This window comes from Cyprinodon tularosa, unplaced genomic scaffold (assembly GCF_016077235.1).
Source record: "Cyprinodon tularosa strain WSP-4 unplaced genomic scaffold, ASM1607723v1 ctg459, whole genome shotgun sequence".
NCBI classification, from domain to species: Eukaryota; Metazoa; Chordata; class Actinopteri; order Cyprinodontiformes; family Cyprinodontidae; genus Cyprinodon; species Cyprinodon tularosa.
In genome coordinates, this window is record NW_024039184.1 from 814,880 (window position 1) to 941,766 (window position 126,887).

The 126,887-nt window shown below is 45.3% G+C and overlaps 2 protein-coding genes across 2 annotated transcripts; both read left to right on the forward strand.

Moving 5' to 3' along the window:
- Positions 1 to 450: 450 nt before the first annotated feature.
- On the forward strand, positions 451 to 45,809 carry tyro3 (TYRO3 protein tyrosine kinase). Its single transcript, XM_038300878.1, has 19 exons — positions 451 to 652; positions 8,567 to 8,750; positions 16,132 to 16,232; positions 16,309 to 16,479; positions 18,524 to 18,610; positions 18,684 to 18,799; positions 18,873 to 19,053; positions 19,380 to 19,522; positions 20,163 to 20,301; positions 20,470 to 20,593; positions 20,674 to 20,768; positions 23,526 to 23,621; positions 27,152 to 27,235; positions 28,346 to 28,438; positions 28,512 to 28,633; positions 28,707 to 28,816; positions 32,216 to 32,375; positions 40,288 to 40,424; positions 44,205 to 45,809. The coding sequence occupies exons 1-19, from the start codon at positions 589 to 591 to the stop codon at positions 44,656 to 44,658; spliced, it is 2,661 nt and encodes an 886-aa protein (XP_038156806.1). The 5' UTR covers positions 451 to 588; the 3' UTR covers positions 44,659 to 45,809.
- Positions 45,810 to 58,137: 12,328 nt separating this feature from the next.
- Positions 58,138 to 111,726, forward strand: mgaa (MAX dimerization protein MGA a). The gene is made up of 31 exons (XM_038300899.1): positions 58,138 to 58,307; positions 64,765 to 65,902; positions 70,154 to 71,768; positions 72,630 to 72,735; positions 72,855 to 72,956; positions 73,034 to 73,159; positions 73,248 to 73,367; positions 78,648 to 79,429; positions 80,149 to 80,434; positions 80,507 to 80,634; positions 80,715 to 80,777; positions 81,987 to 82,089; positions 82,169 to 82,560; positions 83,963 to 84,328; positions 84,472 to 84,712; positions 85,821 to 86,105; positions 87,301 to 87,561; positions 88,497 to 89,149; positions 90,333 to 90,444; positions 94,568 to 94,645; positions 99,944 to 100,032; positions 100,113 to 100,201; positions 100,310 to 100,397; positions 100,479 to 100,595; positions 100,669 to 100,780; positions 105,735 to 105,829; positions 107,290 to 107,378; positions 107,464 to 107,530; positions 108,381 to 108,489; positions 110,735 to 110,989; positions 111,059 to 111,726. Exons 2-31 carry the CDS (start codon positions 64,818 to 64,820, stop codon positions 111,613 to 111,615), a joined length of 8,571 nt encoding a protein of 2,856 aa, XP_038156827.1. The 5' UTR covers positions 58,138 to 58,307; positions 64,765 to 64,817; the 3' UTR covers positions 111,616 to 111,726.
- Positions 111,727 to 126,887: the final 15,161 nt, after the last annotated feature.

The following is a 126,887-nucleotide window of genomic DNA, read 5'->3' on the forward strand; positions in this document are numbered from 1 at the left end:
ATCCATGCTTCTATGCTTCTTTTTTCTGTGTCTGCTTCTGTCTCCTTGAACCCCAGTCGGCCTCAGCAGATGGCCGCTCACACTGAGCCTGGTTCTGCTGGAGGTTTCCTCATGTTCAAATCGAGTTTTTCGTCTCCACTATCGCTACAAGCATGCTTAGTCTGAGGGATTGCTGAAGAGTCAATGAGTCCATGCAATCAACTGTAGAGAGAAAACTTTGAATCAATCTGAATGGATTATCTGGTGGATCTAAGTCTATAAAGTGACCTGAGAAATAAACTGAATAAAATCCCAGAATTTAAAGACAATTTGATAATTAATAATTTATTTTATTATCATGGTTTAAAGAGAAATGAATAATAAACCATTAAAACATCCATGAGGCATCCTGCAGTAACTTCAGGTCTTGATCAGAAGGAGGAGCTCTCCCACCAGCCTGTTTCCTCCGGCTGTTTTCTCCTCCCCTCTCAGGACTCTGTGGTTCCCTCGATGTTTGGTTTTTCACGCGCTGGAAAATGGAGCTTTATGAACAGAGCAAAGAGAAATCCTGCTGTGAGTGACAGATGAAGAGGCCCACGGACTGAGAAGATGAAACCGCTGCTGTGGACTGTTGCTGTTTTTCTGCAGACTCTGACTGGGAGCTGTGGGAGCGGTAAGTGTTGCTCTGACTGGGAGCTGTGGGAGTTAATGGGACCGCTAATGTTTCCCTCCAGAACTCCCAGATTTCTGTCTCCACTGTTTGTTCAAACAGGAAGTTCTGATAGTTTAACTTTGCCCTTATTAAAGAGTGGAGGCGCGCTTCTAATGCTCGGTTCTTCATCCACAGAACCTGTAGAACCTGACCCGTAGAACCTGACCTGTAGATCCTGACCTGTAGAAACTGACCTGTAGAACCTGACCTGTAGAAACTGACCTGTAGAAACTGACCTGTAGATCCTGACCTGTAGAAACTGACCTGTAGAAACTGACCTGCATATCCTGACCTGTAGATCCTGACCTGTAGAAACTGACCTGTAGATCCTGCCCTGTAGATCCTGACCTGTAGAAACTGACCTATAGATCCTGACCTGTAGAACCTGACCTGTAGAACCTGACCTGTAGATCCTGCCCTGTAGACCCTGACCTGTAGAAACTGACCTATAGATCCTGACCTGTAGAACCTGACCTGTAGAAACTGACCTGTAGACCCTGACCTGTAGAAACTGACCTGTAGACCCTGCTCTGTAGATCCTGACCTGTAGAAACTGACCTATAGATCCTGACCTGTAGAACCTGACCTCTAGATCCTGACCTGTAGAAACTGACCTGTAGATCCTGACCTGTAGAAACTGACCTGTAAATCTTGACCCTTAGAACCTGACCTGTAGAAACTGACCTGTAGAAACTGACCTGTAGAACCTGACCTATAGATCTTGACCTGTAGATCCTGACCTGTAGAAACTGACCTGTAGAAACTGACCTGTAGAAACTGACCTGTATATCCTGACTTGTAGATCCTGACCTGTAGAAACTGACCTGTAGATCCTGCCCTGTAGATCCTGACCTGTAGAAACTGACCTATAGATCCTGACCTGTAGAACCTGACCTGTAGAAACTGACCTGTAGACCCTGACCTGTAGAAACTGACCTGTAGACCCTGCTCTGTAGATCCTGACCTGTAGAAACTGACCTATAGATCCTGACCTGTAGAACCTGACCTCTAGATCCTGACCTGTAGAAACTGACCTGTAAATCTTGACCCTTAGAACCTGACCTGTAGAAACTGACCTGTAGAAACTGACCTGTAGAACATGACCTGTAGAAACTGACCTGTAGATCCTGACCTGTAGAAACTGACCTGTAGAAACTGACCTGTAAATCCTGACCTTTAGAACCTGACCTGTAGAAACTGACCTGTAGAACCTGACTGTAGAAACTTACCGTAGAAACTGACCTGTAGAAACTGACCTGTAGATCCTGACCTGTAGAAACTGACCTGTAGAAACTGACCTGTAGAACCTGACTGTAGAAACTGACCGTAGAACCTGACCTGTAGAAACTGACCTGTAGAAACTGACCTGTAGAAACTGACCTTTAGAACCTGACCTGTAGAAACTGACCTGTAGAACCTGACTGTAGAAACTGACCGTAGAACCTGACCTGTAGATCCTGACCTGTAGAAACTGACCTGTAGAAACTGACCATAGAACCTGACCTGTAGAACCTGACCTGTAGAACCTGACTGTAGAAACTGACCGTAGAACCTGACCTGTAGAAACTGACCTGTAGAAACTAACCTGTAAAAACTGACCTGTAGATCCTGACCTGTAGAAACTGACCTGTAGAACCTGACTGTAGAAACTGACCGTAGAACCTGACCTGTAGAAACTGACCTGTAGAACCTGACCTGTAGAAACTGACCTTTAGAACCTGACCTGTAGAAACTGACCTATAGAACCTGACTGTAGAAACTGACCGTAGAACCTGACCTGTAGAAACTGACCTGTAGAAACTGACCTGTAGAAACTGACCTGTAGATCCTGACCTGTAGATCCTGACCTGTAGAAACTGACCTGTAGACCCTGACCTGTAGAAACTGACCTGTAGACCCTGCTCTGTAGATCCTGACCTGTAGAAACTGACCTATAGATCCTGACCTGTAGAACCTGACCTCTAGATCCTGACCTGTAGAAACTGACCTGTAAATCTTGACCCTTAGAACCTGACCTGTAGAAACTGACCTGTAGAAACTGACCTGTAGAACATGACCTGTAGAAACTGACCTGTAGATCCTGACCTGTAGAAACTGACCTGTAGAAACTGACCTGTAAATCCTGACCTTTAGAACCTGACCTGTAGAAACTGACCTGTAGAACCTGACTGTAGAAACTGACCGTAGAAACTGACCTGTAGAAACTGACCTGTAGAAACTGACCGTAGAAACTGACCTGTAGAAACTGACCGTAGAACCTGACCTGTAGAAACTGACCTGTAGAAACTGACCTGTAGAAACTGACCTTTAGAACCTGACCTGTAGAAACTGACCTGTAGAACCTGACTGTAGAAACTGACCGTAGAACCTGACCTGTAGAAACTGACCTGTAGATCCTGACCTGTAGAAACTGACCTGTAGAACCTGACTGTAGAAACTGACCGTAGAACCTGACCTGTAGAACCTGACCTGTAGAACCTGACTGTAGAAACTGACCGTAGAACCTGACCTGTAGAAACTGACCTGTAGAAACTGACCTGTAAAAACTGACCTGTAGATCCTGACCTGTAGAAACTGACCTGTAGAACCTGACTGTAGAAACTGACCGTAGAACCTGACCTGTAGAAACTGACCTGTAGAACCTGACCTGTAGAAACTGACCTTTAGAACCTGACCTGTAGAAACTGACCTGTAGAACCTGACTGTAGAAACTGACCGTAGAACCTGACCTGTAGAAACTGACCTGTAGAAACTGACCTGTAGACCCTGACCTGTAGATCCTGACCTGTAGAAACTGACCTGTAGAAACTGACCTGTAGATCCTGACCTGTAGAAACTGACCTGTAGAAACTGACCTGTAGAACCTGACTGTAGAAACTGACCGTAGAACCTGACCTGTAGAAACTGACCTGTAGAAACTGACCTTTAGAACCTGACCTGTAGAACCTGACCTGTAGAACCTGACTGTAGAAACTGACCGTAGAACCTGACCTGTAGAAACTGACCTGTAGAAACTGACCTGTAGATCCTGACCTGTAGAAACTGACCTGTAGAACCTGACTGTAGAAACTGACCGTAGAACCTGACCTGTAGAACCTGACCTGTAGAAACTGACCTGTAGAAACTGACCTGTAGAAACTGACCTGTAGATCCTGACCTGTAGAAACTGACCTGTAGATCCTGACCTGTAGATCCTGACCTGTAGAAACTGACCTGTAGATCCTGACCCGTAGACCCTGACCTGTAGATCCTGACCTGTAGAACCTGAGCCGTAGAACCTGACCTGTAGAACCTGAGCCGTAGAACCTGAGCTGTGGATCCTGACCTGTAGATCCTGACCTGTAGAAACTGAGCTGTAGATCCTGAGCCGTAGAATCTGACCTTTAGAACCTGACCTTTAGCAACTGAGTTGTAGATCTTGAACTGTAGATCCTGACCTGTAGAAACTGAGCTGTAGATCCTGAGCTGTAGAACCTGACCTGTAGAACCTGACCTTTAGCAACTGAGTTGTAGATCTTGAACTGTAGAACCTGAGCTTTAGAACCTGAACCTGTTGCTAACCCTTGTCCTGCGGTGGTTCCTTTAGGGACTGTCAACAAATTTCTGAACCAAACGCTCATGATGAACAAAAATAAATAAATTCCTTGTCTTGTGGCCAACTGAAACAAAACTGATGGCTAATTCTGGAATTAGTTTACATCAAAGAGGCACAAATTTTAAGTTTATTAAAAGCATTTTTCATATTTTTATGATTTTATTATTCAAATGTATTGTTGGATAAATTCAGTTAGGAATAGTTTGCTGATTTTTGTCTTGATAAACATGAAGAAACAAAGGAAAAGTAACATGAGGGGGAACAATGTATTGACTCTAACAAACCCATATACATGTATAAGTATTTAAGGTTTTTTTATTTGAACATTAAGAAGCAGGATCAACAGCTCAGAATTTGTAAAAAAGCCAAGGTAAAGAAATATGTCTTAAGAAGGGATTAACTATCTTAAGTTCTGTCTTTGGCTTCAGATTAAACTGTGGGCAGGCGGTGCCTGTGGGAGTCATTGAGAGACGAGACCTAAAGATCTAGAGGAACCCAGGGCGAGAGATCCCAGCTGGTTCTGAGAAATAAACCAGTGTGTGACCCTGATTGGAGGCGCTCTCTGTCCTGCTCTATTTTAAGGCTGTTTTCTAGCATTTGATCTGCAGCTCCCTTTCTGTTTGGATCCCTCATATATCATCAGAATTCAGAAAGTTAATCAGAAAAATTAGTATAATAACTAAATGCAGAAAAGCTATTTAATTTGCAACCAAGTATCGCTATTTATGATTTTAAGAATAGATGTATCCTTTTTCATCTATTTTCACTTTGATAAGTTAGTGAATTTTTCTTTTGGAGACTGATATGATTTAAAAAATGCAGCATATATAAGGTTTAGTTGGGAGTAAAACATTTATTCATCTCTTTCCTTTTTGCTCTTTTAATATTCTTTGACTTTTCCTTTTAGTGATCAGATTTCCAAAGATAAAGGATAACTTAAAGTTTTGCAATGTCTTTAAAAACAGATATTTAGGATTCTAATTTTTTTTAAAGACATTTTTACTAAATGCAATAAATTAATTTAGAAAATGACAACAATTGTACAGTAATATACTTTTGGAAATAATAAACAATTTGCAACTTCTATTATTTAGAAAGGTTTATAAATGTATATCTGAACAGATAAGAAATCAATAAACACCCAGCAGCCAAAACACAACAGTTCCTGACAAATAATTATTATTTTTTTTAAAGAAATAGCATATCTATAGATAGATAGACATACACATAGTTAGTTAGATACATAGAGGCTTCAAAGTTGTCAGTTTACCTAGAATACCATTAAAAATATCTCCCATTCTTGACAATCATTCGACACCTGTAAATCTTTTCTTTTAGCGATGTTTCCACTTTATGACAAAATGGAAAACCTTAACTAATGGATAAGGGTGTTAGGGTGTGAAACTTCTCCAGAGATGTGGAGGTTAAAGCTAGCAGTGATGTCATTAGGCAAGAAACAGAGAGGTGACATGATGATGTGAGCTAAATTCAATGGATCAATAATTGTGCTTAATTTGATTCAGTAATTGACATAAATATTACTCTGAGGTATGTTTAGCTTTTGCTAACACATGGTTTATATAATTTAAACTCGTTATCTGGTTTCACCTCCACAGCTGTCTGGAAATCATTAACCTTTCCAAGGCTGTTAAACAGACCCTGATCTTTATGCTTCTTTATGCTTCATTTAACTGTAATCCGTTTTTTTTTTCAATCAACAAAAAGGTCAGAAAACTTGGTATAGCGGCTTCCTTAAAGATCCTTTAGGCCGCTGAGAGTTCGAGTTGGGTCCTCCTTTCTTGCCCTATTTGTGACGCGCTTAAATGTTTATATTGTTACAGATACGCTGGAATCCAGGATGCTTTTGTTTGTTTATTAGCACCAGCATGAGTTAATGACAGCACAGCAGGGATGATTGTGGCAAGCAAAGTTAGATCCGTTAGTTAATATAGGAAACGAATGAATACTGGAACAAAATAATATGAAACGTAGTGAAATGAAGTGGCAGCCCCACTCTTACTCTTCTCATCAGTGAGACAGGTGAATGCGCACTTATACACCTACTTCCTTGGTGCACACCCACCTCCCTTTGAGTCTCCACCTCCGAGACACACCATACACCACATAACCATTTATGTCTCCTACACCTGGGAAACAGAAAAAAACCCGCAAAATTAGAATTGTAACAAAATAAAAATCCTAAAAATATAAAAATGAAATAAAGTGAATGTGTCTCATCTAGTGGAACAACTTCAGACAGATTTTCAGTCACATGACCTGGAAGCTATTGAAGAAAAACAATAAATGTAAAGTAAATAAAATCTTGGAAACAGGAAAATGACTTTTTTTAACATTTACCATTGGGTTTGCTTCATTTGACCAAAAGACAAGAAATGTATTTATTTTTGTTTCTCATGAGTGTTTGGTTTAAGAATTTGTTGACGGTCCCTAAATGAACCACGGTGCGTGATAAGAGGGAGCAGCAGAGAGCGGCTAGCTGAAGTCTGTCGGTGTCTGTCACCAAACACCTTGTTGGGGGCCTCCAGATAGATTTCACAATCCTTGTCATGTGTTCCCTGAACTATGAGGAGGGCCAAATGCATAATCAGTTTTTATTCCGTAAAAATTCATAAAAATAAAGAAAAAAATCTACTGGACTTGGTTTCCAAAATCTGACGACAGGAAGCTTTCTCAAGAGGTAGCGAAACGTCTTCAAATCTTGGAAACCAAGTCCAGTGGATTTTTATTTTATTTTTATGGAATGACCGTGACCTGGATGACTGAGAATCTTCATCAGCAAATCAGTTTTTATCTTTAACATTGAACTTACTGTCAATTTTTAATGCAAAATTAAGTGATTAAATTTCATATTAATTAATTAGAATACATTTAAAATGATGAATAAAAAAGTGATACTTTTTAAAGGTAAAAAAATGCATATGTACAACCCTGTACCTCCTCCCAAGAGGGAACGCCTATTAAACATGTGCGAGAGCGTGCACAAGCCCATTTCTCCTCGTGCACGCTTTGTTTAAAAGTTGCTGTTGTCATAGCTCATCCAATGTTACCGTGTCCGACCATACGTCCTAACCCCTAAATCCATCATCACTATATAGAGCGGGGACTATATAGTGAACTTTATAGTGAACTCAGTTAGCTGACCGTTCAGACAGATCATCACTGCTTTTTGCTCCTGTGGTCACATAACTCCTTCTCCACTGTGCGATGCCTGCGCCATCTTTGTTTTTAGCCGACCGCTGTCAGGTAGTGACAGCCTATGGTGACAGTGGGCCGCTGTGACAGCAAATCCCAGAATGCTTTGCAATGAGAGCTCCCCATGCAAATTATTCTGGGATATATCTGCCTCTTCTGAGGCCTTTCTTTTCCCACCTTCGGCCATTTTCAAAGAACCATGGTGAGAAAGGTGAGCTTCAATGACTGAAACCGTAGCTCACCACAGATATACACCTGAAGGTGCGCAGAAAAAGATTGGCCCCCTTTAGCTGGAAATGCTGAGTTCAAGGGTTCAGCAACCAGCAGGAAATAACAAGACTGACCTGGAAGCTGCTGGAGACCAGAGTCTTTGTCCTCAGTGAAGGTTTGACATCAGCATGGGCCAAGAGGGCACCAATGATCCATTTCACTGTTAGATGAGACAAACATTTGGCCACAGTGATGGCAGGCGTCCTGGGAGAAGTCAAGGTGAAGCCTTTTAAGGCACGATGGTGGTAGCATCATGGTCAGAGGCTGACCACAGCAGAGCTTCTAGAGTATCATGTAGGGATGCATGATATAATCGGCCCCCTATCGGTATCAGCCTGTATCGGCCTTAAATCTGAATATCGGACATCGGCCACCCCACCGATATTTAACCCGATATTTGATATTTTATATATATATATATATATATATATATGGGGAAAATAAATTAAACATTTTGAATCTTAACATCTAACTATCTAAAATCTAACATAAAAAAATCAAAACTGAATCTGAAGAGATATTTCTAAATACAAAGAATTTGAAATATGAAAAAAACTAAACTGTTTTTAGATTCATGTGTTTTTTCCAGTTTCAGATTTTTTTTTTTTCACCTTTAATCTGCTGCCTCCTTAGTGTGGGGCCGGGACTTAGATGATTTGTGTGGAATGATGACTGAGAGGAACTTGGACAAAATGTTGCATTCAGGGACTCCGGGAAATAAAAATGTCTTCAAAACATCTCCAATATTCTGTGTATATGAGATTAATTATTACTATTATAATTCCCCTCTCCTGCAGGCGTGCAGTTCACCAAGCACCCATCCAATCAAACCGTTTCTCAGGGGAACGAAGTGAGGCTGGGTTGTGCGGTGGAGGGGGTGACGGAGCCGGACATCGTGTGGATGAAGGATGGAGAAAAGCTGTACAGCACTGACCAAGTCTTCCTCATCCTGGGAGAACAGCACTGGGAGACATCCCATAGGTCAGCAGGAGTCATGGTCACATGATTACAGCTTCTTCCAAAAGTATTCATGCCCTTTAAACTTTTTCACATGTTGCACATTCCAGAAATACAAATACTTTATTTGATGGACAAAAAAATAAATTTTTCCACTTTAATGGGCTCGGACCTGAACGGGCTCGGATCTGAACGAGCTCAGATCTGAACAGGTTCGGATCTGAATGGGCTCGGGATCTGAATGGGCTCGGATCTGAATGGGCTCGGGTCTGAATTGGCTCGGATCTGAACAGGTTTCAGATCTGAACGGGCTCGGATCTGAACGAGCTCAGATCTGAACGGGCTCAGATCTGAACGAGCTCAGATCTGAACGGGTTTGGATCTGAACATGTTCGGATCTGAACGGGCTCAGATCAGAACGGGCTCGGATCTGAAGTGGCTGGAATCTGAACGGGCTCGGATCAGAACGGGCTCGAATCTGAGTTGGCTCGGATCTTAACGGGTTCTGGATCTGAACGGGTTCAGATCTGAACGGGTACGGATCTGAACGGGCTCAGGTCTGAATGGGCTCGGGTCTGAATTGGCTCGGATCTGAACAGGTTTGGGATCTGAACACGCTTTTGGATCTGAAGAGGCTCTGGACTGAACAGGCTGGGATCTGAACGTGCTCGGATCTAAACGGGTTCCAGATCTGAACGGGCTGGGATCTGAACAGGTTCCGGATCTGAATGGGCTGGGATCTGAACAGGTTCCGGATCTGAACGTGCTCGGATCTGAACAGGTTCCGGATCTGAATGGACTGGGATCTGAACAGGTTCCGGATCTGAACGGGCTGGGATCTGAACAGGTTCCGGATCTGAATGGGCTCGGATCTGAAAGGGTTCCAGATCTGAACAGGTTCCGGATCTGAACGGGCTCGGATCTGAACTGGCTCGGATCTGAATTGGCTTGAATCTGAATGGGTTCTGGATCTGAACGGGTTCCGGATCTGAATTGGCTCGGATCTGAACGGGTTCTGGATCTGAATTGGCTTGGATCTGAACGGGTTCTCTGCTGAACCCCTTTTTGCACCTCTGGCTGGATGCTCAGGGTGGTTCTCCTGAAGGTGAACCTCCATCCTGCTCTCTGTTCCTTCGAAGTCTCCATATGCTTCTAACTCTGACAACCTTCCCTGTCGCTGGTCTTATTATTCTCTGTTAAGCTGGAAGGTTCCTTCTGAAGGCGGGAATCTGTTTAGGTTTACCAGAAGGAAGTTAAAACACCCATTCAGGTCTTCATGTTTAACATGTTTTCAAAGCTTTAGATCCTCTTACTGCCACTTTACCCCAACGGTCTGTCAGAGCAAGATTTGAATGTTTCCAATGTGATGAACTGTGGATTTTAAAATGTTTGCTCTGTATGGAAATGTCTGAGGTTTGAGGTTGAAAGCAGTGAGGATGTGTTGAAGTGATCTTTATCATTATCAGCACAGAACGCAACATTAGAAACTCTGTTTATTTTCTTTCACTGGAAGAAGAAAGAACCCAGAGAGGAGATGAGAAGTTATTCTATCAGGCTGTGAGCTCTGGTTCTTCAGGACTCTCTGAAATGTGTAGGTTTGTTCTGCTCTGTTGAGCCCTAAACAAGATAAGCTGTAAATAAAGGCTGGGCCTTTCTTTGTTGTGAACACTGATCATTCTACTTCTCTCACACCTCCTCATAAACTTTGTCCTCCTTCCCAAGGAGAGATTACGATTTAACCTCCAAGTGTAAACATTGTTGTTGCTGTTTTAGCAAAGCATGTGGAAGATTCTTAGATTAAATATGTCTCAGCATCATTCAAGCTTTCTTCATTAGAGATATGAGGTCAGGAAAACCATCTTTCAACCCTGGAAACCACACAAAGCTAGTCTGGCACTTGCTAAGCTGCAGTGACTAGTCAGAGTCATTATCATTCACTTAATATTCAGCTGCTTCCTTCATACCGATGGTGTGTCATTATGTTGTCTTTGAAACAGTCAAGACTTTTTGCTCGGTAAGGAGGATTGAGGAAACAAGCAGGAGGAGGAAGGCTGATCAGGGTTTGACTGACAGCCATGATTTACTTTGTAGTCTCCATAAAACTTAGAAACTGATCTCATTATTCTTAGTTTTACTTCAAATATTATTGTAAGAAATATGGGTCAAATTGACAAGTATCTAAGTGGAGTTTCCTTCACTGAAAGGTGAGAAGATTCTCCTCTGTTTAATAGAACCAGACTGGTTCAATGATCTTGATATATTGTAATAGAAATCAGTGCATCATCTGCATAAAGAGTGATATATTCCAGCCTTAATTATTTAAGGCAATAGAGTTGATACCATCCCGCTATCATTGTAACCCCAACCCCTTTACAGGGGAACAGAAGACCTTTATAGCCAGGCCAACAATTCCTTCTAACAACCCCCTTTCAGAGACATAAGACCCGTCCACACGAAGTCAAAACGAACACGAAACGCTGATATTTTCCAAAACGTTTGCCGTAAAGACGGAGACGTAAAATAAATGTGAGCGTCCACACGAATGCATGAAAACGCTGCAAAATGTATGCCAGGCCTGTAAGTGGCGCTGTGGCGCCAAAGCAAAAATAAGCGACGAAATGTTGGGCATGCGCACTATTATTGATACATGGTTGCCCTGCGGGTCCATTTTCGTGGTTAAGTCAAATTCAGGTGCTGAACTATGTCGTCGATATTGCTCTGTTCTTCCTGGAGATATTCCAGAAGAAGAAGATTCTGTTGTAAGCCCGACAGCAGGGTGAGTAGCATTAGCAGCAACGGCGCCATTGTTGTTGTGATACTGGTCGCGCATGCGTGTTTAGAGGCGACGCTATGACGCATGCGTGTAAAAAAAAAAATATGCGGTTAGAGCGTAAAGATGGAAACGAGAAAACGGCGTTTCGAAATCTTCCCACTCTGAAGGCTGAATAAAAAAAAGATCGTTTACAGACCCCCGAAACGCCAGCTTCGTGTGGATGAGAGGCTGGTTTGGTGAAAAATTTGTGCGTTTAGGCCAGGGTTCGTCTTCGTGTGGACGGGGCCATAGAGAGGTATGGGGCATTGCAGGCTAACAAAAAACAAATGACCCCCATTCCAAAGGGGTGGATCCGTTCGTCCGTTTCAATTTGCATGTTTTCTAGGCAAAAACAAGGCTTTGTTGGGCTACTGTATAAAACCTGGAATATAAAAATGGCCCTAAACCGACCTTTTTTTTCTTTCCCTTCCTAACAATTGCATGGTTGTTAATTTGAGGCATCCTCAATGTGATTGCACATCTCGTTATAATGGAAATAAAAACAATTTATTTTTGTCTTGCTCTAACATTAATCCAGTAATTCACACCGTAGTTCCAAACTTAACTGCTACCATTGAAAGTCCGCCATATGTTGTAAAATAAATGTTGTTAAAGAAGCCAATCATGGACCAAACATATTATTTTGTTTGTGATAAATGAAATGAGATTCTGAACCCAGTAGCCACCCTCTTCAATCACTGGGTTATTTTCCTTTTAACATCTTGGATGTTTCTGCATCAGAGGATCCAAAGATGGAGAGATTTTAGACGTAAAGCTTGAACTGCAAGGAAAACCACGTTAGAAGAAAACTGAGCTGTTGAGATCATCACTGATTGCTGGTTCACTGCTGGTTAACTAGTTAATCCTCTTGTCAGAGTCCACAGAGTTTAACCTCCTTCTGCACCCTGATGCTCATGTTTAGCCGTTCAGTGAACATCAAGCTCTTTTTTAGGTGTGTGATGCTTCTGATACTTCACAGTTTGTATAGTGACGGTTTACTGGGATGCAGGGCATAGAATTCATATTTCAAACCAAGTGTTCAGCATGCTGAGAGGAGTGAAACCTTGGTGCAGATGGTGTCTGTGTCAGATTACATAAAGATTTCCTTGGTTCCCAGTACATGGACCAGGCAGGGACCAGTTTACGATGTCTGGTCATGTCTGCAGCGCTGTCAGCATTATTCAAAAGCTGGTTGGCAGAAGGAATAACCGAATTTATCTGTTAGCTTTCCTATTGGGCACCAGGTCAGACAGAATTCACAATCAGTCACAATTTATGACCTGTTTAGCCTTTAAATTCAATTCAATTCAGTTTATTTATATAGCGCCAAATTCACAACACATGTCATCTCAAGGCACTTTACAGTTCAACCAAATTGATTCAAAGTTTTCTATCTAAGGAAAACCAGTTGATTGCATCGACTCGTTGACTTAAATACAATCCCTTAAACTAAGCATGCTTGTAGCGACAGTGGAGAGGAAAAACTCCCTTTTAACAGGAAGAAACCTCCAGCAGAACCAGGCTCAGTGTGAGCGGCCATCTGCTGAGGCCGACTGGGGTTCAGCTCCTGGTTTTCCAGAGAGAGTCCAGTCCAGTTGACCAGCCACAGAGCTCTGTGTCCAAGTGATGAAGATTTCAGGCCAAGTGTGCTTGGCGGTACACTGGGCCCCGAGTGCTCGGCCCCGCTCTGTCAGCGGCCCTCAAAGGCAGAGGGAACGCTCCTCCAAGTATTCTGACAGGCTGAATGGGACGTCCCAGCAGGGGAATGTTCAGGGGGGACCACTGGGAAAACCAAAAACAGGATAAAGGAGTTCCAGTCACTTCCTGTTTATGGTCTCCCCCATCCTCCACAGCAGTGTCTACCACTTCCCAGCAGGACGGAGCAAAGAAAGTTCTTTCTAATCCATACAGCAGTCAAACAGTTCAGTCAAAGCAAAGAGGAAAAGTTGGGATTAAAATTTAGCCGATTATTCTGTTGGCTGGATTACTCTAACTCTCTATTTTAAGGTGAGGATGCGTCCATCACTCTGCAGCAACTTTTAACAGGAACAGAGAATTCTGCCCATATTACTTCCATTCATCTTTGGTTCCATCTCATTTCAAATCTCTAAATGGTTTGCCCCTCCCCCACCTGCCTGCTCCCTGCCAACTAAAAGCTCCTAGATCCTGCAGGAACTCTGCTGCAGCGGAGAATTATCTTCCGGAGCAGACCTCCTTCAGCTCACCTGTTAGCAGAAGCTTTTTGCACATCCTGGTTGACACTATTTTTAATTTTGTAATAATTGTATTGTTGCTTTGTTAGAGGCGCCATGGAGACACTCCAGGACTGTTTTTAATGCTCTGACTGGAACATCTTCAAGGTTGCAGCAACACATCACAACTTATTAAATATTGATGAGTATGCCATGACTGTGTCAGCCTACATTAACAAATGCATCGACGATGTCAGCATAAAAAGAACATCACCACCAGCAAACAACCACCCTGGATAAATGGAGAGGTTCAGAAATCACTAAAAGCACCGAACTCGGCTTTCAAGTCTGGTGATAAAGAGGCACTGAGAGCAACGTGTGCCAACTTAAACCATCAGATCAGCGAAGCAGAACCACAGCCAGAAGATCCAGGATTTCTTCCATGATGCCAGCAACACCAGGAGGATTTGGCACGGCATTCGGATGATCACAGACTACAACACCTTGCTGGACCGATCCATAGCGCCAGCATGCTTCAGGTCTGCCTCCATCATTCGAGTCCCAAAGACGTCTCAGGTGACCTCACTCAATGAATACTGGTATCTTGCACTGACTCCCATCATGATGAAGTGCTTCCAAAGGCTGGTTAAAGAACACATCGTCTCCAGTCCAACATTCGACCCGTTCTAGTTCTCCTACCGACGGAACCGCTCCACTGAGGACGCCACCCCCTCTGCTCTTCACCTGAGCCTGGCACACCTGGAGGAGAAGAACACCCATGTGTGGATGCTTTTCCTGGACTTCAGTTCAGCTTTCAACACCACCATCATCTGATGGGAAAACTGGAACAGCTGAGCTTCAATACACCCCTCTGCCATTGGCTGCTAGAATTCCTTACCAACAGCCCTCAGTCAGTCCGGGTCGGACAGAACACCTCTGATGTCATCAGTCTAAGCCCCTCCCCTCAGGGCTGCGTCCTGAGCCCCCTGCTGTTCACCCTGATGACACACCACTGCGTCCCCAGGTTCACCAACAATCACATGGTGAAGTTTGCAGACGACACCATGGTGGTGGGCCTCATCAGAGACAACAACGACCTGAACTACAGAGAGGAGGTGGAGCAACTGGTGGTGCAGAGAAAACAGCCTGATCCTGAAGGTGGAGAAGACCAAGGAGATCATGGAGGACTTCAGGAAGAACCGTCCTAACCACGCTCCACTGCTCATCAACAGCTCAGCTGTAGAGGTGGTCAGCAGCACCAAATTCATCACAGACACCCTCACCTGAACTGGAAACACCACCTCACTGGTCAAAAGGAACCAGAAGCGCTTGGACCTCCTGCAGAGGATGAGGAGAGCCCACCTGCCCCCACCCATCCTCCCCACCTTCTATTGAAGCACCATAGAGAGCATTCTGAGCAGCTGTCTCACTGTGTGCTGTGGAGGCTGCAGCGCCTGAGACTGGAAGAAGGTGAGAACAGCAGAGAGGATCATGGGGGCTCCTCTTCCCTCCATTAAAGACATTTCATCCCAGTGCTGCGTGTCCCGAGCCCGTGACATCATCAATGACCCCTCACCCCCCCACCATGGACTGTTCTCCCTGCAGCCCTCTGGGAAGAGGCTTCACAGCATTCAATGCAGGACCAGCAGGTTCTGCAACAGCTTCTTCCCCACCGCCATTAGACTGATGAACGTTGCATAAAATTGTTTATTTTATTTATTAAAAAATAAATAACAAATTGTTAGAACTGTAAACATACATTCATATGTTTATATTACTATTTTATTATGTATTTATTACTGTTTTCATGGCTGCACTTTTAAAAAATGAAATTGTCTAGAGCAGTTTTAAACAAAAAATTTTTTTTTGGTTTACACTCGTGTATAGAAAATGACAAAATAAAACTTTCTAAGTCTAAGTCTAATCATCTCAGCGCCTCACGCTATAGCTATTGTGTTGAATATTAAGATTATTGGCCGAAAAAGTAGAACGAGTGCGAGGCGTTGGAAAGGGCTGATGGGAAAATCTGCAGCATCTGAGCCGCGGTTTGTCTCTCAGAAAGATGAGACCTCAGCAGAGAATCTCATATACCGCATTTAGCATTTCCAAGTTGAACATGGCAGTGGAGGGATGATGATTTGGGCCTTGTTTAGCCACAGAACCGGCGTTCCCAGCGTGGTCATCAGGCCGATCATGATCTCCTGACCCAGACCCATTCTGTGGCCTGATATCAGCCTCTAGTCTCTAGAAGAGGTGAGAACTGTAGGCGATTGAACATGATGCCAGAAGACATCCCGGTGTCGCCCTCTCTGGCCGGTTTCAGGATCCCGATCTTCCAGCCATCATGTTGGACCTGATGCTGTGTTGGATCTGGTTCTGACCCTCTGTGTTTTGGTGGCAGTGTGAAGTCGGTCCAGCAGCAGGATGCTGGTCAATACTGGTGTGAGGTGGAATTCCACGGCCTGACCTTCTCCTCTCAGCGAGCCTGGATAACAGTAGAAGGTAAGACCCTGACGCCTCTGCTCTAGTAAATCTGTCTCTCCAGTGTCTCCTGCTCAGTCTCCGGCTCCTCCCACAGGCGTCCCTCACTTCACACAGGAGCCCCAGGATGTGGCCACCTTTCCCAACGCTCCCTTTAACCTGTCCTGTGCTGCCGTTGGACCCCCTGAGCCAGTGGAGGTGCTTTGGTGGCTGGGAGGAGTCCAGGAGGGAGAACCACAACAATCCCCCTCTATCCTCCATGTCCCAGGTCATAAGGTCGCATTGGTTCAGAACCTATGGTTCCTTTCAGGCCTGGAATAGAGCAGGCAGGCATTGGGAGGGAGGGATGGATGAAGGATGGATGGATGGATGGATGGATGGATGGATGGATGGATGGATGGATGGATGGATGGATGGATGAAGGATGGATGGATGGATGAAGGATGGATGATGGATGGAAGTCGAGGCTCATTTATGTTCTCAATCTATCAAAGTTTATTCATATAGCACTTTACAACAACTTCAGGAAGACCAAAGTGCTTCACAGAAAGATAAAAACATTTTGAAAAAATTTAATAAAATCATAAGCATAAAACAATGTGTCCTAAGTATTAAAAGCCAGTTTCCAAAAGAAACGTAGAAATGAAAAACTTTCAGTCCAATTTGTTAGCCGTTCATTATTTCCTGAGAGCTTCTGGAATCATCAGTGAGATCCTTCTGGACACGTAGATGAACATCTGGCAGCATCATGCTGCAGGACAGGAAAGCTGTTTGGAGCTGATGGAGGTTGAATGGAGCTCAATTAGGACCATCTAGGAGGCCCTGCAAAAGACTAAAATCTAAATAAGTCATTTTGTCTTGAATTGAGGAGGTATTTGAAACAATGGAACTACACAATATACATAGAAAAAAAATTGCATTGTCTTATTTCAAGTGCATTCTATCTAATTGTCCTATTTAAATAGTAGAAATTCTCATTCCATTGGCAGATCATCTTCTTTACCTGCTCAATTTAAGGCTAAATACACTTCATTTAGGAAATGTTGACTTATTTCTAGATGGTTTTTGCAGTGCAGTGGGAGAACCTGAGACTGGGCTGGAGGTTCAGAGAACCACCCAGAACCCAGTGGAGGGTTTAGATGAGGGCATGTACTGATGCCCTAAACTGGGGGGGCAGCAACCGCATGCGTCTCTTTAGCGCCCCCCTTGTGGCTCCCTGGAGCTTTTTTCAAAGATGTATGAAAATCTAATTTTTTTGTTTGTTTTAATATGGTGTGCAGGAGGTCAAATTATGTTTTCCAATGCTGTAAACATGTGTATAATGAATAAATTTAAACAATAATTTGCGTCATAGCCACAGAGATCAGTGGTTGTAACTTGGAACCAGCGCGGCGCGTTGCCAGGGAAACAAAGCAGCAGGTGTTTCTTGGACCATGGATCCCAAAGGGAAAAAAAGGAAGATAGTTGATGAGAAAATGTAGAAGGATTGCCTGCGTTTTTGCTTTGTAATGAGAGGTTGTCAATAAATAAAAAGAAAAATTTGGAAAGGCATTTCCATGCTAAATATGCAGCCGACCACCAAGCTGGGAGGGAGAGAAAAAGTGCCATTGCAGAACTTCTGCATGAATTAGAAGAGAGCAAAGATAGATTTAAGAAATAGATTGAATCTCCAAACTCTACTACTGCTGCTAGTTTGGTTTAAGCATAGAAAAACGTTCTCAGATCCAACAGGTAGCGCTCTGATGCAGGGATGGGAACTTTCCTCCATTTTTTCCCCAAATCCTAAAAATCTAAATCCCACCAAGGAACGCTGGTGACGGAGGATGAGGAATTTCAGGGTTAGAGAGCTCTGCTCTGATGGATGTCAGTTCCTGCTTGGTTCCTCATGACTCCATCAGCTCCATCAGAAAGATTCCTTTATCCTGTTTCTATTATTTCATCAATGAGACCAAACCTAAACTGCTCGTCCATCACCTCATGCTGCTATGTGACATTTGCTCCAGGATAAACATTTAATCATGAATGCTTATTATATATTTAAGCCCACGTATTCCTTTTCTATAGTGGGATAATACACTTAGGTTGTTTTTTTGGTCCAATATGGCTCTTTGAGCAGTTTGGGTTGCCGACCCCTGCCCTAGTCAAAGTCCAGCCTAAATGGATTTAAAAATCTGTGTCTTGCATATAGTTGTTCGTAAAGAGCCTCCGTACAATCGGGTATAGATGTTCGAAGGTGGTGCCGACCTGCAGCCTTGGAGGAAAATCCTCCATCCTGTCCGTTCAGCTAACATCCAGGAACTGTTTGTGTTCAGGTGTGAACAGCAGCATCAAGTTCTACTGTGAAGCTAAGAACACCAGAGGGATCTCCGTGTCCCGGACGGGGACGGCCCACATTAAAGGTGAGTCAGGTGATGAAGTCCTGCAGCGCCTCCATGGGAGGGGGGACCTGACCCACCTGTCTGTGTGCCTCAGTGCTGCCAGCAGCTCCGGGCGCTCTGCAGCTTCTCAGGACCACAGGCAACAACATCACCTTGACTTGGAAACCAGGATCCGATGGTTATTCAGAGATCTCCCACTGTACGATTCAGGTAAACCCACTCCACACTCCCACACACCCACACACTAAGGTGGTAAACGTGAAGCAGACCTCCTCTCCTGCAGGTGGTGAGGATCTCGGGCCGCAGGTGGGCCCTCCCCCCGCAGGAGGTCCCGGTTCCTCCTTACAAACACACGCTGACGGGCCTGAGGAGCTTCTCCAACTACAGCTGCAGGGTGTCCTGTTTGAACGAGGTGGGAGCCTCCCCGTTCTCCCCATGGCTGCACTTCGTCACTCCGGAGTCAGGTGAAGGAACCTCTGCGGTCAGGGGCCCACAGTGAGGGCCCGTCTAGGGGCCTAAATCTGGGTTGTTGTTTAGAGTCAGGTGCTGAGCAGAGCTTCATCAGTAAACAGTGGAGCTGCTGGTTCCCTGCTTACAGCTGAGGCTCTGGGGGGGGGTCCAGCTGGATCCACTCCAGTAGATTCCAGTCCCCTCTGTACAAAGAGCTTTTGTTTGTGGCCTCAATCCATTAATTACAGCAGGCTGAGGAGTTTCAGCACCCCCTGCAGGACTGCAGCTGAAGCTGTACCCCCCTGTGGAACTAACCCTGACTGTTTGACCCTCCCTGCAGTGCCCTCTGCGGCCCCAAGGAACCTGAGCTTCCAGCTGTCTGAGCAGCAGCTGTCTCTGCAGTGGGCCCGGCTGAAGGAGGATGAGCTGCAGGGGAGGCTGCTGGCCTACAAGCTGCAGTGGACTCATGGAGGGGAACCACAGGTGAAAGCAGCAGCAGCACTCTACACTCACGGTCCCTGACTCTGACCACTGATCATTTATTCAACGTTTAATTGGATCTGTTCTGACCCTGATGGAGGAGCAGGTCTGCAGACGCACCTCTGCTCAGCTTCTTACGTCAGCAGTTAGCTTGCTAGCATTCTGTATTTATTTATGGAGAGCGTATGGAGAGAGTAGATCAACCTTAACTCTGAGTTAATCTCCATCCAGAGTGTTCCCAAAAGGTCCTGTTAACATGATGAGCCTTCCTGTTATTCTCCCTGCCTCGACATGTCTTAGCATGTCAGAAAAATCCAGTTTCCTCTTAACCTCTGTCAGAAACAGAAACCCGATTATTAACACCACAGAGATTCAAAACATATGAATAAATCATCAACAGACCAATTTCTCCACCTTAATGGCGAAACTGATCTTTGTTGACCTGTTGATGCCGTTAAATGATTTTCTTCCTAGATCTTAGTAAAGACCCAGTCTGAGGCGCTTTATGTTACTGGGAATGTGTTTAGGGGAACTGGGGCTGTGTTTTCCTTCTCCTCAGCCAGGACAGGCTCATACCGGCATCCCTGGGGGTGTCCCAGAACCGGATGGACCGGTACCTAACAACCTGATGCTGTGTTTCCAGGAGCCACTGCTGTTTAAGGACAACACTGCTCAGATCTCAGGGGGAGGGCGTTTCTTCAACGCCTCCATCCAGGTAGCGGCCTGCACCGCCGTCGGCTGTGGACCTTGGAGCCCCCCGGTTCTGGTGCTGCCTGCCCTAGGTACCCTCTCCATGTGATGTTTTCTTCCTGTTCTGCTTTTAGCCGGTTGTTAAGTTATTCATTAGGATCAGTTTAGATGTTTCCTCCTGATGGAGGGAAAAATAAAGGCGGATTCTGTTTGGTTCTGTTCTAAGTGGGACTGATGTTTGCCTGCCTGCTCTCCCACAGCGCAGGTCCAGGTGCAGCGGAGCCACGTTTGGGTCGGCCTCCTGCTCGGCCTGCTCGTGGCCACCATCGTCGGCCTCCTGCTCGCAGTCGCCGCCCAGCGCAGAGGGAAGGAGACAAAGTTTGGGTACGATGCCCGGTGTGTGTGAGGATGCATGTCTGCTCAGATGGATGACACTGAGTCTTTCTGCTGCTCTCCGCCTGCAGGTCGGCCTTTAAGGCTCCTGGTCCTGAGACGTCGGTGTTCTTCACGGCAGCTCGATCCTTCAGCAGAAACGGGAATGATTTCCATGAGTCCACCTGTGAGTCTGACCTGTCCTACATCCTGTCCCTCATTCTGAGGTGGAGCAGACATTTAACGCCTCTTTGAGCACAGAGCTGTGGAAAAGTCTGCGCCTCCTTCAGATGTTAGCTGGATGAGACGCCAAGGAGCAGCTGCTCTGTTTCAGATCCATACCAGGCTTCATTTATTGTTTTGCTGTTTTGATAGTAGATATAAATCATTTAATCTCACCTGCCGGCTGCAGGGGTCACATCTGTCTGTGTCTAAGAACATTCTGGTAACCGGGTAGTTTACAGTTTTATTGCACCATTCACAGATAGAAATCATAGAGAGCTTCACAGCAATAAAAGTAATACGGTAATGGAGTAAAAGTTTGTCTAAATCAGAACATGGAGTTGTTTTAAAAAAAAGTCTGTGGAGCGCAGACAGAGATGGAGAACAATCTTCACTGGTTTTAAAAGGAGGAGAATCTGGTTAGATCTAGATCACCTCCTGGGTGTTTCTGTGGAGGAACTGTGCTTCCTTCTCTTTGCAGAATAGTTTTAATCTGGTCACACTGGGTGGTTTCAAGCCGGAACACTATAAACCAGGGGTCACCAACTTTTTTAAGACTGAGTGCTACTTTATGGGTACTGAGTCATAGGACGGGCTACCAATACTGACCTATGAACAAGAGGAGCCGGCGTTCACCTGAACTTCATAGATAACAAACATATTTCTATTGTTTCTTTTTATTTTTAATTTGCTTTTAGATATCCTCATTATGAAATCCATATAAATCCTCAAATGTTCTAAATTATTGATATGATAAAATGCTTCATAAATGCTTCAAAATAAGAGCTTCAGTAAAAAAATAACATTTCAGATTCTATCTGTGAATTGTTCTGTTTTCAAAAGATGCTGAGGGTACCCCATGTTGTCCTTGAGGGCCCCTTGGTGCCCACGGGCACCAAGTTGGTGATCCCTGCTATAAACTTATTTCTATTTTCACTACCCTTCTGAAACTGTGCCAAGATTGGTCCGAGCACGGTAACTGAGATAATTGTTGAGTGTAAATGGTACACACAACTGACCCGGAATGAACCAGACAAAACCGAACCGCGCTAACAGGGTACTAGTTCATCAGCAGGGCTCGGTGCGGTTTAGTTCTGGCTCAGTTCTAAGATAACAAACAGCGTATGAGCAGACCGCATCATCTCCTTACAGTCAGCCGTCGTAATCAGGACATTTCAGACATTCATAAAAATCTTAGCTTCCCTACCGTGCCACATGATTTGCAGTGTGGCATGGTAGGCAGTGTGATGAACCTGTAATGATCTCAGAATATTGGACCCAGAATTGAAGGCAAGACAGGCAGTGGGAAAGTTCAAAGCGCATTCAGCTCGGCAAAGAACTCATGCTCTTCCTCAACACTGAAGTCCTCAGACATTTTTCTTTCGTTGTTTCTTTCTTTGCACAGGTAAACAGCACATTTTTTCTTCTACGCTTGCATTATTGGCAGAGCAGACGCTGAATGCGCACTTTCATCTGGTTTGGTCTGCCGGCTTCCGTAGCGTCGTGAGCGCGCATGTGCGCGCTTTCAGGAAATCCTATACACTACTGTTTATGCTCTAAAAACATTCTAAATGACTTCGTTTCGAGTAAATTCTGAATGCTACCCACTCAGGACACTTGGAATACATTGGATGAGCAGTATGGAGGAATATTGACACGTTTTTTGTGGACTTTTATGGACCTTTCTGTCTCGGGCACCATAGACCTCCATTATTTGAATGTCAGCAGACAGCAAGAAGCCTCCCAGATCTCCAGATGCATTTGAGATATCATAAAAGTACTCCAGAGTGTTGTTCAGCATGGGGGTGAGTAGAAAATGAAGGCTAATCATGTTTTGGGTGTACTATTCCTTTAAGCTAAAATCGAAATCCGTCCAAGAAAGCATTCAGTCACACTTCTTGTGCCGGTGGCTGTTATCGTCATCAATTGATTTAGTACAATGTTGTCAGTAAAGAGACCAAAGCATGGGCTGGGGCCTGTTGGCCCCTACTGGCCCCATCTAGAAGCACCCGTGGTTCTGTGGAAGTTCAAAGCTTCAGAAGAGCCTCAGGGATTCTGTTTGTGTTCATCTTTAGATGGGGACATGATGAGTCCCTTCCTGTTGTTAGACTGGTTCTGTTCCTGATCTCCAGCCTCTTTACATCTGGCAGTTATCAGGCCTGGGTGTGGTTTCTGAAACTCAACCCTAAGAGGGCGTAATTACAGGTTAGGATTTTACTAAGAAGGTAGGACTTCATTCTTTAGGAGCAGCTCTTTTTTTTCAGCAGATGCATTCAGGCATCATGTAAAAACAGATTTTTACATGTCGCATCTATACGGAAGAGGATTAGGGCCACTGAAAAAAAAAAAGTTAACAGATTTTTAAATTTTATTTCAGTTTAACATGAGAAAAAAGTCAGAATTCTGACTTTAATCTCAGAATTCTGATAATAAAAAAGTCAGAATTCTGAGATTAAAGTCAGAATTCTGACTTTTTTCCCATACTATACTGAAATGAAATAAAAAAAATCAGGTAACTTTTTTTTTTTTTTCAGTGGCCCTAATACTCTTCCGTACATCTATTTCCCAGCTCTGTGTTTGATGTCAGCCTAACGCTGAAGCAGTCTGACTAATGAAAACTCAGCTTTCCTCGTCCTCATCTTCTCACCAGAAGAAACGTTAAAGTGTTTCAGTGATCTTAGGGGGCAAAACTAAAAAGCTGTGACTTTCTGTCTCCTTTCAGTGGAGAGTCTCTGCATCAGCAACGAGCTGAAGAACAAGCTGCAGGATGTCCTGATTCCAGAGAGACTTCTAACTCTGGGACACATGCTGGGAAAAGGTACCACAACTATTAAAAACCGGTACTAACCTGACCAGAACGTTGGTTACTGATAGATATATAGATACAATGCAACTGTTATTTTCTTATTTAAAGAGTAAATTGTCTTGTTCCATTGGTAAAGTGTCTCTTTTACCTCCTTATTATAAGAAGAAATGCCTATTTTAGATTTGGATTTTCCCAGTCAGTCTGGATGGGGACAGCTTAACATTAGGCTGGTCTAACAGCAGATGATCAGGGCTTAGGGCAGATTTACAATCATCAAACCGACTTTTAATGCAGAGATATGGGCCTCCTGAGGATTACGTCTGTTTCCTACTAATCATCTGGCAGGAGTACTTGGTTGGAGTCCTTTCACCTAAATTCCTGCTTCGTTTCAAACTTTTCTATTTTATTTTGAACTCGAAAAAATTGTCTTTTTTATTTTTTTAATCAGTTCATCCTTTAATAAAATCCACCCAATCGCCGGCCTCCGTTTTAACTCAGAAAGCATGAAGATTCCACCAGTAAAATGTTTACCAATATAGACATGTTAGACATCGTTGGAAAGCTTAGATTCTCCACAATTCGATCACCAAGATCGTTTGATGGACACAGCAAGCACCAAAGCACAATTAACACAGAAATAGCAGCCTGTCAAAATGTAAAAAAACAAAGCAGCCACTGCTACGTACCTTTAAAGGCATCCAAAAGCAGTTTTATAAATCCAATCTTCAATTGTTTATACTCCATTCGTCTGTAAGTGTCCACAGATTGAATGTAATCCAGCATATTCATTATAAAAATGTTCTAGATGAGAAAATCGCCACATAACATCCGATTTTTGACGTTAGAAAAGTTAGAAGTTCATAGATTGTTAATAAGGCTGACGTTAGGCCACGATATTTGTTTTTTTTTTTTACATCGTCTTCTTACCTAGAAGACAAAATTGTCCTCATGTTTTTATCACTGGATTCGAGTCAGTTAAAGTCGGCGAGGTCTCCCAAGCGCTCCTTGCCTGTCAGCCGATGACGCACTGAGTAGAGCGATATTACGCCTCATTGAGTCCTGCTCTTATTGGTTAAAACCACGTGGGCTGTTTGGCTTTGTAGCCAATGAAATGAGGTTTCAAACAAGGCTTTCTATGGCTGCGTTATATAAAGCAGAGCTGTGTTAGCGGTTTGCGTTAGAGTGAAATACACAGTTGAGGCTGGATCAATGCGCTCAGCTCGAAGCGTTTACTTACAACGGTCCCATATCTTTGAAGTTTGGACGCTGGTTTTGTTTCATTACAATGCCAAAAAAATAAAAATACATCTAAGAAAAGACACTGGGGCTTTTTTTTAGCTTGAAAACCAGCAGTTTCACTATTTTTTATTTATTCTGAAAAAAAGTAAAAAAAAATACTTGCCTTATAAATGTTTTGTGGCCACAAATAGTTGAGTAAAAGCATTTGGCACAATTTGAGATTTTTGGAGATGCTGGTGACACCAAAAGTTCAAAGCCCCACAGCTCTGGAAATGTTGCAGCTAAAGGTCTGAAATGTTCTGCATTTGTGGTTGACATGATGTAGAACTAATGTAACACAATGAGACATTACATTAGAATAAAAAAAATGTAAGTCATGTTTGAACTGATGCAACTTAAGCTGTGTTTCACACACACTATTTGCATGTATAGTTTCAGAAACTAGAAGGTGTTAGCTTTCAAATGATGTATCACTCATGTAATTTGGGCGTACAGTTCCTCAATTATCTGCTTTTCCATTTGTGTATGCAAAATAGGCGAGGATTCCTTCAAATGAAGTGGATGTTAATTAACAAGTTATATTTACAAAGGGCTGAATGGGGCACTTCGTGGGAAAATTCAGTTAATTCAGCAGCACTGCTTTAGCTGCTCCTTCTCAATATTGTCAGAGTCCACCAGAGATCCTGCAGCCGTAATTAGTAAAACTAATAATATAGAATTACTGATAGTCTGGGCGGGTATTTTAAGCTCTTGAAATTGTTTCAGTTTGTGTCCAAAGATCTGGATTATGATCAGAGGAAGAGGCGGTTTGAAATTCCTCCTCAACATTGCTTCTCTCTGTCACTATTTTACTAAAGGTCTGACCCAAAATGCAGAAGAGCAAACGGAGAGACCAGGAAAAGTTTAACGAGTTTATTTAGTGTTGATGAATCCAGTGCTGCTCTGAACACTGTCAAGCCGGAACTGAAAGTGAGGGAAAGACACTGCGGTTAGTTCAGGCTCAGTGGGAAATTAGATTCTTTGACTTGAAGAGGAGGAATAGGTTGCAGACTCACGTTTCCAGGAAAAGGTGTCTTTATTGAATCCAGTCTGTGTGGGATGTTCCAGTGATTGTCCTGTTTGATGATGGGGCGGACAGGGTTTACTCAGACTGCGGTTGTTCCTTGGTGAACGGAGAAGCTGGCTGCCACTTAGATTTCCTGCTGTCCTTGAATGGGTTATAGTGGAGATGAATCCCCTCCTCAGAGAGAAGCCCCAGACAATCCTTGGGGGAAAAGGTTGATCCAAACCACAAACTTGAATCCTTAGCTCAGTTTGGTTCTCAGAAGATCCTTCCAGGGGAGAGAAGGTCCAAAACATCCAGTTTGCAGGATGAATTCCTACCGAAAGGCAAAGACAAAAACAGCAAGATTAAGCTCAGGTAAACAAAAACTCAGGCTAGACTCAGCTAAACTAAGCATGGCTAGAGTACCCAGTATTGGCAAACACTCTGGCGACGAGGTAGTGGCAGTCAGCAGCTTGAGAGCACTCCACAGGTAATGAGGCAACGAGCTGCAGGTGTGCAGGGAGGCCCAATGAGGACGGGGCACCACCTGGTGGAGGAGGAAAGGAAACACAAAAACAGACCGCACAAACTGGATTCCTGACACTCTCTCCTTCTACAAAACCTTTCCGGCTCATTTGGGATTTCAGGCTTGGATTAGTTGAGTTTTGATCAGTTGCTCTTGATTGTGTAAAAACCTGAAAATGAAACTGATCAAGAAGGCGTAGGTTTATGACAACTGATGAATTTGCCTATGATGAAGAGGAGGCACCATGGTTCTGTAAGGCTTGATTCATCGGCCTTACAGACTGAACCCTGGAGGTCCAGGAGAACGTGAGGGTGATGCTGGAGAGCAGGCTGGCAGGGAATGGAGCGTAGGTGAGACCTTTTCCATGAAGATCAGAGAAGAATGGAGGTTCACTGTTGGCTGGAACAATAAGTCCACATAAAAGAGATTCACTAGAAAACAAATTTCAACCAGAAGAATATTTCTGGTTTAGGTCTTTGGCTAAAATCCAAATCCTCCGGTGAAGAGAGATTATCCTTCGCCTCCTTATTTAGATGCTGGTCATCTGGATGGAGAAATGATCTCAGGTGTACAGCAACATGGGTCGCCACAGCCACCAGCAAAGATCCTCTCTGACAGGAAGCTGACTCGCACCAGAAAAACCAAAACGCCCGAGACCCTAACAGAAATGGAAAAAAAGAAAGCAGATTAGAGGATAAGTGGATGTTGATGTTTGCATGTCGACCTTTGCAGGAGAGTTTGGCTCAGTGCGGGAAGCCATTCTGAAGAGGGAGGACTCATCTGTGGTGTCAAAGGTGGCCGTCAAAGTGCTGAAATGTGAGTCAGATTCTGATTTTCTTTTTTTCACACAATGTTTTGCATCTCTATCAAACCATTTTGAACTACAGAAATACAGCTTTAGTTTTTTTTATGTTCAGAAACAATTCAATTATGTTTCAAGGACTATTTTATTAGAATGGAAAGCTTCCTTTATCAGAAGTCTACATTTAATTTGTTTTTGCCCCATCAGTTCAGTCCTATTAGTAGAACGGGTGAAGCTGGGAGACCCAGTGCAACAGTCTAATTTGCAGACTGGCTGAAACCACTCTTTCTATGTGAACTGTACCTACAAAAGGTTTGCAGCCATAAAAATGGCTTCCTGAGGCTGTTAGTACGGTGGCCCAGAGGTGTCACGACTAATACAAAAGCCGCAACACAAATACAACAGCCGCAACACAATTACAAAAGCCGCAACACAAATACAAAAGCCGCGACACAAATACAAGAGCTGCAACACAATTAAAAGAGCCACAACACAATTACAAAAGCCGCAACACAATTACAAGAGCCGCAACACAAATACAAAAGCCGCAACACAAATACAAAAGCCGCAACACAACTACAAGAGCCGCAACACAATTACAAGAGCTGCATTAATTATGTTTTTGATAAAAATCCTTTGGCTAAAATGCCATCAGAACGCTGATAATATTAAGTGTGCTTGGAAAAAAATCTTTCATTCCTTTAGAGACAGCATGAAAAGTCAGCTGAGTACAAAACATAGAGAGAAAAACAACAAGAAAAGGGACAAAACCTAGAACAGATCATGGATGTCTATTCTATTAACATTTCTCTATCTGTAGAATGGGTCTGTTTTATGTATTGTCTTCTCAATTCAGAGGGCCCCCTGCCTGTCTTTGCCTAGGGCCCCACATTTCCTCAATCCGCCCCTGGCTGCATCCATTGCAGCACATCTTCCAGATCTTTTAACACTGTATTTCTTAAAAGCATATCGCTGTTGATATTTCCATCAGCTCCTGATCCTGTAGTGGTTTTCTGAATCCACAGAGGTTTTATTGTTGCTGGTAGCCCCAGAAGACAGTTTTACATCAGGTTCACACAGACTGGACTAACCTGCAACGTGTAAATGTTTGTGTTCTGGTGCAGCTGACATCACTTCTGCTGGTGACATTGAGCAATGTCTGAAGGAGGCAGCCCACATGAAGGACTTTCACCATCCTAACGTCATCAAGCTCATCGGTAACACTCCAGCTTAACAGAAATACTAAAATGATCTGTTGGACTAACATTTACAGTCTGTTCTATCCAATAGGGGTGAGTCTACACCAACGTCATGGCCAGCGGCTCCCAATCCCAATGGTGGTCCTACCATTTATGAAGCATGGGGATCTGCACACCTTCCTGTTGCTCTCACGTTTGGGAGAGGAGCCATTTGTGAGCAAAGACTATTTGATATTTGCCCCTGGGTGCCTGCTGAACTCCTGAGAACCTGCTGTCTCTGTTACAGGACCTTTCGCTTCAGACTCTGGTCCAGTTCATGCTGGACATTGCTCGGGGGATGGAGTATCTGAGCAGCAAGAGCATCATTCACAGAGACCTCGCTGCACGGAACTGCATGTCAGTCAGACCACTTTCTAAACTGTCCTGTTATCTAACCAGCTCCCATAGAAAACGTTGGTCTTAAAGTTGTAGGGAAGGAATATAAATATAAATCTTTATTTTCTATAAATCTTTACACACATCACAGTTGAATCCATCAGATAATGACATCAAGTTATTTCTGTATAAAATTACTTCCTAAATTATAAGATAGTCAAAGGTTAACCCTGGACTCACCGCTGTGGATATTTGAAGGACATGGTGTCTGGCCCCCTGTCTCGGTCCTGGTCCATGCCCTCCCTGGGTGCGGGCTGCGTCCTAGGTGGGGGTTCTGCATGGTGCTTACGGGTTAGCCAGCCAGAGTTTATTTATTCATTTGTTTTTGGATGGACAGGGTGGTGGGGGCTGGCGATGGGCCCTGCAGCCTGTCCCTGCCCCCGCCCGGGGCTGTTGTTGGGTCTGGGTGGCCTGCCGGTGCTGGGGCTGTCATTTCTGCTCTCCCCAAAGGGAGGTGGAGGGAGGGGCGAATAGTGTATTGAGGGGGAGGAAGGGCCGGGTGAATTTTTTGGGGTGTTGGGTTCTCTGGGTCTGGGTTGCCATGACATTATAAGGCAATTAGAGGTTTTCTCTGTATTTATTTTATATCAAACCCTGTTAATTTAAATCTACTTTGACTCCTGAGCAGTAGGAACCGAGGGATTTATTCTCAAAAATAAAGCCAAAATTACCAAAGTAGAAAGAAGAATGTTTTTGTTCTTTGCTTTTTTTGGAGTAATGCAGATTTTATTGATCTGCGTTTAATGCATAATTCATAGTAGATCAGGAAGTGTTCGATTTGGGATGGAAACTTTGGATGTCTAAAACCATTCCTTGATTGGACATTTTGGTAGCTTGTCTGTCTGCTATATTAACCAATATGATGCGTTGAACTAGATGTCTTATTTTCACACCTTTTGTAAGACACATTCTTACAAAGTAGGGCATTAATTCATAAAAAAGTTTATTGAATTCTATAAATCAAAGTTTTCTGCCAACAGCAATGATGAACTGCAAGGCAGCATTCTATACCCAGCTATTGTAGCATCTAGGATAGCTTTCCGTAAAAATTCAAAAAATATCCACTGGACTTGGTTTTCAAGATTTGAAGACGTTTCACCACCTCTCCAGGAAGCTTTCTCAATTCAAATGTCTGGATCCGCAGTGAGTTTGAGTCTTATATAGACAACGCCTTGTATCGCTTGGAAACATGCAATGGTAACCGATGAATGGGTCGTTAGTTCCATCGTTAGCCTGTAATATCTGAACCTGTCTATGATTCTAGGGGTCGGTCGTTAAAGGGGGGATTGCCATTAAGGGGGGGATTGTCTCCTGTAATACCTGAAACCTGTCTATGATTGTTAAGGGTTGGTCGTTAAGGAGGTATTGTTCACCGGCTGGGGCGGGTAGGTCCCTCGTTCCTCTGTGATGGGGTGGGGGGTTTGGTGATATCTGGAAGGGATCATGTCTATGATTGAATTGTATGTTTTTGGAAGCTGGAATCTGAGTCCACCACCTCTGTTTAAAGTTGGTTTTTCTCTCTTAACATAGATGGCTTCCTTCACGCCCCTCTCAAACCACCTATTTTCTTTATCCAGAATATGGACATTCTGGTCCTCAAAAGAATGTCCTTTGTCCACAAGGTGTAGGTGTACTGCGGAGTCTTGTCCAGAGGCGGCCGCTCTTCTGTGTTGGGTCATGCGTCTGTGGAGAGGTTGTTTTGTTTCGCCAATATAAAGATCAGAGCATTCCTCGCTGCACTGAACAGCATATACCACTCCGCTCATATTCGGTCTGGGGGTTTTATCTTTAGGATGCACTAGCCTCTGTTTAAGGGTTTGGTTTGGCTTGAAATGTACTGGGATCTTGTGTTTGGAGAAAATCCTCTTGAGCTTTTCAGACACTCCAGCAACATAAGGGATTGTGATGTTTTTGCATTTAATTTTCCCATCGCTGTCTTCTGTTGCGTGTCTATTGGATTTCCTTGCTGATTTGATAAAAGCCCAGTTTGGTTACCACAGTTTCGGAGAGCATCTTTGATGTGTTTCTGTTCTTTTTGCTTCCCATCTGTTTTAGTAGGGACATGTTCTGCCCGGTGTTGTAAGGTTCTGATGACTGAGAGTTTGTGTTCCAGTGGGTGGTGTGAGTCAAAAAGAAGATACTGGTCTGTGTGAGTAGGTTTCCTATAAACTTCAATGTTTAGGCTTCCATCTCCTTCCATGCTCACCAGACAGTCCAGAAAGGGTAGTTTGTTGTCCTTGGCATCCTCTCTGGTGAATTTGATGTTACGGTCAACAGAGTTGATGTGTTTGGTGAAAGCTTCCACTTCCTCTAGTTGGATTTTGACGAAAGTGTCATCCACGTATCTAAACCAGTGGCTTGGTGGTATTCCATTGAAAGTGTCTAAAGCTCTCTTTTCCATTTCTTCCATGTAAAGATTGGCTACAATTGGTGATACTGGAGATCCCATTGCGCAGCCATGCTTCTGTCTGTAAAAATTACCTCTGAATTTGAAATAGGTTGTGGAAAGACAAAGGCCCAGTAGTGTGCAGATCTGGTCCGGAGTGAAATTAGTCCTGTTGTTTAAATCACTATCTTGTTCAAGACGTGTCCTGACTGTTTCCACTGCCTCTGTTATAGGTATGCATGTGAAAAGTGAACTTTCACATGCGAGGTGGCGAAACGTCTTCAAATCTTGAAAACCAAGTCCAGTGGATATTTTTTGAATTTTTACGGAATGACTTTGACCTGGATGACTGAGAACCTTCATCAGCACATCTAGGATAGAGCTGTCAGTCTGGAAAAGAACCTGGTTTTATTCCAAATTGTAAAGGTTCACTTTTTTATGAAGTGCAACATAAAACTGACTAAAACTATCACATATCGTAATGACTAAAATGTGACTAAGACTAATAGTTTTTGTCCCGAAGACTAAGACCAAATCTAAGATGGCTGCCAGAAACAAAGCTGCTGCCGTGTGTTTTCTGTGGGATGACATAATCAGTGATATATAGGGTTAAAGTCATTACATCACTGTAACTGTATGACTGTGTATAATATCAGTAGAAATAGAACTGACTAGATCAGCATCATTCATCGGATATCCGATCCAGCTAATTGGTCAAAATCAGAGTTGATGTCCAATTTCAGTATCTGATTGGTGCGTATAAGTGCAGTCATAGCTCTGATTACATTGGAAATTTGCTCCTTGATTCCTATTGGTTCACCACAGAACCTAGTGAATTATCTATTAATTTCTGTTAGGTTGACTCATCATCACCTAGAGACACACTGAGCTAGTCAAAGTCCAGACTATGTGTGATATCTGCAGGCCCAGAACATGAAGAGGAGAGTTCTAGATTGTTCTTCTGTGTGTTTCAGGCTGGATGAAAGCATGTCAGTGTGTGTGGCAGACTTTGGACTCTCTAAGAAGATCTACAGTGGAGATTATTACCGTCAGGGTTCTGTTTCCAAACTGCCCGTCAAGTGGATCGCCCTGGAGAGCTTGGCAGACAATGTTTACACCACTCAGAGTGACGTGGTACTCTCTCACACACACATACACGCCTAGATGTCTGCACCTCTACCCACTTTATGCCTTCCCATTGATTCTAATTCATTTTAGTTACATTATTTATGACTAAACCCTGCTTGTAGGATCCATTTATAGTTAGGCGTGGGAATTGGGCGATTCCCTTATCGATTCTGTGAAACAATTCGATTCCTTATCAATTCTCTTATTGAGTCTCGTCACAGTCATCTAAATCTAATGGAGACGGCATCCGTTTAATGAAAAAGCATTACTGTACAATTTCAGGAAAATAAACTCATCTCCCCCTGATTTCTACTTGCTCCCTGAACTGCGGAACAGGAACCAGTTTTTGATTCCCATCCCTATTTATAGTTATTGGTGTTTAGGTGTGGTTTGTTTCTGGTTTATTTGGTTTGGGTGGTGGTGTTTTGTTTAGGTTGATAAACTGACCTATATTTTGCTCTACCACTGAAGGAGGTGTGGCAGGGAGCGCTATAAAGGTGAGAGGGCAGAAAGGGTTAGGGGTTACAGGAGGTCATACAGTTTTCCACTTTCTTTGGCACACAATAGCCTACGTCTGTAACAATCTTTGTTTTATTTTTTTTCTTTAAGTTTTCAGTTTCAAGTTTAGCCAGGTTTTTCCTTGTTTTCTAGCTTTATTGGTGTGTCTGGATTCATTTAAGTTGCTTAGGTTTTTCTGTCTGTCCCCTGTTGCCCCCTTGTGTTCTATTTCATCCCTACTGACCGCCAGAGGCGGTGCTTAAAGCACGAATGATCACTCTTGCGCATGCACAGGTCGAGAATCTTATACCAACATAGTCACGTGTGACCCCCGGTGACACCGGTGTGCCTATATAGTCACGTGACAGCGACAGCTCAGTCCCTTTTCATCTTCTCGCATGCAGGTTGAACAGGTGGTACGACACTGATTGCTTGTCGCTGGTAGCCTCGAGACTTTGGTCGGAGCTGCGAGGCTCATCTCGCCCTCCAGAGGCTGCGCAAGCTTTTCATTATTTACAGCTTGGTTTCTTCGTCTGGTAAGTTTTTTTTTTTTCTCTTATCGACGGCGAACGGGGACGCGTTCTCACCGTGACTCCCTGTTGCTGGTGCCTCGGCGTTAGCCGACTCCGACCAGCTTGTTGTTTACTGTAGCAGCTGTTTTTCGGGCTTGCTTTTTTGTTTACTGTAGCAGCCGTTTTCAGGCTTGCTTTTTTGTTTACTGTTGCAGCCGTTTCGGGCTTGCTTTTTTGTTTACTGTAGCAGCCGTTTTCAGGCTTGCTTTTTTGTTTACTGTTGCAGCCGTTTTCGGGCTTGCTTTTTTGTTTGCTGTAGCAGCCGTTTTCGGGCTTGCTTTTTTGTTTACTGTAGCAGCCGCTTTCGGGCTTGCTTTTTCTGTTTTCTGTGGCAGCCGCTTTCGGGCTTGCTTTTCTGTTTCCGTAGCAGCCGCTTTCGGGCTTGCTTTTTTTTTGTTCACTGTGGCAGCCGCTTCCGGGCTTGCTTTTGTTACCGTAGCAGCCGTTTTCGGGCTTGCTTTTTACTTTGCTAACGTGCTTGGCTAGTTCTCTTGTGGCCTTGCTGCTGGGGAACCCCTGGTGGCGTTCTCTGCACGACCGGGTCTCCCGATCTGTCCGCTCGGTGAGTGTCAAGAGTGGCGAATTCGGCTCGACCTGACCTAGCCCTGTGAGCGTGACATGTTGGACGCGCCGTGCTGTAGAGCTTGTTTGGCCCCTCTCCAGCTGGAGGATGGGCATGATCTGTGTCCCTCTTGTTTGGGCCTGGATCATTTGGAAGAGGCCTTGACTGATGCGGCATGCCCTAATTGTTCTGTCCTGCCTTTGTCCATACGTAACGCTCGTTTGGCTGGCCTTCAAAGCGCCAGCCATCCTGTGAAACGTGTGTCTTCTGAGGCTATGGGGCCTCCACGGAAGAGGAGCAAGAGGAGCCCCAGGGTTCCAGAGGGCATATCTGGGCAGGTGGCCCAGCTCGCTTCTGAACTAGAAGGGATGAAGGCGTTGCTTGAGTCCCTTAGGGGCGAGCGTGGCGCTGACATGTCTGGAGACCCTGACCAAGGACACAGCGTTGGTTCGGGAGTCTCTGCTTTAGAAGATGATGCCATTTCCCTGGCAGCGTCTGGCACTGATTTTCGGGATCAATTTGACTCCGGCTCACTCCTCTCAGAAGCCGGTTCACATATCTCTTCTGGGTCTCAGTCAGAGGAGGATGGTTCTGTAGTGGGCGCTCTGAGAACTGCCCTCGCCCGGTTGCATCTGGCTGCTCCACAGGACCAACCTGCGGCTTCCAGTGCTTTCTTTCGGCGTCCTACTGCTAGGGCGTCCTTTATGGTTCCCCCGTCTGCAGAGTATGTGAAGGAGCTCCATGCCTGTTGGACAGACACTAAGGCCTTCTCGAGGCTGACCTCTGACGGCAGGGCACTGGCGGCCATGCATGATGCGCCCAGTCTTGGCTTGGGCCATATGCCTTCGGTTGAGCCAGCCATAGCTTCCCTCATTGTGGCGCCGGATGAGGCTTTGAGGGCCAATGCCAGGTGTCCTTGTCCTCAGTGCCGTGTCACTGACGATCTGCTCTGTAGAGCCTATGACTCTGGGGCTCGTTTGGGGCGACTTGGGAATTCCCTGTCGCATTTATTACTGGGTCTCTCGGCTTCCTTGGAGGGTGTCGCGATCGACGCACCTACCCAAGGACTGATGGATGCATCCCTCCATGCATTTGCTCTTCTGTCGAGGGAGGTTGGACGTGTCCTGTCTACCCTTGTTCAGGCACGTCGCCAGGTCTGGCTGGCTCAGTCTCCTCTGACGGAGGCATGTAGAAGGACCCTGATGGGCCTTCCAGTTGTTCCTGGGGAGTTGTTTGGCTCCGCTGCACTTGCAGCCCTGGAACGATCGGCCGAGGCCTCGCGTACCAGGCAACAGTTGGCCGGTCTGCATCGCAGACGAGCGCAGCGTCCTACTAGGAGTGCCTCTGTGTCCCTGTCATATACTTATCCTGCCCGGACTACACCTTGCTTGGGGCAGCCACGGTTTGCTGCAGGGCCTGCTGCCTGGCCTGCCCATGGCCACTGCGATCCACCGAGGGGTCGAGCTAATGTCGCTCCTCAACCTGGGCGGGCAACTCAGCAACCCTCCCGCCCCCCGAAGGGCAGGGGGGCTCGGAGATGACGTCACTGGACCGGCGGTGGGACACTTTACCCCGGAGCAGCTCGGTTGCTGGGCCGCTCTTGTGTCCGATCCATGGGTGGTGTGTACACTTACCCGGGGTTACACGCTACAGTTCCGCCGCCGCCCTCCTGTCCCTGGTCGAGTCAGGATGACGGTGATTCACGACCAGGTAAAAGCTCAGGCTCTGAGCCAAGAGATAGACACCTTGCTGGCCAAGGGTGCTATTTTGCCCGTCAACCCCCAGCGGGACCCAGGGGGCTTTTACTCGAAGTATTTTTTAATTCCGAAAAAGACTGGGGGACTCCGCCCAATTTTGGACCTGAGGGGTTTGAATCTTTACATGAAGTCCATCCCTTTCCACATGTTGAGCATCAGGGACGTGCTTCAGGCAATTTCCCTCAGGCGACTGGTTCACCTTGGTCGATTTGAAGGACGCATATTTTCATGTCCCGATTGCACCACAGCATTGGCGTTTTCTCCGCTTTGCATTTCAGGGCAGGCATTTTCAGTTCAGGGTTCTCCCGTTCGGCCTCTCTCTGTCCCCACGTGTGTTCACTCGGTGCATGGCCGCGGCCTTGTGTCCTCTGCAGGCCAGAGGGTTGAAGATCCTGCCTTATTTGGACGACTGGCTCGTCTGTGCGCCCACAGAAGCTCAAGCTGCTGCAGACACGCGCACCTTGCTCGATCACATGGACCTATTGGGTCTTTGTGTGAACTGGTAGAAGAGCAACCTGATTCCGTCTCAGCAGGTAATGTTTCTCGGTATCACGATGGACTCTCTCTCCATGACTGCTCGCCCATCGCCTCAGCGTGTCGAGAGCATTCTGCAGATGCTGCCTGCCTTTCTTCCCGGTCGGGCGGCCCCCTTTGTTCTCTATCTCCGTCTGCTGGGGAAGCTGACAGCTGCCGCTACTGTAGTGCCCCTAGGGCTACTGTCTTTGCGACCACTGCAGATGTGGCTCAACAGCCTGAGGCTGGATCCTTCTCGTGCGTCACACCGTCACAGGAAATTGCAGGTGTCCCCTCAATGCCTCGTATCACTGGCTCAGTGGCGAGAGGCAGAATTCATGATAAAGGGAGTTCCGCTGGGTTTGCTGCCATCCCGTTGGGAAGTTGTCTCTACCGACGCGTCCACCACAGGATGGGGGGCCTTGTGGCAGCGACAGATCGCTCGGGGGACATGGTCTCCACGAGAGAGGCGGCACCACATCAACGCTCTGGAGTTGGAGGCTGTGCACCGTGCGCTGCGGCACTTCCTCCCGGTCCTGCGGGGAAGGCATGTCCTGGTGCGGTCGGACAACACGTCGGTTGTTTTTCACATCAACCATCAAGGGGGAACACGGTCTTTGATGCTACTGAGGCTGACCCGGGAGCTTCTGACCTGGGCAGCCCCTCTTTTTGCCAGCCTGAGGGCGACCCACATCCCGGGGGTGCAGAATGTTCCTGCCGACATCCTATCCCGGGGGCGTCCACCGCCGGGGGAGTGGAGGCTCCACCCGGATGTAGTGGAAACTATTTGGGAGAGGTTCGGGAGAGCAGCCGTAGATTTGTTTGCTTCCCGAGAGACGACACATTGCCCGCTGTGGTTCTCCCTGTCGGACAGTGCCAGTCCCCTAGGTCAGGACGCGCTGTCGCACGACTGGCCGAAGGCACTCCTCTACGCCTTCCCGCCACTTCCCCTGATAGGCCCAACACTCCTGAGGGTCCTTCAGGAGGGACATCAGCTCCTTCTGGTGGCCCCCCGGTGGCCAGGGAGGACTTGGTTTCCGATGCTGCACAGGCTCTGTTGCAGCTCTCCGATGCCTCTTCCCTGCAGGAAGGACCTGCTGTCACAGCTGGACGGTCGGATCCTGCATCCCAATCCCAGTCGCCTCCGACTCTGGGTCTGGCCACTACAGGGCCCGGCGTTTCCTTCTCGGAGTATGGCGGGGACATCGGACACACGATGACTAATGCCAGGGCCCCTTCCACGCGTCTGGTGTACGCCCATAAGTGGAAGGCTTTTAGCCGCTGGTGTCAGGAAAGAAATGAGGACCCTGTACACTGTCCTGTTTCTGTTATTTTAGCCTTCCTTCAAGCACTGCTTTCTCAAGGTCGCTCTCCATCCACTCTAAAGGTCTATGTGGCTGCCATCTCTTGCTGGCATTCGGTGGTGAGTGGGGAGACGGTGGGTCGTAACAAGGACGTTTCCTTGTTTTTGAGGGGTGCCCGGCGTTTGCACCCTCCCACACGCCCTGTTGTGCCGGTGTGGGACCTTTCTATTGTCCTCGCTGCCCTGCGCTCTCCTCCCTATGAACCATTGGCGGGGGCAAGCCTTGAGTGTGTGTCGAAGAAGACAGCTTTTCTCCTCGCCATGGCCTCGGCGAAACGGGTGAGTGAACTACAGGCACTGTCTGTTCACGAGTCCTGCTGCCGTTGGAACCCGGCTGGTTCAGGTGTTACTCTTTGGCCTAATGCGGCGTTTCTTCCTAAAGTGGCTTCACCCGCGAGCCACACTGTGCCCCTCCAGCTTGCTCGCCTTGATACAGATGGGCCTGATGAGCTTCTCTGCCCTGTTCGGGCACTGAAGACATATGTCAGTCTCACAGCTTCTCTCCGTCAGGCAGATAATCTGTTTGTCTGCTACGCGGGGCCCCGCAAGGGGCAGGCCCTTTCTAAACAGCGCCTTGCGCGTTGGATTGTGGATGTAGTGGAACAGGCGTACATTCAGCGGGGCCTCCAACCCCCCGCTGGTGTACGGTGCCATTCCACCAGGGGTGTCAGTGTGTCATGGGCCGCTATGACTGGTCTCACTCTGGAGGCTATTTGCTCAGCAGCCTCTTGGTCATCCCCGAATACCTTTGCTAGGTTTTACAGGGTCAACTTGGCCACCCCTCACCCAATGCAGGGGATCCTGTCCCAGCGCACGCCATCTACCCAGTGAGGTGGGCATGTTTGGGTTGTTGTTTCTGTGTGTGATTCCTCAGGACTCTGTTGGTAATCGTCATCCGTGCTTTAAGCACCGCCTCTGGCGGTCAGTAGGGATGAAATAGAACGAAAGTTACGACTGTAACTACGGTTCTATGAATCCCGGATGACCGCCAGAGCGCTCGGTCCCTCGGAATCATTGTGTGTTCGCGAGAAGATTAAGGGACTGAGCTGTCGCTGTCACGTGACTATATAGGCACACCGGTGTCACCGGGGGTCACACGTGACTATGTTGGTATAAGATTCTCGACCTGTGCATGCGCAAGAGTGATCATTCGTGCTTTAAGCACCGCCTCTGGCGGTCATCCGGGATTCATAGAACCGTAGTTACAGTCGTAACTTTCGTTCTTTTCCCTTGGCTTCCTCATCAGCTCTAGTCACACCTGCTCCCTATCAGCTCATTAGTCCTACCTTTGTTCAGTCAGCCATAAATACACTACCTCTGCAATCCGTCTTTGCTGGTTCCTCGTCTTATTTCATTCTACCCTGGCTCCTCATGACTTTTTCCCCTGATGTTTCCATGGTCCTGGTTAGTGTTCAATTCTTATGTTGTTGTTTTTTTTAATTTCTGTTTTGATTTACATTTTTAAGTTGGATTTTTGGATTCCTGTTTTTGCTGCCTGATTTTTCATTAAACCTTCCAAGATCTCACCCCTGCCTCCCAGCTTCTGCTTTTGGGTCCTAACAAAAACCTAAAAACCAAATCGTGACAACGTCCTCCACTGGTTAAGTTCTGTCATACCCACACTCTCCATGATCACCTGTCCATCTCACTTGTTGTAAAAGCCCGCCACTGAGATTATTTGTTCATTTATAAACTGACTTCAGTGGGAACGGCCAGAAGCCATTAAATTGTGGTAGATAGTCGCTACACTGACACTGAAAAGGATGTCATATGGTTCAAAGAATTTCTCCTGTCTTCCTTGGTTTAACTTGACCTCCCCTGCCTCCTGCTGGCCCCTGAATGCATGCAAGGTCCCAGTCAGGTCCCTCACCGTTGGTTCAACGATATCTTCGCCCTCAGTGTCTTCTGCCATTGTAGAAGTTCCAGCCTCCATTTCCTCTTCTCCAGCACTGATTTCCTTTGCTGATTGGATTTCTAGTTTATGTTTCCTGGCTCCATGGTCTATCTATGTTCAGACAAGGAAGATCATTGTGCCCCGCAAAAAACAATCTAAATATGAGTCAACATTTCTTGTTGTCCTTTAGTAGACAGGTTTAAAGACAATTTACATTTACTTACTTTAAGAGTAAAAACTCATTTCATTTGCAAATCATCTTATTATTGTGTTAAAATTAGAGTAAATACATTTAATTTAAGAAATGTTGACTTATTTCTAAGTCAACATTTTTGGGTGTAAATACTGACTGATGAGACACATTAAGGAAGAGGGAAGGAGAACATCTACACAGACTTAACAAAACTAAACAGTTAGCTTAAGGATAAAACTTAAATCACTAATAATTAAACAAAATTAGCAAGTCGCAAAAGAGAGATTATGTAGAATATTAAAGTTAGGACTCCAGATGGTACAACCCAATCTATCAATCAGTCATCTGGGATTGAGTTATCCAGCCAGAGTCCCGTGCCTTCATCCAGTTGAAGGTAACCCCCACTACACCAGAAAAGGAAGCAAAACCTTTTTTCTTAAATTAACTTTTTTTTTTTCCTAACTTAATTTACAGTAGGTAATATATAATTCAAGGGCTCTACTAATTGGTCAAATGCAACAATAAGCTGTACTGTGTCTGAATGGATGGGATTTGATTTGTTTCAGTGGGCATTTGGTGTAACAATGTGGGAGATCATGACCAGAGGTCAGACGCCGTATCCTGGGGTGGAAAACTCAGAGATCTACGAGTTCCTGATCAAAGGAGAGCGCCTGAAGAAACCTGCAGACTGCAGAGAGGACATGTGAGTCTATGGGAGAATAGAAACTACACTGCTTTGCTAAAGTTTTTTAAACACCTTGAATTTATTTTGCACCTTGTCATGTTTTACCACAAACTTCAGAGGATTTGATGTGGGGATAAACTGAACTGGAAGGACAGGGGTATTCCTTTATACTCAGCCTGGCTGGGTCCACTCACTGCATTCAGTTAAAAGTGTGGATATGTCCCACCAACTAGAGACTGGTTCCCAGTTGGGTGTAGTTCTGTGTAGGAGCCATAATGGTGTGTGTCTGTGTGGTGTTCACCTGCACTCCGGATGAGAGGGGAGCGGGGGAGTCGTGTTCTTTGGTAAGCAATTTACTTTACCGTTTCAGTGGGTATGTCACATGATGTATGTGATCATTTGTTCTGAAAATGTCAGCCACTGGTCAGTATTAAATCACCCAAAGGTGTATACCTGGATTCATTTTGCATTTATTTAGTTTTTTAAGATTCCTTTTTAGGTCTAGTGGCCTATATTTTGTTATTTTTCAAAGTATGCAGACAGGAAAGTGGGTTACAAGAGAGAGGAGAGACGTTCAGTAAAGGTCAGCAGGTCCGGGACTCAATCCTACTACAGTCAATTCGATTTCAGATCCAATTAAATGTCAGAGGCTTCTGCTGTGGAGATGGGTAATGCTACATTCAGGCCGCCCGTGAAAGAGAAGCAGCAGAGTTACATGCAAAGCAATGGTTGATGAGCATTAAGGCGCAGCAAAAGGTCCAACAGCATCTAGAGCAGCTGATGCTGGAGTTGGAAACATTGAACTTTAGCAGCTGGACGCGCCACATCAACCAATGAGAGAAGCTGATCTGGGAGCTGGCAGGGAGTCAGACACAGCACTGCTGATGCAGAGCGCTATGATCACTCCTCTTAAACAGTTTATTAACGCCTAAATTAACTTAAAATGTAGAAACTTGCCGGCAAAATATGTTTGCTTTTATTATCCTGCTGCCTGCAGTTTGTAGCACATACCTGAAAAACGCTAACATCTACTTCCAGCCGCCACCAACAGTAGGGGAAAACCCCCAAGAGGCGAGCAGGTCTGAGGCAGCTGCTGCTGGGGATTCCCAGTGACAGCCGCTATGTGGGGGTCTGAGCGGCTCCCACAGAGAAATAATCTTTGAAGGCAGGATGGTAATCTGGATGAACTGACTGCACAGACCATGTTTTTTTAGGAGGACTTTCTCACTTCAAAATAGATTCAAGCTACTTTTTACCCACTGATCACAGTAAATATAACAAAAGTGCTCTCTGGCATTGAACACAGGAGCAGCAGAAGCATCTAGACACACTTTACTGGACGCGTCAGACCATAATGTGTACAGGTGCTGGTCATAAAATTAGAATATCATGAAAAAGTAGATTGATTTCAGTAATTCCATTTAAAAAGTGAAACTTGTATATTATATTCATACATTACATACAAACTCATATATTTCAGATGTTTATTTTGTTTAATTTTGATGATTACAAATGACAACAAATGAAAATCTCAAATTCATCATATCAGAAAATTAGAATATTACTGAAGACCAATAAAAACAAAGGATTTATAGAAATGTTGGCCAACTGAAAAGTATGAACATGAAAAGTATGAGCATGTACAGCACTCAGTATTTAGTTGGGCCTCCTTTGGCCTGTATTACTGCAGCAATGCGGCGTGGCATGGAGTCGATCAGTCTGTGGCACTGCTCAGGTGTTATGATAGCCCAGGTTGCTCTAATAGTGGCTTTTAGCTCTTCTGAATTGTTGGGTCTGGTGTATTGCATCTTCTTCTTCACAATACCCCATAGATTTTCTATGGGGTTAAGGTCAGGAGAGTTTGCTGGCCAATTAAGAACAGGGATACCATGGTCCTTCAACCAGGTACTGGTAGCTTTGGCACTGTGTGCAGGTGCCAAGTCCTGTTGGAAAATGAAATCTGCATCTCCAAAAAGTTGGTCAGCTGCAGGAAGCATGAAGTGCTCTAAAACTTCCTGGTATGTGGCTGCGTTGACCCTGGACCTCAGAAAACACAATGGACCAACACCAGCAGATGACATGGCACCCCAAACCATCACTGACTGTGGAAACTTTACACTGGACTTCAAGCAACGTGGATGAAGTGCCTCTCTTCTTTTCCTCCAGACTCTGGGACCTTGATTTCCAAAGGAAATGCAAAATTTACTTTCATCAGAGAACATGACTTTGGACCACTCACCAGCAGTCCAGTCCTGTTTCTCTTTAGCCCAGGCAAGACGCTTCTGACGCTGTCTGTGGTTCAAGAGTGGCTTGACACAAGGAATGCGACAGCAGAAACCCATGTCTTTCATACGTCTGTGTGTGGTGGTTCTTGAAGCACTCACTCCAGCTGCAGTCCACTCTTTGTGAATCTCCCCCACATTTTTGAAGGGGTTTTGTTTCACAATCCTCTCCAGGGTGCGGTTATCTCTCTTGCTTGTACACTTTTTTCGACCACATCTTTTCCTTCCCTTCGCCTCTCTATTAATGTGCTTGGACACTGAGCTCTGTGAACAGCCAGCCTCTTTAGCGATGACCTTTTGTGTCTTGCCCTCCTTGTGCAAGGTGTCGATGGTCGTCTTTTGGACAACTGTCAAGTCAGCAGTCTTCCCCATGATTGTGTAGCCTATAGAACTAGACTGAAAGACCATTTAAAGGCTTTTGCAGGTGGTTTGAGTTAATTAGCTGATTAGAGTGTGGCACCAGGGGCCATCAATTTTGAACCTTTTCACAATATTCTAATTTTCTGATATGATGAATTTGAGATTTTCATTTGTTGTCATTTGTAATCATCAAAATTAAACAAAATAAACATCTGAAATATATGAGTTTGTATGTAATGTATGAATATAATATACAAGTTTCACTTTTTAAATGGAATTACTGAAATCAATCTACTTTTTCATGATATTCTAATTTTATGACCAGCACCTGTACAAGCATTAAAAATGAAGCAGCAGAAGCTTTTTTTGCTGCTTCTGTCATGTGTGGTCTGAACGTAACATGAGAGGCACTGGTCAAGGCTTTGGGCTAGGCGGTTCTGTTTTTGCTTTGGGTCGCTCTTCTGACTTCAGATATTTGAGGCATCTGACAGATCTGCTTCCAGGTTTACTCCATTTCTAGTTTAATTCATCCCCCCATATTTCTGAGCAGGTCCCTGTTCTTCAGCATATAAATCTCCACAGCATAATACAGCCACTACCCTCACATTTCACATTACATGTCAGAAAGAGTTGGAGGATGTCAGAAAAGGGTTGGACAACAATAGGAATAATTAGACGACGTCAGAAAATGGTTAATGGCCTATACATATATAGTGCTTTTTCAAGTCAGAGGACTTGAGCAAAGCACTTTACACTACATTCACCCACACACTGATGGTGGTGAGCTACATTGTAGCCACAGCTGCCCTGGGGCTCACTAAGAGATGAGAGGCTGTCGTACACTGGGCGTACATTACCTTAGGACAAAACGACATTGAACAGCGGAGCCGGGGCTTGAACCGACAACCCTCCGGTTGCAGGGCAAACTTCATCCGATGCCGCTTTCACCTCTGAACGTCAGAAAGGGCTAAACTAAATCAGAAAAGGACTGGCGGACATCAGGAAGATAAACTTCATCTCCAGTTCTTCTGGGAAGTTTTTTTATTATGATGTTTTACATTTCTGTTAGTTTTCATATTTATGAGGAACTTTCTAATTACTGTAGAATAAGATGTTGTGATGCTGTGACCTGAAACTCTTTTCTTCTGCCTAACAGCTACGAGATCATGCACAGATGCTGGAGCCCGGTCCCTAAATGCCGTCCCAGTTTCCAGCAGCTGGTGACTCAACTTGAGGCGCTGCACCTCACCCTGACCCCCACCACTCCTCTGAAGGAGCCTTTACTTTACGTCAACCTAGAAGAGGACAACAGGAAGATGGACAGAGAAGGAGCTGTTGGGCCCCGGATCCTGGGACCCGAGGCTACAGCAGAGGCCTCCAGCTGGGGCGTTCCCTGGCAGCGGGGGGCTGAGGATGAGGAAGACTGGCTAATGGTGGCCTCAGAGGCTGCAATGGCCATCGGAGGGGACTACAGGTACATTGTTGGCCCCTGTGGGGCCTTCGCAGAAGAAGGGGATGAGATGAGATCAACAGGAGGAAGAGGGGCCTTAGGAAACAGAGTACTGGGTGAACTGCGGGATGAAGAGGATGATGCTGTAATTAACGTCTGATAGCAGCTCCTCTCATCTGATTGGCTGCTCGCTGTGACCCGAGTGGCAACAGACCAGCCTGGGGATGAAGGGACTGGCTCCTCCTGCAATCTGAGGTTCACACTGTTGATGACGGTGGAGGAGAGGTTTTCTGTTCAGGAATGAAACATTTTATGGTTTCAACAGGAATGGGAATCTAAATATCTTCCTGTTTAGCTTCTTATTAATTAGTCAGATATCAAAATAGAGAAAAACTATAGGAGAACATTTCTGACTCTGGGAGCTGCTATTCACCCTTTTCACGCCCTCACTGGGCGTCGGCCAGTTAAAGACCACACTAAACACTCTTTGGTGATGCTTAGAATAACTCTGCCACTTAGGGATGGAGACTGGGAAGGAACTGTTTCAGCCTCTAACTGGGTGGAAGCTCAGAGCTGGACCAAGCTTTTTAAAGGATGTCTGTCTGTCTCCATCGGCTGCAGCAGAGCTAAGAAGCTCCAGTCTGTTGTGGAACATGCTTGAATTTACGGAGAGTTAGGGTATAGATCCTAATGTTCTAGAACATGTTGTTGATGATGATACTAGCTGTGCTTATCACTAATATTTTTTAGTTAAAGATGGTTTAAAATGTCCCAGGGCACCCTCTCTGATGACTGCACTGAAACTGAAGCAGCGGCTGCAAACTGAACAGAAAATCCAGAGAAGTGGTCTATGAAGCTCCAACATGTGAAACAGAATATTTAGTGTAAACCTTTATTTATTTTTTTACACTAAGCCTGGTTTGGCTCCTTGTTTTATGAATATTTAACATGATTTCAAATGGTGGAATGCCTCTTTATGAGACACGCTTTTATTTTGAAAGGCAGTAAAGTTGAGAGCATTCTGTTCAGGAATGCTTTCCTGTTCTTAGATAAGCGGCGATACGGCAGGATGTGAGCAGGAGGTCCGGCTCAGGGTCTGCCTTACCTCCCACTGCAGGGACTGACCACGAAGCAGCAGTGATCCAGATGAGGATGAGGAGGGTTTTTCATTATGAACAGTTTTTTTTTATGTGTTATCTCTAAATCTGTTGTTATGGCAACACTAAACACCCTGGGTTAACAGGAAGTCTGACGGTGGCCGTAAACACTGGAAAATAAAAACTGGTGCAAGGATCACGGTGGAAAAATCTGAAAGAGTTTCTTTAGTTTGGGTCAAATTAGCAGGTTATTAAAAAATGTGCTGGAGAGCCTGAAGGGTCACAGCTCCGCCCTGATGAGTTTTTAAAGTACAGCCTGATGCCTCAGTGTCTGCTGAACTGAACCCACTGCTGGATGGAAGACTGCCCCCTTTGCTGGCTGCTTGTTTTTAACCTTTAACCTCAGATCTGGGGGGGGGGGACTGGTGGGAAATAAAGTGTTATTGATAACAGTGTTGTCTGAGATTTCTGTTATCACTAACCATCATCAGTATTCCACCGTAGGGGTGGGGAGGATGTCATGTCGCCACAGCATTCAAGCAAAACATCAACACAAGCATGAACAGTAGGTTCTATTTTTTTTATTTCAAATAAAAAAGCCACAATTATGAGAAATATGCCAACTGCACCAGTACCAGTGGTGTTTATTGATTTAAACGAAACATTTATTCATCATTTTATCCTCTTCTAAAGGTCAAAACCACCAGTGTGCAGCAGGAGACGTCTGCAAGGAGCAGCTCACGCAAAGTTTTATCATTGCTAGCCTTCTACACAGAAATATCAAAAGCAGACAGAACACAAGTTCTTCAACCTTTGAAAACAAATCCCTGTTTTTTATTTGGGTTAAAACAAACAAACAAAAAACTAGGCAGTTGGCTAGTTCCTGTAGGCCCCATAAATCTGTTTACATGTATGGTTAATACAACTATACCTTATTTGTGCTCATTAATTATGCTTTTTTATTTTTTAAACAAGGTTTATTTTATTGTTTTAGTATCCAAATGTGCAATACAAACTCTGGAATAAGTACTGTAATTATCATGACCCACCCCTTGTAGTCCCGCCTCGTCCATTCAGGAGATCAGTATAAGAGAGATAAAGAGAGGTGGGGTTTAAGGCCAAAGCTTAATGTATTTCATCAAGTTACTAATTGAGCAATTGATTTCTCCACTAAGTTTAGAAATGGTTCCCAAGCTGAATAAATTAATTATGTTTTTGATAAAACTACTTTGGCTAAAATGCCATCAGAATCAGAGATGGCAAAAGTACTCACTTTCCGTACTTGAGTAAAAGTACAGATTCTTGTGTTAAAAAATACTCTGGTAAAAGTGGAAGTACTGATTAAACTTCTTTACTCAAGTAAAAGTAACAAAGTACAGGCTTGTAAATTTACTTAAAGTATAAAAATAAAAGTAGAAACCACTTTTTTCATGCCGTTGCCTACATTTTAAATGGATGTCTGCCAATAGGACTAGATCTCCGTTGTGTTCATTTTCAATCATCTCGTCATCCATACTACTATGCTAACGCCACCGCCACCAAGCGCAATGATTTGCCGCGAATAAATACCGCCGAATCTGTTGATTCATCTTGAAGTGGTGCGTCAAATGCAACGTAGATTCCCATCCAATTAGATTGAATTTGGTATTGATGACGTGAAAAATTATAACGGTAACTCCATTGAAATCCATTGATTCAAAACTAAAGTAACGAGACAATTTTTTAAAATGTAAGGAGTAGAAAGTACAGATATTTGTGTAAAAATGTACGGAGTAGAAGTAAAAAGTCGGCATAAAAATAAGTAGTAAAGTAAAGTAAAAATATCAGAAAAATCTACTTGAGTACAGTAACGAAGTATTTGTACTTCGTTACTTCAGTCCATTTGCTTCACATGTTCTGAAAGGTCCAAACAGACAGCATTAAACCATTTGAAAACAAACGATGCAAAGAGCAGTGTTGCCAACTTTATTTAGCGACTTTTCAGACCCCCCTAGCGCTTTGATTTTGAAAAATCGCCTAGCTGAAAATCAACAACTTTTTTCTGCTGCTGGAGACTTTGGCGCCACATCTAAAAGCAGCGAACTCTGCTCTCCAGAGCGAGTAGATTGGTAACCCCGCCTCCTGCTCTCCTCTATCTTGTCTGCTGTCATAATTCATGCAGCTATTATTTCATCCAAATGAAAAATGGAGAACAGAGAAGCAGATCATGGCTTGTCTAAAGTGAAAAGAAGGACTGGGTTATTTACTTTTACCTTTTTGGAAACACAGGAAGGAGCAATCAGCTAAGTGAGCCTGGGCCCCAAATTTCCTAAATCTGCCCTGACCATTAATTAAACCAGGAGGGTTAACAGAATGCCTAATGGGGAGACGTCAGCAACCTCAGAAACATGGATCCTCAGGAGTGTCTGGAAACCTCAGAAAATACCAGGATCCTGGAGCAGACATGGTTCCAGCATAGGTTTGTGTTCCTAACAGGAAACAATTCTTTTCTCTTTGGAGATATATCCAGCGGAATAACATGTCAAAAGTTAACCATCTGGATGGGTGAGCTACCACTTCAGGAGGGGACAGCCGAACGGTTTTTAATTTGATTCAATCCACCACAACGAGTCCCGACTACTGCCACACCTCTGGAAACAAGGACCTGTCTGACAACACGAAGTAGGGTCAAAGTTCTAAAACCACAACAGATCCTGTGGCTATCTAAAGAGATTTAGAGCAAACAGGAACAGATTCACTGACATCCAGGAAGTTTAAAGGCCTCAAAGGATCTCAGAGTACAGATCTGTGATGGCAATAAACTTTGGAGATAAACTTAAGGAGAAAATGTGTCCATTGTTTAGATCAAAAGATCCAGGAGGTCCCAGAAGAGCCAGAACATCTCCAGCTCAGCAGATCCCACATTTCCAGTCCAGATCAGAGTTCATGGTTCAACATTGAGAGGTTTTGAAGAAGGTTCAAGTCCAGAAGAGCTGTAATCAAAAAGACTTAGTAAAAACATTTTCACTATGGGAAGGCCTAATCCTGGTGGACAAGACAACGTGGAACATTGTGGAAACTGTGATGGACGTTGCGCCTGGTGTGAAACTTTGCAGGTATTTCAGATCAAACGTGGAGCACTGTGATGGGAGAGCCATGGTTTGACTCCGCTGCTTCAGGACAGCTTGTTGAATTTATGGAACCAGGGTTTTTACAGAAAAAGCAGAATAAAGGAAAACATTAAAGGTATTGTGGAGGATTTTCGCAAATGTTTTAAAAGACCCACCCTCTTCACTTAAAAAAAAAAATGCACATGCACAACCCTGTACCCGCTCCCAAAACGGAACGCCTGTTAAACGGTTGCACAAACCCATTTCTCCTTGTGCATGATCTGTTTAAAAGTTGCTGTTCTCATAGGTCATCTAGGCTTACTGTCTGGAGGTCTTGCAGGTGGCGCAGTGGTTAGCGCACACAGCCCATGTATGGAGGCCTTAGTCCTTGATGAGGCCGACCCAAGTTCGATTCCGACCTGTGGTCCTCTTTTCTGTCAGCCTACTGTCGAAAAAACTCAAAACAAAAAAAAGCTTACTGTGTCCGACCGTCCGCCCTAAATCCCTCCATCACTATATAAAGCGGGGACCTTATAGTGAACTCAGTTAGCTGACCATTCAGACAGATCACTGCTTTTTGCACCATTGGTCACATAACTCCTCCTCCACCGTGCGGTGCCTGCGCCATCTTTGTTATTAGTTGCCGCTGTCAGGTAGCGACAGCCAATGGCGACAACGGGCCGCTGTGACAGCAAATCCCATGATGTTTTCCGAGGAGAGCTCTCCATGCAAAGCATTCTGGCATATATTTGCCTCTTCTGAGGCCTTTCTTCGCTGTCTCTACAGAGTTAGCATGGCTATCACTCCCCCTACATAGTTAGCATAGCTATCACTGTCCCTACATAGTTAGCATTGCTATCTCTGCCCCTTCATAGTCAGCATGGCAATCGCTGCCCCTACAGAGTTAGCATGGCTATCGCTGCCCCTTCATAGTTACCATGGCTATCGCTGCCTCTACATAGTTAGCATGGCTATCGCTGCCCCTTCATAGTTAGCATGGCTATCGCTGCCTCTTCATAGTTAGCATGGCTATTGCTGCCCCTACATAGTTAGCATGGCTATCGCTGCCCCTACATAGGTAGCATGGCTATCGCTGCCCCTACATAGTTAGCATGGCTATCGCTGCCCCTACATAGTTAGCATGGCTATCGCTGCCCCTTCATAGTTAGCATGGCTATCGCTGCCCCTACATAGTTAGCATGGCTATCGCTGCCCCTACATAGTTAGCATGGCTATCGCTGCCCCTACATAGTTAGCATGGCTATCACTGCCCCTACATAGTTAGCATGGCAATCGCTGCCCCTACAGAGTTAGCATGGCTATCACTGCCCCTACATAGTTAGCATTGCTATCTCTGCCTTTACATAGATAGCATGGCTATCACTGTCCCTACATAGTTAGCATTGCTATCTCTGCCTTTACATAGTTAGCATGGCAATCGCTGCCCCTACAGTTAGCATGGCTATCGCTGCCCCTACATAGTTAGCATGGCAATCGCTGCCCCTACAGTTAGCATGGCTATCGCTGCCCCTACATAGTTAGCATGACTATCGCTGCCCCTACATAGTTAGCATGGCTATCGCTACCCCTACATACTTAGCATGGCTATCGCTGCCCCTACAGAGTTAGCATGGCTATCGCTACCCCTACAGAGTTAGCATGGCTATCGCTACCCCTACAGAGTTAGCATGGCTATCACTGCCCCTACATAGCTAGCATGGCTATCGCTACCCCTACAGAGTTAGCATGGCTATCACTATCCCTACAGAGTTAGCATTGCTATCTCTAGCTAGCATGGCAATCACTGCCCCTACAGAGTTAGCATTGCTATCGCTACCCCTACAGAGTTAGGGGCTCCATTCCCACTGGGATCAGCTTCATAGTCATGGTAGGACACTTCTTTGAGTTTATTTATTTTACTCAGGCTACTCATAACTGCACAGTCCACCAAACGTTAAAAGGGCAATATTATTGCCATTACTGTTAATATATAGTAAAAATGTTAGACATTCAGTGATAAAATGTCACAGGGGATGGTCACTTAAGAAGGAGGATGATTTTTCTAATCTATTTAAGAAGGGAGATGCCATCCCCTTTCAACTCGAGTACTGCCTTACTTACAGATGCACATACCTGTCATCAGGTGTTTTAAATCTGGCTTTTTTTTTGTCTGAGGAAAAACTTTAGGTTTTCAAATGAATACATTTCTGTCTCTGCACTGTTGCTTCCAGCGTGTTTAGTGTGAGGGATTGCTGAAGAGTCAACTTTGAGATGATATGTTGTCAATTGGCTCTATAGAAATAAACTGAATAAAATTGAATTAAAAAGTGTCTGATATCTAAAACATGAAGGCATCAGCAGGAGGGCACAAACTGAAGCAGAAAATACATTTCTACCATGAAGATGGATATTTTCTTTATTTCCCACATTAATTAGAATAAATCAGTACATCTTAAAGAAACTCTGATGTATAGTAAGAGGATGTGTTGTTTCTGTGCTAGCGTCCTCACAGGCTACATGATGCTGGAGCGAAGCGGCGGCCAAACGTCCAGATGATAGGTTGGCATCTTCCCTGAAGCTTCTCATCCAGAGACAGACAGGAGGAACAGTTCACACAGCTTACATGATAAATATAGAGAATAACTGCCAGCTGATCTTTATGAAGGTGTTTATTTTTGTTTTACATGGATATTGCCACATGCCACCTCGTCTAAAAGTCAGATTTCTGTTCAAAGCAGGAGCCGTCCAGAAGAATAAGAGAGCTAAGCAGCCCACCAGGTATGGGAGGTTGACTGTTTGGGATATAAAACAAGAATAAAAAAGCTCAAACTATAAATCTCTTTTAGATTTCCTTCCCCAGCTTTTAACGGATTCCCCGGTGTCATCACACGACTTCCTCTCCAATTACCTGATGTTCTCAAGGTGACTTTCATAGAAACAGGTCCTTGATTTCTGTTTAGGAGCAAAGTTGTCTTTAACCCTTTATAGGACAAATTAGCGTTTTTTGTACTGCATCTTTCAGTGCAGTAGACCTTATTTCAGCATTTGACCAATTAGCTTATATATTACCTACTGGAAATTAAGTTGGAAAAAAAAAGTTAAGTCAAGAAAAAAGGTAAAAAGCTAATTGAAAAGTAAAAAAATTAAGTTATTATTATACTTAGGTATTCAACTATTATTTTTAATATATTTGGGCAAGTTGGCATTTCTTGTTATTACATAGACTTTCATTTATGCCATCAAAATACTCATATTTTTTGAATGTTACGAAGGAAATAAGGTCTTGTCCTGGATTCCAATAACACTATTGGCTGGAAATTTAGATTTTACTGAGTGTCCTATAAAGGGTTAATAAATCCTAACTAACTTTACAGCATGGAGGCTGATGTTGCTCTAACAGGTGACTGAAAGATGATTTCCATCGAACCACAACGTCCCATGAATGAGGCCGTCCTCAGCAGCTAGGGAGAACTAATTAAAAAGAGAGATCATATCTCTCCTATCCTGGCTTCTCTTCATTAGCTTCCTGTTAAATCCAGAATAGAATTTAAAATCCTCCTTCTCACCTATAAAGCTGATATCAGAGATCTGATTGTTCCTTATGTTCCTAACAGATCAACTACCAGTTTTAGTCCGTGAGGCAGACACCCTGTCTACTTTTAAGGCTAGGCTTAAAACTTTCCTTTTTGATAAAGCTTATAGTTAGAGTGGCTCAGGTTATCCTGGGCTATCTCTATAGTTATGCTGCTATAGGCTTAGACTGCTGGAGGACATAGGGACCCCTTTTTCATCATTCCATCTCTATTCTCCTAGTCTGCGGAATATGTTAGTTCAATCTCTAACATTCTGCTCTCTCTGCTTTCTCTCATGGTAGCTTCATCTGGTCTGTTCCTTTTTGGCTGTGACTCCATCCTGGAGAGAAATATCAGCTGTGCTGCTGCCATCAACACCTCTGTTGATGAACTGTTAAACACAATATTTTTTATCACTATTATGTTATCCTTATAGATTTTCCTAAGGTCCACATTTGTGTGACCATTTTTTTCTATAATAATTTTGCTGCTGTAAACACCAGAATTTACTAATTGAGGGACAATAAAAGAATTGTGTATTCTATTCTATTCTAAATGATGGAGCTTGGCCTGTTTTTCAGTGTTTAGTCCTGTTTCTCTCTCTCTTTCTCTCCTCCACTCTTTCATCCTTTGACTGAAACTGTTAAAAGGGAGTTTTTCCTCTCAACTGTCGCTACAAGCATGCTTCGCAGGAGGGATTGCTGAAGAGTCAATGTCTACCTGCTCATCCAGGAGGAGAGAATCCAGTACAGTCAGTGACTGGCTGCAATCAGCTGGTTTTCCTTAGATAGAAACTTTGAACCTTAGATCTGACTGTAGGATCTGGATGATCTGGATCTATAAAGTGAATTAAGGGGACATGATGCAAATTGGAGCTATAGAAATAAACTGAATAGAAATGGTATGGAAAAGGGTGAACCCGGGTTTTAAAAATAGGCATTTTCAACAGCATACTTTTTAAAAAGTTTCTACAGTTACAATAATAACATTTATTGTCCTCCCCCCACTTATTTCTGAACAGATCGACAAGGGGAATTCAAACTCAACTTCAGGATTTACACTTTTTTTCTCAATAGAACTATTCGATATTCTGGATTATATTTTACTTGTAGGATGAATCGTGTTTCTGAACCTCATCAGATCAGAAGAACGCCGAGACCCTCTGCAGAGAGATCGTTATTGGATGACCTTTATTTACAGTAGACTAAGAGAGGAAATCAGGAAATTACTTTAGTCTGTCGTCACACCAGGTGTGACTATAGACAGGATTAAACATTTATAAAGTTTCATTTCACTAATGATATAAGAAGGGAAATGCTCAGCACTCATACCAACATATCTACAGCAGAGGGGAAGAAGTTAGAAAAGCTCACCAGAAAGTCTGTCTGTTCGAGGACGTCCCCTGGGAAAGGACAGGAACAATAGCTTTGTTGGACAATGTCTCTCACGCCGTTCAGAGACAGGCTGCTGTACACTAGGTGTACAGAGGAGCATTATCAGATCCTTCCTGCCAACAGCTGGTTGAGACTTTTAAACCATTGAAGCTCCCCACAGACTCAGGGTCTTAACATCTGCTGAGTTGCAATCATTCATTCAGGTTAATAGTCTGTGTTATATGCTTTTTATCTATTTCTTTAAATAACAAAGTTCCAAGTTCTACATTATTGATGAAGTTATGTTTAACAACAAAGAGCTGCAGAGAGTTGCAAATTAGGCTTTTCTGTGTATGCTTATTTCTTTATTTTTATACTTTTATTAAGCGTTTTGTGAAATGGCTTCCTTTTGCTTAACACTTGATTTCTGCTGTCCAGGAAAAAGTATATCTGCTCCGTTGAACTCACCGTTCCACTAATTCCTGAGGATGGTGACTCCTTAGTTCACTATATTGGTATATCAGCTAATTACATCACCAGTCATGCTAACTAAATGACAGACAGGAACCAAACCCATCATCCAGCCATGATAGCAAGGCTGCATCAGGGAGCTGTAGAAGTTGTAGAATCCTCTCCTTATAAATATTTACTTATCTGAGAAAAAGTGCTGATCATTCTTTAATTAGATCCTCATCAAATGGACATGTTTTTAAAACCTAATGGGTCTGACAGACCTAGTAAATGATATTTATAAATTTATGTACAAAGGACAAAAATGCCCTGACGCAGCAGCATCTGTCCTTACAGACCACCGCAGCAGCATCTGTCCTTACAGACCACCGCAGCAGCATCTGTCCTTACAGACCACCGCAGCAGCAGCTGTCCACACAGACCACCGCAGCTAGCAGCAGCTGTCCACACAGACCGCAGCTAGCAGCAGCTGTCCACACAGACCACCGCAGCAGCAGCTGTCCACACAGACCACCGCAGCAGCAGCTGTCCACACAGACCACCGCAGCAGCAGCTGTCCACACAGACCACCGCAGCTAGCAGCAGCTGTCCACAGATCACAGCAGCTGCCCACACAGACCACAGCAGCTAGCAGCAGCTGTCCACAGACCACAGCAGCTAGCAGCAGTCCACAGCAGCTAGCAGCAGTCCACAGGAGCTAGCAGCAGTCCACAGGAGCTAGCAGCAGTCCACATGAGCTAGCAGCAGCTGTCCACATGAGCTAGCAGCAGCTGTCCACATAGACCACAGTAGCTAGCAGCTGTCCACACAGACCACAGCAGCTAGCAGCAGCTGTCCACACAGACCACAGCAGCTGTCCACACAGACCACAACAGCTAGCAGCAGCTGTCCACACAGACCACAGCAGCTGTCCACACAGACCACAGCAGCCGTCCACACAGACCACAGCAGCCGTCCACACAGACCACAGCAGCTGTCCACACAGACCACAGCAGCTAGCAGCAGCTGTCCACAGACCACCGCAGCAGCAGCTGTCCACAGACCACAGCAGCCAGCAGCAGCTGTCCACACAGACCACAGCAGCTGTCCACACAGACCATAGCAGCTAGCAGCTGTCCACACAGACCACAGCAGCTAGCAGCAGCTGTCCACAGACCACAGCAGCAGCTGTCCACACAGACCACAACAGCTAGCAGCAGCTGTCCACGCAGACCACAGCAGCTAGCAGCAGCTGTCCACGCAGACCACAGCAGCTAGCAGCAGCTGTCCACAGACCACAGCAGCAGCTGTCCACACAGACCACAGCAGCTAGCAGCAGTCCACAGCAGCCAGCAGCAGCTGTCCACACAGACCACAGCAGCAGCTGTCCACACAGACCACAGCAGCTAGCAGCAGCTGTCCACGCAGACCACAGCAGCTAGCAGCAGCTGTCCACAGACCACAGCAGCAGCTGTCCACACAGACCACAGCAGCTAGCAGCAGTCCACAGCAGCCAGCAGCAGCTGTCCACAGACCACAGCAGCTAGCAGCAGCTGTCCACGCAGACCACAGCAGTTAGCAGCAGCTGTCCACAGACCACAGCAGCAGCTGTCCACGCAGACCACAGCAGTTAGCAGCAGTCCACAGCAGCCAGCAGCAGCTGTCCACAGACCACAGCAGCTAGCAGCTGTCCACACAGACCATAGCAGCTAGCAGCAGCTGTCCACACAGACCACAGCAGCTAGCAGCTGTCCACACAGACCATAGCAGCTAGCATCAGCTGTCCACACAGACCACAGCAGCTAGCAGCTGTCCACACAGACCATAGCAGCTAGCAGCAGCTGTCCACACAGACCATAGCAGCTAGCAGCAGCTGTCCACACAGACCACAGCAGCTAGCAGCTGTCCACACAGACCATAGCAGCTAGCAGCAGCTGTCCACACAGACCATAGCAGCTAGCAGCTGTCCACACAGACCATAGCAGCTAGCAGCTGTCCACACAGACCATAGCAGCTAGCAGCTGTCCACACAGACCATAGCAGCTAGCAGCTGTCCACACAGACCATAGCAGCTAGCAGCAGCTGTCCACACAGACCATAGCAGCTAGCAGCTGTCCACACAGACCATAGCAGCTAGCAGCTGTCCACACAGACCATAGCAGCTAGCAGCAGCTGTCCACACAGACCATAGCAGCTAGCAGCTGTCCACACAGACCATAGCAGCTAGCAGCTGTCCACACAGACCACCGCAGCAGCAGCTGTCCACGCAGACCACAGCAGCTAGCAGCAGCTGTCCACACAGATCACACGTCTACAGACCCGTCCACAGACGCAGAACAATGAACACAACTATCAACAAGCGGTCGCGGTCCGGTGTGACTTCTTTGGGTTCTACTTCTGTCCAGATCCCCGCTGGTTCTGCTCTGACGGAGCCCCGGAACCCGTGACGGCCTCAGAGGAGCGGAGGCGGCCTGGATCTCCTCCTGCGCGGATCCCGCTCCCTTCGCTTCTTCTTCTTCTTATGAGATTTTATGGCGGTTGGCAGACTTGTGAATTGTGCATTACCGCCACCAACTGATATGGAGTAAAGCAAGAAAACAGGAAACGATTCACCCCCCCCCCCCCCCAAAAAAAAAAAAAAAAAAAAAAAAAAAAAAAAAACCTGTGTAACTTAAACCAACATAATACTAAATCACATTTGCCCATATAATTTTAATTTACTCTAGGTCATCGTAATTCTGCCAGTTTCTGATGGTCCCATCGGTCCTCCCATCATGCTTCCAACCATCTCCCAGTTCAAATCTTTAATGTCCAGATATTTTTCTGCAGCCTTCACTATTATTTTGATTTTTTCAGTTTTTTTTGTTGTCTGTGCAGTACAATTAATCACTTCTACCATGAAAAGAACAAAATTTGTCTTTTTAACAATTAGTGAGTCTTCATCAATTTTTGGAGATTTCTCTAGAGGTTTGGAATTTGCTGTGTGTTGAACTGTAGGTTTGGGTTTTTCTGACTGAGATGGGATCCTTTTTGCAGCTTCAGCGTAGGTTATTCCGAGCTCAAATTTCATTTTTTTAATTTCCTCAGACCTTTTGCTTGCTTCACAGCCGTGATAAGCAGCAGTATGTTCTCCACCACAATTACAGCATTTTATTTTAGCTTCTTTTCCACATTTTCCGTACTCATGTTCTCCTGCACACCTTCCACACCTCTGTTTCCCTTTACAAACTGCTGCAATGTGACCGAATTTTTGGCATTTGAAACATCTCAATGGTGGAGGATTGTAGATTTTGACATTATAGCTTATGTAACCGATGAATACTTTGCTTGGTAATTGCTCTTCTTCGAATTTAATTAACACCGATAAACTGTCAGATCTTTCTCCGTTTCTTGTTGTTTTTAACCGTTTTACTTCTTTTACTTTTGCACCGCTTATGTTTTCCAGAATCTCTTTTTCAGAAATTTTTAGAGGAACTCCTCCAATGACTCCCCTGCTGATCTTTTTGTTCTCCATTAGGCTGCACTGAACTCTTATCCCGTCAATTTTGTTGATACGTATTGCTTTGCCTTGCTGGGCGCTGTCTCTGCAGTTAATTAGCAGGTCTCCACTGTACAGAATTCTGGCACCTCTGACTTCTCCGACAAGTTTATTGATGGTTTTTGTTAAGTGAACCGGATTCCAATTTGTAAAAGACTCTGCCTGATTAACGACTTTGAATATGACTTTGAATTCATTTTGTTGTGCTGTGGAATGTATGGATTGATCATCACTGGATTGTTCTGAACTAGATTCCCCTTTAACTGATCTCTGTTTTTTCCGCTTTTTCTCATTTTTTGATGTTGCTATCTTCCAACCTTCATTGTCACTATTTCCTTCTTCCATCCCACAAGAATCGCTTCCTGTTTCCTCACTACTCACGGCCCAGGACATCTCTCCACAAGCAGCTTCAAAACACGCGCCATGCACCACCGGCCTGGTTCCGTGGTTGTCTACCGTTCCCTCTCTTCGCTTTGCGGGAACAGGTGGCCTTTCTAAGATGGCGTCCGAGTTTGCGCAGTTCCGGAAGGAGACGGTGTGTGTGACGTAACAGCAGGAGAAGTCTGCTATGTTTTGTTTTTTTTGAACACTGATGAGCCTCACGTGGACGCGGGACCGATGGAGCAGTCTACGTCCCGGACGGGTTGATGCGGCACCGGGGCGCCCTCGGTGTGTTCTTCCTGGCAGAAGGTAACAGGCAGCAGCAGGGCACGTGCTGGGATGGTTTGGTGCTAGGTGGGCAGCCATTGCTGGGCAGGGCTATGGCCTGCAGCTAGCTAGGCTCCTGAGTTTTAGCAGAACACTCAGGTTCTTTCTCTCATTCTACGACCTTCCTGTTGAGACTGGAGCATGCTGACATCCTCACTAACAAACACACATCTTCACCATTTCACTGATTAGCAGCAGCTTCTAGCCACTGGCTAATGGCAGCTTTTATAGCTAAATCGAATCAAAAGGAGAAAAACAGTCAAAATGATTGTTAGCAGGGCGGCTTACAGGCTGAAGATCATGTCTCCTTGGTTTTTAATGTCACTGCGTGGCCTGTCTGTAGACCACCATCTTTAATACAACAAAGGGCTGCTAGCAGCTGTTAGCATGGTTCCAATGTGGAGGAGAAGCAGCATGTTTGACAGGCTGCCTGCTTGATTAACTGTTTTTCTTCCTTTAAGCTTCACATTTTATAAAGAAGTTAGTTCAATAAGCTAAATAACAAACCATCTTATTAAATAGAAGACTAATATAACTAGCCTTGGCTACCTAGCGATTTGGCTACGTTAGCTGTGTTACCATCCAATTCTTGTTCAAATTTTGATCAAACTTCTAAAGTTTTGTAAAAAGTTAAATGTATAATAAACACTTTTGCATCGGATTTACAAAGAATCAACCAGGTGATGCAAAGACTAATGTTGTTATTCACTGACGATGGATCGGCTGTTAAACATGGTCAAAAACCACTTTAAAGTTACCACAAAATCTGGTTTGGTGAAATCTAACTTGGTTTAAATGTTACTGTTTCTATTCCTGCAGAGCTTAACAAAAAAAAAAAAAAAAAAAAAATTTCATTTCTAAATTTATTCTTATCATTAATCCTAAAAATTTACCCCAAAACAAAAATGGATGTTTAAAAAAAAGATACTTTCAACTGTCGTCACAGCCCCCATTGACCACCATGACTTTATTAATTTGCAGTTGAATTTTAAAGCAGTACTAGTACCAATACGCTGCAGCCATGTTGTTCAGGTACTGCCTAAGAATCCTTTCAATACCAGCGATCAAATCTAAAATAGGATTGGATTAAAGCAGATTAATTCATAAGCCTAATTTCTGCTACCCTCTAAAATCCGAGTTCTGTTCCTTACGACCGTTTCCACGTCACGCTAGCACGTTTTTCCTTCTCCTAGTGGCGATCTACAGTACTACTGCTCTCTAGAGGGAAACAAGCAAACCAACATGGCGGCGCCCGAAACATTCAGTAAGTTTGCAGGGAATCAGGCGAAGAAGGCAGCCTTTGGTTGTTCGGTTGTGCGTGCCATTTACACTAAACAGTTACCTCAGTTACCATACTCAGCACGGTTTCCAAGCGCAGTGGAAATCGGGCTTTAATCTTAAGAATCTGAACTGAAGCCATTTTTAAAAATCTGAATGGATACTAACCCTGCTTTTAATGCAATACTTAAATTAATTTTAAAAAATTACTGAAATATGACTGCAGACTAATTGTCTTCCAGATGTTGAGGGTTTGATTCCAGCCTTCTCTTGAAAAAAACAGTGCTGAGTTCAGTGCAAGAATCTTACTGATATCCCAGCTTCCTTTTTAGTTTAATCCAGCTGTTAGTCCAATGTTTATATCCAGGTGTTCCTGGTTTGTGTTGTGATAGGCTGGTGCATCTCTCCAGTGAGGGAACACTGCGTTCACCTTGTACAGTTCAGTTTAGTTCCATTGCTCCAATTCACATCACATCATCTCAACTTTATAGAGACGATTCAACCAGATCATCCAGTCAGATTGATTCAAAGTTTTCTATCTAAGGAAAAGCAGTTGATTGCATCGACTCATTGACTCTTAGACTCTGTCATTTTGTTAACACAGAGTATATGCAAAAAGATATTTTGTTCAGTACAGCTTTCATTTCTAAATTTTCATTTCTAAAGTGCAGCAGTGATAAAATGTAAACATAAGAGATATGATTTACAGTTTCCAACATTCAGCCCTTTTAAAAAACAAAACGAAAAACATTTTATTCAACAGTTGTCTCTAATGGAGGGAAGAGGAGCCCCCATGATCCTCTCTGCTGTTCTCACCTTCTTCCAGTCTGAGACGCTGCAGCCTCCACACCACACAGTGAGACAGCTGGTCAGAACGCTCTCTATGGTGCTTCTGTAGAAGGTGGTGAGGATCAGCAATTCCCTCACACCACACGTTTGCAGCGACAGTGGAGAGGAAAAACTCCCTTTGAACAGGAAGAAACCTCCAGCAGAACCAGGGTCAGTGTGAGCGGAGATAGAAGCAGACATAGAAAAAGAAGCAGAGACACAAAAGGCAACTGTCAAAAAGACCGGTCTCCAACATCTCGAAACAAAGATGTTGATGGCAGCAGCACAGCTGATATTTCTCTCCAGGATGGAGTCACAGCCAAACAGGAACAGACCAGATGGAGCTACTATGAGAAAAAGCAGAGAGAGCAGAATGTTAGAGATTGAACTAACAGATTCTGCAGAGTGGGAGAATAGAGATAGAATGAAGCAGAATTATGAAAAAGGGGTCCCTATGTCCTCCAGTAGACTAAGCCTATAGCAGCATAACCATAGAGATGGAATGAAGCTGAATGAATCCCTCCAGCAGTGTATAGGTCACCGGGCATTGGTTGGACAACCATGAACACTCTCAGCCACTTCATCATAAGGTCATCCAGCATTTTGGACTGACCATCCAAACTCAGTGATTGTTTGAGGCCTGAACCCTGGACTCTCACCGCACTGCAGCAGCATGCAGCCTCAGCAGGTTCTGCTTCCAAGGAGAGCCAGGAGGTAGACAGGATCAGGCTGAACAAGCCAAAGATTTCCGTTAGATTTCTGTCTAAATGGATTGTTGGAGTTGAGGTACACTCTCTTCCTTTTTCATCACATCTTGGCCTCACAGCTCTGACTCTGCCTGAGCCTCAGTAGCTTATTTGATGTGGAGTCGGACATCAGAGGCTGTCCTAGTCTGTCCAAATTCATCATGTTGAAGCACACCAAATATGGAAGAAATACAGACACTTAGATGGACATTCTACTAAAGCTAATTTATTTCAGTAACTCCCAACAGTAAATAGACCAGATTATGCAGATTCCTCCCAGTCAGATGTTTTCAGGCCATCTTTCCATCTTAAAGATGGAGAAACGTCGATTTAAAAAACAAGCTTCTTTACCGGGTTGTAAATCTTCTAGTTTCTTGCATTTTATGTTGTGAGAACTAAACTAAGCCAGGTTTCCTGGTAGAGACGGTAGTGATGGATATAATAGAAAACTATTATTAAGTTGAGTCTACTAATGACTGCGTTTAGCATTAGCAAACACTTAACCCAGCTCAAAAAATAGCAAATATGTCCTTTTTTATGACATCCAAGATGTTTGTTATTAATGTTTAAGGTCATTAAAACATTGCTCCGTTGCGATCAGGCTTTTAACTAGCAATGCGTACAGGCGTACATTGTATGACCTTTACTAAAAAATATTAGAAATTGTATTCCCTGTTTTTTGGGATGTATGGCTTCGGTACGCCCTCATTTTTTCCCTGGAAACTTTGTTCAACTGTTCAACGTTTCACAGGCAGCAGAAATGTTGAACTTTAGCTGCTGGACGCGCCACATCAACCAATCAGAGGAGCTGATGTGGGAGCTGGCAGGGAGACAGACACAGCACTGCTGATGCAGAGCGCTATGATCACTTCTCTAAAACAGTTTATTAACGCCCAAATTTACCTAAAATGTAGAAACCTGCCGGCAAAACGTTCACTTTTATTATCCTGGTGCCTGCAGTTTTTAGCACATACCTGAAAAACGCTAACATCTACATCCAGCCGCCACCAACAGAGGCGAGCGGGCCTGAGGCAGCTGCTGTTGGGGATTCCCAGTGACGCCCACCCGTATGTGGGGGTCTGAGCGGCTCCCACAGAGAAATATTTGAAGGCAGGATGGTAATCTGGATTAACTGACTGCACAGACCATGTTTTCAGGAGGACTTTCTCACTTCAACATAGATTCAAACTACTTTTTACCCACTGATCACAGAAAATACAGCAAAGCTGCTCTCTGCATTGAACACAGGAGCAGCAGAAGCATCAGACGCATCTGGACAAACTTTACTGGACTTCTGATCTTAATGTAGATAAGCAGCAGAAATGAAGCAGCAGAAGCTTCTTTGATGGCATTCAGTCTGAGAGTAGCATCAGACATACTGATTGTTTGAATTAACCTATGAAACATAATATTGTTCCTAAAAATGAGCTCCTGTCTTTCTTATGAAATTTCCACCTCTAGTCAAACACACATACTTCACATAATCAGGACTAAAATAGTAGGGATGCACAATATAATCGGCCCCCTATCGGTATCGGCCTGTATCGGCCTTAAAACTGAATATCGGATATTGGCCCCCCCACGATATTTAACCCGATATTTGATCAGCTTCTGAGTTTCTAAAGTCTAAAAAAATAAAAATACTACTTCTTCTTCTTCCTCAAAAGCTTCTATTTTACAGACTTAAAAACTTCTAAAGATGAGGGAAAATATTTATACATTAAAATATCCCAATATCTTCATATGCTGATATATTGCCATTTAAAAACACCATATCAATCTTTTTAACTAATGAAATATTGCTATATGTCATCGTTATGCTACGAAATCCCCCGAAAATCCACGAAATTTTGCCATCTTTTTATATGTTGATATATTGACGCGGTATCGATCTATTTTACTAACAAAATCTCACAAGAATTTGCAAAATATCACGAGAGTTTGTAACAGAACGATGAAATTTCACGAGATTTTTAAAGTAAAACAGATCGATACCGCGTTTTTAAAAATCAATTTGATATCAGCATATGAAAATATATTTGAGTATATTATTTTTCAAAGTGTCAGAAATGGATAACAAAACTGCTATTTTCAATGACTACTTATTTTTGTATGTTATCGGCTACATGAGTTTTAAAATATCGGCATATCGGATATCGGCCAAAATCCCAATATCGTGCATCCCTATAAAATAGTATTGGAACAAAGACAAAGTTTAGCTGCATTCCACCTCTAAATGCAGGAAATAATGTTTCAGAGTCTAAATTTCAACATTTTCTGGGGGAGGATCCCCCTCAACCCTCCTACACTGAGCAAAGGCTAAATATGTTATACACAAAGGTGAACACCCTTTGGAATATTCCTTGATAAAAGCCTGGTTGCAATCGGCATATTGCTATCATGCTAGCAGAAAGGTGCAGAGTGTGATGCATGGTAAAGTCCCGCCTTCATGCTTTACCAGACTTGATGATGCCCCGTTTATTCAGTCTGGCTGGCCGGGCTAAGGGTTCAGTGTTTAGTCTCCTCAGGAAAAGACGGGCTACTAAACTAACCCCCAGATTCCACATCCTCTGTCGCCTCTCCGCTCTCGTATGTCATGCAGAGTATTTGTCTGTCACTGTTCCACATCCACTGCTACTCCTCCGCACGTCTCCGTCCACGTACACCTTCTCCGTCCGTCACCGTCAAAATATGGAGCCGAGCTACTTTTTACTCCGCTCCGGTTCCGGCCAGGTCCAGATCCGCAATTTCAATCACACCAAACGGGAAAGAGAAGGTGGAAGAGATCCGGTTTGTCAAATTAAAATATAGTAACAACGCATCAGTCACTACAGATTAGAGCATAATTTGTATACATCTACGTCACAATATTTATTTTATACTGAGAGACTTCAAAGTTTAATCAAATCCATTCACAACAGCTTCAAAAAGCGCTTCTCAAAACTTCCAAACAAACTTCTTATCTCAGGCCTGGATGAAGAGATGCTGAGTTTGGAGGCAGAGAACAAACATAGTTCATCCAAACCATGGATGATCCTAGTTAGAAAAATCCACAACAAAAGGAAAATGTCTGGGCAGAAACTGCACACATGCTGGATGCTGGTGGGGATTTTTTAAATATGTCATAATAAATGAAGCGTTAATTTCTGCATGTTTTGCTCCCATGCGTTTAATAATAATATAGTGCATGCTCTCCTTGAGCTCCAAGCAAGTCAGAGCGGAGCAGGACGGGAGGAACAGGGAGGCTGTAGGCTTTGCTTTGGGCAGTTGGCCTGGAACGGGGCGGGGCAGTGACGGAGGATGTGGGATTTCGGGGTTAGGAGCAGCTTCAGAAAGACGCTCCCCCTTCAAACAGGGGGAAAAAGACAAAGCAAATCTAGGATGATTAAATGATGCAGAGATGTTTGTCTCAGCGGGTATTTCAGCAACCCTGTAGCAGCTCTGGCTGTTAGAAGGCTGTGTCGATGTGTTTCCAAGGGGACAAAACCCGCCTGCAGATATTGGCATAGAAAACAATCTGTTTCTGTTGGCAGAATTTGCTTTGAATTGTCTAAATTTACTGACACGCTTTGGACCCTCTGTTTCAGAATGCCTTCTTGAAGTATGATGCAGAGACGTGGGATCCTTCAGCAATGGGTTCATGGCCTCTATGAAGACTCGTCAAGGCATGGTGATCCTGAAGGAAGGGGCGACTGCCCCCGCTGCAGCTCCAGCAGCTGATCACTCGCCTGCCGGCCTCGTGACTTTGAGAACAGGAAAGTTCCAAAACGTCCCGGCTGTTCAGGGCATCTCTGTGTCCATTGGCGAAAAAAAGATTACCAAGAAAGTCAAGATGCTCCCCGCTAAGGAGGCCGCGGTGAAGATGGGCGAACTGAAGCATCCCAGCAGCCTAAACGTTCCTTCTGGCTTCATTCCACCTGACTGTATCTGCAAAGGTGTCAAAGTGACGCTAGACAACAACAGCATGTGGAACGAGTTCTTTAAATGCAGGACGGAGATGATTCTGACCAAACAAGGCAGCAGAATGTTCCCGTATCTCCGCTTCCACATCTCTGGCCTGCAGCCGTCCAGGAAGTACTCTCTGATGATGGACATTGAGCCTTTGGAAAACAGTCAGTACAAGTGGACGGGTGAGAGCTGGCAAGTCTGCAAAAAAACCGAGTGCTATGTAAAGAGCAAACCTTTTGTTCACCCAGATTCCCCAGCAACAGGTCAACACTGGATGCAGAGTCCAGTTTCCTTTTACAAACTGAAACTCACTAACGACGTCTCGGAGCAGGAGGGGAACATCTTCCTTCGTCCATTGCAGCGGTATTTACCGCAGCTCCACCTGGTCCCTGCAGACCGCGCTGGAGAAGACCTCAGGCTGAACGCTCCCAATGTCCTCACGTTCACTTTCCCCCAGACTGAATTTATGACCGTCACCTCCTACCAAAACCCCCAGTTTACTCAGCTGAAGGTTAACTACAACCCATTTGTGAAGAAACTGAAGGAGGACAAGGTCAACTCATGCGGCCTAAAACTGACGGGCACCTCGAGCAAAGACTTGAATGGTAACGAAGGCAAGGCGAACTCTGAGCTGCATCCTATGAAGAAGAACTTAAAGGTATTACTAGCAAACCATAAGCTGCGACAAAAAGCATCAGACTCCAAAGTTTCAGCACCAAAAGAGCCGCGGGAGGAATCTAGGAGCAGCGCTGCCGGCGTTCCGGAGGAATGTCCGAGGTAAGTCCTGTCCGGTTGATGGAGGTCATATGCATCAGAAACCATAAACCTAAGAGTAAACCGCTGCATCGGTCCTTTCAACTATGGGCGCTGACATTTGGTGGCGCCATCTTTGCGCAGTCCACAGCTCTGCTCTCTAATGTGTTGAACAGGAACAGAACTAATTAAATCAACTTTAACTTGCTGTTTATTTTCACATATTTGTTTTTTTTTTTTTTTTTTGCAGAAAACACAAATTGTTCATTGTATTTAAATATTCTCAGTGGGGTTAAGAGTAATAGAATATTGTGATAGGATGGGTGCATGTTGCAAAGCACAGCCACTGATACATTGTTATAATGTTTTATTGCTATATACACAAACAAATATATACAGGTGTACACAGATATATGTACATATATCTTTTGAAAGAGAGAGAGAGAAATGTATGTACACTACCGTTCAAAAGTTTGGGGCTACATTGAAATGTCCTTATTTTTGAAGGAAAAGCACTGTACTTTTCAATGAAGATAACTTTAAACTAGTCTTAACTTTAAGGAAATACACTCTATACGTTTCTAATGTGGTAAATGACTGTTCTAGCTGCAAATGTCTGGTTTTTGGTGCAATATCTCCATAGGTGTATAGAGGCCCATTTCCAGCAACTATCACTCCAGTGTTCTAATGGTACAATGTGTTTGCTCATTGGCTCAGAAGGCTAATTGGTGATTAGAAAACCCTTGTGCAATCCTGTTCACACATCTGAAAACAGTTTAGCTCGTTACAGAATCTACAAAACTGACCTTCCTTTGAGCAGATTGAGTTTCTGGAGTGTCACATTTGTGGGGTCAATTAAACGCTCAAAATGGCCAAAAAAAAAAAACTTTCATCTGAAACTCGACAGTCTATTCTTGTTCTTAGAAATGAAGGCTATTCCATGCAAGAAATTGCTAAAAAATTGAAGATTTCTTACAACGGTGTGCGCTACTCCCTTCAGAGGACAGCACAGGCTACTGCAGGTACTATTTAATGAAGATGCCAGTTGGGGACCTGTGAGGCGTCTGTTTCTTGAAATAGAGACTCTAATGTACTTATCTTCTTGCTCAGTTGTGCAACGCAGCCTCCCACTTCTTTTTCTACTCTGGTTAGAGCCTGTTTGTGCTTTCCTCTGAAGGGAATACTACACACCGTTCTTCTGTTCTGCTTAAACCAGCCAATCAAAGCCATGGGAAGACTAGCCTGCTAACAGAAACAAACTGAACATCAGTTCGAGTCCTAAAATGTTCCTTCTTAATATCTGTTGGTGTTTTGATGTTCCACAAACGCCCTCTGACCGTCATCTGTCATCCTGTAGAGTCATGCTGCTCGTCTGGATTAGATTAGATCTTCTTTTAATGAAGTAGGTAGATCCATCCCCTATTTCCTCAGTCCTCATTCCAAATTATTACTAATTCAAATATGTCTGCCATGGACCCTTCTTTGTACAGATTCTTGTACCCATAAGGGGGTTTGGGGGATTTCAGACCCCAAAAAAAAGGTGAAATCTTCCCACACACATTCCAATCCTGACCAGTTGTACGGCTGTCCTGGAAAAATGCTGTAGAAATGCAGCGAGGATCCAAGAGGTGCGGCTGCAGGTGCAGAGTGATGTCATGTTCTAACAGAACAGTTCTGGTGGCGGATGAAGTGAGCCGTATTCAGCCGTCCCTCTGGTTTGTTCCCAGCATCCCTGCAGAGTCTGGCCCTGATCCTGAGGAGAACCCCGTCTGTTTCCAGACACCCACCTGCTTTCTGTTCAACGTTACTCTTTACTTTTCTACGTAAAGCTTTCCTTGTGTTTAGATCAGGGGGGGAAAAAAGTACATTCCTGTTTGAAAAAATAGTTTAAAGGAACAGTCCGGTCAGCAGGGAATAATCAACAGATCATTATTTATACCTAAAACTAATACATTCACTGTGATTTCATTAATTTAGCGTTAATCAGTAAATAAAATAAAAATAATAATTTTCATTGCAATCACTGAGTCTGGGAGCGGCCATTTTTGCCCAAATATAGTAACCCCTCCGTCCTGCCATCTTCTGGCAGTGACGTCACGGTGCGGTAAGCCTAGCGCCATTCTCCCCGCTTTACAAGCAAAATCAATGGGAACTACTAGACACATCTGCAATCAACAACAATTATTGAAGATTTCCAGAGGACTTCACCATTGAAATTCACCAGAGCTATAGTTAAACTGACAATGCCCACGTGCATGGCAGCTGGATGTTGGAATACATCGGGTAAAAGGGAACAAAAAAAGAGTTATTTAACCTTTCCGATTCCTGATCCTCCACGGACGGGTTCGTCGTTGGATTGCCAACTGGAAGAGGGATGATTTGCCGTTTAACTTCTGGCCAGAGAAAAAACACGTAATATGTAGCCAACATTTGGAAGAAGAATGTTTTCAAGGTGACTTGGATAATAGCGCGTTGTGACAAACACCAGATACAGCACTGGGACGTCACAAACCAGTAGGTGGTAGTAGAGTTATTTGACAAACATGGATGCCTCCAGTAAAGCACATTCAAATGAAAATTACTCTGAATTAAAAACACTGATCATTTATTGAACAGTATGGAATAATTTCAGATTTAAAGTACTTTCAGAAGTTTGAATTCTGAATATGAGCGGACCTTTCCTTTAAGATCCCAGCAGTGAATGGGATAGTTATCTAATTTATACTTTTGGTCTCTCCTATTTAATGGGTTGACTTCATGTTGGCTGCAGCAAACCTTAAACCATTAATCTCAGTGCTGGTTGAGCTTTTAGTTCCTGCTTTAATCTTATCTTGACTTTTTTCCAGCTTGCTTTAAAAGAGAACCTGGTATTCTAGATCAGAGATGGGGGATCTGGAACCAACACGTCGTCTCTATGTCGGGTGTTTGTTCTGCCCAATCACTGAACCAGGTGACATGTTGGCTCCAGGTCCCCCATCTCTGATCTGGAATATTGCATTTGCTCTTGTTGTTTATTTTACTCATTGGTTAATATTAATTACCCTGATGTTGTTAATAAATATTTTAAAACACATTAATACTTCATGAATACTTCATGTCACTAATGGTTTTAGTGGAATCTGAGTTTATGGCTGCATTAAAGGACCTCAGGCAGTTTTCTGCTTGATCACTATTAACCCTGAAATGCCAAATGTATCGTATTTGATACATACAGTTTCTGAAATGTTTTGCATCAGACACCTTTTGCATAATTTAATGGTAAAAACTTTGCTCAAAATCCTATTGTACATAATCAGATATACCTGATAACAGCCAGTAGAAGACTACACAAAAAATAATCTTGACTTATCGCATAGTAATAAATTATTAATATCAAAAATGTATTTCTGTTTTTTCTTTTTACATATTTTGTTAAAAGGCCAAATAAGGACTTCAAACAAAAAAAAAAAAGTAATTTTCTGTTTTGATTTATTCTTGGATCGGGCTTTAAAGGGTTAAGGCTCTGACATCACTACTACCAGCATTTTATAAAAAAAAAAAAATATCCTGTATTTGGTCAAATCTCTGTCAAAAGGTTAAAAACAGAAATTTAAACTGGTGTTAATGCTTTTATCAGACCGTAATAATCATGTTTGCAGCTCTGATCATCAATCCATCCATGACAATCCACTGGACCTTGGTTCCAAGTTTGACGACGTTTCTCTTCCCATCCAGGAAGCGCTGAGTTCCAGGTTTTATCCAGTAGCCCAACAAAGCCTTGTTTTTTGCTTAGAAATTTTGCAAATAAAAACAGACGAACGGATCCACCCCTTTGGAATGGGAGTCGCTTGTGTTGTTTGGTAGCCTGCAAGGCCCCATACCTGTCTATATCTCTGAAAGGGGGGTCATTAGAGGGAATTGTTGGCCTGTCTGAATAGGTTTGGTTTCTAAACCAAAACAGGGCTTTGTTGGTCTACTGTATAAAGCCTGGAACTTGACGCTATTTCAGACATTTTGAATTGAAAAAGCCTCCTGGATTGGAGGAGAAACGTCTTCAAACTTGGAAACTAAGTCCAGTAGATTGTTTTTGAGCTTTTTTGAATGACTCTGACCTGGATGACAGGTTAAACAGCCTGTTTTGATCTAAACTGGTCCCCTTTGTCTCTGTTGTTATTGGCCCTTGAATCCTTACTGGTCCCAGTTGGAGAATTTTGACCCCAGCAGCAGCGTCTGATAAGAGGATAAGAGTGAATTGGTGTCACTAATGAGTCGTTTTCCTGTGCTTTCCTTCGGCAGAAGTTCACGCCCAGCGCCCAAATTAATTTCTGAGCTCATCTGCGAGGCTCATGTTTCCCTGCAGAGGTGTAGGGTGGAGCAAAGCGGCAGCGGCAGCTTCTCCTGTGGAGCAGCGCCAGGTAACACTACTTCGACCACAATGACTGACAGGAACAGGAGCGTCGTTCACAGGAACAACGGATCTGTCACTACATCCGGGAGGAAAATGGCAGCTGCTGAAACAGCTGGAAAGGTTAAAAGTGACGAGCGTCTTTCTAGCTCATGTGACAGGACAGCGGCTGCTCCTCCATTAGAGCCGCTTCCCTCGAACAAACCGGACCACCAGCGTGATGCAGGCGCCTCTTCGGACGCTGAGAAGCAACAGAAACGGCCGACTCGGCTGCCCCTGCCAGCACTCGCACTTTTTTTAAAGCAGCATTCAGCAAAGTCTAAGAAGGCGAAGAACAAAGCGGACTCTGTCCCCCGGACGTCTCAGCCGGAGTCCTCTGCCACGTCTCAACAGAGAGACATCATGGAGGTCAGCAGAGAGGACATTCTGCCAGAGGAGAGGGGTTTAGATGGTCCAGGTGGGACTCCTCCCCACCCCTCCACTCCAGACATGCTCCCTGGTTCAGATCCCTTGGTCTCCCCTTCTGAAAGTTTAAGCTTAGGGCCCCCTGATCCTAACGAAGGGCCAATGATGTCCAACCCTGAGAAAAGCCGTGGCCCCGTTCAGGCGTCCGCACCGGCTGTGTCAGCATGTTCTACCTCTGCATCATCGGACCTGTCCTTACCTATCAGTACTACTCTGTCTCTCCCAGACTCCCCCAGAGCAGCAGGAGAGCCTTCAACACTACCTTCAAGCTCTCGCTCCGTTAAGCTTGACTCTGTCCTTCCAGACCCTCAGTGTTCCTCCTTTGACTTTGACCCTCTGTCCCCTGCCAGCTCTGCAGAATCTTTACCTCCTCTCCCAGCCTCCTTAGCTTTAGAGCTGGACTCTTCGTCGTCTGCTGAAGAAGAACCTTCCAGCAGGAACTCCTCTGTCTTCAAATGGCACACAGTATTACCTCTGTCTGAGGCGTATTCACGCTCTCCTTTCCCAGCTTTGGAGCCCCCTCAGCAGTCCACTCCGTTAATGTCTGTCTCCCCTCCTCTGTTTTCCTGCCTTCCGGAGACACAGAGCCAAACTCCTTCACCGTCGAACCCTCCTAAAGAGCCCCTCCCATCGTTTTCAGAGGGCGAACAGTCTCTGCCTTTCCCTGCAGAGCTCTCCCCCCTCGCCCTACAGCTCTCCCTTTCGCCGACCTTCTCCTCTTTGGACGAGGACGGCTTGTCCCCTACGACTTCCCTCTCAGATTTGGTGCACTTTTTCTCCACCGACGATGACATGGGAGTGGAGTTTTCCAACCCTGAGGCGGTGGCCGCTCCCGTTCAGGCTCCGCCAGCGTCAGAACCGCCACAGCCCTCTGCGCCGGTGCAGGCGGCCTCCTGCAGCAGGTCCTGCAAGAGGAAGAAGTCGTCCAGGACAACCCAGCTGGACCGGTTGGAGGTGGGTGAGGATGAGGACGACTACAGAAGCAAGCAGCCCAAGGTGGAGGAAGTGGAGGAGCAGCTTTTTATCTCGTTCACCTCTAAGGTAAAATCATCTTAGTCCGTCATAATCACTGTTTAGGCGCCAAGTAGTGGACTTCCCACAATGCACCTTGAAAAGAAGTGATCATCTATGGTCACTAGACGAGCAGATATATCCCGGAATTCACTACATAGTCCCCGCTCTATATGGTGATGGAGGGGTCAGAGGTCAACCCCTAAATGCCTCCATCACTTTATAGAGCGGGGACTATATTAGGGGCGTAAATCACATCCATCATGGCGATTCAATTCAGTATCGATTTCCTGACCCAACGATTCGATTATTTTCATACTGAAAATACGATTTGATTCGATTAATTGGTTCATTTTTATTTTTTTTACCTCACAGGCTAGAAAATGTTTCAAATTTGAAATAAATCAATAAAAAGCTGTAATATCGTTATGCATTTTATTTGAGAAACAACAGAGGGCATAGGGCATTGAGGAATATTTTTCAGATGGAACCACTATTTTAAATGTCACCATGACTGATTTATAGGAGATTAAACAAAAGAAAAAAATTTAAATATATAGCCTGGCCACATTTATTTCTAAAATAAACCCTGAAAAACACCATGAAAGCGCTTTAGAAACTCTGGATGAACCCTCAGACTTCATAGATCCACATCTTGAAAAGCTGAGAGGAGCTCCAGACCACTAGAGGGTGACTGTTGCTTACCTTTATGGGACCAGGGCTGTAGTAATGGCCTCTGGCAGCATCTGCTTGTGTTTTCACTGAAGGCCTGGGTGCCTGTAGGCTGGTGATGGTCTCCCCCTAGTGGCTGGGAGGTAAATATTTGCTTGTAGAGTAAAATGTTTCTGGAAGTTTAAAAATGCAAAGATTAAAGCAGTGAAATTGTTTCAGGAGGCCCTTAAGCTGCACACTGCTGAGTCATCTGAAGAGCAGCTACCCAACTCTCCGCCGGTCCCAGAGCCCCCACCTGCTGAAGAACCGGAGCTGCGCAGCACAGGTAGCCTCAGGTTGTTTCTGACTGGATCTCAGTGGTTCTGTTGCTCAGCTTCACTGACCGTCCTCTGCAGATGGTCTTAGACGTTAGGCGGGGTTTTAGGTGAACCTTTTCCTCATCAGCAGGGAGTCTGGAGGAGAGGATTGCGGTCTGTGAGGAGACGATTCTCAGAGACCTGAAGCTGATGAAACACAGGCAGGTCATCCACCCTGTGCTGCAGGAAGGTAAGCATCGCTGACCTAAAGCCAGCACCACACAGAGCGCTCTGAGATGACGTTTCCTCCTGCTGTTTATGGCCCAGTTGGACTGAAGATGACCCTCCTGGATCCAGCTCTGTCCATCGACCTGCAGTACCTGGGAGTCCGTCTTCCCATCCCACCCCCAGGAGCGATGGAGCCGCAAACGCAGACGGAGCCGACTCCTCAGGGTAGGCGTGTTTACGGACTCTGTAAGTTTCTGTGTTTCATCAGATGTACAGATCTGCTGATTGCCTTCTGTTCATCTGTTCTCCTCAGGGATCTTTGCTTCATTTCAGTCCAGAACAGGAAAAACCACTGACGTGACCCAGATTAAAGGCTGGAAGGAGAAATTCCCCCCGCCGGAGGCTGAATCCCCTGCAGCTCCCAAACTTGAAGGTGCTTCACAGGCTTTAGGTCTTCACTGGTAACATCAGACCTCCTGAACTCGTCCGTCATCTCTGCAAACATGGGCGAGTTTCAGGAGGATCTGACGGAGCAACTCTAACCACGGAAATATCAGCTGCATGCATGTAGTAAATCGATTCAGTTCGATGGACGAAGAGATTCTGTCAGCATAAGATGTCAAATTCTGCTGCAGATTCTTAGTAGAATTAAGATCGAAACTTTAATTAGACTGTTCAGGTGAATATGTGACCATGCTTTGATCTAAACCAGTGGTTCTTAACCTTTTTCACCCAACCCACCAGTTTCATTTGTGCATTCACTGAAACCTTCTCTAGTGATGAAAAAAAAAATTTTTTGTTTCAAATTAAAGGCATAGATATGTTTTTAAACCGGCCACACATGAACATCAACTGGCTCAAAGAACAAAGCCAAACCAGTGCATGAACTCGCAGCAAACTACAGTATTATTTCATTCTCTGACAAGTGCTTTTCTCTTGTCATCTTCACAGCAAAGTTCCTTTTCTTGCTTTTTATGTCCACAAAATCCTCAAAGGATTGCTCGTCAGCTTGTTGAGGCTCAAAATGGTTGAATTCTCTTAAAGGGAAATGCCGTTTTTTATGTTTTTTTTACATTGGGCCCTTGATTTTACGTTATTACATCATGTTCTACTCACCCATATGAGTTTTGTGTCATTTGGAGCCGTTCTGAAGATATTCCGTTAGGTTATATCCAAGTAACGTCTTCCTATGGGCGACGACTTGAAGGCACAAACTAAACTAGTTTATTCTTTATGGTACGCCAGCATTCATAACATGTAGACGAATCATTGTCCCCGTACGGAGCCAATGAAAAGGGACATGGAGGGGAAAAAAGAACTTTTGCGAGATCCCGCAATACTTTTGCAAGATCCCGCAATAGTTTTGCGAGATCTTGCAATACTTTTACGAGATCCCGCAATACTTTTGCGAGATCTCGCAAAATTAAATTTTTTCCTTCCATGTCCCTTTAGGGGCTCCGTATCCCCCAGACATCCTCGGTTATATTTTTTATATTTATATCTTTTAAAAACAAAGCGGCGCGTTTATGATGTCATCTACGCGCGCCGGCTACCATTCAATCATCCTGTCCGCTGAACTGCTGCTAGTTTTACTCGCATGCCTGGAAGTTGTCTAGTGCTACTACCACAGATGATCTCGCTCTCTAAATGTAATTGAACAAATCAGATTAGCTAGAATGAATAGAAGGGGTAGAGCGTAGCCGCCTGTGACCCGGGCTGCCTGTCGCAACTCAAGTCTGGCACGCAGATGATGTCATACACACTCCGCTTTTTTTTTTGTTAAAGATATAAAAATATAATCGGGGATGTCTGGGGGACAGTGATTCGCCTACATGTGATGAATGCTGGCGTACCATAAAGAATAAATTATGAACAGTTTAGTTTGTGCCTTCAAGTTGTTGCCCAAAGGACGACGTTACTTGGATATAACCTAATGGAATATCTTCAGAACGGCTCCAAATGACACTAAACTCATATGGATGAGTAGAACATGATGTAATAACGTAAAATCAAGGGCCCAATGTAAAAAAAAAAAAAGAAACCTGCATTTTCCTTTAAGACAAAAAAAAAATCATGACACTGAAGACTATTCTCTTTATTTGTCCACCAGAGGGGGGAAAAACCATTTGACAAGTCGAATTCACATGCTGTCCAAAAATAACACCATACAGCGCTCATCATTGTCACAAAAGTCTCAAAGCATTTTCCCCCAAACCCTCAACCCTCTTAAATTTTATTTATACCTTCTTTGTAACATTGTGTGAATGCATGTGTGCAACTGAGTGCTATATGGAAATCTACCTGGAAAATGTGTGTGAGGTGTTTGGGCATGATAGCCTGATAAGGAAAAAGATGTTATTCCCAAGATTCCCTGGCTTTTAAACTGCTTATTACTAATTATGATTTTTATTTGATTTTTATCTAAACATTTATTGAACAATGATTTCACACCAAACAGTTAAAAAACTCAGGTCATCAGCACATTATTATTGTTATTACAATAGCAGCTTGTTAGATTTTAGCTCTCATGAGTCAGAAATGATGCACAACACACTATTAAAACCCACAGTTTTAAAAAAAAACCTTCAAATCCTCAGTGGCTCTATGGAAGCAAAACTCCAGCCTCAACCTGGCCTTGATGTTCCACTTCCTTAGAGCCACCGCATCAAGCTGAGGTCCTTCCTGCAGTTTGTCCCTTCCAGTCAGGTAGATAGCCGTTTTGGCTTCAGAGATTAAATAATTTAAATTTCTGGATTTGAAAGCAGTGGCTCGGCTGTGACGTACACCCGTGATAAAAACGGAATGAGTAAAAACAAAACTAAAAAGGCTTAAAACGTTGATTTAAAAAATAAAAAAAAACAGTCAGTCGTACACAATCCATAAAAACGTGAAACACACACTCAGGCAATCTGCAAAAAGGACAAAAAAACCTCAGGACTGATGACTGATAAAAACGAGTTTGAAGCATGAAGTATCCTCCATTGAAGGTCGCCAGTCCGTTTTTTGATCGGAGGCTTGTAAAGAGTCCTCCACTGAGGTTTTTGTCCTCCGAATTTGTCCATCCAAACACTTGTTGCTCTGTTGTGGAGAATTGTCTTGTTTAGAACTTTAGAAACAATTTTTGTATAATGTTTTTGGGTCCGTCTTGCACAGATCCACCTTCGTCGTCACATTTTGTAGCAGAGGACCACTGTCCTCCTCAAAGATCCATATAAACGTCTGGGAACGGGTCACTCGTGTCAGGCGCTCGCTTTCCGGTGACTAAAACTGTAGGAGTCTTGTTACTAATTATAGAAATGGAGGCCATTTTACTGAGCCACAAATAAGACTCAAATATCATAACTTCTGCAAGATTAACTGTTTTTAGGAAGTGATTTCAACTGTATGGTTGATTTAGATGGAAATCATTTAGAGCCACATTTACACTCGAGGAGGATAAAGATCTAAACATGGATTAACAAGGAAGTTTGGTTTTAGGAAGTGTGTTCATAGCTAGATTTAGACCTAAGAGCTCAAACTAGCGCTTTAATGCTGTTGTCTTAAATGACGGTTGCTTTAAAAAAAGGTTTTTCATGTTTTTGGGAACGATGGAGAACCATAAAGTCTCAGTTTATGTTGGGATGTTAGTAAAATTAAAATCCAGCTGTTTTGTAATCAACACACACAATGATACAGGAGAAATGGTCTAATCTATTGAAGAATTAGAGGCTGATATCGTGGAGTGTTTTTTAATCGGCAGGAAATCGAGGCCATTTTTTGGTCCTCAAATGAAAAAACAACAAAAACTTGACAGTCTAGGCGCAGACCTGCACTGTGAAGTTCTCCTCTGCTGTCAGAACCAGAAGTTTATTTGAAGTATTTCAAAGTAAAAGTGAATTAAAATAAAAGCTAGTATATTGGGAATATTTTACATTCCGTCTTCATTTCCTGGGTCTCCATAATAGAATTTTTTTGTCTATTCATGTGTTTATTTATAATTTGTTTCCAATTCAACTTAAAGGAATAGTACACCCAAAACATGATTAGCCTTCATTTTCTACTCACCCCCATGCTGAACAACACTCTGGAGTACTTTTTTGATATCTCAAATGCATCTGGAGATCTGGGAGGCTTCTTGCTGTCTGCTGACATTCAAATAATGGAGGTCTATGGTGACCGAGACAGAAAGGTCCATAAAAGTCCACAAAAAACGTGTCAGTATTCCTCCATACTGCTCGTCCAATGTATTCCAAGTGTCCTGAGTGGGTAGCGTCCATAATTTACTCGAAACAAAGTCATTTAGAATGTTTTTAGAGCATAAACAGTAGTGCCTCGGGCACCATAGACCTCCATTATTTGAATGTCAGCAGACAACAAGAAGCCTCCCAGATCTCCAGATGCATTTGAGATATCAAAAAAGTACTCCAGAGTGTTGTTCAGCATGGGGGTGAGTAGAAAATGAAGGCTAATCATGTTTTGGGTGTACTATTCCTTTAAGTGTAAAAAAAACGCAAGAAAATGTCAAAATAACAAAATGAACTCAGTTCTTTTATAAAGTCGTCTCTACTGTGTATTTGCCAGTATTATATTCTATTTTCTTTGTTCTTTTAGTATTGTTTGTGCTGTTGGACCACATAGATTAACCAATGGAGGCTGGGATTTCATATTAACTAAGCTTTGGGTTCTCAGTGAATTACTGAATACCTCGATAAGGACCACAATAGACAATAACTTCAGTTTACTTTTCCACGACACCTGAGAAAACAGACATGAAACAAACTTTCAAATGTCTATTTTATTTAATTTATGGTGAAAAAAGCAGATTTCCCAGCATGACGCAGCGTTTAACTTTAGGTAGAACTCCAGCAGGAGAAACATCCGTCTGTAAGAGACAGATCATGTTGGAATACGTGAAAGAAAATCAACCAAAAATTATAAGAAAACAAGATTTTCTTGGTCTTGAAGTGGTGAGACAGCAGATCTAAGTGAGCTCTCACCTCACAAAAAGAAAATGTCTTCTAATGAAATCTGGCAGCTCATACTAACTATTCCTGAATGCTTTAATTAAAACGTTTGGATCCATCTTCCAGTCCTGACAGTGCAGGAGCTCCCACTGTGCAGGGTCGCCGCCAGACGCCTCTCAAAGTAACGCCTCTCAACTCATTCAATGTGTTCGTTCAGAAGATGAAGTTGACCGAAGCAACTGATCTGCAGAAAAGAGCTGTGGATGTTTTTTCTAACCTGTATGTCAGTGAGTTTAAAGACGACTCGCCGATAACTTAAGAACTAGCCAGAACTCCAGAGCCTCCATGGTCCTCTCCTTCTCAGACTTATGCTCTCCTCCTCCTTCTGTCAGTCTAGGTGGGCCTCTATGGATTAGCGGGTGGTCCGCCCTCTCTATGTCCAGATGATGGACCAATCAGTCTTTCATTCAGGTCAGATGTGTTTAAAACATGGAGGACCAGGGTTAGGAAACCCTGTTCTAGAACCAGAACTGCTGCAGTGAGCGACAGACCTAGGGCTGGTTGCTGAGCTGAGACTTTCTGAGGGCCGCTAGGCAAATGCAGAGGAACCGTTTTAAAGATCAGATTCTAATATAGAAATACATTTATAGAGCCTTCATCACTGTCAACATCCATCCCATAATAATTCAGTATAAAACACTGATGAAACATTGAAGGAACAGAACATAGAAAGGTAAAGACCTTTGACCCGTCTTCTGTTTCGCCTGCAGCTGCTGGGCCAGGTTCAGATGTGCAGAAGAAGAACCTGTCTGCGTTCTGCAGCGACATGCTGGACGAGTATCTGGAGTCTGAGGGGAAGCTGATCGACGAGCGAGCCTCCACCTTCTCCCAGCTGCCGGTGGAGGCACCGCCCTTCCAGCTCCCGCTCAGCGGCGCCAGCTACGTCCGGACCCTGGATCACGTCCTGAAGAAGGCCACAGCTGGCACCCCCGCCTCAGACATCATATCTGGGTTCATCCCCCCATCCAAGAGGTCCAGACTGAAGAAGATCCCGAACTGCAGGAAGACGGCCAGGAAGCGGAGACGTCCCAGATGGACTAGATTCAGAGCATCTCCTGCAACTCCTCAGCGGCCAGCAGCTGGACCAGTCCAGGATGCTGGCCGGCCCACAGAACCTCAGAACCCACCCACTCCTAAAAAGAGGAGGCTTAAACCCAGAACCTCGTCTCGGACCCTGGGAGCTCCAGGGTTTACGCACGTGTCTGAGGACATGGCTCCGCTGGAGTCCGACTCTGAGCTGAGGACAGACTCTGGGCCGAACCAACTGTCTGATCGGACCGGGGAACCCGGTGGGAAAGAGAAAAGGGCCTCTGGGACCCGGGCCCTAGCCAGGCTGAAGGAGCTGGAGGACGGCGTGGCTTGGGAGGGCTCCTTTCAGACCAGCATCACAGAGGAGAGGGCAACAATCGCCCTGATGTCCCTCTTCACCCAGACTATGAGTTCTTCATTCACTGCAGACCGGATCAGAACCATCCTGCCCTTAGCTAGGAAGGTAAGTCAACCCTGAACAGTGGAGTCAGGAATTACATCTCATTTATAAAGCATCAATCAAAGCCGTTTCATGCTATGTTTCCAAGAGAAACGGGTCTGAACACGATTCTTTCAGAAAGGGTCTCTATGGTTGTGCCTCTACACGCTGACACATAATAATAATTCAACTTTATTAAGCTGGAACAGGGAAAGGAGCAGCTGGGACTAGAAGGGACCAGTTGGGACTAGAAGGGACCAGTTGGGACTAGAAGGGACCAGTTGGGACTAGAAGGGACCAGTTGGGACCAGAAGGGACCAGTTGGGACCAGAAGGGACCACCTGGAACAGGGAAGTGACCAGTTGTGACCAGAAGGGACCACCTGGAACAGGGAAGGGACCAGTTGGGACTAGAAGGGACCAAAAAGGACCCGTTGGGACCAGAAGGGACCAAAAAGGACCAGTTGGGACCAGAAGGGACCAACTGGAACAGGGAAGGGACCAGCTGGGACCAGAAAGGACCAGCTTGAACAGGGAAGGGACCAGTTGGGACCGGAAGGGACCAGCTGGAACGGGGAAGGGACCAGTTGGAACGGGGAAGGGACCAGTTGGAACGGGGAAGGGACCAGTTGGAACCAGCGGGGACTAGCGAAGACCCTGCTGGTGGGGCCAGCTTGGAACAGACTCTCTGCTCCCTCCTCACTGTTTTCTCTTCCCCCCTCACTGTTTTCTGCTCCCCCACAGGGTTTCGTGAGAGAAGACCCCACGGCTTCCATCCGGCTGAAGCAGAGGCCGGCTCTGCAGTGCCTGAATGAGTTCTGCAGGCTGGGCTGCGTCTGCCTCAGTCTGTCTCACTGCTTCAGAGCCAGCCACTGCGGCCGCCCTGCCTGCATGCTGGGCTGCAGCTGCCTCAAGCAGAAGGTGGTAATCCTCAGGAACATGGACAGCTCTGCGTCTGACTCCGCCTCCTCGCCTTCTAAAACCAAGAAGAAGAAGAACAGCAAGAGGGTGATAATGAAGATGGCGTACGGTAGGTGTTTAACTCCTGCATCAGATCAGAATGTGGAGGCATCAGTTTTCAATAGAACCTTCTGACCTGCAGTCTTGAAGGAGGCCGACACGGCTGCTAGTCCTGCGGAGCAGATCCGGACCCTGTGGAGGAGGAATGCCCACGGCCCCGATTCAGAGCCCGTCCACATGCCTGATGTGGCCCCCGTCCTGCGTCCAGTTGTAAATACCCCCCAGCATAGATACCTGCATGCTGCTAATGAATCCCTGGGCTGACCTGAACGCTGTGATGCTGTTTGCAGGTGAGAAGGAAGCGTCCCAGCAGCTGTGCCAGAGTCCGAGGCTTCTTGGGAAGGAAGCAGAAGGTATGGATGCTGGTAGCTCACACCAGGTTCACAACATGACCCGACCCAATGCAGCGCTCAGCTCTCAGACCATCCCCAACGTCATTAGCTTCAGCCGAGTCTCTGGTCCCACTGATCTGGACCGGCCCCTTAAGAAGGGGGAGGTCATCTTTCTCCCTCCTCCTGATCCGCCCTTAGAACATCCTGGTGTTTCCATGGATCATAGCGCACGGAACAACTATTGATTGCTGATTCCCATCCAACCAGATGGCTATCATCAGTACCTTCGTGCTGTCCACCACCAGGTCCACACCCCAGCTCTGCTTCTGGTCCGTGTGCTTTATCTGAACCGCTCTTTCCCCTTTCGCCCCTTTCCACCACCCTCTATAAACCGATCTGTGCCGAGTCGGTTACTTACGACAGTTTCCACGTCATACTAGCATGGTTCCTCGCCTCCTAGTGGCGATCTCCAGTATTACTGCTCTCTAGAGGCAAACAAGCAAACATGGCGGCACCCGCAACATTCAGTAAGTTTGAGGAGATTCAGGCGAAGAAGGCAGCCTTTGATTTAGTTGACAGAGTCGGGTTTTGGGAAGTAGATACAACAAACGATAGTCTAATCAGGGCTTCCAGATGCAGAAAACAACGACAGACACTAAGGTTCCTCATACCGCTAAGTAGAATCATCACAGGAAATCATGTGGCACGGTAAGGAAGCTAGCTGGGTTCCCACGGGTCCTTAAAAAGTCTTAAAAGGCATTGAATTCTTCAAAATAAAACTAAGGCCTTAATTGGTATTAAAATGTCTTAAATCAGTCTTTCATTGGTCTTAATTTTTAAAACATCATAAACACCTCCACAGAAACACCCAGGAGGTGATCCAGATCTAACCAGATTATCCTCCTTTTAAAACCAGTTAAGATTGTTGTCCATCTCTGTCTGCGCTCCACAGACTTTTTTTAAAACACCTCCATGTTGTGATTTAGACAAACTTTTACCCCATTATTCTTTATGATTTCTATCTGTGAAAGGTGCAATAAAACTGTAAACTACCCGGTTACCAGAATGTTCTTAGACACAGACCGATGTGACCCCTGCAGCCGGCAGGTGAGATTAAATGATTTATGTAAACTATCAAAACAGCAACACAGTAAATGAAGCCTCCATGCTGCCAGAGACCAGGGTTGATGGTTCTGGAGTGTCTAACCTGCCGGTGACTTCATCCAACAGGAGGGATCCAGGAAGCTGACATTAATCAGGCATGAAGCTCCTAAACTCCCCAGACATGGACAGCGGAGCAGCACTGATGTGGACCCCCCCAGACCCTGTTCTGGTAGGTTCTGATTTCCAGCAGCCAGCTCTGCTTTCAGGCTCTGAGCCAAACGGAGGGTTTTCTGTTTCCTCGGCTGCAGACGCAGACCCGGCACCTGGCTCTGACCCCCCCAGCCCGTCAGAGGAGCGGCACCCCAAACCCTCGAAGCGTCTCCTCATAGTGGCTGACTGCAAGTGGGGGGGCGACTCTGAGCGCAGCTACGTGTTGAAGAAGCTATGTGAGGCCATGGCTCTGGACAACCTGGACAGACCTTTCTGGATCAGAAAGTACCTCATCACTCCAGTCGATCAGACGGTGGATGACAGCAGTGGGAACCGGTGCATCCAGTACAAGGTCCACATCTCCACCCCCTTAGTGAAGGAAAAAGCTCCGCCCACAGGAAATCCAGGCTCACATGGAGGAGAGCAGGCAGTCAGAGCAGCAGCTGAACATGGACTGGAGGGCAGCGATGGGAGCACTGGTTCTGATCCGGTATGGTTCTGTTAGTTTTATCATCTAAAGAAGGGATGTCAGTGTCAAAAACCCAAGGCCAAAAAAACTATCTGCTTCAAGCTGAGGGCTGGACTGGTTAAATGTTTTTTAAAACATATTGAAATTAACATAGCCTATTGAACCAAGACCTAACACATTATTTAATCATTTTAACTGATTTTAAATTTTATTTCAGTTTAGTATGGGAAAAAAGTCTGAATTCTGACTTTAATCTCAGAATTCTAACTTTTTTTCTCAGAATTCTAACTTTTTTCTCTCAGAATTCTGACTTTTTTCTTAGAATTCTGACAAATAACAAACATGTTAGCATCAAGCCATAGCCATGTCTGTTTTAGAGACTAGCTCCCTTGTTTTAATGACCTTCTGCTCCTCTATTAATGAGGGGACCTCTCGGGTGTAAAAAGTTGCCTAATTCCGTCCTAATTCCATGTCACTGGCCCTCTCAAACAACTCACATCTTTGTAAGGGAAGCTAAGTGCTCCCACATCTCTTCTTTCATGGTGCCCATCTACATTAAGATCCAAAATTCTGAGATTAAAGTCAAAATTCTGAGATTGAAGTCAGAATTCTGACTTTTTCCCCATACTAAATTGAAATAAAATTTTAAAATCAGTTTTTCCCAGTGGCCCTAATCCTCTTCCGTACTAATAAGACAAAATAACACAGAAATAATAAAGATAAGTCTGTGAATGTCTCCTGATTCCAGTGAACAGAGATCTAGATCTATCATTGATAGACAGGCTATGAACATGCGCGAAAACAATACTTTGTTTTTCTTATTATTCTTTTGTCTGTTTCCGGCGGGGGGTACCTTTGAATATTTTTGTGTTTGCGTACATATTGCATATTCTAAAATTAAACAGCCTGACTGCTATGAGCATGTCTGGTGATGATGTCACACAATCGAGAGAATGGAAAATATCTATTTCTTCCAGAAAAGTCTTCAATATTTTCTATACGATGTAGTTTAACATTCTTTAAGGATTTAAGTATATAACTCAGTATTTTCATTACCCTTTTTACGTAGTTTTTCTGTAAACTGGATCTCATTCTTCTGTTGGCACTTGTGTAGGACGGATCAGGTAGTGACAGCTCTGTCAGACTGTTTATCGTTGTTTTATTGAAGTGGATGCTAACTGTGAGCTAGCTCTCTGTTTTTACTCTAATCCACCAATCAAAGCTGGGAGAGACTTTGTTCTGCTAGCAGAGCTAGTGAGGCCCCGATTAGGAATAAACAGCAGTGCCCTCTGGTGGATGAGTTGGTTCAGTTTTCTTTGCAAGAAGATTTGGGGTGAAGCTTTGACCTGACCTACTAGTCGGTAAAACGCTCGGTTTGGTTTTCCTTTTTCCTCCATCTGACTCCACATTTTTCTTCTTTCAGGACAAGAAATCAGGATTTCCCCAGAAGAATGAGGAGCCTCCTGCAGACAGGAATACTAATCAGACTTTGACTGAGACTGTGGAGGACTGGCAGTGGGAGGTGACGGAGGAGGAGGAGATCCCAATGGAAGAAGAAGAGGGACCCATGGAAGATTGGCAGGAGGAAATAACGGAAGATGACTTACTGGAGGATGCAGGAGACTGCAGATGTTCCCCGATTAGAGAGGAGCTAAGAACTGAAGGCACAGCAGAATTAAACCAAGTAAAGGAGGTGGAATCAGCGGTGCCTTTACTGACCAGAGTTCCTCCCAATGGCTTCCTGTCGGCCAAAAAGAAACAGCCAGGAGGATCAGATGAAGTGATACAGGTAGATACCCAGATAACAATATTGTTCATGGGGTTCATCTAGAAACACTTCAATTAGACAACTAGAAACCCGACCTGGCCCCAAACCAGAGAGGCGCTGTTGTGAAAGCATCTTTGACCTTTAAACCTTCTGCTCTCTTGCAGGTGAACGGGAAGCCGTACCCTTTTGCAAAGATCCAGCTGGGCAGGATGGGGGCGCTCCATCCAGCCAATCGGCTGGCAGCTTATCTAACGGGTCGGGTCAGGTCTCAGACGCAGCGACAACCTTCATCACAGTCCTGCAGACCTCAGAGTACCCCCTCAGTGACCTCTTCCACTGTCTGTGCGCCACCTGCTCCCACAGCCAGGATCCAAACGCAGCCCACCGCGAGCAGCCCCTCTGCAGGTGAGCACACAGGGTTAGTTTCAGGTTCCCACAGAAAACCACAGAATTTCATCTTATAACCATGAGAAGTGGTTTAAAATATAAAAGTATGTTTGTTAAAACTCTCTCTGTCAGACATTCTGTCATCGGGGATTAATTACTGCTTTTTTTTTGGTTTTCCTGCATTAGAAACAACAGATGTTGGAAAGTTTTCATTTATTTATATTAAAAATAGCGAATTATGATCAGCATCAAACTGTTTAACTGAACCTAAAAATATGTTCAGGAAATAAACAGTGAATTTAGAAAAGTTCAACCAAGTTGGAATCCAGATATTATGGTGCATTCAGGTACATCTAGTAAACCGGGGCCCCAGAGCATCAAAACATCACAAACAGCAGCAGCTTATATCAAGTGCTTTGTTTTTCATCCATCCATCCTTCCATCATCCATCCATGATCCATCCATCATGCAACACTCATCATCCATCCATCCAACCATCATCCATCCATCATGATCAATTAATCTAACCATCATGCATAATCCATCCATCCAACATCCATCATCATGATCCATCCATCCAACATCCATTATCATGATCCATCCATCCATCCATCCATCCATCCTGCAACATACATCATCTATTCATCCATCCATCATGCAACATCCATCCATCCACCCAACATCCATTGATTCATCCATCCAACATCCAATGACCCATCCATCCATCCACCCATCCTGCAACATCCATCCATCCATCCATCCATCCATCCATCCATCCATCCATCCATCCATCCATCCATCCATCCATCCATCCATCCATCCATCCATCCATCCATCCATCCATCCATCCACCCAACATCCATTGATTCATCAATCCAACATCCAATGACCCATCCATCCATCCACCCATCCTGCAACATCCATCCATCCATCCATCCATCCATCCATCCATCCATCCATCCATCCATCCATCCATCCATCCATCCATCCATCCATCCATCCATCCATCCATCCATCCATCCATCCATCCATCCATCCATCCATCCATCCATCCATCCATCCATCCATCCATCCATCCGGTTTGTAAACCCCGTATCTTTCCTGAACCGTCTGTCCTCCTTTCTAGACTCTGAGCCCAAACAGCTGGTTGTTGGACCTTCAGCTCCTTCTCTGAACCCGGCTCCTCCCAAAGACCCTCAGCCGTTGTCGGTTCCAGGTCCTCCTAATGTGCTTCACTTGCTGGCTCCTCTGCCTCCATGCATTCAGTTACAAGGCCCAAAGAAGGGAGCTTCAGAGCCGATCCAGCCATCATCAGGGATCCGGTACTATCGTAGGCCTGATGGATCATTGGTCCAACTGATTCCCATCAACCAGCTGAGACCAGTTAATCCAGCATCGACCATTCAGGGAGGTGAGTGTCTCATTCCCCCGGAGGAATCAGCCAAATATCATTCAGAGGAGGTTTAGTTTGCTCCTGTTCTGATCCGGCTTTATTTAGTCTAGGGTTAGGGATAGGGTTTAGATTTTGTGGAGTTTTGGATTTTGTGAGTTTTTCAGAGACTCCAGCAACATATGGGATGGAAATGTTTTGAAAAAACTTCCTAGATCGAAAGTGAAACGTCCTTAAACTTGGAAACAAAGTCCAGTGGATTGTTTTTTTCAACTTTTTTGGGATGACACAGAATCTTCACCAGCATATAGGCTCTTCTTTATTCTGTTTGATGTGCACCAGTGCTAGCTGATGTAAGCTAGCGTATGAGTGACAGATCCCACAGTTCATTGATTCCCAGCCGAGCTCTTTAAGGACACTGTCCTGCAGTTTTCAGGTGTCTCCATGTTGCATTAAACCTCAAAGGAATAGATGGTGAACAGGCTTCTGCAGCGGCTGATTGCACATGAGGAGCCCTCAGTGGAATCAGGTGTGTTGGAAGACCTCAGGTTTCCTCAGGGTCAGGGCTGGGAACCACTGAGCTAGTGGCTCTTAAGGTAAAATCTAACCCGTAAGCACTGAATCCTTTTTGTCTGCCCACCTGCTGGTTAGTCCATAGATGTTGCAAAAAGTGGAATATAAGCACATTGCTGCTAAAGAGGGGAGTCGGACATTTGGGCGTCCGTCTCTGTGCATCGATCGGCCTGACAGCCGCACATTTACAGTCAACACAAACACTTAGAGGTTGGTAGGCAACTACAGGAGGATCTACATAAAAATAAAAGGAATACAAGCCATCAGTGAACGTTTTCATCTGAAATAATGACTCAGGTATGAGCAAAAAAAAAAGGTATCACTGTGTGGAATAAGATCCATCATAATAATGATTAATGTTATTTGTGTATTATTTTGCTCCTATATAGTGAATAAGACTTGATAGGAATAAAGGTTGATGCTTGTTGATTAGTAGATCATTTAAATGTGTTGGTTAACAGAATCTTAATTACTGTTTTTCTTTTCCAGTTTTGCTTTAACAGCTTAATGTAATAAAATTGTTTATTATTATCCAGACTGGTTTGACCTTTTCAACAGGCCCAGTGATGTGAACCTGATTATGTCCTTCAGACGGAGATCTTTCGCCTTTCCTAAACCCTGAACCGTCTGTCCTCCTTTCTAGACTCTGAGCCCAAACAGCTGGTTGTTGGACCTTCAGCTCCTTCTCTGAACCCGGCTCCTCCCAAAGACCCTCGGCCGTTGTTGGTTCCGGGTCCTCCTAATGTGCTTCACTTGCTGGCTCCTCTGCCTCCATGCATTCGGTTACCAGGCCCAAAGGTGGTTCCAGAGCCGGCCCAGCCGTCATCAGGGATCCGGTACTATCGCAAGCCTGATGGATCATTGGTCCAACTGATTCCCATCAACAGATCAACCATTCAGGGAGGTGAGTTTTGGAATCAGCCGAATATTAGTTTGTTCCGGTTCTGACCAGGTCCGCTTTAGTCCATTTGATATTCAAGTCAGAATCTCTAAATCAGAGGAAAGATGTTGTAGTCTAAAATTCAGCAGGTAAAAGAACCATTAAATTCAGTTTATTTCGATAACGCCAATTCACAACCCATGTCAAGTCAAGGCACTTTCCAGTTCACCAGATTATCCAGTCAGATTGATTCAAAGTTTTCTATCTAAGGAAAACCAGCTGATTGCATCGACTCATTGACGTGAAGGCAATCCCTTACACTAAGCATGCTTGTAGCGACAGTGGAGAGGAAAAATCCCTTTGAAGCAGAACCAGGCTCAGTGTGAGCGGCCATCTGCTGAGGCCGACTGGGGTTCAAGGAGACAGAAGCAGAGATAGAAATAGAAGCATAGATACAAAAGGCAACTGTCAACCAGCTCCACAGGCGGCCCCACCGAACTAACAGATTCTGCAGAGTGGGAGAATAGAGATAGAATGGTGAAAAAGGGGTCCCTATGTCCTCCAGCAGTCTAAGCCTATAGCAGCATAACTATAGAGATAGCTCAGGATAACCTGAGCCACTCTAACTATAAGCTTTATCAAAAAGGAAAGTTTTAAGCCTAGCCTTAAAAGTAGACAGGGTGTCTGCCTCACGGACTAAAACTGGTAGCTGGTTCCACAGGAGAGGAGCCTGATAACTAAAAGATCTGCCTCCCATTCTACTTTTAGAAATTCTAGGGACCCTGGTTCTGTTGTTTCTGCATCCTGAACCCAAACATAGAAACAGGGTATCAGATCAATTCTAAACATGTGCTGTGGATAAAGGGAAACAGAACCAGGCTGTTAACCTTCATTATTTTAGCACAGCTGGTAGAACTCAGAGTTTAATCAGATTTTCTATCCTTCCTCCTCTTCCTCAGTCCGCCCTGCTTCCCGTCTTCAGCTGCCTCCTGGATCCATACTGAATCGTCCTCCTTTGACTGCCCTATCCTCCTCTTCATCCTCATCATCCTCTGTACTCTTGCCTTCACCGTCTTTTGAACCCTCATCTTCCTCAGAGTCCCCCCGGCCCGCCCCATCTGTTTCTTGGTCTCAGCAGAGCTCCTTTCCTTCTAAAGTTGTCCCGGCCAACCGTCTCCAGGACCCCATCATTCTCCAGCTCCCTTTCCTGCCCCCCACTAAACCAGTGGCTCCTGAAGGTGGCCAGGGCCAGACCCCTCGAGTTGTCCCAGTGCAGTCCCCGGTGTATCAGCAGGCTGACATGGTGGACCGATCAGACATGGTAGCTGAGGACATGACCGTCCAAAAGCAAGGTGTTTCAGACCAGCTGAGCATCCATACACCTGCCGAGTGCGCTCGTACCCGGGGGGACCCACGCCCCCTCCAACCAAGGCCCATGCCTGATGGCTACAGCTCTGAGCAGGACTGTGTGTCTGACCCAGAAGACTTGGACATTGTGTGTGTCGAACAGATGGAAGTGGTGGATCTCTTGTCCAGCAGCGAGACGGATAACTCTTCAGACTTCGGAGACTCTGAGGCTGAAGACGAGAGGGGGCCGGCTGCAGATAAACAGGTAAAACCAGAACTTCTTGTCTAGAAATTCGTTTAGATATGACCCAGGAGGAACCAGTTAGTTCAGAATCACTGATCACAAGATTTCAGTAAAGAATTACAATAGTCCAGCCTTGAAGTAACAAATGCATTGACTAGTTTCTCAGCATCACCCCTGGACAGGAGATTTCAAATTTTTGCAATATTCCGCAGATGAAAGAAGGAAATTCTAGAAACCTCTTTGATATGGGATTTAAATGACAGGTCCTGATCAAAAATAACACCAAGATTTTTTACTTCATAATCTGAAATCAGTTTAATCCCATCCAAATGAAGTGACTGGCTAATCAGCTTCTTTTTCAGAGACTCTAGTCCAAAGACTATAACTTCTGTTTTGTCTGCATTCAGGAGCAGAAAGTTAAGAGTCATCCAGGTTTTTATGTCTTCAGACATGCCTGTAATTTTTGTAATGGGTTAGCTTCATCTAGATTATAGACAGATATAGCTGGGTATCATCAGCATAACACTGAAAATTAATCCCACGCTGTCTAATAATTCTACCAATTGGGAGCATGTATATAGTAAAGAGAATTGGTCCTAGCACTGATCCCTGTGGTACTGCACAGGTAAACTTTGAGCATGAGGAAGATTTATCATTAATGTGAACAAACTGAAATCAATCAGATAGATAAGATTTAAACCAGTCTAGTGCTGTTCCTTTAATTCCAACAAAATATTCAAGTCTTTCTAAAAGAATATTATGGTCAACTGTATCAAATGCAGCACTGAGATCCAACAGAACGAGCACAGATACAAGTCCATTATCTGAGGCCATGAGAATATCATTAGTGACTTTCACCAGAGCTGTTTCAGTGCTATGATGAGCTATAAAGCCAGACTGAAACTCTTCAAAAGTTCATTATGGTGTAAGTGATCGCACACTTGTTTGGCAACTACTTTCTCAAGAATATTAGATAAGAAAGGAAGATTTGATATAGGTCTATAATTGACCAAGTCATCTGGGTCAAGAGACGGTTTCTTAAGTAAAGGTTTAATTACACCAACCTTAAAAATTAATGAGCAGTTCTAAAGAATCCCAGCTCAGGGGAATGTCGGGAACAGACTCTGCAGGTATTCAAGGTTGCAGGAGGTAGATGACGTGGAAACCTGTTCCCAGAACAGCCGTTTGTGTTTATTGCCTGCAGTGCATGAAGCTGGTCCAGCAGCCAGGGAGCGTTGATGCAGACCTGAACAAGGAGAAGAACTCCCTGCAGAAGTGTGAGCAGGAAGATCAGCCCATTCCTGGCCCATCAGAAGGTTTGAATGCTCACATTCTCTAAGACAGAAATCAGATTGTGGGTTTCAGAATGAACAGGGATCTGATGGAAAGAGAAGCTTCTTATCCCATCCAGATAAGAAGCGCTGTAAAAGTTTTAGGGAAAATATCATAGCAGGAAATAAAGAAAGGCTTGTTGGCCGTGATACAGAGTCAGGGTTTGCTCCCCCTTTTGGCCCAAACACCCAGAAACGAGTCAGCTCGGCTCTAATTGCTGCATGTAGACTGAAGGAGGGAGACGGTTGGATGGTTGTAAAGGGGAGCTGTGATCATGACCTGCAGCTTCTGATTCTGCAGCTCAGTGTTTCCATCTGCTTGGATCTGATCTGATGCTATCAGGTCCGGCTGCAAGGAACAGATCAGGTTCTGGTCACCTGGTTCATGGGTAGCCATTTGTTTGGTTGTTTGTTTTTGGGTCGTTCTGGTTCTGCATCCTCTTCAGGGTTTAGCTGAAACGTGTGTCAACCGATATCTGGATCCCCTCCTTCATTCTGAACGTTTGTGGCAGAGGGACTTTTCTAAACCTGTTCTGAAAAGAAAAAGTTGGATGTTTTGAGTCATATGTTAAACCTGTTTCCACATGCTTTACTTCAGTGGTTCCCAAAGATTTTCTTCTGGGCCCCCCTTTGGATTACAATAAAATTTCCACATAGTTCTATACTGTAGATTAGAAGAGGATTAGAAGAGGATTCTTTGTTGTCTGTGTTATTTTAAACAGATTTCTTTTTTTTTTTTATTTGTAACAATATTTAACTCTATCATCAATACATTAAAAAAGCCTCTGTGCAATATGGAGTGAAAACATTTAACAGCTCCCTGACAGTTTTTTTCTTTGTACTTTAGTCCTCCCATTTTTTCAGTGGCTGTAGTGAGCCTGCTTGTTGCTGCAGATCTTCTTAAATCTGGGTTGCAGTGTCACAACTGTCCATTATGCTCAGTCAAGCAAGCGCTGTTTTTTTTTTTGTTTTTTTTTCTTCATTCATCCATACCACTTCCCGCGCCCCCCCTGCAATGGCATTACGCCCCCCCTAGGGGGCGCGCCCCACACTTTGGGAACCACTGCTTTAATTGATCTTTATGGTGCTACTCATGCAAAGCAGCATCAATACCCTGAGGGCTCCCATCCAGGTAACAATGGAAACAGTGCTCTCAGAGACACACCTCATCCGACCCACTACCGACTGAAGGAGTCGCAGATAGAGCAGAATATTAGAAATTGAACTAACAGATACTGAAGAGTGGGAGAATAAAAATGGAATGAAGCAGAATGAGGAAATAGGGGTCCCAATGTCCTCCGGAAGTCTAAGCCTATAGCAGCATAACTATAGAATAGTATGTATGTCACTATAGAACCCGGCTGAAAGTCTTCTTGCTCCGTTTGGTTTTGGAGTATTGCTTAATTCTGATCACTGTAATACTGTGAGGTTTACAGACATGAAAGATGAGCGCTCCTCTGTTCACAGCAGTCACTTCATTTCAGTCCTGACTGAAATTTTTCAAACAGATCATTTTGTTTTAGATGGTCCTGAAGCTGAGCGGAAACAAATTTTTTTTCAGCACCTTTGAAAGGGTCGGAAGATTGGAGATAGGCCTGTAGTTGACAAAGCCTTCTGGGTCAAGGGTGGGTTTTTTGAGAATTTGCCTGATGATTGCAGTTTTCAGTGTTGTTGGAAGCTGGCCGGACTGGAGGGAGTGGTTAATGACCTTTGTGATAAAGGGACTTAAGGTATGGAGATTGGATTTTACCAGGACTGTTGGTCCAGGGCGCAGGAAGAAAGTTTCATCTTTTTGATGATGTCCTCAACTTCTCGCTGTGAGATGACCAAGAAACAGCAGAAAGGTTGGGAAATCCCAGGTGTTGGGTCAGCAGTTGTGACAGGCAGTGTGGAGTAACTGGGTAGTAGGGAGTGGATGCTATTTACTTTTTTGCTGAAAAAAGTGATAAAGTTGTTTCTTCTGTGTCTTCTGTTTGAGAGTAAGTTTGCGGTTTGAGAATGTAATTTATGGTTGAGAAAAGTTGCTTGGAGTTTTCAGGCCTGTTGTTGATAATGTTAGAATAGAACTGTGAACGTGCATCTCTCAAGGACCTTGCATTGGACTTCTGATATTCACGGTAGCCCTGCCTATGAACAGTAAGTCCTGAGGCCTTGAGGTGCCGCTCAAGGATTTGGCCAGCTTTTTTCATTTGCAGTAGTTCAGAGGTGTACCATGGGTCTGGGCGTAAGAAGCTGACAGTTCTAGTTTTGACAGGAGCACGGAAAACTAGGAGACTCAGAGATTGGTTGTAGAAATCAACCGACTCGGTGACTGAAGAGAAATCAGCAGAGGTGAGATGTTGGAGGTCAATTGTTAAAGTGTCGAGTTTTTCCCAGGTCCCTATAGAAGATTTTACGTTTGAGTTTGGTCAGACACACCCAGATCATATCTTGGAAGGTTGCTAATGGGGGCGGAGTTGGATATGACCAGGTCCATTGTGTGCCCCCTGAAATGTGTTGTTGAAGGTTGAGGCAGTTCAATATTAGCAGAAACTCAGTTGCAAAATGACAGAAGCATTATCTACATGAATATTAATATCTCCAAGTATCATAATGTTGACAGAGGTGGTGCAGAGTGTTGTGAGAAGGTTGTGTATCTCTGAGATAAGTCATATTGGGTTTGGGGGTGGGCCGGTAGATGAGGAGCATTTTCAAGGGGGGGGGGGTTAACTTAAATGCTAGGCATTCAAATGAAGACAGTGTAGGAAGGGGGAGGGGGGTAAGCACCAAGTCCTGACGGTGTATGGCAGCTAGGCCACCACCATGACCAGTACTGCGGGCTCTGTCCAGGTAGCTGTAACCGGGGGGACAAACTTCATTAAGGGCTGAATAGACCCCTGGCTGGAGCCATGTTTCTGTGAGACACATGAAGTCTTGTTCAGTCTTGGGTTGTGTTATGTGAGGCTCAAAGAGGATCACTGTTTTTTTTTTTTCTGTTTTCCGTCCTCCTGAGCTTTTTTTCCTATATGTTTCATTGATTGTTTCAGCCCAGTCTGCCCCGCCTGTTCTGCACTGCTACTAACTCCATCCTATCCACTGCTAACGCCATCCTGTCCGCTGCTAACGCCATCCTGTCCGCTGCTAACGCCATCCTGTCCGCTGCTAACGCCATCCTGTCCGCTGCTAACGCCATCCTGTCCACTGCTAATGCCAGCCTGTGTAAAAACAGCCTGTCCGATGCTAATGCCATCCTGTCCTTTGCTGACGCCATCCTGTCCTTTGCTGACGCCATCCTGTCCTTTGCTGACGCCATCCTGTCCTGTGCTGACGCCATCCTGTCCTGTGCTGACGCCATCCTGTCCTGTGCTGACGCCATCCTGTCCTGTGCTGACGCCATCCTGTCCTGTGCTGACGCCATCCTGTCCTTTGCTGACGCCATCCTGTACTTTGCTAACGCCAGACTGTCCGCCGCTAACGCCATCCTGTGTAAAAACCAGCCTGTCCGATGCTAATGCCAGCTTGTCCACTGCTAACACCAGCCTGTCCAATGCTAATGCCAGCCTGTCCGCTGCTAACACCAGCCTGTCTAAAAACCAGCCTGTCCAATGCTAATGCCAGCCTGTCCGCTGCTAACACCATCCTGTGTAAAAACCAGCCTGTCCGATGCTAATGCCAGCCTGTCCGATGCTAATGCCAGCCTGTCCGATGCTAATGCCAGCCTGTCCGATGCTAATGCCAGCCTGTCCGATGCTAATGCCAGCCTGTCCGATGCTAATGCCAGCCTGTCTGCTGCTAACGCCAGCCTGTCCGCTGTTAACGCCAGCCTGTGTAAAAACCTGCTTGTCCGATGCTAATGCCAGCCTGTCCACTGCTTACACCAGCCTGTGTAAAAACCAGCCTGTCCGATGCTAATGCCAGCCTGTCCACTGCTAACGCCAGCCTGTGTAAAAACCAGCCTGTCCGATGCTAATGCCAGTCTGTCCACTGCTAACACCAGCCTGTCTAACAGCCAGCCTGTCCGATGCTAACGGATTTCTGGTTAACGTTTATTTTGATTTTGAAGTTTAAGTTTTCCGATGTGTACATTAGGATGAAAAGTGTTTCTCCCTCCCTTATTCTTATTTTCCAGATGGCATCTTTATGATCCCCACCAGTTATGGGAGAATCCTCTGTGGACTGATGAGAGAACAGTTGGGCGGTGTCAAAGGTGTGTGTCCGATTATATCTGGCATAAGGGGAACAGCAGGTTTCACTATGGGTGAGACCAGCCAAGGAAGCGGTCCCTGACTGACAGGTCGACTGTCCGTAAGCTCCTCCTACAGTCATTCTCACCCTCTTCCTGTGGGGAACTATATCACTCCCCCTCAGCTCCCTGGGCTACAAGCTAGGCAGCTCTTCAACTGTTCACAAAACAACGAAAGGACATCTGTGCCGATCATAGTGGTACAAGCTTTGGCTTGGACTGGCTGAGTAGATTCACACGCATGACGGCGTGCTGCCTTTACCTGGCTGCTTTACTGCAAAAAGATGAAATCACAAGTAGTTTTTAGTGAGACATTTTGCCAATGGAACAAACAATTTACATTTAAAATGAGAAGAAAACTCAAGTGCATGTTATCCGATTTTAGGAGTAAAAAGTACTAATTTTAATTGACAAATCATCTTATTTACCTGAGCAAATTGAGGTTAAAAAAACAGAATCAGAAATACTTCAATGATCCCAGGGGGAAATTATCTTCGTTACACGCTCCAGGTATACAAACGACATATTGCACACATTCATGTAAAGAAATAAAATACTATACTAAGAAATATAACTTTCCACACTTAAAATAAAAATATATATCCATATGTAACTATATATATATTTAGAGAGAGAGAGAGAGACTTGTATATATTTACAGATTTAAAAAGAAAAGAAAAAAACTTAATTTCAGAGTTAATTGTTTACTCCTTTCTAATTCATTTTTGCAATGTTTATATTCACATATTTAGCACCATGGTCTGTATCGCTGTAGGAGGAACTTGCTGTCTGTAGTATCAGCAGTATCACTATCAGGGGGCGGGCTTGATGCCATTAGAGCTCCCATAGGCGGTCTCACCCGTAGGCGGTCTCACCCGTAGGCGTTCTCACCAATAGGCGTTCTCACCAATAGGCGTTCTCACCCATAGGCGGTCTCACCCGTAGGCGGTCTCACCCATTGGCGGTCTCACCCATAGGCGGTCTCACCCATAGGCGTTCTCACCCATAGGCGTTCTCACCCATAGGCGGTCTCACCCGTAGGCGTTCTCACCCATAGCCGGTATCACCAATAGCCGGACTCACCAATAGCCGGTCTCACCCATAGCCGGTCTCACCCATAGCCGGTCTCACCCATAGGCGGTCTCACCCATAGGCGGTCTCACCCATAGGCGGTCTCACCCATAGCCGGACTCACCAATAGCCGGTCTCACCCATAGGCGGTCTCACCCGTAGCCGTGCTCACCCGTAGGCGTACACACCCATAGCCTTTCACACCCATAGCCGGTCTCACCCATAGGCGTTCTCACCCATAGCCGGTCTCACCCATAGGCGGTCTCACCAATAGGCGTTCTCACCCATAGGCGGTCTCACCCATAGGCGTTCTCACCCATAGCCGTCTCACCCATAGGCGGTCTCACCCATAGGCGGTCTCACCCATAGGCGTTCTCACCCATAGCCGGTCTCACCCATAGGCGGTCTCACCCATAGGCGTTCTCACCAATAGCCGGTCTCACCCATAGGCATTCTAACCCATAGCCGGTCTCACCCATAGGCGGTCTCACCCATAGGCGTTCTCACCCATAGCCGGTCTCACCCATAGGCGGTCTCACCCATAGGCGTTCTCACCCATAGCCGGTCTCACCCATAGGCGTTCTAACCCATAGCCGGTCTCACCCATAGCCGGTCTCACCCATAGCCGGTCTCACCCATAGGCGGTCTCACCCATAGGCGTTCTCACCCATAGCCGGTCTCACCAATAGGCGGTCTCACCCGTAGGCGGTCTCACCCGTAGCCGTTCTCACGCGTAGGCGTTCTCACCCATAGCCGGTCTCACCCATAGGCGGTCTCACCCATAGGCGGTCTCACCCATAGGCGTTCTCACCCATAGGCGTTCTCACCCGTAGGCGGTCTCACCCGTAGGCGTTCTCACCAATAGGCGTTCTCACCCATAGGCGGTCTCACCCGTAGGCGGTCTCACCCGTAGGCGTTCTCACCCATAAGCGTTCTGACCCATAGGCGTTGTGACCCATAGGCGTTCTCACCCATAGGCGTTCTCACCCATAGGCGTTCTCACCCATAGCCGGTCTCACCCATAGGCGTTCTAACCCATAGCCGGTCTCACCAATAGCCGGACTCACCAATAGCCGGACTCACCCATAGGCGGTCTCAGCCATAGGCGGTCTCACCCATAGGCGTTCTCACCCATAGCCGGTCTCACCCATAGGCGGTCTCACCCATAGGCGGTCTCACCCATAGGCGGTCTCACCCATAGGCGTTCTAGCCCATAGCCGTTCTCACCCATAGCCGTTCTCACCCATAGGCGTTCTAACCCATAGCCGGTCTCACCAATAGGCGTTCTCACCCGTAGGCGGTCTCACCCGTAGGCGGTCTCATCCGTAGGCGGTCTCACCCGTAGGCGGTCTCACCCGTAGGCGTTCTCACCCATTGCCGGTCTCACCCGTAGCCGTGCTCACCCGTAGGCGTTCACACCCATAGGCGTTCTCACCCATAGCCGGTCTCACCCATAGCCGGTCTCACCAATAGGCGGTCTCACCAATAGGCGTTCTCACCCATAGGCGGTCTCACCCATAGGCGGTCTTACCCATAGGCGTTCTCACCCATAGGCTGTCTCACCCATAGGCTGTCTCACCCATAGGCGGTCTCACCCATAGGGGGTCTCACCCATAGGCGGTCTCACCCATAGGGGGTCTCACCCATAGGCGGTCTCACCCGTAGCCGTTCTCACGCGTAGGGGTTCTCACCCATAGCCGGTCTCACCCATAGGCGTTCTCACCCATAGGCGGTCTCACCCATAAGCGGTCTCACCAATAGGCGTTCTCACCCATAGCCGGTCTCACCCATAGGCGGTCTCACCCATAGGCGGTCTCACCCATAGGCGGTCTCACCCATAGCCGGCCTCACCCATAGCCGGCCTCACCCGTAGCCGTTCTCACGCGTAGGGGTTCTCACCCATAGCCGGTCTCACCCATAGGCGGTCTCACCCATAAGCGGTCTCACCAATAGGCGTTCTCACCCATAGCCGGTCTCACCCATAGGCGGTCTCACCCGTAGGCGTTCTCACGCGTAGGGGTTCTCACCCATAGCCGGTCTCACCCATAGGCATTCTCACCCATAGGCGGTCTCACCCATAGGCGGTCTCACCCATAGGCGTTCTCACCCATAGGCGGTCTCACCCATAGGCGGTCTCACCCATAGGCGGTCTCACCCATAGGCGTTCTCACCCATAGCCGGTCTCACCCGTAGGCGGTCTCACCCGTAGGCGGTCTCACCCGTAGGCGGTCTCACCCGTAGCCGTTCTCACCCGTAGCCGGTCTCACCCATAGGCGGTCTCACCCATAGCCGGTCTCACCCGTAGGGGTTCTCACCCATAGCCGGTCTCACCCATAGGCGGTCTCACCCATAAGCGGTCTCACCCATAGGCGGTCTCACCCATAGGCGGTCTCACCCGTAGCCGTTCTCACGCGTAGGGGTTCTCACCCATAGCCTTTCACACCCATAGCCGGTCTCACCCATAGGCGTTCTCACCCATAGCCGGTCTCACCCATAGGCGGTCTCACCCATAGGCGGTCTCACCCGTAGGCGTTCTCACGCGTAGGGGTTCTCACCCATAGGCGGTCTCACCCATAGGCGTTCTCACCCATAGGCGTTCTCACCCATAGGCGGTCTCACCCATAGGCGGTCTCACCCATAGGCGGTCTCACCCGTAGGCGGTCTCACCCGTAGGCGGTCTCACCCGTAGCCGTTCTCACCCGTAGCTGTTCTCACGTGTAGCCTGTCTCACCCGTAGGCGTTCTCACCCGTAGGCGTTCACACCCATAGCCTTTCACACCCATAGCCGGTCTCACCCATAGGCGGTCTCACCCGTAGGCGGTCTCACCCATAGGCGGTCTCACCCGTAGGCGGTCTCACCCGTAGGCGTTCTCACCCGTAGGCGTTCTCACCCGTAGGCGTTCACACCCATAGCCTTTCACACCCATAGGCGTTCTCACCCATAGCCGGTCTCACCCATAGCCGGTCTCACCCATAGGCGTTCTCACCCATAGCCGGTCTCACCCATAGGCGTTCTCACCCATAGTGCTACAGCTTCTTCTATTATCAAACCACCAGGGTTATTTCAGTAACCCTAGGTTTCTGCAGCAGGACAATAATCCTAAACTAACCAGCAAATTCACTATTAAAGGGCTTGGAGCGGCCTAGTTAAAGTCCTGAGCTGAATCCGGTTGATGCTGTGGCACGCCCTTAAAATGGTTGTTTAACCCTGAACACCATCCAGTGGGGCTGACCTCTACCTGCTCAGTAAAGATGAGTGCATCAGACTTCCTCCACAGTGCTGTGCAACCCTCACCTCACTGGAGGGCAGCTGCTAAAGCCAGGCATTTACTGTTTTTGAGTTTTTGTCCACTTCGGGCTTATTATCTAGTGCCAGAATGTTTGGGATCGAGCCGAGTTTCAGCCTCATGGTGCGTCCTGCGTGTTTTAGTGTACAGGCTAACGAGGGGAGATCAGCCTCCCTATCAGGAATCATAAGGTCGGTAGAACATCAAACATGTTTCAAATTCAGTCTCCCGTCATGAGGTGCTCATGAGCAAATCCTGATGTTGAAGCAGAGCTATGAGCCGATTTACCAGAACCTCAAGCACTGTGCATGTGCAACACAGATTCACAAGTCCGACCAGCACCATCTCTCGGCACTGAGTCTGACGTGGTTTCTGGATGTACAGTGTGAGCAGGTAGATCGCATAAGTGAAAGAACAAATATAGTGAACTTTTAAACCCTGCGATTTCATCGTACAGTTTGAGCTGTAGATGAGAGCAATGATTGAAAACATTGTACAGTGGACACCCAGCTGATAAGATTACCTAAATTTGTTCCGTACTCTTCGTATTTGCTATCCAGTGTTAGCACCAGGCTATCAGCGCTAAGAGACGTTAGAAATCTTGAGAACTAACTCTGATGAAAGCTTGCCTTCAGCTGTTGCTAGCGCAGCTGACCAATGGTTAATCAAATCAGTAGCTGGCTTCGTCATGTACACGACCTACCGCACATACGGTGCCAATGTGAATCCGGACGACAGACAGAAACGTGTCCATGCTTCTGTTGGAGTAACGTGAACATAAAGACCGTCATCAGAACCGTCGCTGTTCACCCCTGGTCATCCAAACGCACACCTGGCCGGAGACGGGAGCAGCTCCACACCCTCCTCACTGATCCCTGATCTCTGACCTGTTCTGTTCTGATAGCGGACCAGGCTGCCACTGCAAGGAAAGAGGGAAAGGATGGGATCTACGTCTCATCTGAGGACGGTTTAAGCAGGATAACTGCTGTTGATGTAAGCCACTGCCGGATGTCTTCATTCAAACTGGATTGTAGCTGCAGCAGTTTCATCTCAATGCTCTCTGGTTCTGGCAGGACGCTGCTGCAGCGTTTGAGCTCCCAGATGTTGGCCAGCAGAGAAAAAGTCCTCAGAAGGACCAGGAGAGGAAGAACAGCAGTTCAAGGTGAGGAGTTCCCTCATGGTCACTGTGGACCAACCAAGCTGATCCCTGCTGCCTCTACTTGATTCATGATTCATCAACATCGGTGAACCTGGATCTTCTGCTTTCCAGAGAGGACTTGGAGCTGGAAGATGGAAGCCCCGTGGTCAACTCCACAAAACCTCAGACCCGTTGTCTTAGAACTACTCATGACAAAGGGGTACCTGATGCAGATTCAACACTTCCTATCTAGGTTGGAAGATGGTTGAAGCTAACGCCTGGTTTTTTTTTGGATCTCCAGCTTCACAACCTGAGAGAGAGACTCTCTCGAGCCCAGATACGGCAAATGTTCCTTAATTTAAGGAAGCAGGTGCATCCAAGCAGTTACAGAATGTCTAAAGCCTCCATTCTGAAAAAGGTGGGGAAGCAGTCTTCAGAGCGACTTAGTGTTCATAGTTCAGAAGACGATCACAGCGTGTTTTCTGCTGCAGGCCCAGGAGGTGATCCAGCAGTTGAACAGAGACGAGGAAAAGCTGAAGAGGAAAAAGGAGCGCATGCTGAAGAAGCGGGATAAATACCTGTCCCTTCTGGTTCCATCAGAAGGTTTGAATGCTTCTGGTGGATCTGAATATCTCAAGTCCATTTTTCTGGGACGTCCTCTGTCCGCTCCCGCAGAAGTTCATGTTTCAACCAATAAACTGTCTGGATAACAATCCACTATGCCTACATCACAGATTCTAATATTCATTTATAATTAAAATCAATCAGTCCAGAACATGTGCAACGTTAAACGTTAGCTACCTGGGGGTCAAAACTTCCAGACGTGTCAAGTAACGAAGTACAAATACTTTGTTACTGTACTTAAGTACACTTTTTAGGTATCTATACTTTACTCCATTAGTTATTTTTCTTCCTACTTCTGACTTCTACTCATTACATTTTCACACAAGTATCTGTACTTTCTGTTCCGTACATTTTTAAAACAAACGTTACTCGTTACTCTTGGCTTCAGTTTAATGTTTCTAAATATTTATTTCAGGTCATGTGCTCCATCTAATGCAGATCATTGGCTCCATCCACATCTAGTGAAAACTAGATGCCATGCTACAATGTCGGATTCAGAAAAAAATGTCTGAAAGGTCGGACACAGGCGAGAGATCGGGAGACGGAGACCAATAAGACCTCCCTCATCCTTCGCCTTATCTTAAAGAATTTTTTAGAAATAGTTAAAAAATTGAGCTTTCAGTTCATATAGTGGCATCTGGCTGTCTTTTTTTAAAGGTTACTTTATACTTTAAGTAGTTTTTGGAGCGCATTCTTTTTCACTTTTACTTGAGTAAAGAGGTCAAGTTGATACTTCAACTTTCACCAGAGTTTTTTTTAACTGCAGTACTTATACTTCTACTTAAGTAACAAAAGTGTGTACTTTTCACACCACTGAAAACTCCAAAATAAACACCTTAATAAAATCCTATGCTTCACTTATAATCCCTTATTTATAACAATAAGGTCACATCTATAAAGGCGGAGGGTGGCGTGTTGTACTCTGCCTTGATTGACTCAGTCTGAAAAATGTTTTATAAGCTCACATGGTGGAACAATAACACCATAACTTTATCTTGTTTTAATTGTGAAGTTGGTCTTTACCTTTTATTTCAAGTGGCATTAAAAAAATCATAAAAAGTCTTGAATTTAACTTGCCTTATGCTTAGGGTCAGACTGGAAAAATTTCGGCCCTGGCATTTTTCCATCAACAAAAAAAGATGAAGCACAATCAAACGCGTGCGTCTCAAATGTGAAACACAATACGGATGCACATTGTGGATTAACCGATCTATCTTCAAACTTCATACGACAACCATCACCAAGACTTCTATAATGCTGTTTTACTGGCTTTGGTTATTAACACGGACGCCACAGTTACTGCTGCTGCGTAACGTCCACACTGAACGAAGCCAGCCAGCCAGACACACACACACACATACTATGTCTACTACCTGTAAATAAGGCCAAGTGTTGTGAAAACACCAACATAAAACAATACAAAATAGAGGCAGACTGGCAGTTCTTCAAGAAGGAATACATGAAAGCTCAGCAGTGTGTCAGCGTTCACTGCAGGTCCAGGTGGCATGTGGGCAATGAAATGGAATAATGTAAACAGTTGCAAAACCCCATCATGCACTGCAACATATTTTTGCAACATATAAGAACATAAATTCACCAAACATAAGAGGAACATCGTAGTTTGGTTTAAAGAAAGGATTTTAGTTTTATTATAATTTAGTTTGTTGCAAGGATTTTACAGTTTGAAGAAATAGAAAATGACACCATATGCCAACCGTCACAAGGATGTGCATGACTAGGAAGGGTTGTATATACTGCATGCATCATTTAGGTAGTTTACATTTTATTACTTCTTGAGCTCCTTCAGTTATTTACTGTCACAGGTAGGAGCTTTGCCCGGAGAGTAAGTGTTGGTGCCGGTATGATCTAAGGAGGGCCGGCACTCAGAGGCTGAAATTAGGACCGACCCACCGGGCAAATGCCTAATATGACAGATCACCAGTCCGAGCCTTCTTATGCTCTAGGAACCCTGAGTAGCCTTCACCAGGATATTGATGTAACCAGGATGACTGGATGGACATGGGGCATGACATTTACAGATGACATCCTGTGTAAGGTGGACAATGCAGGAGCACGTGCTGACCACCTTGGCAACTCCCTGGTGGTTCACGTGTTTGCCCTCTCTGCATCTGTTCAGGGTGCTGGTGGTGAAACTGCGGCGATTGGTTTTAGTGACGCAGCGCTGCGGGCCTTTGCGCTGATGACCAGAGAGCTTGGCAGTGTCATCTCCTTCCAAGCTTGTAGACTGGTCTTGGTTGCACAGTCTTCTATTACCGAAGCATGCCGTAGGGGTGTCCCCGTTATTCCAGAGGAGCTGTTTGGGTCCCCGGGGGATAGAAGATACCACCATCCCAGCATTCGGACATTTTTCCATTCAGCAGCTAAATTTCTGGGCTGCTCATGCTGTAGATCCATGGCTGGTTGCTACCTTAACCCATGGCTACAGGCTCCAGTTCTGAGACAGTTGTCTTGTTCCATCTCAGACAACGCCTTTCTTGGGATGTTTTTGTACTCTACTACCTTGAGGGCCGGTCCAGCTGTTAACAGGGTGGACAACACACCCCAGTTTGTCAGTCGATTAAGGCTGGTCAGGCAGTTTCCCGACTTCATCTTCCTGTGAATGCTGGGCAAACTGACATCTCTAGTCACGCTCTTTTCCCTCACTCTGACTAGGCACGTCTTTGATTCTGGTGGATTGGTTGTGCCCTTTGAATCCCTGGGTTGTAAAGATAATCCAAGTTCTGTCAGCTGAGCCATGGGCTCTCCCCATTTGTAGGGACGTGCTGTCTCAGGTTCAAGGGGAGAATTATCATCCACACCCAGATCACCTAGCTCTCTGGGCTTGACCCATGAAAAGTGGAATTTATATGTGACAGGTTTCCATCCAGAGCTCATCCACACCATACAAAATGCTAGGGCTTCTCCTACACGCTCCCTTTACAGTAGTAAATGGCAGGTTTTTGGGGAATAGTGAGGGGAAGGCAGGTCATTACTTTCAGTGTTCATTGGTAGATGTGCTCTGCTTTTTGCAAAGCTTGTTTGAAAAGGGTAAGGCCTTTTCAACAATTAAGGTTTATTTAGCTGCAATCTCTGCTTGTCATGTAGGGTTTGGTAATAAACCTGTGCGGAAGCACCCCTTAGTGTGTCCTTTCATGAGAGGGGTTCAACGTAAGTTGGTAGTTCCTAAGCCTCTGGTGCCATTATGAGATCTCACTCTGATGCTGGACCCACTTTGCCCTCATCCCTTTGAAACTTTGGAGGTTGTTGCCTTAAAGTTTCTTTAATTTAAAACTACCCTGCTCCTAGCGTTGGCCACAGCTAAGAGAGTGAGTTGCATGCATTTTTAGTCAGCCCGGCTGGTTTACAGTGGGCTCTCCAAGTTGTGCTTAAGACCCAATTCTGCTTTTGTGCCAAAGGTTTTGCAATAATCATACAGGTGTTCGATGGTGGAATTGCTGGCATTCCATCTTCCCCCATTCTCTTCAGCAGGAGGGCAGAAGCTTCATCACTTAAGTCCTGTGATAGCTTTAAGAGCTTATGTGTGGACAGGGCAACCTGTTTTAGAAGTAATTTAATCTGTTTGTGTCTTGGGGTACCGCTCATAAGGGCAAACCGGTCTCCTGCCAAGGGTTGGCACACTAGAATGGGGAGGCTATATCTCTGGCATATAGGTGTGCAGGCTCTGAGCCCCCTAAAGGGGTGAGGTCCCATTCTACCAAGAGCATTTCCACCTCTTGGGCTTTGTTCTATGTTGTGTCAGTTCAGGACATCTGTGCTTTTTGCCAGTTGGGCTACACCATTATATTTGTGAGGTTTTACAGGCTGGATTTGGCTCAGCCATTGCTTGTGCACATAGTGCTTGAAGTAAGGATGTCAGGGTCCACCTAAGGCCCTGGATTGGGATTCCAATCATGCATGGCTTCGGGGTCAGCATGCAATCCGGGAGTGGGCCATGTCATCTAGGGTGAAACACAGAGTGAAGTTAGAAAGAGAATGTTGAGTTACTTATTGTAATCCGTGGTTATTTGATAACAGAGCGAGGGCATGGGCACGGAAAGAAACCTGCCTTGCATGAATTGAGCCTGGTAGGTTTGCCGTAGGTGGAGCATGGCTCAACCTGTCTGTCACAGACAGATGTGATGTATTTGGAGCTTCTGTAGTTGGTCACGCAGAAGCGATTTCCATAGTGAAACACCTCACTCTGTTATCAAACAACCAGGGATTACGTTAAGTAACCCAACGTTTTGTGTCTTTGTCTTGAAATTTTGGGGTATTATGATGATTTCAGTTGGACTATCGTTGGACAGAATATCCCTTATATGTCCATGGCCAGTTTTGTTTAAAAACTTTGGCCGATATATTTTCGATATGGTTTTTTTAAAGCCCCAAATATCGATATTGGTCTTCAAAATCCTATGTTGGTTGGGCTCATTGCTCACAAGCACTGCCAACCCACCTCCTTTGAGTTTTGCACCCTTCTGTCAATCTCTGTGTGCTCGTACGGTCTTGAAGCCAGGCAGAGAGACACTGGAGTCTGAGATATGATCCTGCAGCCATGTTTCAGTGAAACCCATAGTACTTGAATGCTGATAATTCTGGCTGGATCCTTGCTAGGGCTTGGAGTTCTGACTTGTTTGACAACCGTAGGGAAGAAAGCAATAAAAAAAAACAAAAAACAATGCAGATTAACTGAAGCCCACAATCTGATCCAGTCTATTCTGGTCTATTTCGGCTGGTAGGGACTCAGACCAAGTAGCTGGTTTCTCTTCTCAGAGGTCAGTAGATCTTTATACGTCCCTCTGACTGTTAAGCCTGAGGAACAGCAGCTGTGTGGATGGCTGGCCGGAACAGAAACACGGTATTAACATGTTGACTTAAAGGTCTCCTCAGTGATCCCATGCCCCTGACCCTGTTCTGTTTCGTGTTCTGACAGCGGACCAGACCGGCACCGCCGCCGTGAAGGAGGAGAAGGACCTGATCTACATCTCATCTGAAGAGGACGGTTTAAACAGGATGACTGTTGCTGATGTAAGCTGCTCCCTCAGTGGTTCCTCTGTAGCTCAGTCTGTTTGCCAGAGTCCTTCTGTTCCGGTTCCTCTGGAACCTTTCAGATCATCAGTAGAAGCTCACTGTCAGCCAGAGATGATCATGTTACCCCCAGTTTCCTCATCTTCCGCTCCACCTCATTCACGTATGTCGTGCGGAGCACTTGATCAGTCACGTTAATCAGAGCTGTTCCACATCCACCTTTACTCCTTTGAATGTCATCGTCCATGTAAATCTTCTCCGTCCTTCACCCTCAAAATAATGATCTGAGCTACTTTTTACTCCGCTTCGGTCCGGCCAGGTCAAGATCTGCAATTCCAATCACACCAAACAGGAAAAAGAAGGTCAAAAAGATCCAGTTAGTTAAATTAAAATATGGTAATGACAGATCGGCAACAACAGATTAGAGCATAATTCTTATATATTCCCCAAAACTAAGACCGTTTAATTAAATGATTAGAAGCAAACTATCGGTACTTCAACAGACCAGGAAGCAGATTTCTCATCTCCATCAAAATATTTATTTTATACCGAGAGGCTTCGTCGTTGAATTGCCAACTTGAAGAGGGAGGATTTGCCATCAAACTTCTGGTCAGAGAAAAAACACGTAATATGTAGCCAACATTTGGAAGAAGAATGCTTTCAAGATGACTTGGATAATAGCGCGTTGTGACAAACACCAGATACAGCACTGGAACTTGATCAACAGCCGATACCGCACCGTGACGTCACAAACCAGTAGGTGGCAGTAGTGTTATTTGACAAACATGGAGGCCTCCAGTAAAGCACATTCACATGAAAACTTCTCTTAATTAAAAACACTCATTATTTATTGAACAGTATGTAATAATTTCATATTAAAAGTACTTTCAGAAGTTTGTGCTCTGAATATGAGCTGATTATTATTTTTTTTTAATTAAGCATCCATTACCTCTTATTTTGCTCCTATGAATTAAATTAGCATAATATAGCACATGCTCTCCTCAAGCTCCAAGGAACACAGAGCGTAGCAGGACTGGAGGAACCGTTCAGGCTGTAGGCGTTGCAGTCTGGAATGGAGCGGGTTGTGCAGGATTTCAGGGTTAGACGGAGAAGGTAGATCTGCGTAGAAGTAGTCCACGTCTCCCTGCCATCCTCATTTCTCTAAGTATATCTTGTTTCTGTAGTTCTGTGTCTTTCCTCCCATCATTTCAGCTCATTTACTGGTCTGATTTAGTAAAGTTATGAGCAGGATAGTTCTTCACGTTTCTGCCTGGACCCTGTGGAGTTCCTGAAGCTTGTTTAGGTCTGAGGCGTCTGTCTGTTGATTCTATTTCTGTAATGGCAGGTTTAAAACTTAATCCTTCAGAGTAATTTTTAATGCAGTGAAACCAGAAGCTCTGAAGCTGCAAACTGGATTGTAGCTGCAGCAGTTTCATCTCAATGCTCTCTGGTTCTGGCAGGACGCTGCTGCAGCTGTTGAGCTCCCAGATGTTGACCAGAGGAGGAGCAGTCCGCAGCAGGACCAGGTGAAGACGAGCAGCAGTTCAGGGTGAGAAGTTACCTCATGATCACTGCTGCCTCTATTCTATCCATGATTCAACAACATTGGTGAACCTGGATGTTCTGCTTTCCAGAGAGGACTTGGAACTGGAAGATGGTAGCCCCGTGGTGAACCCTGGGAGGACGGCGCTGCTCGGTCAGGTCTGTAAACCGGAGGGTCTTGGGCCCAGATGTCACTTTAGCTCCACAGAACCGTGAAGACGCGACACATTCTGCCTGATTCAGGGTCAGATGAGCTGAATGAAACAGGTTTCCAGGCAAAGCCAGCCTGGTTCTACTGCTTGGTCTGTACCATCGCAGCCAGAACTGTCACAGAGGAACATAGAGCTCTTTAAAGTCCAGGTTCATGATAAGAACCCAAAGGCCAAGTTCTGCTGTGGATTAAAGGTTCCACATTTCTGTCTAAGCAGAACCAGCTGATTTAATTCAGTCACTAACTCTGCAGGATTCTCTCCTGGATGAGCAGATAGAGGCAGGAGATATTGACTCTTCAGCAATCCCTCACACTAAGCATGCTGGTAGCGACAGTGGAGAGTAAAAAAACTCCCCTTTAGCAGGAAGAAACCTCCAGCAGAACCAGGCTCAGTGTGAGCAGCCATCTGCTGAGGCCGACTGGGGTTCAAGGAGACAGAAGCAGACATAGAAGCAATGATCTATGAGGACTTTCTATGTTAGAAAAGCTAACGGTAAGCTAGCTCCACAGGCTGCTCTGTCTGGGAAAGGAAACGGTTAATCAGACGAACTCTGAGCAAGTTTTCATGTCCGAGGATGAAGGAGAGAACATCCATTTAGTTGCAGTAGAAGCTGAGCCCATAGCTCTGTCTAGCAGAGAAATATCTACAGTGAAGCCTTTCCTTCATGAAGGAACCAGAAGCCGGGAACAGTTCTGCTTCCTGCTGCTGCAGCAGGCCGTTTAACAGCCTGGTTAGAGTTCACAGAGTCAGGGCTGCGTCTCTAGATCTTCCCCTGATCAGACTGTTTGTGGTTCCAGGTTCCTCAGGAGGTCCAGAAGCTTCCATCAGAGGCGGAGAGTCTGCGGTTCTCCCAGAGCGTCTCCAAACAAGAAGATGGAGGCATCCAGGACGTCTGCAGCACATCGGGTCAGACAGCATTTTATGACTTTACCTGATCAGGGTCTGTTCTGTAGACTGACTGACTTACTGACTGACTGACTGACTGCATCTCAGATCACAGAACCTTGTTTGGACCTTTTAGTTCTGGTTCCTCTCCAGGTTAACAGCCACTATTTATTGCTGTTGAGGTTGGTCATGTGCTGATTGTTGGGTCATGTGATGTCAGCGCTGTAGGCGGCTTTGATGGAGCAAACGGATGTTCCTCCAAACCTGAATGATCTGGATCCATCCAGGTTCTGGTTCCAGGTCCAGTCAGCTAGGTCTCCTCACAGCTGCTTTCTCAAAGCGAAGCAGGTGACCTGGAGACGATCATCCAAGCTTTGTTCTGAACTCACTCGTCCTTTGCCTTCAGAATCCTGCTGCTTGTCTCCAAACACATCCCTCCTGTCCCCCCCCGCCTCCTCCCGCCATTCTGTGAGTTGCCAACATTCCAGTGTGTGCAGAATGTCCCGGCCGACATCCTATCTCGGGGGCGTCCACCACCGGGGGGAGTGGAGGCTCCAGCCAGAGGTAGTGGGAGCTATTTGGGAGAAGTTCGGAAGAGCAGACGTAGATCTGTTTGCATCCACCCATTGCCCGCTTTGGTTCTCCCTGACAGACAGTGCCAGTCACCTAGGTCAGGATGCGCTGTCGCACGACTTGCCGCGGGCGCTGCTCTATGCATTCCCGCCACTTCCCCTGATAGGCCCAACCTCCTGAGGGTCTTTCAGGAGGGGCACCAGCTGCCACTGGTGTACACCCATAAGGGGAAGGCTTTTAGCCGCTGGTGTCAGGAAAGACTTGAGGACCCTGTACACTGTCCTGTTTCTGTTATTTTAACCCTCCTTCAAGCACTACTTTCTAAAGGTCGCTTTCCATCCACTCTGAAAGTTTATGCTGCTGCCATCTCTTGCTGGCATTCGGTGGTGAAACGGTGGGTCGTAACAAGGATGTTTCCTTGTTTCTGAGAGGTGCCTGATGTTTGCACCCTCCAACATGCCCTGTTGTGCCTGTGTTGGACCTCTCTCTTGTCCTCACTGCTCTGCGCTCTCCTCCTTTTGAACCATTGGCAGAGGCAAGCCTTGAGTGTGTGTCCAAGAAGAAAGCTTTTCTCCTCGCCATGGCCTCGGCGAAGCGGGTGGGTGAGCTACATGCTTTGTCTGTTCACTAGTCCAGCTGCCGTAGGAACCCGGCTGGTTCTGGTGTTACTCTCTGGCCTAATGTGGCGCTTCTTCCTAAGGTGGCTTCATCCGCGAGCCACACTGTGTCCTTCCAGCTTGCTCGCCTTGATGCGGGCTTGATGAGCTTCTCTGCCCTGTTCGGGCACTGAAAGCATATGTCAGACTCACAGCTTCTCTCCTGCAGTCGGATAGTCTGTTTGCTACGCAGGGCCCTGCAAAGGGGCAGGCTCTTTCCAAACAGTGCCTTGCACGTTGGATTGTGGATGTGGTGGAACAAGCGTACATTCTGCAGGGCCGCCAACACCCCGCTGGTGTACGGTGCCATTCCACCAGGGGCTTTAGTGTGTCATGGGCCGCTATGACTGGTGTCCCTCTGGAGGCCATTTGTTCAGCAGCCTCTTGGTCAACCCCCGAATACCTTTACTAAGTTTTACAGGGTTAACTTGGCCGCCTTTCACCCAATGGAGGGGTTCCTATCCCGGCACGCACCATCTTCCCAGTGAGGTGGGCATGTTTTCGGGTTGTTTATTTTCTGCATGTGATTCTTCAGGACTCTGTTGGTAATCGTCATCCGTGCTTTAAGCACCGCCTCTGGCGGTCAGTAGGGATGAAATAGAATGAAAGTTACGACTTTTAACTACGGTTCCCCAGATGACCGCCAGAGCGTTCGGTCCCTCAGAATCAATGTGTTTTCATGAGGAGAATACAGGACTGAGCTGTCGTTACGTGATTATATTGGCTCACTGGTGTCACCGGGGGTCATACGTGACTATGTTGGTATAAGATTCTCGAGCTGTGCAAGCGCAAGAGTGATCATTCGTGCTTTAAGCACCGCCTCTGGTGGTCATCAGGGATTCATGGAACCTTAGTTACAATCGTAACTTTTGTTTTTAAACCGGTTCCGTTGACAGTGATCGTTAGGAAGCAGAACCTGATCAGCGCAGCAGGTCGAACCTCCGTAGGCTTGGACTATGTTCTGTTCTCACTGATGGAAACGGGTCCAGTTAAAGTCTGGTTTCAAATCTGGGAACTTTTTTTGTCTTTGTTTGCAGAGACGGAGGAGAAGCAGCAAACGGCCAGTCGGGTTCCAGCTGAGGCAGCCCGTCGTGTCGCCCAGTCAGAAACCCGACGGACGCCTCCCTGTCAGGGTTCAGGTCAGCCTGCCTTTGTCCATCTGCAGCCCACCGTCCCCCTGTCCGACTCTGAGCCTCCTCTGCCTGGATTCTCTGAAGTGAAGAAGCGGACCAGAACCATTCCCAACATTCTGTCCCGGAGCCGCCGCCAAGCTGCGTCCCTGAAGGCAGAAGGTAAGAGGCGGCACTCAGTGCTTTATCTGGGGTTCTGGTGGCTTTTCTCATCCGTGTTTCTGTCCTCAGAACTGAAGTCAGACCCTGTGCCCGTTGCCGTTCATCCAGAAAGTACACAGCATCGCTGCCCGGAGCAGCAGCCGCCGCTTTCTGCAGCTGCAGCCACGGTTCCTCTGATCCCCACGGAATGCAGCCGGGCCACCGTCCAGAACCTGGGTGCAGCTGGGCCCCTCGGTCCCAACACCTCTCAGAGCTCTGCTCCGACCACGCATGGACCATCTGCTGGGCCAAAACCCAGATCCGATTCGGACAACCAAAGCCTGTCATCCCTTCTCAGCGAAATTGTTTTTCTCAACCAGCAGACTGTTACCACGGTAACGCCAGCAGACCAGGGCAGCCCACAGGTTAACCCCGGTGGTTCCGAGGAACGGAGACGGGCTGCCCCTCGGCCAGAGGCTCCCTGCGAAGGTGTCCTGACCCCGCCCCCTCTGTTGCACATGAAGGTGGGAGCGGCCAAGGCAGAAGGACTCAGCACAAATGACGGCTCTTCGGTCGGAGGGGGCGTGGCCTGGAGGCCGATGCCGAGGCTAGTTCCACTGGGCCTGAGAGGAAACTCGCCCAGCTGAGTCGAAGCGCAGCCGAGCTGGACGCTCCAGAACTGCAGATCCCTCCGATCCACTGGAGGCTCAACAACGATTCCTTCCTCTATTATATCAGACCGCAAACTGGACCGGAGCGGAGAATTAACAGCATTCATTTTATGAACCCAAGCTCTATTAGTTACTGATTTCTCTGTCTCCATGGTAACCGGGGACTTTGTTTCCACGGTAATCACAACGACTGTCTCCATGGTAACTGTTGCCTCTGTCTCCATGGTAACCGTTGACTCTGTTTCCACGGTAAACACGCTGACTGTCTCCATGGTAACCGTTGACTCTGTTTCCACGGTAATCACGCTGACTGTCTCCATGGTAACCGTTGACTCTGTTTCCACGGTAATCACGCTGACTGTCTCCATGGTAACCGTTGACTCTGTCTCCACGCTAACTGTTGACTCTGTCTCCACGGTGATCACGCTGACCGTCTCCACGGTAACCGTGCTCCTCTGTAGGAAGATCTGGAATAATCTCCATGGTTTCCAGACCAGGTCCTTTGGAGGCTGAATTTTTCTAAATGTTTTAGCTGCTAAAGTTTCAGCTCCATCAGTATTTGACTCCCTGAGTTCTGAAGCCTCCTGGGTCGGTTCTGACCCTCATGTCAAGGATAAAATGTTTAGGACTGCTTCTCTGTGTTTGGAAGTTGAGATAAATCCAAGCTGTTCTGCCTGGTCTTCATTTAGTAGGAATTTGTTTTTAAAATATTTGGATGTAGATTGTTTCTCCTGTTCAACACTTTAATATTAATAAAGTTTTTTGTTTTTTTTTAATCAATGAGCCATGATGTTGGTCTTTGATGTGGGGAATAGGAACTGGTCTCCTCAGGTGAATTCTAGCCTGGGGTCTTTGGGTTTCTCTCTACATCAGCCTCCAAGTCTTTAAGCCACAGATTCTGAGCAGGTTAGAGATCTGAACTTTGACTAGGCCATTCTAACCCATGAATTGTTGGTGTACGCTCCACCGTGTCCCTGGCTGGATGTTCAGGTGAACCTCCACAGCTTCTAATAGGTTTTCATCTAGGATAGTCCTGATTGAGCTCCACCCATCAGCCTCCGTTCCCCACAGCATGATGCTGCCACCACCACCCTCTTTTTATCAGATTATAGTCATTTAATGACGGAGGTTGTTGGTGTTGGCTAGGGAGAAGTAGCTGCTCACCACTGAGCTGTGAAAGAAGAGGATCTGGACAGAAACGGTGGTTTGGACATGGACAGAAGAACATTATGCACTTTTAATGGGTCCTAATTAGCAGATGGTGTCAAAAATATGTTTATTACTCCAGTATAAATCCTGCTGTTTAAAAACTCTTTCATAGAAGTTAGAGGATCAACTTCAGCTTAAAAAAAAGGTAAAAAAAAGGTAAAAATCTAATGCAGGAACAAACATCAAGGACAGAAGGTTTACTGCACTACCCTATTAAAGGAACATTTTTCTATAATTCTGGATGATAACTTCCTTAGACTTCATTTTCTTAGTTTTTTAACTAATGGTGTCAAATTTAACATCATTTTGGTAAACTATTTATTTTGGTACGTGGTGAGCAACAAGTTGGGGCAGCACAGAGTCCAAAGAAATTGTCTGGATGAAACTAATTAATTTGATAGTTTTTTTTTTTTTTTTTTAAATACCAACAAGCCATAATGAAAATTAGCTTAAATTAAACTATTTTTTTCTATTTTTAAAATGTAAGGAATAGAAAGTAAAAATGACTCCAGTAAAGTATAGATGGCCGAAATTTCTACTTCTGTAAAGTAATGAAGTATTTGTAGTTTATTTGAGGTGGAAAAAAAAAAAAAAAAAAAAAAAAAATCCAGAACCTTTCGGCTCCTCTGGGCCACTGTTATTGTGAAAAGCCCAACCGGAAGCAGTAGCTAGTGCCGCATGCGAGCTTGCCGCTGTCGGTTTGGCCGTGCGTCTCCAGCCTGTCCGCTTTAAACCTTTTACTGCTGCGGAAAAAATGGCGAACTGGATCCTAAGGAACTGGGCCCAGGCTGTCTGACAGGTTCCGGTCCAGTTCGGACCGTGGACAGCATGCCCGGACCGCCACCGGGCGGATAGCGCTTCACCGCGACCCAAACAGTCCTCTAGACGAGAGCTGCCGGCGGAGGGTGACGAGATGTCGGCGGAGGGAAGCGGAACCATCCGCAGGCGGATCAAGAACCTGCTGCGCTCCCCGTCCATCAAACTGAGACGGACCGGAGCGGCTCGGAACCAAAACGACCTTAGCGGCAAGGTACAACACACACACACACACACACACACACAGACATACAGACACATACAGACAGACTCGGACACAGACACACACACACACACACACTGAGACACACACACAGACTCGGACACAGACAGACACTGGTCAGGACCGGTTGGATGGTCCACCTGTCATGGCCCTCTGCTCAGCTGACTGGTTGTACTGGTACTGTTGGGTCGGACGTATATGAAGGTACCTTCACCATCTTCAGAACCCTGAAGTAGTACCAGATGACCCGGCACCAAGAGCAGCAGGTTTTAGAGGGAACCGGTTGAACGCCACCAGAACCAGTGGATCCATCATGGACCGGGTCCTCTGCAGGGAACGGAACCAGGCCGGGTCACAGAACAACTCAGAAGGGCTGAATGCACGGTTTGAGGTCCAGTAGAGGTTCTGTAGATCATTGGATTAAAACCAACGCCCAAACGAACCTCCTAAGATTGGAACATGAAGAGATGTTCTTGGAGGTTTTGAGAAATCGTCCTGGAGCGTCACCAGAACCTCTGCCGGTCCATAACCCTGTCTGGGTTTCATTTGGGCCGGAGCAAAACCGGGAATTGACCCAAAGAACCAGCAGCACTAATCAGGCCGACTTCTGTGAGAACAATTGGTGCCAGCACTAGAACCGGTCTGTCTCTAACCAGAACCACAGTTCCTCTGTGTTTGGGTTCTACTCCAGTGGTTCTGTTGGGTCCACAGCAGTGGTACTGGGACATCAGCTGGAGCTGTTGGCCAGAGCCAGAAGAAGAAGTGGTCCCTGATCAGTTTCCTGCTCTGAGGGTTGATTTGTGTCTGGACTTGCAGGGTCCGGGTTGGTGGATGTGCACCGGCCCGGTTCTGCTTTCCTGTTCCTTGGGAGCGGATCAGGGCCCAGAAGAAACGGCATGTTGTCAATTGGTTCCTGTTCAGATTAGCATCAAGGAAACGGCTTCATCTTATCTTCAGTCCATCAAAGCGTTTCCTGAAAAACCAGTTGATCCACCAGTGAACCCAGCAGGTCCACATCAGACCGAAACCTGCTGCCCATTTCAGCCATCATCATCAGCATCATCATCATCATCCTCACCATCATTGGTTACCAGGAAGCATCACGGCCTTCCTTTACTCAGTTTGTGAAGGAATTGCTGGTATAGGCTGAAATGGGCTGATGTTTCTGGTGTGAACAAGAAGTCCTTCCAGCTGTTCTCTGGTTCCAGCTGCATGAGGACGTCCACGTTTAGAGGAAACATCTGGACCAACCTGAACTCTAATGATGGATAAATCCCACATAAGGAGTCAGAGACACGTTTCCAATGATTTAAAACCATAATAAAATAAATCAAAGATCCTTTGGGTTCCTGTTCCTCGCTACTGTGATACCACGTGACCGCTTCGCGAAGTGGTTCGGAAAGCGCAAGAATTTTGACAGGCATCTAATAGGGCTGGGCGATATAGAAAAAAAGCTTATCGATAAAAAAAAATGCATATTGATTGATATCGATAATTATTGAAAAGATTTGATGTGCAGCTCTGCCTGGACTTTTTATAATATTGCTAAATGATTTAATTTTAATAAAAAACACAAACACAGACTTCGAATTAAATCTTTATTTAACCAACTTTTTTAACCATAACAGAATTGTTTTAAAGAAAAATAACTTAAGAGACCTGAGTTATGTTATTAAATACCGACAAAGAATAAACTAAAGTGACCAGAAAAGTGACCAAAATAAATATAACAAATAAATAAATGCCCCGCCGCCGCCGCCCCGTTTCCTGCTTTAACCTGAGTTATTACTTTGAAGTTTCTGGCCCTCAGCATTTTTATCTCAATTTTTAGAACTACGTGGGAAACTGCCCAGAACTGAAAATATAAATATATTTTCCGAAGATTCCTTGGAGGAGAGCCGCACCGGGGCCTACACAGCTCGTACTCCTGCGGCTGTGAGCGGCTGAGATGATAAAAAAAAAAGTTGGTTTCGTTTTCAGACTGGTTTTCACTGGTTCCCGACACATTTTCCAGATGACTGTGGTTTGTTTTTGGTCCGAGTTGCCATGACCGAAATACTGCCAGACTGCCGAACTACAAAAACCTTTCTTTGAAACAATTTCCTCCGCCTCTCCTTGCTGCACATCTTCATGTGCTCTGTGTTGTGGTTTGAGAGGGCGGCGCTAGGTGACGGCGTGCCTGGGTCCGCGATTGTGATTGGTTGGGAGGAAGCAGTGACTAGCATAAACCTACATGCTAGGCTTCAATGAGAAGGAAGGAAAACTGCGTTTCTTTTTTATCGAACTTTTATCGACCCACTTTTTTTTTATTGCGCCACACGTCTATCGATCGATATATATCGTTATTGAATTATCGCCCAGCCCTAGCATCTAAACAGCCTCAGTGTTCAGTCAAGATGTGGCAGTTTGGAAGAGAGTCGCTGTCAGCTGGATGAAGTTTGGATAGATTCTAAGAATAGATTGGTTGGAAAAACAACCAATCTAGTTGGTTAAAACTAATTTGGTTAGAATAAACAATGTAATGATCAAAATCTGAGGAAACCACCGGAAAAAGTCAGTTTTAACACGTCACTATTAACTTGTATTTTCCTCCGTATTATGGTTATCTATATAGGTGGCGTCATCTCACTCTAGAGGTTGATGGTTCAAAACCTGTCTTTGACTTTTGAAAGTTGCGATTAAACTTAATTATTTTGGCTGATGAGACTAGTTTGCATTGTTTTGCCCGAGTAAAAATATAGATTGGGTAAATTAGGTTGGTTTAGCCAAAAGATTGGTTGAACACAACTTACAGCCTGATTGAAACCAAAAAATGTGGAAAATCTATCATATTTGAATAAAAATGACTAACACCTTTAATTTTGCATATCATTGCCCAATTTGCGCAAACACTTTCACTGTCTGCTTGAGTTTATTTCACTAAAATGGCAGAAAAAATGTAGCCTGGGTGCCATTCCGAACTTAGTCCCATCCACAACGTTTAAGGTCGGGAAGTTCGGTCTGGCATTACTCAATAGTAGCGCGAGTATGCTCGCACCATATCTGGTCGGGCCAATCAAATTGTCAGGGCGGGCTTTATACGATGATGGACAGATGATCAACAGTAACGTAATCAACCACGTGACCAAAGCGCGCTTGGGTGACAACAACAATGGCTGCCGCTGGAGAGTTTAGGTGTGTAGATTCTGCTATTAGGTCTGTTCTAGAAGATATCGACAGCAAATTAATTATAAAAGGGGAACAGAGAAACGCGATCAAGGCATTTGTTGAAAAGAAAGATGTTTTTGGCATGCTTCCTACGGGATTCGGCAAAAGTTTAATTTATCAGCAGGCTCCCTTGGTCGCTTAACATACGTCACGCACTCCGTTGCTCTTATTGGTTGTAGGTCTATCCAATTGAGTGCAGAGGCATTATTTTTCCTGGTTCGTTCGAAACACGCCCCATAATCACAGCTCTATGGAGCAGTATCAGACTCATATTCTGACTAGAATTGAGTAGGACTATGACAGGCTAGAAAAACTGCACCTTAAAGGATTGTTCTAAGAAATTTTACACTCAAAAAGATACAAAAGATTGTATTATACACACCAACCATTAACAATTTCAAAGGAACTTAAAAGGGGAAAAAAAAGAACAGTTGCAAAAAAAAAATCAAAGATTTTATTACAAACTGTAGTTCTGCTGTCCACCAGTAGGTGGTGACATGTTCACATAAAGCCTCATGAACTGTGGGGATCGTTGAAGCAATTTGGCCAAACGGTTCAATGCCTCATGAGGCTTCATCTCACCATCACTACTAACAGCCAGTCGGTGGTTGATGCTCTTATTTTGAAGTATTACAGGAAACGAATGAATGCACTGAGGAGCCAAGCAGCGTGTCTGTCATGGCCTTCTGTGTAGAGATGGAAGGTAGGAATGATCCATCAGCTAGCTAGCTGTCAGACGCTAGTGCTGTTAATGTTAGATGGATTAAGCTACTTAAAAACGCGACAGAAATCATCTAAAATATGGTCCAGGACGTTTGTACCACGCCGCTTTGCTAGCTGAACGTATTGAAACACTGCTGATTATTTCAGTCTGACTCGTGATATTAAACAGTTCAATGCCTCAAAGTACTTCACCACAGTAACTGTATTATAGTACCGTAGTAGTGCTGCCCCACTACACAGGCGCAAGGCTCAACAGGAGGGCCAAATCCTCAGGACAGGACTCGGCTATTCCACTACGCCTGAAGGCTAACGCTCACTTGTTTGAGGACAACGACGTCCGGATTCTGGCCAAGGAAGACAGATGGTTTGAGAGAGGGGTTAAGGTAATGTGACCAGTCATCCCCGATTTCTGGGGACAGTCCCCGTTTTGGACCACCTGTCCCTGGAAATGTCCCCGGTTTTACCATTTTAAGAATGAGCGGGAAAATGTTGCGTGTCAGCTGTTATTACGGTAGAAAGAGTGTGTTAGCATGCTGCGCTCAGAAACTGCTGTTAGCGTAAAACTGCCCATGTTTATCGGTTCATTTCATTGATCTGTTTGAAAGGGATTCAGATTGTTTTATTTCCCTGTTTTAGGTCAGTGTTAGAGTGAAGACGAAGACGGATAGAAAGCAGATTGAATGAGAGCGGAGGAAAATAGGAAGACTGATGGAAAGATCAATAAAAGAGAAGGAAGGAAAATGTACTAGAATAGTAAAACGGAGAGCAGACAGGAGTCGGCTAGAAAGAAAAGAGGCTGGAGAGGGAAGAAGGCAGAGAAGACTCAATGAACAGATGGCACTAATAAACACTATTGATTGATTAACTTTATTAATCTTAGGAATCTTTTTCTAAATGTGCAGCGAAACCTTTGGTTCCAGTAGGCGTGCAACTTTATTTGAAAATCGATTAACCTGTAGATTATTTTATTGATTAATAATCGGATAGCCAAAGGTTCCTTAAAGAAGACTTTTTACAATATTAAACCAGGTTAAACTAAAACTTTTCCACTGGAGGAATCCTGGATTAAAGAGCAGATTGACAGATGAATTAAATTAAAATGTTTTTACATTTTTTTAGATTCTTGATATAATTCCTGCTCTGTCAGCTAAAGGGATCTTTTACAGTCTCTATACTTCAGTTAAGGAATAATCTGTCAATAAATTGGTTGATGATTAGTTTAATAACCCGTTAATCTGATTGATTATTTCAACCCTAGTTTCAGTAGAACCACCTGAACAGAACCGGGCCGGAAGCTTCCGGGCTTTTTCATTGCTGCCGGAAAATCTGACCTCTGATTAATCAATGATCTTTTGCCTGAATTAAATGTTATAATAATGAATATCAAATGCAGTCATCAGGGAAAAAGTAGCTTTGAGTGGAGCCGCCCTCTGTGAGGAGCTGTGCTGCTTTTACCATGGAACATGAAAGTCCGTCTGACGTTGTCTTTTGACTGGAGGGTGTTTTGGCCTCCCTCATCAGGGCGCCCCCATTGTTCACTGATAGGACAACAACGAAACCAACGCCACTCCAAATGGTTCGGGGAAACATGAGCAGCTCGGATATCTTATAAGCTGGAAACAAATGAATAAATGTCTGACGGAGGCACTACTCCTCAAAGCCAGCCCCACTCTGCAGTCGTCCTTCCACCAAACTTTCCCCATTGACCAAAGCACTTCAGAAAAAGATTAGGGCCACTGGAAAAAAAAAAGTTAACTGATTTTTTAATTTAATTTTAATTTAACATGGGGAAAAAAGTCAGAATTCTGAGATTAAAGTCAGAATTCAGTCAGCAGCCAAGCCTTAACCTCAGCTTTAAATCTTATCATGATTTCTGTTGTTGTTGCCATAAGAGCAGAAGTGCTGATTGGCCAGAGTTTATAACTCCCTGCTAGACGTTTTGGTGTCGCTACATTAAAGGAAAAGTCCGCTCATATCCAGAATTTAAACTTCTGAAAGTACTTTAAATATGAAATTATTACATTCTGTTCAATAAAGGATGAGTGTTTTTAATTCAGAGTAATTTTCATTTGAATGTGCTTTACTGGAGGCATCCATGTTTGTCAGAGAACAACTACTGCCACCTACTGGTTTGTGACGTCACGGTGCGGTATCGGCTGTTGATCAAGTCCCAGCGCCGTATCAGAGTTGGCTTTTAGTTCAGCAAACGAGTCAGTCAAATAATGATGGTTTAATAATGAAATGTTAGGAGCAGACGCTGCCTGATATCACCACACTGCAACAGTTGCTCCCCAACAGGGGCGGATTTAGGACATTTGGGGCCCTAGGCAAATACAGGAAGGGGGCCCCTCTGAATTGAAAAGACAACAGCTAAACAGACCCATTCTACAGATAGAGAAATGTTAATAGAATAGACTTTCATTATCTGTTCTAGGTTTTGTCCCTCTCTTCTTGTTGTTTTCCTCTCTGTTTTGTACTCAGCTGACTTTTCATGCTGTCTCTAAAGGAATGAAAGATTTTTTCCAAGCACTAAGCTCACTTAGCTGATTGCTCCTTCCTGTGTTTCCAAAAAGGCAAAAGTAAATAACCCAGTCCCTCTTTTCACTGTAGACAAGCCATGATCTGCTTATCTGTTCTCCATTTTTCATTTGGATGAAATAATAGCTGCATGAATCATGACAGCAGACAAGATAGAGGAGAGCGGGAGGCGGGGTTACCAATCTACTTGCTCTGGAGAGCAGAGTTCGCTGCTTTTAGATGTCTCCAAATTCTCTACTAGCACAAAGAAGTTGCTATATTTGGCTCTAGGCGCTTTATTGAAATCAAAGTGCTAGAGGGGTCTGAAAAGTCGCTAATATAGCGACTAAAGTGCAATTAACAGCATTTATTTTTTTCAATTTTCTCAAAAATGAGTTTTGAGTTTTAATGATTAATTTGTTCAGTTTTTCAATGTTTTGCTGGAAGTCTTATCTGCTGAGGTGGAAGCTTCCTGGAAGACCCTGACCAGTGCAGCTGCTGTTCTCCTACAGAGCAGAACCTCAGAGGCCATCATTGGTCGCTGGTTCTGTCCTTTCTGGGAGTTTCCGAGCAGGAGAATCTTCTTCAAACATGAACTTGCTGAAACCTTTAGCGCCTGATGGAGGGTCGACTCTTCTGTAACGCTAATCTTGTCTGCTTTCTTCAGTGTGGGCTGCATGTGCAGCTCCACGTGGTGCTTTATAAATAAGCTGGGCTGGTGTTTACACTCCCTGACCCAGAACCACTCAGGCGCTTCAGTCGGGCCTCTGTTCTCCCTCTGAACCCAGAGCAGAACGGATGCAAATAGAAGAGGAGAGTAGGAAGGAGGAGAGTCATGTGAGAGGAGGACGGCCTGAGACACGGCTGAGAGGAGGACGGCCTGAGACACGGCCGAGAGGAGGACGGCCTGAGACACGGCCGAGAGGAGGACGGCCTGAGACACGGCCGAGAGGAGGACGGCCTGAGACACGGCTGAGAGGAGGACGGCCTGAGACACGGCTGAGAGGAGGACGGCCTGAGACACGGCTGAGAGGAGGACGGCCTGAGACACGGCTGAGAGGAGGACGGCCTGAGACACGGCTGAGAGGAGGACGGCCTGAGACACGGCTGAGAGGAGGACGGCCTGAGACACGGCTGAGAGGAGGACGGCCTGAGACACGGCTGAGAGGAGGACGGCCTGAGACACGGCCGAGAGGAGGACGGCCTGAGACACGGCCGAGAGGAGGACGGCCTGAGACACGGCCGAGAGGAGGACGGCCTGAGACACGGCCGAGAGGAGGACGGCCTGAGACACGGCCGAGAGGAGGACGGCCTGAGACACGGCCGAGAGGAGGACGGCCTGAGACACGGCCGAGAGGAGGACGGCCTGAGACACGGCCGAGAGGAGGACTAGCTGAGACACGGCCGAGAGGAGGACTAGCTGAGACACGGCCGAGAGGAGGACTAGCTGAGACACGGCCGAGAGGAGGACGGCCTGAGACACGGCCGAGAGGAGGACTAGCTGAGACACGGCCGAGAGGAGGACTAGCTGAGACACGGCCGAGAGGAGGACGGCCTGAGACACGGCCGAGAGGAGGACTAGCTGAGACACGGCCGAGAGGAGGACGGCCTGAGACACGGCCGAGAGGAGGACGGCCTGAGACACGGCCGAGAGGAGGACTAGCTGAGACACAGCTGGAGCTGTTAGCTTCTGAACTGAACCGTGTCCTGGAGCTTCGGTTCCATGGAGCAGGAAGTAAGTCTATCTGCTGAAACGGGTCGGAACCAGAACTGGACTCAGTTATTAGCTGACAAACCAGGAGGTCCAAAGATCTGGATAGAGAACATTCAGCCAAGAGACAGTAACCCTCAGAGACGCCCTCTGTCCATTTGTCCCTCATTCGGCCCCTCAGTCCGTCCCTCAGTCTGTCCCTCAGTCCGTCCCTCATTCGGTCTCTCAGTCCGTCCCTCAGTCCGTCCCTCATCCGGTCCCTCAGTCCGTCCCTCATTCGGTCCCTCAGTCCGTCCCTCATTCGGTCCCTCCGTCAGTCCCTCAGTCCGTCCCTCATTCGGCCCCTCAGTCCGTCCCTCATTCAGTCCCTCAGTCCGTCCCTCTGTCGGTCCCTCAGTCCGTCCCTCATTCGGTCTCTCAGTCCGTCCCTAATTCGGTCCCTCAGTCCGTCCCTAATTCGGTCCCTCAGTCCGTCCCTCATTCGGTCCCTCATTCGGTCCCTCAGTCAGTCCCTCAATCAGTCCCTCAGTCCGTCCCTCATTCAGTCCCTCAGTCCGTCCCTCTGTCGGTCCCTCAGTCCGTCCCTCATTCGGTCTCTCAGTCCGTCCCTAATTCGGTCCCTCAGTCCGTCCCTCATTCGGTCCCTCAGTCCGTCCCTCATTCGGTCCCTCAGTCAGTCCCTCAATCAGTCCCTCAGTCCGTCCCTCATTCGGTCCCTCAGTTCATCCCTCAGTCCGTCCCTCAGTCTGTCCCTCATTCGGTCCCTCAGTCCATCCCTCAGTCTGTCCAAACAAGCAAAGATAAAATTGGACGTCCTACTGTCCTGCCTGCAGCGTCCTCAGTGTATGTTTTACTAAACGTATCTGAGGTAGAGAACAAGCCATGCCTGCTTCCTTTAGCATCACTCAGCTGGAATCATTGGCTTAATTCCAGTGAAACCTTGAGGTTGTTGGTTCCACCACTGACGGTCCATCAGTAGCTGAACGGAGAAGTTGCTCTCGGAGGACATTCTGGTACCATTCTTTATTCATGGCTGTGTTTTTAGGTCAGACTGTGAGAGAGCCTTGGCTGAGAAGCAACCCCACACATGAATGGTTTCAGGATGCTTTACAGTTGGCATGAGACAAGACTGGTGGTAGCGCTCACCTCGTCTTCTCCCAACAAGCTGGTGCAATCTTTCTTTAGCTGCGATTCTCTTTCCTGTTAGGCCATTTTTATGCAGTGCAATGATGACTTCACATGTTTCTTTAGAGATAGCCGTGGTTCACAGAAGAGTAACAATGATGCCAAGCAGCAGCCTCTTTTTTAAAGTGCCCAGTGGTGTCATTCTTACTTAATCATGACAGATTGATCTCCAGCCCTGTCCTCATCACCACCCAAACCTGTGTTAATGGAGCAATCACTGAAACCATGTTAGCGGCTCCTTTTAAGGCAGGGCTGCAGTGTTTTGGGGGATAAAGTTCATTTTCTAGGCTAATATTGACTTTGCAATTAATTCCTGTTATGCTTATCACTCTTTATAACATTCTGCAGTATATGCAAATTGCTGCTATAAAAACTGAAGCAGTAGACTTTATGGATATTAACATTTGAATCATTTTCAAATCTTTTGGCCATGACTGTATTTCCGTCTGAAATTACTAAAGATGGTTCTTTTAATGTTACAGAGTCAGATATGTGGCGGTAATGTTTGGTTTATCTAAAGGTTTTTATCTGTTACTGATTAAATGGGTTTGACTGTAATTTAAGGGCAGATTCTAATATATCTGCAGTGTGGCGACTATAAATCTGATTTGCACAATTTGCTTTACTAAGTATTAACTAAGTATTTTTCGTTGTCGAATATGAGATTTTGCAGATATATTTTTTAGAGTTAGCTTGAAAGGAAAGAGAACGCAGCACACTGAGAAAAAATGTCTCAAAGCATCAAAACGACCTCTGACCTTTGCCCTGCAGGTGACGTTGGAGAAGGTTCTTGGGATCACGTCCCTGGGTAACCGAGCGCTGTCCTGTGACCCCCGTACTGGACTACTGGCCTATCCTGCTGGGTGAGTAAATCACAGTGTGGCGGGAGACGTGGGCGGGGCTTACCTGATGATGGGAAAAGGTGCAGGTATTGGAGGAAGCAGCCTGATGCAGAACAAAATGGATCAAAGTACCATAAAAAAAACTAGAGAAAACATGAACAGTGATGGCAGATGGAGGGAGCAGCAGTTCATGAGCTGCTAAACCTTCTGTACTGGACCCATCATCCTGAAGACAGAACAAAGTAGTGAACTTTATCCTGGTGTCACTTTAACAGAAACATCAAGGCCTCTTAGCAGAACCTTTTCCACAGAACAGTGGAGGCGTTTATATTCTGTTAGGAACCATGAATATTATGCAGGGGACTCTGTGGACAGGGTGGACATTACAGCTCTACAGGTAACTCGGGTTCACCATCATTTCAAATGACTACAGTCATTATACAGCATTTAACATTCAGCATGGTTAGCCTGGTGAACACAGCATTGCTAGCTGCTCCCCTCAGACCTCAGCCCTACACTGCAAAAAATCAAAATCTAAATAAGTCATTTCTTCCTTAAAATAAGTAATTTTTTTCTTGAATTTAGGAGGTAAGTGAGACACTTTGCAAGTAGAACAAGACAATTTGCATTTAAAATAAGAAAAAGACAATTACATTGTCTTATTTCAAGTGCATATTATCTAAATATCTTATTTTAATACCAAAACTACTCATTCTATTGGCAAATAATATTTGCCTGCTCAAATTGAGGGGAAATACACTTAATTTAAGAAATGTTTACTTATTTCTAGATCATTTTTGCAGTGTAGCACTGTTCCAATTCACAAGAACAGCAGAAAGAGAATAGACAAGGACCCCTGATGTTGTTCTGGCCCCTCCCTCTTTACCCAGCATGCATCAATGCAGACTTGCATTGTAACGTTAGCTAGGTCTAACCGCAGCCCGTCTGCAGCGGCTGCGGCTAACTCCCCTTAGTCAGCCTGTCTCAGCATAGCTGTGTGTGAAGTACCGCTGGCTATTATGGGGATGTTTTTTGTTTTATTTGCCAAAATGTTCATGTTGTGGGAATGCTTATGCATTCCCACTTATTGTTGTTCACTTAAAATTTTTCTGACTCTAACTAGTCCCGCAGTTTTCCACCGATTTCATTTTTGAAATTTCAGTTTTTCACCATTTACGCTCTAATACAGCATCTATTCACCCAATAACATGGAAAACCAGTGATTTCATATTTAGAAATGGATTCTATATCACTGCTGGGCATGACCCTTCCCTTGACACACATCCATGATAGACTTTCGAGATAACACTAAAGGGAGTCTACAAAATAAAAGCCTCTTCCTTACATACACTCATTCATTGTGCCGTATGGCTCGTAGCTATGACCCAAACTCAACCAATTTCTTCAAATTACACTACCAAGGCCTGTTGACCACACACCTCAGTGCATATTTCTTAATCAGGTTCTAAGATTTACACTGTAATAAAGCATCTGCTAACCTCGTAACATGCAGCCTAAGCCTGCCAACGGTGCTGTCATCAACACAGCGGCTCGTAACATGCAGGTTAAAATTTTTGATAAATTCAGCTCCTCAAGTGGTATTAGCTCTCTTTCTATAAGCTTCTCTCTCTGTCCTTCCTCTGCTTGTCATGGTCGGTCTTGCACATAGGTTTGTAGATTTTCAATCCTCTAAGGATGACGCTGTTTTCATTATGCTGATCAACCAACACATTTTAAATCATTTCAAATTGTTTTGCAAAGTCTTGACATTTCCACATTTTCTAAATTTTGATACTTATTCAATACCATCTTCCTCAACATTTTACTTCCAATCCTTGAGCTACTCATTTTTCTTCAACCAGATAAGACTGAAGTTTTTCTTTGTAATTTTTTTTCTGATTCAGCTAATTTCTCAGCCTATGCTGAGAACTTTGGCTTCATTCTGCTCTCTTTCTGGACAGGAATTAAGCTTTTCTGTTTGCTGCTAATTCATAACAAGCCTGACATGTTTCTGGAAAGTAGGTAAACCCCCCTTCAAAATTTCTTTATACATTTTTCTAGAAACTTGGGAGACATTATATTAAGACCCTTCTAGTGCCCACATTCAAGACATTTTTTGATATCATGTATGGTTTGGCTGTGCAGCTTTTAAGATGAGTTTGTTTCTGCCATTTTACTGCCAAATGATTCTACCCTACAAAATCTTTAGATGATTCAATTGTTTTCTGCAGTTTGAACTTTCTGATGACTTCCTATCACATTTTCTTATGTTCTGCAGTTAATTTCAACTTTTTTCATTCAGCAAGTGCATTCCCACTTATTATTTTTCACTTTAAATTTTTCTGACTCTAACTAGTCCCGCAGTTTTCAACTGATTTCAACAATTTTGGTATCAAAACATTCAGCTTGTTCAGGAGAATTCTGCTATGTCTTTTGGTAAAGATATTTTTTGTAGTTTTCGCGATATTCAGCTTTTTCTGCGTTTTTTTGTCCCATTGAAATGCATGTAGAATTCTTAGATTTCAGCAAAATTCAGCTAAACCTTCATCATCTTTGACCTTTAACTACTTCAGCATACTTTCAGCTAGAAACACCATTCAACTTATAAAATGTTTCCGTATCTTTCTGCTATTACTGTTTAACTCAGCTTTCTGCTAACTTTTACAGTTTTGCTTCAGTGAAGCTTCAAACTTTAAAAGAAAATTTAAAGATTTTCAGATTTATAATGGAAGTCTATGGACGGAATGTTCAGCTGCTAGAGTGTGCCACTCTAGCGTTTTCAAACATTTCACTCATGCCGAACAGCTTCAACTCA

What these genes read in the sequence shown, in the direction of transcription:
- tyro3 (XM_038300878.1), top strand. Translation starts at nt 589, where the DNA reads ATGAAACCGCTGCTGTGGACTGTTGCTGTTTTTCTGCAGACTCTGACT. An exon ending in TCTGGTGCTGCCTGCCCTAG is followed by an intron (nt 20,302 to 20,469) that starts GTACCCTCTCCA and finishes GCTCTCCCACAG; the next exon opens with CGCAGGTCCAGGTGCAGCGG. An exon ending in GCAGACTGCAGAGAGGACAT is followed by an intron (nt 40,425 to 44,204) that starts GTGAGTCTATGG and finishes TCTGCCTAACAG; the next exon opens with CTACGAGATCATGCACAGAT.
- mgaa (XM_038300899.1), top strand. Translation starts at nt 64,818, where the DNA reads ATGGCCTCTATGAAGACTCGTCAAGGCATGGTGATCCTGAAGGAAGGG. An exon ending in GACGGAGCCGACTCCTCAGG is followed by an intron (nt 73,160 to 73,247) that starts GTAGGCGTGTTT and finishes TGTTCTCCTCAG; the next exon opens with GGATCTTTGCTTCATTTCAG. An exon ending in CAGATCAACCATTCAGGGAG is followed by an intron (nt 87,562 to 88,496) that starts GTGAGTTTTGGA and finishes CCTCTTCCTCAG; the next exon opens with TCCGCCCTGCTTCCCGTCTT.